Below are 136597 nucleotides of genomic sequence, written 5' to 3' on the forward strand. Positions count from 1 at the left end.
CGTCCTTGGAAACGTTTCCGCTGTCTGCCTCAGTCCGTCCTGTTTAGGCTGGACTCCGTATAGCGTCTCCAGCAGTGGGGGCCTACATTTGTACCTGCTTAGATTGCCAGCTGCTTGATTCTCAGGCTCTCTCAGAGATACCTGACCACAACCGTAACAGTGTGACCGCCTGGGCCTAGTGCAACACCTCGCTCTTGTCCAGTATTTCTCTTACCTGCATAGAATAGCTCTGGGGGAAGGTGTCTCCCCCATCCTCCTCTACAGGGAAGACTGATGGAAAGAAGTCCTTCGGCAGCAGCGTGGCCTAGGGGGATGGAGCACTGGACTGGGACCTTTGTTCTATTTCTGGCTATGCTGGGTGAATTTAGGCAAGTCACATCCCTGCTCCGTGCCTCGGTTTCCCCATGAATAAGTCATCAAGATTGGCATCTTTGCACCAGAGTTTGGGGGACTAAGATGAAATGAAAGCTGTCCTGCAAGCTAGGGTGGAGATGGATAGTGTTTCAGTGGGACAGGTGGTGCAGTGAGAGAAGTGGCAAAGGAAGCAAAAGTGGAGGGAGTGAATCCGAGGATGGGAGGGGGAGGCTGCTGTGGATGGGGTCCTTAAAGGCCGGGGACAGGGTGAGCAGTGTAAAAGAGAATGGAATGGCTACCAAAAGGGAGTTGAGTTTCGGAGAGGTCTGTTGGCCTAAATTTTCATTTCTGTGGTTTTTGTGGCTTCAAGTCAGGGTTGGTACTACATAACATGCCAAGTTGCTTCGCAATGTATGGGGTGTGCATGTGTTTGCATGCCTACACCTCCCCCCCCCCCAAACACACTGCTTTAAAAGGGCCAATTTCCCAAAGCGGAAAACAACTTATGAGCAAAATCAATTGAGAGGAAAATGTTTGAACAACAAAGTTGAACAAGAACTGGGAGTTAAAAAATACTTAGCTAGTTGCTCAGACGACCACAATTGTGTAATCCCAAAAGACGGTTTGTTTTGTTAAAAAGGCATCCTGGGTAAGCAGAGAAGTGAAAGCACCAATAATAAACTACATCTAGCTAAACAAGTGGGGAAAAGGGGAAATGGATTGCCGTGAACATAAATTAGCAGTTATTCAATGTATAACCCAATTCGTATGAGACGCTGAAGCCACCTGTGGCTGGCAGGGGTGGCACAAGAACATGGGACAGTCAAACGAAAAGGTGGGAAGTTGAAAACTAGTAAGAGGAAATACTTTTTCAAGCGGCATGATTAGGCTGTGGAACTCACTGCCACAGGATGTTCTGGGGGCCAAGAATGTAGCTGTATTTGGTAAGAGATTGGACATTTATATGGCTGATGAGAACAGGTGGAGTTAATGCTAGCTCGAGGAGTTCTTTGAGTTGTGTTCCCGTGGGTGCTACAGGGGCACGTGTGCCTCAAGACCTCGACTGGAGACTTTCTGCTAGCAGTGTCCATTGGGCCTTCACATGCGCTCTGTACAGCCTCATGCGATGCACTGAAGGCAGAGGACTGCGGGTGAACCACCATCCTCCGTTCCTTCTCTCCTGCTTCGCCCTGGGACGGAGCCCTAGGGTGTCCCCCTTGTGCATGCCTCAGCTTGTTCTGCAGTCGTTTTCACTAGGTTCATGTTAGTTTTCACTATAGAATTTGGTAGTCGTGAGAGGATGGCGGAGCATCCCCTTGCGCCTGCTTTGGAACTGTGTCAAGAGATCCCCTCGTACCTCGATCTCTGGACAGATCCAGCACCCCTTTGACTTCAGCCCAGGTCTCCTGTAAGAAGGGGGAGGCTGCGGAGGAAAAGGAGTTTGGTCTCCCACCCACAAGGAGCTGGCTGTCAAAAAGCCCCAATCTCCTGCTACGGAGTCAGAGGCGTTGACCTCTTGGGTCGGGCCTGTGGAGGCACAAGGCCCTTCTTCCTTGGGTACCACACTGTGACAAGGATCCTCCTCCACAACAGGGATGGTGAGAGCAGCTCTGAGTGCCACCCCTTCTCCTATATGGCACCCCCCCCACCAAAGGCCAGACTGATCCTTGGGCTGCAAAGCGGCAGCCATTTGTCAGACCTCTGGCCCCATTGCAGAGACACAAGTTGGGCAGTCCCCTCTACCAACCCCCAGCGCGAGGAGACCTTTGAAGACTAGGGCAGCTAAAGACCCACTCGAAGAAGAAGAGGTTTCTCATGCTGGGGAGTCGCTGTACTTCAAGATGTCCCCTTCTGGGTGCTCCGCTCCCCACGCTCCTTCCCCCCTGCTTTGGACTGTTCTTCCCTGGACGTCCGGCTGCAGGAGGACCTGAGCAGATGACCGGTGCAGCCCTAGCTACCCGGGCTGAGGTCGCACGGAGCGCATGTGCTGGCTGAATGGACATGGCCAGGGGAAGATCTCCCAGCCAGGGCTCGAGAGGCACCTGCGCCCCGAACTGGAGACCCCCAGGGGGACCCATGGCGGAGATTTAGTTACTGCCCAGGGTGAGGAACCTCGTCATGGGGGGGAGGGGGAGTTCCATTTTCATACTTCAGGGCTTCAACTAATTTCTATTAAGGATCAGGATGAGGCCGAGGTGGGGGACAGATTGTCCCCCATCTGCTATTCTGGCATTTCCTGCACTTCCCTGGGAGGCATCTGATGGGCCGTGGTCAGGACACGGGGCGGGGTGGCCCCTGGGCCACTCCAGGCTGGTAACTCCTGGTGGCAGGGGGGAGGCAATGCAAATAATGTTTTTAGAAGATATTGGGAGCAAAATAAGGGCTGGCGGTAGGCTAGGGCCATTGGTAGAGGGAGAGGATGGAAATGCCAGTGAACTGCCAGGAGAGACTGGGCAGTGGGGCTGGGGGACAGAGAGAACGGTGAAGCCAACAAGCAGGGAGAGAAAATGTTGCCTGGAGACACGGGGAAGAGCAGCCTCTGGCCTATACCCAGCTCTGGGCTCTGCCAGGCTTCGATGCCCGGCTCTGGCCCGGCTCACCTGCTGACCCGAGGTGAGTCTCAACCCCACCTAGTGCCTCAGTTTCCCCTTCTTACTGGGGCTAACACTGGGTGGGCTCCTGCGTGGGGGAGAGCAGGGTCAGGCCCTGGCAGGGGATGTGTCCGCAGGAATGGGGCTGAAGGGGGCAGAGATGCTCGCTTGGCATCTCTGACTCAGACCCCCGTGGGGCTCACGCTCTTCATCACCTCCCCGCCCAGTCCCTTCCCCAGAGACCCACCAAGAAATGCCATTATCCTGGCATGACAAGACCCCCTGCTCTCAGCCCAGAGCCTTGTTATGGCCCCAGAGTGCCAGACTGCTGTGGGGGGGGAGCGGTTCAGATCCACCACCCGGGAATGGGGGGAAAGGGGGTTGAGCAATTGCTCATTTATTCATTTCTCCCCCTGCCCCCCCATTGCAGTCCTCCGCTGCCCCTTGCCCTGTGCTAGGCCCCAGCATAGCCTTGCTCCCCCCACGCTCCAGCCTGTGGCCGTGGGGTCGGAGGCAGGTTTGGGAGTCATTGGCCCCCCCAGGCCTTTTGGCTAGACTCAGCCAAGGATGCCCAGGCTGGAGCGGGTCAGTCCCTGCGAGCTGGTACGCGGGGGTGGCAGCAGCTGGCGTGGGATCGAGTTAATGGGGTCAGGCGGCGCAGCAGAGAGAGCAAGAGGGATAATCGGATTGCGGCCTGGCCCTCCATTTCATTTCCTCCGCCCCAGCCCGGGGAGCCCTTCCCCGGGGACCCCCAGCTGGCTGCAGAGAGGCCATTAGGCTAATAGCAGCCCGGGGGCTCGGCACAGCCCCTCCTTCCCCTTTCATTACAGGGAGTGCAGCGCTGCTAGATGAGCCCAGGCCTTAGCCCCGGAGGCCAATGCCCTCCGTTTATCCCCAGGGGACCGTGACAGAGCGGGAGCCCGGCTCCTGGCCGCCCTGAGAGCGGGGCAATCACCGCACTGGGGTTACACAGCTCCCCAAGGCTGGGGACTGGCACGGCCCCGCACAGCCCGAGGGCTGGCTCTCCCTGCTAGCTGGGAGGGTGGGGAGGTGGGGTCTCGGGGACTCAGGGGTAGGATCTGTGCAAAGATGAAGGCGTGGCAGTGTGCCCCCTCCCAGGCCGGGCCTGCAGGGCCCGGTACTGACTCCAGGGCTGGGTAGGATGGTCTGGCTCTGCCTCAATGGGCTCTGTGGGGCTTTACAGGGGCACAGAGTCTGCCCTGGCCATGCCCCCTCCCGGCCCTTCCTCCTGTCCCCCTCTGCTCCATGCCCGCTCCACCCCCGGTGCCCAGGGCTGCTGGAGCAGCAGCGGGGAGCTGGTGGACTGGGCTCTGCCCTCCCAGGGGAGGGTGTTTGCACCTCCTGCTGCCCCCTGGCACAAAGGGGCCCCAGTGCAGATGGCTCAGGCCCTCGGCCTGCAGAGGCCTCTGGGCCTGCACCCCCTCTTAGCGCTTCTCGGGCCGCCGGTGACCCTGCAGCCTGCACCCTGGGGCCCTGATATGGGATTCCCCTGCTGTCTGCAGGGTCCGTGTGGGGGGTGCCCGGGCTCCCTGGCTTGGCCTCCCCACAGGGAGGGGCCCCCCTCAGCCAGGCGGCACCTAATGCGTTTCCAGCCAATGTGGCTATCAGCTCGCGTTGCTGCAGGGCTGGCTGGCGCCCACGCAGTCCCAATCCTCTTAAAGGGATGAAGTGGCATAATCCGGCGGGGGCAGGGCATCCCCCTTCCCCCTGCAGGGGTTCAAACATCTGGAAAGCCACGGCCCTCCCATTGCAAAGCCTGGGGCGATTCTCCCGGGCGGGGAGGGAGCTGGCAGCCTGGCTCCATCTCTCTGCTTCCCCTCCTGACAAGCCGCATGGGGCGGGAACTGAGGCCGGACGCAGCTCGTTGCAGCCGTGGCCACTGCATCCTTGCAGGCACCCCCCTGGCCCAGTGTCTTTCTGACCAACAGCTGCTGGCTCTGCTGCTGGAGACCACGGCCCGACGCACAGCTCCCCGCAGCATCCCCCAACCAACTACCAGAGATTTCTGGCCCCAGATCTCCTGCCCTGGGATGAACTTGGGGCTTGGAGCAGCTTTCTTCAGTGGCATGATTCTGTGTCCCCCGCCCCCACGGTAACCCCAGCTGGGATTTTCAATCTGGCTTTCCAAGTCCCAAACTGTCATAACCTCGCCTAATCGCCGTTACTCTTCAGCTCCCTGTCTGCCCACGCTGCCGTCCAGCCTGGCCCCGGCCCTGCCGCCCCCCTCCCGTAGCCCAGTGCCCCCTCCTCTCCCTGCCGCCCCCTGCTTACCACCCCCTCGTACCCCCAGTGCCCCCTCCTCTCCCTGCCGCCCCCTCATGTTACCCTGCTGCCCCCTGCTTGCCCTGCCCCCCTCCTCTCCCTGCCAGCCCCTCACTTAGCCCAGTGCCCCCTCCTCTTCCTGCCCCCCCCACGTATCCCTACAGTCCCCTGCTCTCCCTGCCACCCCCTCCTCTTCCTGCCGCCCCTCAGGTATCCTTGCTGCCCCCATACATGTCTCTCCTTGACCCCCTTCTGCCTCCCCGCCCCCGTCTCTCTGCCGTACCTGCTGCCTTTGCTCTACCTCCCCTCCACCCCCGGCCATCCCACCTGCACCCCGGCCCCTTTCTCTCCCCTCTCCCAGGAGGCCACGGGGCCCGCTCCGTCCCTTAGGTGCCACCTGTGACCATGCTAGCTAAACCACGCGTGACTCTGTGTGTGGACGGTTTGAAGCTGGCTCGGCTCCGTCCGGTTCGCGCTGTAACCTCCGGCAGGAGCAAAGCAGGGAAAACCGTGAGGGGTTGCATTGCTCCAGCCCCTGTGGGGTGGGGGCACCATAGCAGGAGGGCGGGGATAGTAACTGGGGGGGGGGTTCTACCAAGGGGCAGTGGGACCCCAGGGGGATACGCCCTAGAGAAGGGGAAGAGGAGGAGAAGGAGACGCATAAAGCAGGGAAAGGAAGAAAAAAAAAGCAAGGAAAAGAAACGCCCGCTGGGAGATGCAGCCCAACAGCTGCCCTGTCCCGGGTCCAGGCTGCCGCCCCCGCAAGTTCCCCCCACCCCATCCCCTTCTTTGTTCCTGGTGGCCTGGACGTTTCGGATCAGTGCCGGCGCCAGGAGCAGCCTCGGAGCCAGGTCGCTGACCTGCTGCATGTGGGGATCTTCCATTGGGCCCCCATTAGCTTCCTCCTGAGCCCCCTGTCCCGGGGAAACTCCCCCCACTGCTCTCCCATGCGCACCCTGCCCATTGGCCCTGTTTGAGCCCCCTGACCTGGAGGGACAAAAGGCCCCCTAGCCCCCTGCTCCCTCCTGTCCTGGGGAAAGCCCCTCACTGTCCCCCATGAGTCCCTGGCCCTGGGGAAAACCCCTCACTGCTCCCCCATTTGCCCCCTGCCTGGAGGGACCCCCCCATTGCTCCCTGGTGGTGTCCTCCTCCCCGGAGGAACCCCCTATCCTGGATGAGTCAGGGAAGAGCCTTTCCCGGTTTCCATGACGCTCAGTTGAGGTTGATATTTTGTTGGGTTGTTTTGTACGGAAATCCCCAGCGAGACACAAGGCCCCCATAGTCCGCGTCACCAGGGGAACGACCTCGGGCCCAGCCGGGCAGAAGGCGCCTGGGAGCAGAGCAATGGCTGCATTGTTGGCTCCCTTTGTTCCTGCGCGGAAGTTGGTGGGACTCCACTCGACCCCCTGCGCCCAATATAGCAGCCCCCGGGCCTGGGCTTCCTGAGTCACGGGACCCCCGTGCAACCTCTCGCAGGGTCCCCAAACGTTACAATGCCTGGGGTCTGCTCAACAGGGCTGGGAGAGGTGCCCTCCCCCCCGGCATGTGGGAGAAGCTAGAGATGCTGTGCCTCATTTCATCGGGGAGCTGCCTAGGGAAGGGGAGGAGGAGGGCAGGGGACCCGGCAGCCTGATGGTGCCAGGAGGAGAGCCAAGGAATTGATCAGGCCTCTCCCAAGGGGGGAATCCCTTCCCATTAATGTAAGTAGCTGGGGGCTAGGGAATTGCCATCACTCACAGCGGGAATGTGCCCCCGACCACAGAGCAGGGCAGAGTCGTCCCCAGCCATCTCCCCTTCAGATCAGGTTCTCCTGGCTCAGATGGGTTCACGCTTGGATCTGATCGCTCTGCGTCCCGGCCAGCCCCAAGTCATGAGTCAGGTGGCAAAACAATCCGGGGATTGGCTCAAAACACATGCAATTTTTTAAAAATAATCACGAAGTGTCAGGGTCTTTCTATTGGCCGTTGGGTTACGTGCCTGTCGGGGTCAAACTTTCCTCTGCAATCTGGAGAGCTAGGAGCTTCTTTTAAAAAAGGAAAGCTGAGATTCCCACGTGACCACCTGACTCCAGGAGCTGGGGCTTTAAGAGAGTGAAACTGGCCATCACATCAGGCAGGCAGGAGCACTGCCTCCTAGAGGGACAAGGGGATATTGTAGAGTTTCCCCAGCCCTCACTGGGATTCTCTCACCACAACCTGCCCGGGCAGAGGTGGACGAATGCTTTCCAACCCTCACAGCCATGTTTCTCCCCATTTCACAGATTTCCAGGCCAGCAGGGACCGCTGAGATCACACAGTTTGAGCTCCTGCATAACTCAGGCCGGAGACCCTCCCCGGTGGCTGCTGCATCCGACTCACTAACTCTTGGATGAGGGAGAGCGGATCTTTTAGAAAGAGACCTCCAGCCTTGATACAAGCTCTGGGTCTGAATAACGAGGCCAGGCCTTCCTGGGGCCGTGCCTCTCCTCACGGCTCAGAATCCGAGCCAGAGAAACCGAGACTCCTGCGGATGGGAAGGCACCCCCAGGGGGACATGGGGCACCCCCAGGGGGACATGGGGCACCCCCCCACACACACACTAGCACAGCATTGACTTTGTCGTCTGGTAACCCACCCCTGATCGACAAGCTCCAGTCAGAGCCTTGTGTTTCCCCAGCAAGGCCGGTCCAGCCCCTTGCTCGGGAACTTGTCCCCTCGCCCAAGGGGGAGTCAGCACTGTTAAGCTTTCTTCGGGCTCCAGCTAGATTTCCTCCACTTTGGCAAAGGCTGGTGTCTTGGGTGAGACCCACTGCGTCTCGCCAGGACATGGCCCCCACTCCTCCCCAGCAGGGACCCCTCACTGGCTGCCCTACAGCCTTCTCCAGGCCGAACGGGGGCCCCAGGGATGCTGGAGCAATTTGTATCGTGGGGGTGCTGACAGCCACTGAACCGCACTGTAAACCCTGCATATGATGGAAACCACTTCAAGCCAGGGGGTGCTGCGGCCCGACCCCCCCACACCCCTAGTCCCAGCACCTAGGCCAGGACCCCACCCAGGCCTCCAACCCAACAGAGCTCCACTGATCACTGCCCCGGGTTTCTGGGGTTTTAGACAGCTGTGTCTTCAAGTCCTCACCCTCCTGGCTACTGTCCACACAGACCCACCCACCCACCCCTGCGCACTCCCCATCCTGCACATACATCCACCCCTGCGCCGGCTCCTCGCCCCGAGTCTGCGGAAGGCAGGTGACCCTCCCCGGCCGGGGTGAAGCGGGTTTGGGTTGGGGGGCAGCCCCAGGGCCGGGAGGGGTGGCACACGGAGAGAAGACAAGGGGGAGTGTCGCTTTAAGCCGCTCCCGGACACTCCCTTCCTCCCAGCCGGCCCTCGCCCTCCCCCGCAGCCCTGGCCCCGGCGAGCGGCTGGTGCGGGACGGAGGGTCCCGGGATCAGCCTCAGCCCCAGCCCCGGGGAAGGAGACGCGGCGCTGGGGCAGAGCAGAGAGAGCGGGCTGGGCTCGGCCCGGGGGAGCCGAGAAGGGGAAGCCGAGCCCCCGCCAGCAGGGCGCGGACCGGTTCCCAGCGCCGCCCGCGGGCGCAGGGCGCTTTGGCGAGCCGGGCGCTGGGGGCGCGCAGCCGGGGACGGCGCATGGGGGGCTCCGGCCGGCCCCAGGCTCGGGGAAGGGTAGCGAGCGGAGCGGGACCCTGCCCACGGGAGCGCCCCGGGGGAGCCCGGCTGCAGCCTCGGGACCAGGTGAGTGAGAGAGGGGAGGGCAGCGGGGCGAGGGGGGAGGCCGCATGCCCAGCCACCCTCCAACCCCCTCCCCGCCCCGCCAGAGCGATATCCCCTGCGCCCCGCCTACGACCCTCCCTCCATAGTATCTCTCGCTGCATGTCTGTACAGCGCCTGGCACAGCCCTTCGCTCACTCCCGCCTACAACAGGACAGTCTGTCAGGAGACGTAGTAAGTGAGAGTAAAGCCATCCCCACTGGCCACAAGCCCCCAGCCGGAGACTCGCTCTGTTAGGTAATGACCACACACCCACACGTCCTTTGTTCCTTAAATGCAGCTGTGTCTGGGTGGAGCCTCACCGCCCTTTCCAGGGGGGTTCAGGACTTCAGTTTTGGAAGCTGGGTCCGCCTGCAGCACCAGGAACCGGGGGTGCTGGAACTGGGGGTGCAGCCACGCCCCCGGCTTGAAGTGGTTTTCATCCCGTATACAGAGTTTACAGTTTGGTTCAATGGCTCTCAGCACCCCCACTCTACAAATTGTTCCAGCCCCCCTACCCCTACTACCAGGCTGAAGGGCCTTCCCCACCACCCACAGGGCAGCACCGCCCCATCACTGTGTGGGGGCCCCGGGGCCTGCACTGACTCAGAGGGGAGAGCCCCCCCGCTATGGATTGTTCCTAATGAGTCACCCGTGCCCCCTAGCCCGGCACTGTGGTCAGCGCCAACTCAGAGGGCAGAGTGCTCCCTGGGCGTGGGGGACCAGCTTCCATTCCTGGACCAACATAGCCCAGCCCCGCTGCGTCTGGGATGCCTGGCACATCCCTCGGCCCACGCTGCAGCGTGGAGTGGTGAGGCATGGCAGGAGCCGGGTACGCAGGCCTGGGGGGCGGGATGCAGGAATTGGGGCTGTCCCGGGATGACAAGCCAGCTTCCTGCCCAATTCCAAGCTTGGGGGTTCTTTCCTGTCAAAAGGGGGCAGAAAGCAAGGCCAGTCGTGGAGGTCTCCCAGCCTTGGAGCGGAGAGCAGCCTTGGACTGGGGTGTCCCCAGCTCGGGGAAAGTGTCCTGGAGTTTGCAGAGGCGGGTGGCAGCAGGGGGGGGCCCTCATGTAATGTGGCACCTCAGCTAGTTACACCCTGTTTCCCCCTCCCCCCCCGTGCACCAAGCTGGGGATGCTGGACGCGGCAGCTGCCCCGGTGGGCCGGTGTCACGTACCTGGCATCTCCCAGGCCTGGCTGTCGAGTGTCACGTCACTGGAGCTCAGGAGTGGCCCCTGGACGCTCCCCGGCTGAGCAGGGCTCCCAGCTGGGTCTCTCTGTGCCGTCTCCCACCCAGGAGGCCAGGCTGTAGCTGCAGAGATGTCGGTGTCCCGGATCCCGGTGCCCACGCGGAGGCTCCAGGCAGCAGGGATTCCAGCTCCCCGGCCCAGAGGCTGCGCTCGCTGCAGGCTTGGCAGATAAAGCTGCCGAGACTGGGAGCTTCGAGGGCCCCCCGTTGCGGATCAGGGCCGTCTGCCGTGCAAACCAGGCCCGGTGCGGGAGGCGCATGGAGGCTGGAGAAGCGCCTCTGCCCGGCAAACACCCCATGGAGCCACAGCGCCGCCCGGAGCTCAGGCGAGAGACGACGGCGCCCCCCGTCTTGGCACCGGGGGTGCTGCTGCTCCTGGGGCTAATGCTGCCTGCCAGTGCCCGTCCTGTGCCCACCCCGGTGGATGAGAGCGGGGAGGTTGTGGTGAGTCCCACACAGCCGTGCGTACGGGGCTGGGAGGGGGACCCCGATCTGTCCTCTTGACAAGGTTCACTGGGCCTCTGCTTCCTTCCCCAACCTCCAGCTACCCGAGCGGCTGGGGGGGAAAGGGGTGTGGGGGCCAGGATCTCTCGCAGCACTCCCACCCTGCCCCCACAGCTCTGCTGGTGCCCCTCAGTCCCGACCCGCAGCCCCCTGTTGTCCCAGCCCTGGGCACGCCACTTCGGTGTGGACGCGATGTGCGGACAAATGGGCATTGTTGTCTCGAGTCAAGGTTCGAACCCGGGCCGGGAAGGGGGTGGGGCCTTTGCTCTCCCCAGGGAGCTGGTCACTGAGGGGAGAAGTTTCTGGGGTGCCCAGCTGGGCCGGTCGGTGTCTCAGGCGGGGCACCAGGGCCAGTGGCGCCGAGAAGCCGAGCGGGCCGGGTGCTTGTGACGGTGTCACTCTCCCGTCTGTGCGTGTGCCCCTTGCCAGGCCTGGCTGACGCAGTACGGCTACCTCCCCCCCACCGATCCCGTCACCGGCCAGCTCCAGACTTGGGAAGCCGTGACCAGTGCCATCCGCGTGATGCAGCGTTTTGCCGGCGTCCCCGAGACTGGGATCCCAGGTATGCAGAGCCTGCACCCGCCTGCAGCCCCCCAGGGCCCCTCCGTTGTCCCCGCCTGCAGCCCCCCAGGGCCCCTCCGTTGTCCCCGCCTGCAGCCCCCCAGCGCCCCTCCGTTGTCCCCGCCTGCAGCCCCCAGCGCCCCTCCGATGTCCCCGCCTGCAGCCCTGCAGACGCCCATCACTTGTGACAACCTGCAGTGTTCCAGCCAGCCGGCAGCCCCAGCCCAACCATCACCCCGATTACACCCTGCCTTGGCCCCCACCTGCAGCACGTGGACCCCCATTTTCCCTCTACAGGCTCCCCTCCTGGTTCTCTCATATCCATCTTCTTGTCTCCACCAGCCTCGCCTGCATCTGCCAACCTGCTCCCGGCTGCCTGGCAACCCCTCTGCATCAGCCCATCCTTGCCCCCAGCGGCTACCCGCCCCACTCTGTTAAGGGAACCTCCAAATTCTGTCTGTCTGGTCCGGGATCCACCTCTCAGCTGGGAGACTCTGGCTCCTTTAACCCTCCCCTGCCACGCTGCCCTGTCGGCCCAGACGCTGCCCATGGGCCCCCTGGATGGGATTCATTGCTGGGCCCCCTGCCTGGAGGTTGAGGGAAAGCAGCAGGCTCACCAGGACCCCTGTGATCCAGCTCGTGAGCCAGCCAGTGCCCCCCTTCACGCCAGCCCAGGCCTCTGCCATAGCTACAGGGCGATCCTTCAGGGGCACCGGGGGCCCAGGCGGGTGCAGAGCGGGCTCTCCCCTAAGGCTGTTCTCCAAGAGGCAGTCTGCCTGCAGGGCTCGCTTCGCCCCCAGCTGAGAACTGACAGCTCTGTGCACTGCTGCACTCTGACCTGCCGGCCGGTGACGTGCCTGTGTTTCCCGCCGCCTTGCCCAGACGATGCCACGCTGGCCCTGATCCGGACGCCGCGCTGCTCGCTGCCCGACGTGCTCCCGGGAAAGTTGCTCGAGAGGAAGAACGGGAGGCAGTGGCGGAAGAGGAGGAAAAGTCAGGGCAGGCGGAGTGCAGGCCTGGCTTGGACCAAGAGGAACATCTCCTGGAAGTAGGTACCGACCCGCCCTGGCGGCCATCAGATCCCTGCTCCCCAGCTGGCCTGGGATGTGAGGCCAACACAGACCCGCCAGGGCACCTTGGAGCAAACCTCATGGCTAGTCACCCAGGGCATTCCAGGGCCACTGCGTCTCGTGGGGTGTAACTCGGCCAGGCTGCTCAGAGACACGCTCAGCGAAGTGTGTTAATCAGGGATTGGCTAAATAAACCCCTCTGGCTCTCCTAGCCCTAATCCAGCGCTGTCCAAACTCTCACACTCCGGTAATGAAATTAACAAGGGCTCCAAAAGGCTGAGCTACTGAACGGGGTTTTTAAACCTGCCCCTAACACAAGACCCACCCCCAGACACCCCACAGCCAGAGGAAAAGTGGACAGGTAGGAAGTAACAGATCTCCAAAAAGCAGTGGCTAGAGAATGGGGAAGGGGGCATGGATAAAATGTGTATAAATCAACCGGGCTGAGTGGTGTTCTTGGGAGTTAAAGGAAATTGGCTAATCAATCCATTGCATTCGCTAGCAATTAGTGTTGGGGAAGTTGGAAATGGAGAGGTGGGGGGTACAAGCCAGCTGGAACAAAGCAAACCTGGGGGCCGAGTCCTCTGAAAGGGGTAGGAACATCATCTGGCAGGTACAGAGACCGTCAGCTCTTTGGTGCAGGGGCTGCCTTGGCTTTTAGCTCTGTGTTTGAGCAGCGCCTGGCACAGGGGGGTCAGGTGATGCTGAAGTGGGAGCTGGGGGTTGGCGTCAGCTGGGGGAGCCGGGAGCCGACGCAAAGGGTCTCGGAGAGGTTAGACACGCAGGCAGGAGATGACAACCAGCACAGTATCGCACGGAGACGTGCAGAGAGGCCTGCCCAGCAGTGCCCGTGGACGCGCTGAGTGGAAAACCAAGGGCTTTGATCCGCAAGAATCCATGCTGGTTTGCCCACAAGGCCCTGGGCTTTCCCTGTTAAATGCCAGAGACCCGAATGGACCCAGGAAAATGGAGACAGTGACACCAGGGCCTTCGCCCATATTAGGGGGTGCAAAACTGCTGGGTCTCAGAGCTGCTAGCTCGCCCCCGGTGCACGGGCTGCTTCGGGTTCACCCTGGTGCAGCCCCCCACGCCGGTGACAGGTCCCCCCTCGCTCTCGCCACCTCGCTCGCGTGGATTGTTGCTGCAGGAAGCACAGGCACCTGCTGGGCTGCACTTTCGCCCCACGCCCGAGCAATGGGGCACCGGCGGAGCTGCGGGGGGGGGGGGGGCGGGAGCCGAGGATGGGGCTGGCAGGGGATGCGGGTCAGGAGTGAGGGGCACTGGCGGAGCCTGGGGGGGTGGGGAACCCAGGGCTGGGCTGGCAGGGGCTGTGGGTTGGGATTGAGGGGCGCTGGCAGAGCTGGGAGGTGGGGAGCCTGGGGTTGGGATATCAGGGGCTGTGGGACAGAGTGAGGGGCACGGATGGCTCACCCCCAGCTGGTTTGTGGCCGTGTCTGTTTCCTGACCGTGGGGCTGGCCCCGGTCCCGCTGGGCCCCTCTCTTGGCGCTCCGCCTGGCAGGGTGAAGACGTACCCGCGGGAGGCGCGGCTCAGCCGGGAGACCATCCGCGCGCTCACGCACTACGCGCTGAAGGTGTGGAGCGAGGCCGCCCCGCTCACCTTCCACGAGGTGGGTGGATCCGGCGCCGACGTCTCGGTGGAGTTCCTGCACCTGGACCACCGGGACGGCTACCCCTTCGACGGGCCGGGGGGCATGGTGGCCCACGCCTTCTTCCCCGGGGACCCCCAGCGCGCCGGCCACGTGCACTTCGACAGCGACGAGGACTGGACCTTCCGCTCGCCAGGTGGGCCCCGGGACAGGGAGGGGGCGCCCCGTCTGGGCAGGGCCTGCCCGCCTCTCCCCCCCCCATTAGTGCCAGGCTCCTCACTCCCCCCCGTCCCCCTTGCAGATGACTACGGGACGGATCTCTTTGCTGTGGCCGTGCACGAGTTTGGTCACAGCCTGGGCCTGGCGCACTCGCCCTCCACACGCTCCATCATGCGCCCGTATTACCAGGGCCCGGTGGGGGACCCGCTGCAGTACCAGCTGCAGGCCGATGACCGTGCGGACATCCAGAGGCTCTACGGTATGGCCCGGCGGGGCAGGACTGGGGTGGGAGCCCTCTCTGCGCGGCCCTAATGCCAGGCTGCGTCTCCAGGACGGTCTCCAAGCCAGAAGCCCAGGTTTTGTGCCCAGCTGTTGCAAACAGGCCTCTGACAGGGGACTAGCACTGGGGGGGTGGCCGATCCGGCAGGTCTGTGTCCCATGCACCGAGCGAGCCAGTGCTCAGCGTCAGCCAGCCAGCGCTGGATGAGCTGAACTCGGAGCTCGTTTTTGGGGTGCACTGCCGTCTCCCAGGAGAGCAAGCAGTGTGGATAAAGCAGCTGTCGGGGTGGGGCTCGGAGCGGCTGCTGCCCGGCGAGGCTGCACTGACCCGCAGCTCGTTGTGTGGGGCTGAGAACTAGCTCGGTGCAGGATGCGGTGGCTGGGCTGTGGGGAGGCTGATGGCCACGTGCTCTCACCCCGCATCCAGGAAGCCCTGTCCTGCATTCCACAGAGAAGCCGGAGGCATCGTCGCTGCTCCCGGACCCGCCGTCCCTGCCCCACGACTTCCCTGCCTTGAGGTGAGCCGAGACCATCCCTTTTCCCTCCCCACCCTGCACTCAGACCCACGGAGCATCACTGCCCCCTCACGCGGGTGTGGGCCTGTCCCGGCTGGGATCCCAGGGGTCAGCTAGCAGCTCCCGCTGTCCCCGGCGGGTTCCGTGGGGTACCCAGTTCATTCAGAACCGGGGAACCCCTGGTTCTAGGCCTGTGTGCTGAGCGGCCCCTGGGCGAATCTAGAGCCAGGTGAATGAGCAGCACACTGGCAAATGAAAGTCGGTGACAACACGTGCTGCAGACACCTAGCAGGGTCCTGTGTTAACAGCATCCACTCGGGAAAGAGACCTGGGCACCCATCTCAGAGGGGTTCAGAGAGGGGTGAGGAAAACTCTTTCACACAGCGTGACGAGCCCGTGGAACTCCTTGCCACAAGATGTCAGTGAGGCCAAGAACTCCGCCGGAATCCAGCAGGGACTGGGTATTTCTGTGGATAAACTGGACTCTCCAGAGTTATCACAGTTAAGGGTTATAATGTTTTTGGAAGGTCTCATAAACCTGCCCATCTCTAACGACTGGAGACCTAAAGTAGGGGACAGATTGTCCCCACCTGCGACTGCGGGATTCCTACACCTCGGGACACAGGGCGAGATGGACCTTGGATCTGACCCCGTCTGGCAAACCTAGGCCCCCGTGGGGTTTGCAGTTGGGCTGTCAGGTGGCAGTGGGGCTAGCGAGGTGCAGAGCACATGCGGGGCCCCATGGGGGGACCGGACACAGGTACAACCTCAGCCCCAGCCTCTCTGCCAGGCTGGGGGTATTTCCGCGGCTCTGCCGGCGGGCAGAGGTTCCCGGACCCCGTGGGAGGGCCGGAGGGGAGCCGACCGCCTGCCGCTGACGCGCTCCCCGCTGCCGTGGCAGGTCGGAGAAGGAGTTCCCGGATCGCTGCTCCTCCAGCATCGACGCCGTCGCCCAGATCCGCGGGGAAACCTTCTTTTTCAAAGGTCTGTCCCTGCGCGTGGGGGGTCGGCCCACTGAACTCCGGGGTGGGGGACCAGCCAGCTCCCTCTGCCCCACACGCGGGGGGACGGGGACGCTGGTATTATGGTGTAGGGGGGTGATCCCGGCGCCGGTGGGACCAGCTGCCTCTTCGCCCTGTGGCGGGGGGCAGCTCCCCAGGGGAAAGCCGTGGGTCAGGCCTGTAAGGGCACGACCTCCGGCAGGGAGCATGCTCCCATGCCAGGGGGGTGGCGCTGCCGGGGGTGGGATGTGGATGGGGTGCTGTGGGGAGGGCATCCCGGCGAGCGAGGGGAGAGACAGTGTGGGGGTTCCCTTGTGCCCCTGCCCTCCTCCCCTCACCCGCCTCCTCCCTGCCCCAGCTGCCCCTTCCCTCCCTGTTCTCTCGGCGGCCCCCAGCCCTCGCCCCGTGGGGCCCCCGGCCTGGCTGCTGTGCGAATAGCCCCATCCGCCTGGCAGCCCTGGGCCGCCTCCGTGCCCCGGGCCTTCCCCAGCTCCCAGCAGGCAGGAAAAGGCCCCTTGTCCCTCCGTTCCAGGGCGCAGCCCCTCCTCCTCGTGCCCCTGGCTTGGGAGAGGCTTTTCCCGAGGGGCAGGGGGGCTGAGTCTGCCCCTGGCCGAGGGGCTCTGCTCAGAGCCACCCCAGCAGCCCTACAGCTGCCCCCATGCAACACCCGGGCGCGAGGGGCTGCCCCAGCTTCACCTCTGGGTGCTGGCCATGCCTGGCCAAACCATGCCCGGCGCGGGGCCCATCTCCCCCCCGGGCCTCTCAGCGCTGCACTGCCAGGGGCTTTCCTCGAATGGGGGCCCCGGCTGTGGCATCCGCTCTCCCTGGCCTGATGCCGCTGGGCACAGGGGGCAGCCGCTAACCGCCTGTCTCCCCCCTGCCCCGAGCCAGGTCAGTACTTCTGGCGTCTGACCCACGAGCGACACCTCGCCTCCCTGCGCCCCGCCCTGACCGCGGCTTTCTGGCGAGGCCTGCCCCGCAGCCTGGGCAAAGTGGACGCCGTTTACGAGAGGCACACGGACCATCGGATCCTCTTCTTCAGCGGTGAGAGCCGGGGGCACGGGGCAGCAAAGTGATGGGCACCGCAGGGCCAGCCGGGGCATGGCGAGGAGCCGTCCTGCGCCCTGGGGGAGGAACGCACCCTTGTTCTGCCCAGCAACCCCCCAGCAGCGCACACCGGGCACCCTTGGGTGGGGCTGCAGGACAATCACAAACGATCCCCCTGCATCTCATCATCTCCTGGGGGTCGGAGCTGAGCGGAGAGGCCTCGGCAAGGGAATGGGGCCGGTCCCCCAGCTGTCTCCTGTGCCCCGTCTGCTTCCTTCAGCACCAGGCTGCCTGGCGTTCGCTCACCGCCCCCCCTCTCCCCCAGGGCCCCTCTACTGGGTGTTTCGGGACAACGGCGTGGAGGAGGGGTACCCGCGCCCCGTCACGGACTTCGGCCTGCCCCAGGGGGGAGTGGATGCCGCCTTCTCGCGGCCGCACGATCGGAAAACCTACTTCTTCAAGGGTGGGCTGCAGTGGTCCTACGACGAGGCCCTGGGGCGCATGGACGAGGGGTCCCCCACCCACACCGTGCTCGGGGGGCAGCTCCCCACCCCTGTGGACAACATGCTGAGTGGGAGTGATGGTGAGTCGCCCCCCTTGCTCCCACCCCCTGCCTCGTGGTGATTCAGCCCCTCAGTTCCTGCGTGTTAAAGGGGACCCCCCCTGTGTCCCATGGAGACTCCCCAACCTGTCACTCTGCCCCCCCCCCCGGGTAAAGGATACACCCCCGGGCCCTATAGAGACTCCCTGCTCTGTGTCTCCAGCCCCCAGTCCCTGCGTGTTACAGGGGACCCCTTGTGCCCTGCCCTGTCCCTCAGCCCCTCTCCCCCACCCTTTAGTGGTTCGCAGAGCCCTGACGCACTCGTGACGCCTGTCTCCCCGCAGGAGAGGTCTACGCCTTCAAGGGCAGGCAGTACTGGAAGCTGGAGTGGCACAGTCTCAAGCTGGAGAAGGGCTACCCTCGCTCCATTGCCAGGGACTGGCTGGGCTGCACCGGGGAGCTCTCCCCGCCGCTGAGCGCCCCCACCGGGCCCCCCACGGGAGCCAAGCTGCAGCCGGACTGGCGGGGCCCCCCGCTGGAGGTGGAGCGCTGCGTGTGCCCCAGCTCGGCCCCCCAGGCCGTGCTCGCCTGGCCGCTGGCCGCCCTGCTGCTGCTGCGGGGCCTCGGCTAGGCTGGCAGCCGGGGCCGTCCCCGGCCTGCGGACTAACCCTGGAGGCAGCAGGCCAGGCCAGGGCGCTGCTGGGGAACCCTGGGGGTGGGGGGCGCGCCCCCGAAGGTCGGCGCTGCAGGCCGGGTTCCGGTGCAGGGGATCTACAGGGGTCCGAGGCCTGGGCACCGCATCCCGGCGAGTCAGGGCGTGCCCAGGGGCGGCCCGCGGCGCTCTGTCTGCGGGCAGTGGCATGGGACGGGTCCCCGGGTGAGCGGCCCGCTAACCGCCCGCGGGGGTAGAGCCGGGGCGGGAGCACAGGCCACCTCCACTCGCTCGGGGAAAGTGCTTGTCCCTCTCCCCCGACGGCCTTCAGCCCCCCATGGCCGGGCGGGCGGGCGCCCAGATGGCCCAGCTGGGCCCGCGCCAGCCAGGGCCTGGCCTCAGCACCTCGGCCAGGGCCTGTCAGCTGCACCCAGTGCAGCGGGGCCGAGTGATGGGCCCTCCGTGATCCACTGACGATGATGCCAGCTCCTGCCACGGGGCACCAGCTCTCCATCGCCCTGACTTCACCCTCCATTACCCCAGCTCTCTGTCCCCTCAGCTTCCGTGTCCCCATCTCCCTGACCCCCCCGAGCTCTCATTGCCCCAGCTCCCCCCCCTCCAGGCCCCATCTTGCCTCAGGTGCCCCCGGCCCTGACACGGGGGGCAGGAATGGAGGGAGGCGGGGGGGGGATGCTCTACTCCAGCTTAGCTTGCAGAGCAGGAAGCTAAATTATACACCAGGTGCCCGGGGGCCTGGGCCTGCCCCACACCCTGCCAGCTCCCAGCCGGCCTCTGTGCTCTGGTGGTGGTGCTCGGCACCCGGGGGCTGTGTGTCCCCGGCAGCGAGAGAAAGTCCCTGCCCCATGAGCGCTGCTAGCCCCCTCCCGCTTCCTCCGGGGCCTTCTCCGAGTCCCGTGAAGCCGCTGGCCCCCCTGCGGCACTGTGCAAACAGCCCCAATGTGCCCAAATGACCCAGGAGCCCCGAGCAGCCGCTACTGCCTGCCCCAGGATGGGACCCAGTCCTTCACCCTCCTGCCCAGAGGGGACTTCCTCCCTCTGGCCCTCCCGTGGGGTGGCAGGGTCGAAGGGGCCCCGGGGACTGCACCCTACTAGGGCAGAGCCTGTATCTGCTCAGTGCTTCTCTTGCCCAGCCCGACCCCTGCTGGGCCAGTGCGTTCGCACCCCCGGCCATGTCCCCGGGGCTGCCCTCCGGCCTGGGGGCAGAGGTGAGGCCGGGCACAGGAGCGTGAGGCCCAGAGCGGGAGCAGCCGAGAGCCAGCACTCCTGTTAGAACCATGCCAATGGCTTGGGGGCCATCTCCGGCCGGGGTCCCTGGCCCCATAGCAAGCCCCCCGCCCCCTTTGAAGCATCAGAGAGAGTTCAGAGACAGGCCCCCAGGCTGCAAGGGGCAGGTCTAGAGCAGAGAGCCCTATGGCCTCCGGGTGCCGGCTGCAGCCTCCCACAGGCACCCACAGCAACCGAATGTCGCTGGACTCTGCTCAACCCTGCCCCGCCTTCCCCATGAGCTCCCCAGTGCCCATCCCCTCTCTCCGGCCCCTCTGCCTTAGCCCGCATCTGCTGAGCGGCCGTGGCCTCCCGCAGTCCTCCCCTCGCAGGATCTCTCCGGCATCCAGCGGCCAAACCCCGCTCAGCCTCTTCCCAGCCGGGAGATGCTACGTGAGCTCCTTCTGCATCAGTGCCTGGGAGACGCCCTCCCCATGGGCGGCTGTCGTCCCTCAGGCCTGGACTGGCGTGCATGCTCCCTGCGGCCAGGAGCTGCCAGGGCTGAGGGGGGAAATGGCACCATGCCCCATTCTGGTCCTTGCCCTTCCAAATCTCTCGCTCCCCCCCCCCCCCACGGCCGCCCCGCTCAAGGGAAGGAGGCGAGAGGAGGCAGAAGGGGCCCGTGCGGGTCCTTTAATGAGATGCCTGGTGGCTACAGAGCGGAGGGCAGGCCCGTAGATGAAGCAGCGCCGGGCGGCCTGGGGCAGGCTCTGGGTTCACTTCCAGCTTGCGAAGAACTGCTTGAAGAGGGGACTCTCACGGCCCTGGGGCAGGATCTCCACCTGCAGCAGAGAGAGGGATGGATGCCGGTGAGGCAGGGCGAGCCCTGTGCTCCTAGCATGAGGTGGGGGGCACGGTGGGGTCCCAGAGACTCCCCCCATGCATAGGAGGAGAGATCTGCCTTGGGGTGAAGGGCCCTGGGCACCACCTCTGTGCTGTCTGTGGGGGGAAGCCAGGCCGAGGTGGAGAGCCTGGCCCAAAGATGCCCTGATTTTATAGGGACAGTCCCAATATTCAGGGCTTTTTCTGATATAGGCACCTATTCCCCCCCCCCCCCCACACAGACACACTCTGTCCTGATTTTTCACACTTGCTGTCTGGTCACCCTACTGGCAGGGAGCCCCCCATCATCTCCCCATTTCCCTCCCGCCCCCCAGGAGCCCGCCGGGGCCCAGCGCTCACTCACCTGAGTCTTCGGGGAGTATTTCATACGGGAGATAAAATCCTCAGCCACTTTCAGGGCTGCCTCCCGTTCCTGCTGGTTAGCTTTGCGACCTGGGAGGGAGGCAGGGAAGGGTCAGGGCAGCTGATCCCCCGCACAGAGGGGACAAGTCTGGGGGGACAGGGCTGCGTGCTCCACTGAGCACCCCTGGCACTGGGGGAGGTGCCCAGGGTCCGGTGCTAACCCTGGGCAGAGTGACCGTGGGGCAGACGCAGACGGCAGGGAGCCGGAAGGGCCTGGGATGGAGAAGAACGGGCCAGCTGGGAAGGAGCTCCTGGGGGAGGGAGCAGGGCCGGCAGGGTCCCTGTGTGCAGATCATCCTGGCTCCCTTGCTGGGGACTCAGCCGGAGCAGGAAGCCCAAGTGGGCGGAGGGAAAAGCCCATGCAGGCAGAGGGCAGGGTGGCCGGGCAGTGAGAACGCAGCCACAGTGCCTCCATCCATGGCCCCCGCGCCGGGCTGTGAGCTCTGGCCAGCACGGGGATCAGCCCCGCCAGCCACGGGGGCAGAGCTCGGGGCGCAGAGAGAGCGGGAAATGCCCTTGTGTGGCCGTTCCCGCAGTGCACCGGGCTGCCGCATGGCCCTATGCCGGGAGCGCCCACCGAGAGCCGAAAGCTACGCAGTGATGCCCGAGACAGTGACCCGCCTGATGGGCCGGTGCCATGGCTGAAGTGCGAGAACGGCCGCCGTTTTCCAGAGCAGCTAGGCCCAGATCCTGAACGGCATCCCAGCGCCTACCTCCCATTGACGTCAGTGAGATAGGTGCTGAAATCCCTTGGGGGATCTAGGCTAGTGGGGGGCGGGGGGAGCTACACGTGGCTCCGTACCCGCTCCACATATTTAGGCTGACTGGAAACCCAGCCCCCTTGGAAGGCAGCTCCAGATGGGACCCCAAGGAGGCTTCGGAAAGCCTGGGCTGTTGGCGGTGGGCGCGGGCCACACCTCGGAGGGGAAGGTGGCAGAGGGGCTACGCTGGCTCTGGGCGAGGGCTCAGTGGGCAGCTAATGGGCAGGACAGGAAGGGCGAGTGGCAGGGAAATCCCAGCCCAAGCCTTCCTAGAGACAGGGGAACCCGCAAGAAACTGACTCGTGAGGGGTTCGGCCAGCTGGCTCCCTGCGGGTGGGCCGGGACGGCTGGGTAAGTTCACGCAGTGGCATCCGTGCTCTGCCCTGCAGGCAGCTGGGAGCCGCCCTGCCTGGTGCCAGCTGCCACAATACATGAAAGCCGGCTGGGTGTGCCCTGAAAGCTGCTTGGTGCAGGGGTGTCCTGCAACGGGGAAGGGGGGCGGGGTGAGCGGGAGGGGAGGTGGGCCTGCGGGCTAGGGGGTGGGGGTGGGGGTGGGGTGAACGGGAGGGGAGGTGGGGCTGGGGGCTAGGGGGTTGGGAGTGGAGGGTGGGCGAATCGGAGGAAAGGTGGGGCTGGGAGCATGGCAGGTGGGAAGGGGGGTGGGAGTGGGGCTGGGTGTGGGGTGAACGGGAGGGGAGGCTGGGGGCATGGCGGGTGGGAAGGGGGTGGGGTGAATCAGAGGGGAGGTGGGGCTGGGGGTATGGCGGGTGGGAAGGGGGCCGGGGGTGGGTTGAACGGGAGGGGAGGTGGGGCTGGGGCCTAGAGGGGTGGGAGTGGAGGGTGGGGCGAATCGGAGGAAAGGTGGGGCTGGGGGCATGGCAGGTGGGAAGGGGGGTGGGGTGAATCAGAGGGGAGGTGAGGCTGGGGGCACGGCGCATGGGAAGGGGCTGGGGCTGGGTGTGGGGTGAACGGGAGGGGAGGTGGGGCTGGGGGCACCCCCCACAGGAGGCTCGCTGGTACCGCCCGGGCCCTGGGCCGTGTGTCTCTGCCCCCCTGCAGAGCCAGCTGGCCCCTGGCGGGCCGGCCATGCCCGGTACCTTTCCACACGTAGATCTTGCCGCACTGGCCGTTGTCCAGGACGAAGCAGTCGTCGGTGCAGAGCAGGCCCTGGCTGAAGGGGCTGCTCCCAGACATCTTGGTTAGGTTCATCTTCCCCGTCGCGTCCGACACCTGCCGGGGCCAAGGAGAGGCGGATCCCTTCAGCGCCTTTCCCCCTACGCTGCCGAACCCACCCCGGGGAGCCCAGCCCCTCACTCAGCACTCAGCCCTGTTCCCCAGCTGCCCCACAACCCCCCCCAGCCTGCAGCCCCCTCAGCCTGCAGCCCCAGCCCTGCTCCCCAGCGCCCCGCTGCGCCCAGGCTGTGGTGGGGGGCTCTGCCCATGGTGGGGCAGGAGCTCCGGAGATGGGGTGGGGAGCCCTTGCCTTATAGAGAGCAGCCGCCCCTGCGTTCTTCTGATCCGCCGTGACGTCCTCCTCGGGGCTGCCCTGCCTCAGAGCGGGCTTGGGACCCAGCACCTAGGGAAAGGGGAAATCTGTCAGAGCCAGCGCTGCCCCGGTGTTTTCCCCAGGAGTTGAAATGGGGGGCAGGGCGTTCAAATGCACAGGGCGGGGGTCAGGGCCGATGAGACCGTGAGGGTGAAGGTGGGCTGTGTGACACCACAGTAAAAACTGAAAAATGTTTCCTGACCATTTAATTTGTGTGATGATTGAAAAATCAAATAAAAGCCGGCTCCTCAAGCCTCCGACGAAGCACGACGTCTACATCCTTCTTGGTTTCTTGTTATAATTTTGCACAATTCCGTTAATGAACTTCTTGAATGCACTGCATCCATCTCTGGTGGCTTCTCGTGTGTCGGGTACTTCCAGTCCTTCCACTGATACGCTCGTTAGTTCATTCCCAGGATCAGGCAGAAGGCGACGTCTTTCAGAGCACAAAATGCTAGTCGATGATGAAACAGGACGCTCGACTGTCACTGTTGTGACTGGCAGGAGCAAGAGATGAATTCCTGCTTCTCTCAGCCCAGGAAACAGAGCACAACGATCGGGTCGAGCCACTTGTGATGGTAGAAAAGAAGTTGAAGTCAAATCTTCATTCATTCGTCGTGTGATATTCCACTGTGTGTTCGAATTCTCTGTTCTGCCCTGAGCACACGGCAGCCCCATGGCTGGTAGAGCCTCACTCCACTCAACTGTCCGTGTTTTATAAGACAGGGATCTGTAAAAGCTACGGAGAGGGTGAGTAGAATCTCGAAGTCGCTGGTGTCGATTTTTAAGAATCAAGTCTGTGTACTTTTTCAGTTGTCTTAACAAACACTTCTTGTCCTCTTCACTTAAGGATTCAATATAAATGCCTTCATTACTCAACTTCCGGACTGAAGTCTTTGCTTCTTCCAGGACTTTTCCAATGGGTAGCTCTCTGGTTGATCCAAATGTAGCTTCTCTTGCTGGACAAAGATCTACGACTGTTGTAGCAGATGCCTGGATGGCATTGTTTAATGACCCAAGTGGTTTCAACAGTAGACTTACAAGAGAGAGAATGGCGATAGTCTTCTGTGAATTTAGTAGCAAAAGTAATCCACCAGCCTCACTACTTAGATCCATCCCATCTTGGAAGATACTTTCCAAAGCCAGTAATAATGGCTGGAGTAATTTTAAGACAACAGCCAAGGATCGCTCATGAGAAAGCCAGCGGGTTTTCCCAGGTTGGACTAATTTGAACTTCAGTCCCAGTGTATCTTCTATATTGTCCAAGATATTCAGTCTTTTTGGACTCTTGCTGAAAAAAGAATATAATGAAGACATTAAATTTATAGCTTTTTAAATGTCTTTTGAAGAGTCTGGAGCTCGTCCTAGCGCTAGTTGGCGTAGATGGCCTCTGCAGTGTGTATAGGAGAGACCAGGGTTACGCTTTTCTCTGAGCAAAGCTTGTGCTCCACCATGTCTTCCAGAGACGTTTGCAGCTCCATCAAATGCACAAGCAGCCATCTGTCTGGGGTCCAGTTGACAAGCATTTGACTCTTCTAAGATGTGGGTTGTCACAGATGCAGCCAATCTGTCTTCTATCACTTGAACATCTAGAAATCCATCTACTGGCCTACCACTGACCTCAAGATAACGTACACAATGACTTAATACTTGATGCCCATTTGCATCGGTGCATTCATCAGCCAGGTATGCAATTTTTTTGAATGTGGTGAGAGAGGTCTTCACTTTTTCAACTGTTGAGTCTTTCACTGTTGCACCGCATGCGTCTAGCCAGTCCGTTGAGTTTCTTGCAGAAAGACAGTGAGCATTTGCTGGTCTTGGTTGGACCTGGGGTTCAACTGCAGGATGAACAAGTGACCATGCACTTAACATTGTCACTCCAGTTTGCAGTGTGCGGTATCTCTTGCTTAATAGACAGTAGGATGCCGCAGCCATGTTTGTCTGCATGAACTGTGTTGTGTCTTAACACACTGTGTTGTCCAGCTTTCTTAACAGCCCCATTAACACTCACCGGTGTTGTCCTTGGTGGAGACCCAGTGGAGACTCAGAGTTCAGAGCTGCTTTCACGTGAGTTCACCTCCCAGGTGGGGGGCAAGAAGGCACCTCGCTCATTCCTTCAGCTACTCACTGCTCGCTCTGGCCACCGTTGTTCGTTGTGCCACCGTTCACTCCATCGCTCTGTTGCCCATGGCCCTGCGCCGTCACCTTCGGCTGCCACCTGCCGCTGTGACCTCTGCACGTTGGTCTCTTGAGGTTCCACCCAGCTCTCCGTGATTTCAGCCGAGCTCGCAGTGGGGGGACCTCGCTGCGAGTGCAGACTGGGCCGTCTCTGCCACAGAAACACTGTCCCACGGCCGGTCTGAGCGCTTCGACCTGATTCTCAGTGATTTCAGCTGCAGTGGTCACTTAACAGAACAAAAGACTCTCTATGGAGCCTACTCAGCTCTGTCTTTAAACAGTGGAGAGGGGCAGGTCAAATCATACTTGTGCCTCAGACAGACCATCAAGCAAAACACCTGCCCCCACCCTCTCTCTCGATGGCCTCAGTCAGCACAGGCCAAGTATGGTTCTACTTTACTCAGACAATAAGAACAACAACATTTCATCTCCCCCCCACATTCAAGTGATTTGTAAACCAACCCCGGCCAAAATCTATCACTTGGGCAACACAGCTCTGTTTGCTGGATACCTAGGTAGATGAGGTGTGACTGTAAATACAATCTGGTCCTGAAGCCTTTCCCCCCACCCCATCACGAGCTGTCAGGGAGAGCTCATTTCGACTTTGCTCACAAATCATCCTTTGAAATTATTAGGTGGGCCCTGCAATTATGTACAGTGCAATTATGAAGGCACTGACATGGTCATAAAAACAACAGCTGTACAAGGAAGCTCGTCCATGTTCCTACTTTTCTAATCTGTGATCCTTTTTCAGATACACGTCTTTTATCATACACTGGATATGCTTTTAAAGTGTGTACTATTAATGTTTCAATTTCAATTCACATTTCCAGACAATCACTAAACTGGCAACACTGCATGTAACTAGTTCACAAAACTAGGGGGGAGTGGTGTTAGGGAAATTCAGGGGGGGTAAACACCCCCATAGTGGGGGTGAAGGGAAATCCCTGGCTGCCACCACATGTCTCCAGCCCACTCCCTCTGCCCCCAAGCTGGGCTTCACCCGGTGACCTGCCCCCCAAACCCCGGCTTCATCCCCTGCCCCCTCCCCAATCCGAGCCCTCCCTGGATCTGCCCTGGCAGGACCAGAGCAACAACAGTCCCGCTTCCAGCCCTTCACGGCCAGACCTGGATCATCTCGGGCGGCTCCTCCCCGTCGGACACGATCTCCACCCGGGCCTTGCCCTGCCGCTCGCTGTCCCGGATGGCCAGCGCCAGGTCCCGGGCCTTGTTGCGCTCCAGGATGTTGGATGTCTCACCGCACCACGTGTAGATGGTCTGACAGGAGAGAGGGGCATGCCTGGAAATCCACCTGCCCGCCAGCACCCCGGCCTACCTACCTCACCCCCCGCCTGCCAACCTCCCTGCCTACCCACCTCGCAATGCCAATGCCGTCACCTGCCAGCGCCTCTGCCCGCCTGCCCCATGCGCACCCAGCCCCCCCACACCGGCCAGTCCTGGGGCTAATGCACCCACCACCCACCCTGGCCGATTCCCCTCCACCTCCAGGTGCCAATGCACCCTCCACTCACCCTGGCCGATTCCCCTCCACCCCTGGGTGCTAATGCACCCACCACCCACCCTGGCCGATTTCCCCTCCACCCCCAGGTGCCAATGCACCCTCCACTAACCCTGGCCAATTCCCCTCCACCCCTGGGTGCTAATGCACCCACCACCCGCCCTGGCCAATACACCCGGCTGTGAATACAGAAATATGCCTCCATTCACAGCCAGGCCTGTGTCTGCCCAGGCCCCTGCCCCCGGCGTGGTCTTACGTCGTCCAGGTCCAGGATGAAGCAGTCCCCGGTGTTGTAGCTGGCCCAGCTCAGCTCCCGCTCGGTGGCCCGGATGTTTTTCTTGCCCTTCACTTGGTAGAGTTTGCGGATGGGCCCGGAGCTCCGGCTGGACTGGGTTTTGTGAAAGGCGGACTCCACCCCACCCTCCTGAGGGGCAGAGACAGAGAGGGGCCCTGAGCAGCAGCCGGGCGGGGAGCACAGGGACTAGCTGGGGAGGTGGGGGGCAGATGGAGCAGGCCAGATTGTGGGGGTGAGGAGGGGAGGCAGGGGCTGACCCCTGGCAGAGCAGGTTGAGGGGTCGAGGTGGGGAAGTAGGGCAGGCCTGGGGTGATGATGAGGGGGTCAGATGGGGCAGGCTGGGGTTGGGGGGGCAGTTGGGGATGTGGGGCGGGCCTCTCCCCGGTACCTGGTACTTGATGCCGTGGGGGAAGTACTCCATGAAGACATCGGACTCGTTGCCCTGCACCTCGCGGTGCTGGACGGGCCGCTCGCCCAGCAGGGTGTTGAGGTGGGTGGAGAGCACGGCGCAGGCCCCCTGCTCATCCCGCGTGGAGCTCTGGCCTGGGTGCGGTGGGGGAGGAAGAGCAACAGCTGAGCTGCTACCCAGCTGGCAGGGGCCCCGGGCACGGCGCCGAGGTTTGCCAGGGGTCCAGTTTTCGACCAGAACACCCCGTCAAAAAGGGACCCTGGCGGCTCTGGTCAGCACTGCCGACTGGGCTGTTAAAAGTCCAGTTGGCGAGGGGCTGGCAGGCTCCCTGCCTGACTCCACGCAGCTCCTGGGAAGCAGTGACATGTCCCTTGGCTCCTAGGCGGAGGGGCGGCCAGGGGGGCTCCGTGCACTGTCCCTGCCCCGAGCACCAGCTCCGCAGCTCCCACTGGCCGGGAACCGCGGCCAATGGAAGCTGCAGGGCTGGGGGCAGCACGCAGAGCCCCCTGGCCGCCCCTCCACCTAGGAGCCAGAGCGACATGTCGCTGCTTCCCGGGAGCCACCTGAGGTCAGCACTGCCCGAAGCCTGCATCCCGAACCTCCTCCCGCACCCCAACCCCCTGCCCAGCCTGGAGTCCCCTCCAGCACCCAAACTCCCTCCCAGAGTTTTCACCCTGCACCCCCTCGTGCACCCCAACCCCCTGCCCCAGCCTGGTGAAAATGAGGGAGCGAGTGAGGCTGGGTGAGAGTGAGCGATGGAGGGAGGGGGGACGGAGGGGGGGAGGCGGAGCCTCAGAAGGGGCGGGGCCTCGGGGTGGGGCCGGGGTGTTCGGTTTTCTGCGATTAGAACATTGGCAGCCCTGCCGGTGCCCCTTGGCACCAGGGCTGGCTGCGCCGTGGGCTGGGAGCCCTCCAGGGTGGCCAGGGGGCCTGGGCTGATGTGCTCAGCAGGGAGCCTGAGGAGCCTGAAGTCCCCTCCCCCCATAACGGGAGCCCCCGGGGGGGCAGGCACTGCCATGCCAGGGAGTGCGGCGAGGGCAGGGACCAGAGCCCGAGCACAGGGCCCCTCGCTTGGCCCAGGCTGGGCACTCACTCCCTTGCCAGCCCAGAAGGGCAGCTCCGGGCCCTGGCACCCTCGGCTGGGCCATGGCCCCAGCACCCCGCTTCTCCCCTCCAGGCTGCCTCACCCACAGGGCTGGCCAGGGGCCCGCGCCGCCATGCCGAGAGCCGGCCCTTACCGATCCAGATGTGCAGGTTGGCTTGCTCCTCCGGCCCGTTGTGCAGGACCAGGTAGGAGTCCCCCGAGTAGAAGACGCCCTTGGACTCTGCCGGGACCGGCACCGGCTTCATCTTCTCCACCCGCCAGATGTGCAGGCCAGGCTGGTTCACCGAGGCATCGAAGGGGGAGCCGCTGCTGGAGCGAAAAGGGGCTGGGGTGAATCCGGAAGGGGGGGCTTACGGGGGTAGGGGCAGGATGGGGGGTAAATCCAGATTAGGATGGATACGGGGGAAGGGGATCGGGGTAACTCCAGGGTGTGGGGCAGGAGTTGGGGGTAAATCCAGGGGGTGGGGATGGGGGGACTCGGGGCGACTGGCTCGGTACCTTTTGGGGATCGCCGTGTACATGGTGTCAGGGCCCTGGGGAGAGAGAGGAGCTGGTTAGCATTAGGGCTGGGTGGACAGAGGGCCGGGCACAGCCTGGCTCCCTGGCCAGGAGGTGCCTGTCATGCCGGCGGGTGAGGGCTCCTGCCCCGTGGCGGGGCTGGGGGCTGCGGGCCCCTCCCGGCCTGCACACCGAGATGGTATCAGAACTGGTTTGGCTGCTGCTGAGTCATCCCCAGCCTGGCAGAGGAAGGAGGAGGTGGGGCTGGGCGTGTGGGTGCAGGGACCCCCACGTCGGGGTGGGCGCTGGCCCAGAGAAAGCAGCCCCGCCCCCCCGCCAGTGCTGGCTCTGGCGAGGCAGGGCCGGGCGTGCTGGGTGTCATTCCCTGGGGGCTCTGACATCCTTCCACACGCCCACTCCCTGTTACTTCACAGCCCACTGCGGTCAATCATGTGTCGCGTTTCTCATCTGCCTGCCCCAGCCGCTGCCCAGCTCCGCTCCGAAGGCTTCTTCATCTCCCAGCCATTTGCCATCCTGCCGAGGGGGGCCGGCTGCCAGCCCCAGAGTCGGCTCCCCACACCCGCTCCCACCAGCACCCCTGCCTCCTGGTGCCCTCTGCCGGGCCCAGCCCATCCCCGCCCGCCCATTGCACAGAAGCTTTGGCTCCCTGCTGAGCTGGACTCGAACCCGGGGCCCTTGGCTTTATGCCCGTCCCCGAGCTGCACAGCCCTGGAGCCAGTGGCTGTCTGCAGCCACCCAAGGGCACGGATGCCAGGCTCACCACGAAATCCCCGCTCATCTGCTGCGGTGGTGCAGCCTGGCCCGCGATGCCAAGCGTTGCATTGCTGACCACGGGGCTGACCACGGGGCTGCCGAGCCCCAGAGCCCTGGCCGAGCCGCCCGCCTGGCGGTGCTCCCCTGGCAGTGGTGGAGCCTGCCCTCATTGCAAGCCAGGCCAACTGCCCCCAAACCCGGGCGTGCCCCCCATTGTCGGTAGACTCAGCACATGGTAGAGCTGTCCAGGGACCGTCCCGTCCCCGCTATCACCGCCATCCCTCCAGGATTATGTCATGGGATTAAACCTCCAGGAATATGGCCAACCCACACTGGCAACTGGAGTCCCTCCTGACTGGGACAAGGCCCAGCGGGGGACGCTCGCCCTGATCCTGCGTGGCCTGGGGGAGTTGGGCTCCAGTGCTGAGCTCCCTGTAAGTGACAGGACGGGACACACCCCGGAGAGGCATCTGCCTGGCGATTCAGCGAACAAGCCAGGCTGCCAGGAAACACTTTCTCGTGCCTCTGCCCGGATAAGCCAGCCCTGATCCCCTGCCCCGCTCACAGCACTGGGTGAGAGGAGTCCACCCCCTCACGCTCCGTTACTGCCTAACGAGGCCTGCGATAAACAGGAACAGGCAGCGGAGGAGCAAAGTTACTCACCGGACGACTCGTCAGCCTCTATGGCAAAACCTTTCGCTGCAGAGTTTAAAATCAGATTTCCTGGGAGGGGCCATCCCTCGCCCACACCCTGTTCCTCTCCGGCGCCTCGCTTCTCGGTGGCTGCAGGGGAGAAGGAGAATCCGGCACGGCTGGGCCAGGGACTCGTCCAACTCCTGACCTGCCCCCCAGCCCGCCAGGGCCCGCGCTGGGCGTAAGGAGACCAAGGGATTGGCAGCTCAAGGGGGCCTCCGTTCGCTTTTCATGATTGTTGTTTTCATAAGCACTTGCCTGGTTTGGTATTTTACTCGTTACATGCTTCAGCCCCGGCGGCGGGGCCCTGGGCAATTGCAGGCCCCCCACTTGCGACCCCCGCCCCAAACTGGTCCCGCGACCCCCAAGTCAAGAAACGCATCTTTAGAAAGGGAGCTGTTGTACAATGTCGTGATTGGCGACTTTGCCGCGAGAAAGGGCTGGCGACATGGCTTGTAATGAAGGTTTAATTGTTATTTCTTTCCAGTGCTGTCCATTTCACTGACTGTGGACTGGTTAACAAGTTTATTCCTGTGTGTTGGGGAGGGGGGATATTCCTGCTCCAGCCCCAGAGCCTGGGGCTCAATATTACCTCAGTGGGGTAATACCGCCCCTCTGCATCCTGCTATTCTGGTCCTGAGCCCCACCCCCAGCGTTGCCTCACTCCTGACCCGCAGCCCCCTGCTAGCCCAGCCCTGGGCCCCCCACAGCTCCACCGGTGCCCCTCACTCCTGACCTGCAGCCCCCTGCTACCCCAGCCCTGCAGTTAGGATATAGACATTCAGGCCTGTCAGTAAAGGCCAAACTCTAAGAATGTAGGTGTATTCTTATCAGGATGGTGGAGGGGGGGGGAATGGGAACAGGGAATGGGAATCATGTTTGGCTAAGGGCAGGAGTGGGAAACAGGCCACAGGTAAGGCTCTGTGTGTCAGAGCTGGGAAGGGGGACACTGAGGAAAGAAACTGGAATCATGCTTGCTGGAAGTTCACCCCAATAAACATCGAATTGTTTGCACCTTTGGACTTTGCTCGTCCACCTTTGGACTTGGGGTATTGTTGCTCTCTGTTCATGCGAGAAGGACCAGGGAAATAGGCGGGTGAAGGAATAAGCCCCCTAACACCTGCCCCCCTCCAGCGCTGCCAGTGCCCCTCACTCCCAACCTGCAGCCCCCTGCGACCCCAGCCCTGTCACCACCCCCATCTCTGCTGCAGCACCTGGTAGGGCAGAAGATGGAGTTCTGCCGAAGCAGATGGAGCTGGAGAGGGGTGTCCACGCACGTGCAAAGAGCAGGGAACCAAGCCACAAGAGGAAGGAGGTTTAATAAATGAAGGAGACTGTGGCCTTGGGCACAGGACCACGATCCGTGGGGATGGTCAGCAGAGACAATAGAGGAGTTCAAAGGGGGCGGGGAGGGGAGGAGTGGGACTGGGTCTAAACGTCTGTGGTGGTGACCGTGCCAGGGAACTGGAACTGAATCCCAAAGAGCGAGAGGCTCCCTTCTCTGAGGGCAGGAAGATCCAAGGCGTGAACAGCAAAGCAGAGCGGGCCATGGGTGCTGGCCACCCAGCCCCCACTGGGGAGACGGGATGGAAATGACGCAGTTCTGAAACCAGAGGCTGTTGTGGTGGGGGAGGTTAACTCCCCAGACAAGCTATCTGCCTGGTAATCAGACATGCATCAGGTTACAGCTCCCAGAGTGCTGAGCAAAGTAGCTTTGTGATCCCAGCGATAAAGGCCCTGCGCAGAGCCCCGGCCCTGCTGGGTCTAAACAGAGAGGCTGTGACTATTAGGGCTTCACTTCAGAAAAGGTGTTTTTTACACCGAGATAATGGATGCAAAATCCTAGTGGAGACAAGGCGCCGGCGTGGAGTCCACCTTGATGGAGCTCGTCGAAGTGAACCCCAGCGAGGGATTCAGGTCCATTATTTATCTCCCCACCAGTCTGTGCCATCTGCAAACGTCACCAGCAGTGACTGCATATTTCCTTGCAGATCACTGATAAAGATATGGAACTGCACTGGCCCAAGAACAGATCTCTGCAGAGCCCCGCTAGAAACACCTTCTGGGGTGACGATTCCCCATTAACCGTTCTAGCAGTTAGCCAGTTTTCACCTCACTGATTAGGTCCCATGACGATTCGGCATTGTGCTACTTTTTGATCAGAACATTGTGCAGCATTAGGGGGACCAGATGTCCCAATTCTATAGGGACAGCCCCAATTTTGGAGGCTTTTTCTTATGTAGGCAACTGTTACCCCCCACCCCATCCCGATTTTTTACACTTGCTGTCTGGTCACCCTATGCAGCACTGATGCCTTACAGAAATCCAAGTACATTATTATTTACTGTTTACAGTATAGTAGCACCTTGGATCCCCCACTCATGGACCAGGACCCCATTGTGCCAGGCGCTGTACAAACACAGACCAACAAGACCATCCTCGCCCGCAAAGAAACTAAGTAAGTCTAAGTAAAACTAACATATCTAAGTATTTATGTCAACACAGTTACCGTTATCAGCCCATCTTGTGATCTCATCAAAGAACGACCACATGTTGATTTAACATCCCCATTCGCCATAAAGCCATGCTCATTTGCCTTAGTGCCCCTGCCTCCCTGCTGGGGGGCGAGGGGTGAATGGTGCATTGCAGAGAAAACTGGTCCATTAATGAGGGACGAGGGGACACCGATCCAAGCGTAACCCTGTCCAGCTGGGCAAGACTATTCTGGCCACAACCAGTTCTTTCATAGTCAAGGGCCTCGGGGTTTGAACTGTCTCCCTCCCAGAGTGCATAGGCCTTTGGCTGCCCCCCACCCCTTCCTCACAGCTGCCTTTCAAAAATACCTCCTCCATCTGGTCATCTCACTCAGCCGCTGCTGCAAGGAACGGGACAGTCTCACAGGGTTTAAGCCCCCAGGGGCCCATTAGAGCATCTCAGCTGAGCCTCTGCTCAGCCCAGGTCCTTCGGCTACACCCGTACTGAGCCCAGAGTCTCTCGTTAGACGAAAGCTTTTTAGTGCTCTGGAGTTGCATACTGCAGGCAGAGACCAGCTGCCCTAGAGTTGGAGGAACTGCTCAGGGGAGACATGTCCGGACGATCCCGGCAGGCAAACCACGCCCATGCCACAGAGGAAGGCAAGCCCCCGCCCCAGCTCTTGTCTCAGGCTCTTTGCAGACTCCGGCAGGTGCCTCGTCATCAGCCTCACGCAGCCAAACCAGCTCCAGATGGAGGGTTTTGAAATGTAAGCTGAGATTCTGGAGAGCAATGGACGGGAATGTCTGTACCCACCCTGAGCTAGCCCTGAGCTCTTGCCCCGGGGCCGTGCCCCGGCTTTGGCAAACACTGGCTGGAGCGAGAGCTGAGTACATCGTTGGGGGGATACGGAAACTGTCTGTAAATACACTGTCATGGAGGCCCCGGGCGATGCTCTGGAACTGCTCCCCATGAACTCTGGGGGAGTCTCCTCTCTGGGAGCAGCCTGTCTGCAGGACACACAGCTCACCCGGCTTCCACCTTCCTGGGTCTGACCTTGGAGCATTCAGCCTCCTCTGCCCCTCCGTGTGCTTCCCACAGCGAGTCCGCCCAGGCGGGGTCCTGGGGGGGCCAGAGGGTCCTGCCCCCCAACTCCGTAGTCAGACGTGACTCTCAGCCAGCCAGTAAAACAGAGGTTTATTAGATGACAGGAACATGGTCTAACACAGAGCTTGTAGGTGCAGAGAACAGGACCCCTCAGCTGGGTCCATTTTGGGGGGCAGTGAGCCAGACAACCCCGTCTGCCCTTCACTCCATGTCCCAGCCAGCCCCAAACTGAAACTCCCTCCAGCCCCCCCTCCTCTGGGCTTTGTCCCTTTCCCGGGCCAGGAGGTCACCGGATTCCTTTGTTCTCCAACCCTTCAGCTCTCACCTTGCAGGGGGAGGGCCCAGGCCATCAGTTGCCAGGAGACAGAGTGTCGGCCATTTATGTACACTGGCCCTTTGATCTGCAACAATTACACCCCCTTATCCCACCACCTAGAGACTTAAGAACTGCACAGGGGAAACTGAGGCACCCCTACAGTATTCAGAGGAAACGTTAAGAACAGTCCCGCTTTGTCACATCCATGAAGGGCTGAATCAGCTTGGAGGGAGGGGGACTCTATAGGGCAGCAAAAGGGAGAGGGAAGCAGTGCTAAAGCAAGTGAGCAGAACACCACGTCCGACTCGTCACACAGCGATCGCCCTACAGCTGGCCTCTTGGCCCCCAGCCTCAAGGGAAACCCGCACAAGGCGTTCGCAAGGCAAACCTGGGAGCTGCCATTCATAACTTTGCACCATGCTCAAACTCAGGGCCTGAGCAGAGACACCGGAGTACAACGATCTGCAACCCACTAACGACCCACCCCAGCTGTCTCCCCCCCACCAGTCTCAAGCCTCGCACGCCAGCATCCTCTGCGCCCACGGCCCCAGACTGGAACATCCCTCCTGCCCCTAGCAGGCCTCCCAGCTGGACGGAGGCACCGGCCCATGAGCGCCCCTGCAAAAGGGAGCCCAGAGCAATGAGGCCGACGCTTCCCTGCCAGGACCACAGGGTGTCGCCCTCCCCCCACGGACAGCTGTGGGGCAGAGCCAGGGAGCTGGGATCAGGGGACAGACTGCAAGTGGGCTGGGGGTGGGCGGGGGCGGGATGGGGGAGGGTTAGGGGGTTCAGGGAGTCTCGGGGGTGGGATAGGAGGGGGATGGGGAGGCTCTGGGGGGGACAGAGTGGGGATTAGGGAGTCTCTGGGGTGGGATAGGAGGGGGAGGCTCTGGGGGGACGGTGGGGGATCAGGGAGTCTCTGGGGGGTATGGAGAGGCTCTGGGGATGATGGTTGGGGGGATCAGGGTGTCTCTGGTGTGGGATAGGAGGGGGATGGGGAGGCTCTGGGGGAAGTTCTGGGGAAAGGTGGGGGGATCAGGGAGTCTCTGGGAGGATGGGGGGAGGGATGGGGGAATGGGGAGTCTCTGGGAGGTTGGGGGAGGCTTTGGGGGGGAGGGTTGCGGGGACCAGGGAGTCTGTGCGGTGGGATAGGAGGGGGATGGGGAGGCTCTGGGGGGGAAAGGTTGGAGGGGCTCCGGGGATGCGTTGTTGGTTTCTCCTTTGTGGCTCAGTGTTCATGGTCGGTTGGTTTCCTCGTGACTCCGTCTGCATTTGCAGAGGGAGTTTCCCTGTCTGTAACACTGCAGCTGGCAGGTCCCCCACGCTTGTTCCGTTCCTTGTCCCAGAGCCCAGGGCGGGGCACTGGGTGGCTGCTCACACCCAGCCCCCTCTGTGTACACCGCCGGGTCCCATGGGGCACTGAGAAATCACGGCCGGGGAAAGATTCCTCAGTAAGAGCGGGGCGTGCAGCAAGGCCCGTGGTCCCTGGCCCACGTTCGGGCTCAGCGCGGGAACGTTCTCTGGCCCTTCCTCACTTCCATTGCAAGTTCAGAGCCAGCTGGACGGCAGGACGGCCCGACCCTGGGGTGTTGTTTGTGCAGCAGGATGCAGGGGACACAGGATGCAGGAGAACCCTCCTGAAAAAAGGACAGAGACAGAAAGAGCTCTCCATTGAGTTCAATGGACGTGAGGAGGGTCTGGGCCTACATTCACGTTGCCAAGGCTTGTGTCCAGAGGATGGAGCTGTCACAGTTCCACGGCTTCCAAGCCCAGAAAGGACCATTGTGATCATCTAGTCTGACCTCCTGCAGAGCACAGGCCGGAGAACCTTTCTCAGTGATTCCTGCAGCCTGAGCCTGAGCCTTCAAGCTGACGCCTCGCAATGGAGAAATCTGCCATGTCCCTCGGCGAGTTGTTCTAATGGTTAATTAGACTGTGAAAATTCTCCACACAAAAGCGTGCTGGGTCCGGTGGCCTGGCTGCGGAACAGAACCCTGATCTTTGACCCAAACATCGTATTATGGAAAAAGACGAGCGAGCTCCTTCGTTGGATTAAATTCTGTAATTCTGCCAAATAAATACGAGTAACGACAACGGAAAAGAAACTTGACGTGCTGGAGCCAGGAGGATGCGAACAGGAGAGAGAAACAGGTTTTGTGAGACTGATGCAAAGTACAGCTGCTGAAATTAAACAAATACAATTCAGAGCTCTCTCCTCATACACATCTAATCTAATCTATCTATCTATCCCCATATACCCCATCTAATCTATCTAAGGCACCTATGGGTGTCCTGCCTAGCCACACTTAGTGCGTAGGTGCTTGTTGGAGTGTCTGGGGTCTCTTAGCTTTAATGCCCTAGTCATGAGTGACCCAACCCCTTACCCACAGAATATCCGCGACAGCGATCACCCCAGGATCAGATCACCCCAGGATCAGACTTAGAATCTTCAGTTTCTAGCTCCGACCTCTCCATGGGAAGGAGGAGCGATGGGCTTGGCCTGAGAACGTCCCACCTGCATCCAGCAGAGCCCCCACACCCAGTGTGGACTGATGTTTGCCTAGCTCTGTGTCAGCAACAGACCAGTCGCCCTTCGGGAGCTGTTTTTCCAGAGGATGGTGCCTGTGGCAGAATAAACCTGCCATGTAAATTTCCTGGGCACAGTGGTAGACGGCTAAGGGTGACTTGATCTACGTCTGTCAGTACCTACATAGGGAACACATATTTAATAATGGCCTCTTCAATCTACCAGAGGAAGGTCGAACACGATCCAATGGCTGGAAATTGAAGCTAGCCAAATTCAGAACAGAAATAAGGCATACATTTTTAACAGTGAGTGTAATTAACCATTTGAAACAATTTAGGAAGGGTCGTGGTGGATTCTCCATCACTGAACTTTTAAATCAAAATTGGATGCTCTGGGAATTTTGTTCAAGAAGTTCTCTGGCCTGTGTTGTACCGGAGGTCAGACTAGGTGATCACAATCGGCGGTTGGACTAGATATCTCCTGAGGTCCCTTCCAACCCTGATATTCTATGATTCTATGATTCTTCTGGCCTTAGAACATATGAATCCGTGATACAAGCCATGGACGCAGATCGAGAAGACAATGTTGTTTAGCACATCCCCATGACACCCCAGAGAATGACACAATTATGCAGCTGCATAATGTTTCACTATGCATAGGCTTGTAATATTGCGTAATATGACCGTTAACCAAAAGGATACAGTAAAATGACAGATCATGTGCAGGATAAATCAACAAAAAATGATTAGGGGGCCGGGGCACATGACTTACGCGGCGAGGCTGAGGGAACTGGGGTTATTTAGTCTGCAGAAGAGAAGAGTGAGGGGGCATTTGATAGCAGCCTTCAACTACCTGAAGGGAGGTTCCAAAGAGGATGGAGCTCGACTGTTCTCAGTGGTGGCAGATGACAGAACGAGGAGTAATGGTCTCAAGTTGCAGTGGGGAAGGTTTAGGTTGGATATTAGGAAAAACTTTTTCACTAGGAGGGTGGTGAAACACTGGAATGGGTTACCTAGGGAGGGGGTAGAATCTCCATCCTCAGAGGTTTTTAAGGTCAGGCTTGAAAATGCCCTGGCTGGGATGATTTAGTTGGGGATTGGTCCTGCTTTGAGCAGGGGGTTGGACTAGATGACCTCCTGAAGTCCCTTTCAACTCTGATATTCTATGATTCTATGATAGAAGTAGCATTAAACAGTTTTGACAAAAAATGCCACAAGAAAGTTCTCATTTTGCAAATATATCAGCAAAGGACAGAGCAAAAAATTTTCCTGGAGAAGTATTTGAAGACGGAGGAAAACACTTTTGCAAAATGTGTAACATTGTTCTTGACCATGAGTGGAGATTGGCTGTTGCAAACCATCTGAACAAATCACAGAAGCCTTTAACAAGAACGTAAGTTTTGCAAGGAGAACCTCATAAAACACAGCACACAATTTCACCCTGTTTCAACACAACTATTGTGCAACAAGAGTGGTTGGATGTTATCTGTAATTGGATCGGAACTTGGGTCAGTGAAAATAGACCACCATCTAAAATAGACTGTCCTTTGTTATGACAGTTTCTTAACACGCGAGTCAAGAATGGTGGTGCAATTCCAGGATGTTACCAGCCACAGATGTCTGCAGCAGTGTGCAAAATAAACTTAAGGACAAAATGGAGGAGGTCTTCATTTTGATGAAGGCTGTTACACACTTCACAATCGCATTGCATGGCTTGCACCATTGGTGAAAGACAGCCCCGGAAAGGTGTGCTTTTATCTTGCTCACATGCACGTTATCCAGCAAACAAATCACAGGGCTGCGTCTCAAGCTGTCGTTCAAACGGTGCACAATTGCTTACGACAATGCAGTAACATACAACATGCGTGAAAAAAGCTTTCAATTCTGGACTGTCTGGACTGTTTCCCTGTAGCCTCCATGTTACATGCCTTGCCCACATAATCAACATGGTGGGAGAAAGATTTGAGGATGTCAATGCATTGTCACACATGTTCTGTGCTTCAGAGGGCAAGAAAACGAGGTACTTAAATTATCTCAGGAAAAAAGTTCCCAGGACAATGGCCCCAGAGCCAGTAGCAGTTAAACGGCACGCCTCTCTTTTTTGCTGCTCATTACCTACCATGCAAAATGACTCTGAATATTATCACAGCGTTGTTGAAGAAGAAATATGTGTTTATGGCCACTCAGGGCCCCACAGGTTGCAGGAGCTTAAAAGAACGTTGTCATAGAATCATAGAATCATAGAAGATCAGGGTTGGAAGGGACCTCAGGAGATCATCTAGTCCAACCCCCTGCTCAAAGCAGGACCAATCCCCAACTAAATCGTCCCAGCCAGGGCTTTATCAAGCCTGACCTTAAAAACTTCTAAGGAAGGAGATTCCACCACCTCCCTAGGTAACGCATTCCAGTGCTTCCCCACCCTCCTAGTGAAAAAGTTTTTCCTAATATCCAACCTAGACCTTCCCCACTGCAACGTTTGAGACCATTACTCCTCGTTCTATCATCTGCCACCACTGAGAACAGTCTAGATCCATCCTCTTTGGAACCCCCTTTCAGGTAGTTGAAAGCAGCTATCAAATCCCCCCTCATTCTTCTCTTCCGCAGACTAATCTTCTCTTCCACAGACTAATAACGTCAGATGAGGCCCGGTGTTTAATGCTGAAGTTTGTGGTGCTGATGTTTCCATCTCTGGTATGAAAGAAAGACTCGCTATAACTGCAATTACCTTGCATATCTTTGTACCGCACAAGAACTTACAATGGTCCTTTGTTTCATTTTCTTTTTTTTATTTCAATCTTGGACTTTGAAGAGACCAGCTTCATGGTCGAAGAAGTATGTTTTAGGGCCCTAATTCATTATAAAAAGCATCCTGAATTTCAGTCGTCATTATTTAAAGCCTATTCTTTAGGTTTACAAACCCCACATGCTGGGTCAGTTTGGTGTCCAGTTTTTCGTTAACTGATGATAAAGCGCGTTGATAAAATGGGCAATACAAATGCAAGATTCATGGAAGCTGGCCTCCATGTCTCTCTAGCGAGGATACATTCTGTATTTAAACCGTAAATGAATACGCATGTGATGTTGCATAATTTTCATTAATTCCCTGGGGTGTAACTGACCCTGTGCACCAGTGTGGGAAGGGCGTTTCTGGCTGGAGAAACCTCCAGGGCAGGGGACAACTTTTGTAGAACTCACGCACCGGTTCCCTCGGCTGTGTCACGGAGAATCACAAGGCAGCGGGTTAGACGCGGTGAGTTCTAAGATGAGTTCTCTTCTCTCCAACGCCTGCAAAGCGTGATGCATGACGGATGGCTCTCCAGGTGCAGAGGCCCACTGCCAGAGATGGGAGGGTTTAGAGAGCACAGAGCTTGTTGCGTTAGGTGCAAGCCCCCCTGGCAATTCACAGAGGGATTTATCTGTTGTCTCTAGATGTTCCTGAGACAAGGTGGGGGAGGTTATAGCTTTTATTGGACCGACTTCTGCTGGTGAGAGAGACGAGCTTTTGAGCCACAAAGAGCTCTTCTTCAGAGCTGGCGTTCCCAGATGCTGAGGTTGATTCGTCTCCTCCTCTGCCCTCATTCCTGTGCCAAGCGGGCCCGGCTCTGCTAGCTCCCTGAGCACGTGGCTGCAGGGAGCCCGGCGAGTGACCTCGGGAGCGTGGCGTTCAGGCCCCCCCACTCACCCCTGATCCGTGCCTCGTGGCACCCTACGCTCAGCCATGGCACCGCAAAGCTGGTGCCATAATGTGATGAGGGAAGGACAGACGGGGAGGGCGGGTCAGCCTTTGCCACGTTGGATGTGACGTCGGCGGTTGGTGTGGCACATCCAAGCCGGACACCTGGCACAGGACATTGGCACAGACACCCAGGGTCAGTGCATCCCTGATCCCTGGGGTGAGGGCAGCAGCTTTCGCTCCCTCCCCCTTTTCATGGGTGTCGGGCAGAATCCCCCGGACTCGGGGGTCATCCTTGGGGCTCACGCTGCCCTCCCCCCATTTTATTGCCTGAGAGTGACCGTCACAGGGTGTCTGGCCCCTTTCTGGGGAGATGGCCCCAGCCCCACCTGCGGCACGATTAGCTCACCCCCCCAGGTGGGGAGAATTAAGGTCATGTGACTGGTGGGTCATGTGACCCAGCCCACTCCCTTATCTAGCCCAGAGGCCAGGGGAGAAAGCAGATGGGTGGTGGCAGATGGCTGCAGAAGGGAGCAAGCAGGGATCCTGTGCTAGACGGGGAGGAGAGGACTCCAGAGTGGTGGGGCTGAGACAGGAGGCCAGACCCCAGGAAAAGCCCTGGGGGTTGCTGCTGGAGAGGAGCAGGAAGAGGGAAGGTGCTCAGGGAGGAGGTTTCTGGACCCAGCTGCAGACTGGGGTGAGGACTCCTTGGTTTCTGTTGGACTTGGGCTCCCCGCTGGTGGGGAGAGCTGCGGGTAGAGGGCAGCTGGAAGGGGGCTGAACTCTGAGAATGACCGGGACCAAGGGTTGACCCATGTAAATCTCCGGGAGCAATGGGGAAAACCCAGGTGAGGGGAAACAGAGGCAGGGCTGCTGCAGGGCCTCCCCCTGCCGCTCTGGAGGAGACGACCCCGCTACAGCGACTGTGATGATTGGGGAACACGTCTGTGCAGCTCATGACTCCTGGTGGAGACTGTGAAGTGGTGGCTGTGAAAATTACTGTATCACGAGGTCCCAAAGTCACCGTGTATTCGTCATGGCTGGCAGGAGCTCAGGGTGCAGCACCTTGAGGCAAGGGGAGAAGCTGTGTCCTCCTGCTGTGGAAAGGACTGGGGAGGTGGAGTGAGTGGAAAGGCCCCGAGCAGCAGCCCGGAGGGTACATCTGCACCACGCGGCTGCCCTGGCTGTGCCAACGTAACCCTCGAGCGTGGACCAGGACCACGCCCAGGACCAAGGTAGCTCCGGCCACGGAAGCATTCTTGTGCTGATGCAGCTGTTGCTATGCCGAGGGTGTAGCTCCGGGGCTGTTGACGCCGACTTGCAGAGCTGTGTTGAACCAACTTTAAGGAGACACCATGGTGTGGACAGTGGGCTTGAAAACCCCGTTGCCTGGGGGGGTCTGGGGAAATGCAGTCACCGGAGTGGGTGGGAAGTGGTGGGCCAAGGTCGTGGAAGGAAAGCCGGGGGAGAAGGCTCCGTGGACCAGGACCCGAGCCACAGGCTGGGTCCTGGATGGCCCCAGAGGACCCTGACCCCCAGCCCAAAGTGCGCCCTGGAGTGGGAGGGAAACTGAGGCAGGGAAATGCAAGTAGGGGTGGTTGTTCTTGTACAGATCTGTGTATTCAAGTAAATAAAGTGAGTGACCGAAGCCTGTGTAAGGTGTTTGCTGTGATGCACCATGCGGCCCCTTGAAGAGAGAACCCCAAACGTTTTCCCCCTTCGGGTGGCGTGTGGGAGAGGCCGTGCTTATGCTCTGGGGTAGCTTGCGGGGGGGTCAGTGCTGGCCCAGGGGATTGAAGGCAGGGGGGCTGCAGGCTCCCATAGCCGGGCAGGGGTAACAGGCTGGGAGTCGGTGTCCCAGGAGACGTGCCAGGCAGGCCACACCCAGGGCAGGCAGTGTCCTGCTCCCATCACAGCCATCCGGCTCGGTGACAGCGGGGTCCGTGCCCTGTGCCCAGGGCAGGGCGCGTGAACAGAACTGGTTGTATCCAAGCCATGCCTCACCTCACTGCACTGGCCTGATCTGGGTGTCAGAGAGACCCCCGGGAGAGGCCTGTGACCAGGGCTGGAGGGACTGGGTGGCTGGCCAAGCGGCAGGGGTGCACAGGGAGGGCAGAGCAGCCGTGGGGAGACTAGTCAGGGGCACAGCCTGTGGGGGAATCCGGGTTATGGAGTGGCCTGTGGGGAGGATGTGGGGCACAGAGCAACCCATGGTCAATCCAGAAAGTGGAGCAGCCTGGGGCGGGGGGGTCTGAAGTGCAGAGTGATCCAGGGTGCAGTGACGCTTGTGGGGATTTGGCGTGTGGATCAGCCCACGGAGATTTGGGGTGCAGAGCAGCCCCTGTGGGATCTGGGGTCTGGAAGGGCCCGGTGGGGGGGATCCAGGGTGCAGAGTCAGCCATGCAGGGATCCGGGGTGCAGAAGACCTTGGCATGGCTTATGGCACAGGGGCGGCCTCTCCTGCGAAAGCCGAGACCTGGTCCTGTTAGCCACACCGTCACTGGGCTCTGACCTGCCTCTGACCAGTGGGCCGGAGCGAGCTGCAGGTGGGCTGGGGCCACCCCTCTGAGTGAGACCCAGAGAAATGCCCCTCTCTGCACCCCCACCCCCACGAGGCTCTGGCATGAGCCCCCGGAACGGTGTCATCCTTGAGCAGATGGCGGGCAAGGAGGGCCTCTGTTCTCAGTGCCCAAGCCCAGCCTCAGGCAGGTCATGCGAGACGAGGGCCGCAGGAGCTGGGGTGCAGAGCAGGCCGGGAGGGGAGCCAGCTCGTTAATTGCTGTTTGTGCAGGCAGGGCCAGCGTCCCCATGGAGCAGCCGGAGAAACTGGCACCTGGTTATTAACACTTTCCTTCCCTCCAAAAACCATTCCTCTTTCTCACATCTCCCAGGCTGGCCCCTCTCTTGGGGCACCTGGCTCCTCCCCCAGCACACCTGGCTCCTCCCTGGTGCTCATAGCTCCTCCCCCAGGGCACCTGGCTCCTCCCCTTGGTTCGACATGCAGTTCAGATCAGGTGCCCACCTGCCACCCCTTGAACCCGGCTTGTTTCCCACTTCTCCCCTGCCTCTTGGGACCGTCACGCGGAGTCGTTCTCAGGCCAGGAACCTGCCAATCCTCAAACCCAGCAGCAGGAGGTGCTCAGGTTTAGGTTAAAGCTAGCTCAGGTGTGTCTACGTAAGCTGCCATCACCCCTTCTGATTGCAGCATGGACACATCCGCGGTGTGCCTCGGAACGCACACGAGTCTGAAGCCAAGTTCAGGGCCAAGTCCCCCTGACAGCTGACCCCTAGGTGAAGGCTGTCACTTGAACTCTCCCCTTTCCTCCCTGCCCTGCCCCCCGGCTCAAACCGGTGATGACCAAGGAAACGCAGAAGCTGGTATTTCAAGTGATTGTGAGGCCAAAAGTTACATCACTGTCTGCAGAAATGTGGTTTTAATCAGAGTCCCTTGTTTACTCAGATCTCCGTTAGGAGCAGCTGTGAGCAAAGCACAGGATGGATGGGTTTGCTGGCTCTGCCACGGGCCTGCTGGATGACTCTGGCCAGGTCAAGTCCCCGCTCTGTGCCTCAGTTTCCCCATCTGTCCATAGCTATAACACCACCTTGCTCCTCTCATCAGGAGATCTCAAAGCCCTTTACAAAGGAGGACACTATTGTTATCCCCATTGTACAGATGGGGAAATTGAGGCACAGGGAGGCGAAATGGCTTGCCCAAGTTCACCCAGCAGCAGAGTCAGGAACAGAACCCAGGCCGGTGCTCTATCCACTAGGCCATGCTGCCTCCCACATAACTCCTAACAGCCCCCACGGGAGCCAGGAGGCTAAGTTCAGAGAAGAAGGAACTGGATGCTGGTCTCCTGAGCCTTAGACCAGTTCCATGGCCACAGACCCGCTCAGAGGCAGAGGTTGAGGGTTTCCGATCTCCACCTGCGGCTAGCTTTTAAACCTGAATACACCCATGTCAGGAGGTGAGCGGTTGGCCTGTCATTCCCAGTATCATTCATGGGCTTTGCCCCCAGTTCAGCTTTGGGTGAAGCCACGGAACGTTTCAGAGTGGAAGCCGTGTTAGTCTGTGTAGCGGGGTGGTTACCCGCTCCTGCCCTGTGGGGCTTAAAAGCCAGCCCAGGGAGAGAGCCAGGGCTGAAGGCAAGAGAAGCTGGGCTGATTGGGGAAATGGCCGCAGCTGCGCCTGTAAAGGGGCTGCTCGGCTGAAGCTTACCCAGTCTCTCTCTGCGTTCGGCCCCGTAATAGTCTGTATCAGCAAAAACAATGAGCAGTCCTTGTGGCATCTTAGAGACTAACAGATGTATTTGGGCGTAAGCTTTCATGGGCTAGAACCCACTTCATCAGATGCATGGAGTGGAATGCACAGTAGCGAAGTATAAATACACAGCACATGAAAAGATGGGAGTTGCCTTACCAAGTGGGGGGTCAGTGCTAACGAGCCAATTCAATTAAGGTGGAAGTGGCCTGTTCTCAACAGTTGACAAGAAGGGGTGAATATCAAGGGAGAGTGAATACCCCATTGCCAACTCTGTCCGCATATCTATTCAAGGACACCATCATAGGACCTAACCACATCAGCCACACCATCAGGGGCTCGTTCACCTGCACATCTACCAATGTGATATATGCCACCATGTGCCAGCAATGCCCCTCTGCCAGGTACATTGGCCAAACTGGACAGTCTCTATGCAAAAGAATAAATGGACACAAATCAGACATCAAGAATTATAACATTCAAAAACCAGACAGAGAACACTTCAATCTCCCTGGTCACTCAGTAACAGACTTAAAAGTGGCAATTCTTCAACAAAAAAACTTCAAAAACAGACTCCAACAAGAAACTGCAGAACTGGAATTAATTTGCAAACTGGTCACCATCAGATTAGGCCTGAATAAAGACTGGGAGTGGCTGGGTCACTACAAAAACTAATTTCCCTCTGCTGATACTTACACCTTCTTGTCAACTGTTTGAAATTGGCCACCTTGATTGCATTGGCCTCATTAGCACTACAAACGTGATCTTCCCTCCCTTGGTATTCTCCCCTTCTTGTCAACTGTTGAGAATAGGCCACTTCCACCTTAATTGAATTCGCTCATTAGCACTGACCTCCTACTTGGTAAGGCAACTCCCATCTTTTCATGTGCTGTGTATTTATACCTCCCTACTGTGTATTCCACTCCATGCATCTGATGAAGTGCGTTCTAGACTTCGACAGCTTATGCCCCAAAAAATTGGTTAGTCTCTAAGGTGCCACAAAGGACTCCGCGTTGTTTTTTCATGGAACGTTTGTGAATGAAAATCCATGTGACAGTTACGATGAGATGATGTATTTATTTGCTGGCTGGTTTTGCAAAGTTTTTCACTCCCCAGGATTTGGACTTTCCCTGAAATTCCAGGATGACGGAAAGGTCGACACAGCAAGGGCTATCAACAAAAATTGGAAAAGCATCTTTCTGGGACAGCGCTGACTGGGAGGACGCTTCCGGACCTGCTGCTTGACAGATGAAGCTCAGAGATGGGATTCAAGAGCTGCTGAATTCTCTCCCCACCTCTTCCACTGATGGGCCTGACCAGCAACTTACAATCACACCGGCTCGGAGCCTGAAGCCAGGAAAAATCACTATCTTTGATTCACAGCAGAGGTAGCAGACAGGTCTGGCTCTTGCTTCTGAGGTCACGGGTTCAAATCCCTGGGGGGTTGGGAAAGAATGCTGTATCTATTGTCTTCAAGAGCTGGCTGGCAGCTCAATTCCTGTGGCAATCTGTACAGTGCTGGTTTGATTCTGGCTCGACGGTTACCCAGCCAAGCAAGGCTGAACCCAGAGTAGACCCCACCGCTCCTTAGCCAGGGGGAAAGCAGCATTCACAAATGTGCGTGGCTGACATCTCCAAACGCTGACCGATATTTGGGGTGAAATGTCATCCACCTTTGGACATTCAGAAAAGAATAATAATAACACTAGCACCATGATCTCAGCCGGGGCCAAATGTCCTGCGAACGCCCCCAGTGGGGAGTCATTGTGACAGATTAGGGATTTGCTGTAATATCTTGTAATATCTGTGCCTCAGTTTCCCCTACGTGGCAATGCCATTCAAAACATTACGGAAAATTCCCACTCCGTTACAATTGCGTTTCCCTTTCTTCTTACATTGCAAACCAACTCAACAAAGCGGTGCGTGTGTCAGCCAGGGAGGCTCGGGGCTGGCGGCTGTGAGCACGCTCTTCCAAAGGAACCGTGCCAAATCCTCCTTATGCAGCGAGTTCACCGGCGGGTCTCGGCCATAGGAACAAGACTCGCTCCTCTGGAACTGTGCAAATCCTTCCACGCGGCTGTCCAAATGCTCATGTGCGGCGAGGGCTGAGTGCCACCAACACCCTCGGCAGTCACACGGCCGAGGTCGTGGCACCTTGCTGGATCAGGCCCAGTGCCCACAGCAGGTGGCCGTAACCCCAGACTCACCTGCTTCTTTCTGTTCCAGCTGGGCAGGCAATGAAGCTGAGGGCCACCTGTTGAAAGCACGTGGCCTCCTTTCCCCCTGCAGCATCTGGATGGTCCAGCCCCCCACTGGGCCTCTTCCAGCTCAGAGCATCCTTTGTGCCCGGAGGAGATAAACCCGGGGCTCTGGCTGCTCCCCAGAGAGCACGGAGTGACTCCAGACAGACCCTGCGCTGAGCCTCCACCAGGCCCTGGTCCTCCGTGGGCTTCTTCTTAAGGATTCAAACAGTCAGAGCCAGGACGTCCTCTCCCCTCCCTCCCCTTCCCCATGACTCCCTGACAGAAGAATGCCTGAGGCTGGAGCCAAAGCCTTCTCCAGCATGGGGCTCCGGGCAGGCCGGGGAACGGGGCTGCCAGCCGCACCCAGAGAGCCTTCTGGACTCTGCCTCGAGCTGCTCGTTCTGCACGGAGGAGGCCCTGACTCCTGGCGACGCTGCTGATTGCTTTAGCCGCCGCTTGCACTTGGCGCTGGGGTCCCCCCTGGGGTGGGAAGGGACCAGTTTTTTCGATATCCTGCCGACATCAGCCGGGCCCAGCCTGCTCCCTGGCAGGGGCCCAGGGAGGGATTCTCCGGCCGGCGCGTGGAGCCCTAGGAAACGGGTCATTTCTCTTCCCCGCGGAGCTGGCGGCCTGCTCTGTGCAGCCAGGTGCTCGGAGAGGGGTGAGACAGCACCGCTGCTCCCCCGAGCCAGCCGCAGCTGGTGTACGCTGCTCGGCGCTCTCCCGCTCTCCAGGGCACTGGCCAGCTCCCGTGCAGCTGTGCCCCGCTTGGGGGGGGTCTCAGCAGCACCATTGTTGCGCCCGGCTAGTCCCAGCAGGGGGCAGCGCCCCCACAAGCACCTCTGCTCTTCGCAGGCGGCCCCCCCACGTCAGCCCCTGAGACGTGCAGCAGGAGGAGGGAGCTGGGGGTCTGCCCCTTGCAACGGTGCTAACCCCCCAGTGCTGCTCTCGCTGACCGGCCCCAGCAGCATCCGGCCCCATCCTCGCCCCAGTGCGGTCACTGGGAGAGGGAGTCCAGACCCCTCTCTATGGAGGAGAGGGGGTTCCCCCTTGTCACAGGACGGGAGGGGGAGCAGAAAGAGCCCAGCAATTCGGCTGGTTGCGCCCCTCCTTCCTTCACCCCTCCACACAGGTGCTTGAACCGGGGGTGCTGGGGGCTGCCCCACCCCCTGGCCTGATGTAGTTGCCATTATAGCCAGGGTTTACAGTTTGGTTCAATGGCTCTCAGCACCCCCACTATAAACTTTGTTCTAGCACCCCTGGCCCGCCATGAACAATGGGTCAATCCGCCCCCCCTTTCTCCCTCCCCTCTGTGTGCAGTGGGCGAGTCCGTTCCCTGAACCACTCCCTGCTCCCCCTCTGCAATGGGTCAGTCTGCTCCTTGTCCCCCCTCCCCTCCTGTGAGCCATGGGTCAGTCTGCTCCCTGCTCCCCCCTCAATGGATCAGTCCACTCCCTGCTCCCCGTCTGCAATGCGTTGGTCTGCTCCCTGTTTCCCCCTCCCCTTGTGTGAGCCATAGGTCAGTCTACTCCCTCTCCGCAATGGATCAGTCCACTCCCTGCTAGTGCTCCCCCTCCCCCAGTGAGCCATGGGTCAGTCCACTCCCTGCTCCCCCTTTGCAATGGGTCAGTCTGCTCCGCCTCCCCTCCCGTCTTGTGAGCCATGGGTCAGTCCACTCCTTGCTCCCCTTTTGCAATGGGTCAGTCTGCTCCGCCTCCCCTCACCTCCTGTGAGCCATGGGTCAGTCCACTCCCAGCTCCCCTTTTGCAATGGGTCAGTCTGCTCCGCCTCCCCTCCTGTGAGCCATGGGTCAGTTCACTCCCTGCTCCCCCTTTGCAATGGGTCAGTCTGCTCTGCCTCCCCTCCTGTGAGCCATGGGTCAGTCCACTCCCTGCTCCCCTTTTGCAATGGGTCAGTCTGCTCCGCCTCCCCTCCCGTCTTGTGAGCCATGGGTCAGTCCACTCCTTGCTCCCTTTTTGCAATGGGTCAGTCTGCTCCGCCTCCCCTCACCTCCTGTGAGTCATGGGTCAGTCCACTCCCTGCTCCCCTTTTGCAATGGGTCAGTCTGCTCTGCCTCCCCTCCTGTGAGCCATGGGTCAGTTCACTTCCTGCTCCCCCTTTGCAATGGGTCAGTCTGCTCTGCCTCCCCTCCTGTGAGCCATGGGTCAGTCCACTCCCTGCTCCCCTTTTGCAATGGGTCAGTCTGCTCCGCCTCCCCTCCCCTCCTGTGAGCCATGGGTCAGTCCACTCCCTGCTCCCCTTTTGCAATGGGTCAGTCTGGTCCGCCTCCCCTCACCTCCTGTGAGCCATGGGTCAGTCCATTCCCTGCTCCCCCTTTGCAATGGGTCAGTCTGCTCTGCCTCCCCTCCGGTCAGTCTGCTCCGCCTCCCCTCCCCTCCTGTGAGCCATGGGTCAGTCCACTCCCTGCTCCCCCTTTGCAATGGGTCAGTCTGCTCCGCCTCCCGTCCTGTGAGCCATGGGTCAGTCCACTCCCTGCTCCCCCTTTGCAATGGGTCAGTCTGCTCCCTGCTCTCCCTCCCGTCCTGTGAGCCATGGGTCAGTTTGCTGTGGGTGGCCTCCCTCTGGTCAGCTCCCACCTGTGCCATGGGGCTGACAGCCCTGCCCAGGGCTGGCCCTAGAGCAAACGGTGCCCCTGGCGAGGAGCCTCTTTGGTGCCCCTGCACTTGTGAAACCTTCGGCTGCCTTCTCTTGTCCGGCGTTCGTAGCCCATTTCACGACTTCGTTGCACGGCTGGCACGTGTGCTTTAGAACACGACAGCCTTGCACGCTGGGCTGTGTCAATCTGGGCGGCGGGAGGAAAACGCCGCTCTCAGGAAGTCGGGGAGGTGCCGCGAGATTCTCCAAAGGCCCAGGACGTTCTCGGGGATGAGTGACCAACGAAGCCACGCCGGGAATGCCCGACACATGGGACCTCAAACATTGCATTGCCCCTTCTGCCGCTAACCACAAGAACAGCGCCCCCCCGGGCCCGGCACGCCGGAGAGCAGGCTGCCCGGATACTGCGGCCACGTAAGTACCTTTGTGCTTGCAAACCCAGAGAGCACAGCAGGGCCCTGCGGCCGTGGGCGGGTTCTGCGGCTCGCTCCGCACGCGGATGGGCCTGGCACATGCCCGAAAGCAAGGGCGGCTCTCCTGCGTGCCGGAGGCGAACGTGGCCTGGCTGTAACCGCCTGCCGCCAGCCTCCAAATCAGAGCCTGTCCCCGCAGGACAGGCAGGGTGGAAAGGGGGGAGCCGTCGGTCTGCTGCGGGGTAACAAGCTGTGCCTGCTTGGCAGATCGCCCTTTTGCAGAAGCGAGGCATCTCCCATATGGCGCTGTGGAGTAGGGACCGCGGAGCGGCGTTCGCTCCCTGCTGCTGGCTGGCTGCCAGTGGTGGGCGCAGGACCCGCGTTGCACCAGCAGGCCCAGGCTCACCGGGACGTGGATCTGCGGCCAACGCGCTGGAAAGTTCCAGCTGCCGCGGATCGCAGCGGGGCACGTGGGCTGCAGCCTTTCCGGAGGAGGCCGCGCCCGGCTCCCTCCAGCTCTCTGCAGAGCCTGGCATCCTGCCGCAGGGTTGTTCTAAAGCCAGTGGAGAAATACAAGGGAATTTCTGCTGCCACCGTGTGTCCCCACGAACCTCCCCCAGCTCGGCTGGCTGGGGAGGCTCCCTTTTCGACCGGGGGGTTCTGGCTGAAAACCAGACACCTGGCAGCCTGAGCCCGGTCTCTGCTTCCCGTGCGTTGCTCTGCCCGGTGCCTTGCTCGGCAGTTATCCCCATCCCGCTGCAGCCTTTCCGCTCCTTTATCGCCAGGCTCTGTCCGCCCGGGCACGGCCCGAAGCAGGCTGGCCCCCTGCGAATGTTTGTCTCCACCCAGTCCCTGGGACTGTGCAAGGAGGAGCCGTGAGCCTGGGCAGTGCCAGCATCTCCCCTTCTCCTGCGGCGTGGCTGGAGCAGCGGAACCACCCGTCTGTTCCGCACGGAGCGTCTGCCTCGGGCCTGGTGCTTTGCAGGGTGTTTAGTCCTCTGGCTGTTGGGGTTTGTTGAGCCCTCCAGTTGCCTGGTGTTTCTCAAGCCCCTGGTGCCTGCGCCCTCCAGCCCCCCGGCTCTCCGAGACGTCCAGCATCGTGCGCCAGGGCCCGGGCGAGACGGGAACGGTGGCGCTGGGCCCTGCCAAAGGCTGCCACCGGCAGCAGCCCCTGGTTTTGGAGCCCCTCACGCGCTTGGTGCTCTGGTTCCTGGGGGGTGCACAGGGGACGACCCGGCAGCCAAAGCTTCTGCGTGGACGGGGGTCGGGGGTTGTGCTGCTCCACCTCTCAGGAAGCCTGTACGGGCAGCGGTTTCCTGAGATGCCCGGAGACGCCGCAGGGCTCTCGGCGGCTCCCGGTAGGTGCTGCTGGAGTCCGTTGCACTTTAGCTCCCAAATCGAGACCAGCGGGAGCCAGTGAAGCCCTGGCGCTCCCCAGCTCACAGGGAGGGTACCCCTGCTGCCCTGCCCAGTGCAAGGGGCACCCAGCCCCCTTTGAGGGAGCCAGCTCTGTCCCTGCTGGCAGGATGTGGATGCTGCCACACCTTTCCCGCCGGGCTTTGTGTGCAGCCCCCAGATTCTGGCTCAGCCCCGGCATTCGCGACAGCTGGACAGGCCCCCCGCTCCCTCCAGCCAGAGCACAGAGCCTGCCGCAGACCCAGGGCACTCGCCGGCTGAAGGCGAGAGCTCCAGTTTCAGGCTGTGGGTAGCATTCCCAGCCCTGGTTCCCAGCAGCCCCCCTCTGGTTCTGGCCAACCTAAACTTCCCAAATGCTTATGCAAGGTTTAGTCTGGCAGGAGTTCAGGATACGGCCCAGGCTGCGCGGCAGCCAAGAACGCAGAGAGAGCTGCGGAGGGGGAATGCAGCCGGGCTAGGCAGTACCCCGAGCCCTCTCGTCAAAGAGCTGCAGTCTGTGCTCCCCCCGGACCCCCTCTGACAAACCCCGGTGCTGCAGCCCAAACCGTGCTGCCCGGGGCGGGACACGGCAATACCTTTGAGCCCCTGAGCATGGCCCCTTATTGGGCTGCTTCCAGAATCCTGAGCAGATTTGTTCTGATCCGATGCCGCCCCCTCCCCACGTGGCACGATCCGGTCCAACCGCTGCACGGCTGAGTCTCCCTGGCCTGCAGCTTTTGGCAAGTCAGAGCCTTCCCTCGCAGAATGCCCTCTGGCCTAGGGAAGGTGAACGGGCTGGGAGCCAGGAGACCAGGAATTTTCAGCTTGCCTCTTGTATACTTAGAGTTCATAGAATCATAGAATATCAGGGTTGGAAGGGACCCCAGAAGGTCATCTAGTCCAACCCCCTGCTCAAAGCAGGACCAATCCCCAATTAAATCATCCCAGCCAGGGCTTTGTCAAGCCTGACCTTAAAAACCTCTAAGGAAGGAGATTCTACCACCTCCCTAGGTAACCCATTCCAGTGCTTCACCACCCTCCTAGTGAAAAAGTTTTTCCTAATATCCAATCTAAACCTCCCCCACTGCAACTTGAGACCATTGCTCCTCGTTCTGTCATCTGCTACCATTGAGAACAGTCTAGAGCCATCCTCTTTGGAACCCCCTTTCAGGTAGTTGAAAGCAGCTATCAAATCCCCCCTCATTCTTCTCTTCTGCAGGCTAAACAATCCCAGCTCCCTCAGCCTCTCCTCATAAGTCATGTGTTCCAGACCCCTAATCATTTTTGTTGCCCTTCGCTGGACTCTCTCCAGTTTATCCACATCCTTCTTGTAGTGTGGGGCCCAAAACTGGACACAGTACTCCAGATGAGGCCTCACCAATGTCGAATAGAGGGGAACGATCACGTCCCTCGATCTGCTCGCTATGCCCCTACTTATACATCCCAAAATGCCATTGGCCTTCTTGGCAACAAGGGCACACTGCTGACTCATATCCAGCTTCTCGTCCACTGTCACCCCTAGGTCCTTTTCCGCAGAACGGCTGCCTAGCCATTCGGTCCCTAGTCTGTAGCGGTGCATTGGATTCTTCCATCCTAAGTGCAGGACCCTGCACTTATCCTTATTGAACCTCATCAGATTTCTTTTGGCCCAATCCTCCAATTTGTCTAGGTCCCTCTGTATCCTATCCCTGCCCTCCAGCGTATCTACCACTCCTCCCAGTTTAGTATCATCCGCAAATTTGCTGAGAGTGCAATCCACACCATCCTCCAGATCATTTATGAAGATATTGAACAAAACCGGCCCCAGGACCGACCCTTGGGGCACTCCACTTGACACCGGCTGCCAACTAGACACGGAGCCATTGATCACTACCCGTTGAGCCCGACAATCTAGCCAGCTTTCTACCCACCTTATAGTTCCCGGCCCTTCACAGCCTGGAGTGCTGGGCAAGGCCTTGTGCCCTCCTCCTGGGAGGGAGGCGACTAGCACTCATCCTCCCAGCATGACCCAGCGCCGCTGTGGGGAGGGAGGAGGTGGGCCTGGACCCAGACCCAGAAGGAAAGCCCAAGGCCCACTTTGAAATCCCCCTAGGAACCAATCTATCCCTTCTCCAGCACTGCAGCAGTGATGGCGTGATCCCCCCAAAGCCCTGGGGGGGCGGAGAGGGTAGGTCCCTTCCCACAAACTAGGCCCATTGAAATACCAGCCCGGGCTGCTGGCGGGTGCCGGGCAGGGAGCGAAAGGGGCAGGGGCCACCTGTGAGTAATGATCCACCACATTCCATGCTCCTGGCGAGCGGCTGGCGGCTGGACGCGTTACCCTCGCTGAAGGGCCTGACAGCTGCACCCGGGGCAGAGCCGAGATCGGCTTTGTCCCCCCGAAGTGCGGGGCGGGGTTCCGGTCACAGACACGCCCTGGCAGCTGGCAGAGGATACGCCGGGGAAATGGAGATACCGTTGTCCAGACGTAGCCAAACGTGCTGGGGCGTGATTGGGGGACTAACCCGCCGGCCTGCCAAGTGAAGGGGAAGCCCAGAACAGCCTGTGGATCCCCTGAGAGCATCCACATAGTGATCCAGGACCAGGCCTGTACTCCGTGCAGACAGATCTCGATTCACCTCTCCCGTGGGGACACGCTGATCTAAAACCAGCATAAGCAGAGACCCAGGCCTCTGATTTCAAAGCGGGGGGCGGGACGGAGTCTGACCTCTCGCCCTCCCGTTTCATGCCATGGCAATTATTTCCTCCCAGCGAAGTTACTCCTGATTTGCACCGGGGTAAGAGCCCAGCGAGGCAGGCAAGTCACCATGCAATGTTGCATCTCGTAGGAGCACCAAGTCCCTCCCCGGGCTCCTGGGCCTGGTCCGCACCAGAGATCAATCAGCTGGGAGAGTGCCCAATTATATACAAACGGCTACCGCTGAGTCTCCACCAGGCAACAGGTGATGGCTGCTAGCCCAGGCTACGGCCCCGACTGGAAGAAGCGCCGTCGCTCAAAGGGAACCCGGTGACTGTGTGTGTGCGTTCCAGGGGCTCAGCTGGTGAGTTTTCAACTGCCAGCCCCCTCCCTCCCCTTATCCCTGCCCAGCTCTCCCCCGAAATGGCCTCCTGCCATAGCCCAACATCGCTAGCTCCTGGCTGATTGCCAGAGCCAGACCACAGCACGTGGTGTTGCGGGGGTTTGGAGCTCTCCTCCCTGTTCCCCACAACGCTACAGTGGGAAAAGAGGCCCAGGTCAGACTGGGGTTAGTAACATGGCTGCTTCCCTCCCCCCCCCCGTCCATTGTTGGACCTTAACCTGTGAGATGGAGGTGAAAGGCGATAGATAATCTGCGTCCACACTATGGAAGAGAGAGTGGTTAGGTCTGGGTTAGCTAACACACGTTAGTTGGGTGTCTATACAGCACCGAACACAAGGGGTCCAGGTCCATGGCGGGGCTCCTGGGCGTTACCGCAATACACGTGACAAATAACAAAGAGAAAACCCTCTTTCCCGACTCTAGACACCATCAGAGAGCTCCGGGTTGGCTCGGGCATGGCTGCGGTGCACTGGGTCAGCCGGTACAGTCCATGGACGGTGCGTTGGGTCGGCTGCCCCGTGGCATTCACCGAGGCACGGCGTTTTCTTGCGGGGCTTTCGTTTTGCACAAAGGCGGAGGGGAAAGAAGGGGAAACAAACCCACAAATGCCTCAAGTCTCCGCGGATGGGCATGTGCCGCTCCCCGCCGCCCCCTCACAACTGATGCCACTTTCGCCACTGGCCACCATCCCCATGGGAACGGAGGGGAGCGGCTTTTTGCATTTTCAAGGCCTAAGATCAACAACATCTGCTTTGCATCTGGTGCTGACTAATGTCCGCTGGCTAGCTTACGTAGGTATTAAGTACACACATTAAGTATTAATATAGCAATTATATAGTTATATAAAGCCTGTACCTCTGTTGTAAAACCTGTTCACTTATGCTAAGTATCCCATAACACTTTGCATCAGCTGACATAAGCTTTGGCTTAAGTAGATAGGAAAACCAGAACATATAATTGGTTCCTTATAACCACAGAACGCTAGTTACCCTCCCAAGCCTGTTTATCCAGGTGTCTCCAAGCCCCTTAGTACTTGCGAGGCATCTACCCAGATCAAAGATAAGGGTGTTGGATGCATTATGGGCCGGAATGAATGGTGGGTACAGAACAAAGGGAACAGTACCTCATGGGATCAGAAAACGCTACAGAAGCTAATTGGTTGAATCTCGTTTCAAATGCCGTATCTGGTACCTTTTCCTGGTAAACAAGCAGGGTGTAAAAGGGCGGCTGTAGACGTGTAACCTTAGGAGCACACCTTCTGCGTGAGGTGAACGAGGCATCGCTTCCTCGGAGACTGGTATCCCATAGAACCTTTCTCCTGTGCCGTATTTGTAAACCTGACGGACGCTGGTTATTTGGGCTCTTGCACATATTTCCTAATGAACCAAAGCGTGGCCAAGCACTTGACGGTACCACTCACCAACGCTGGTGAGCCTCTGACTCACTGGTGACCCCGTACCGCTTTCTCACCGGTTCCCGTGATGCCAGAGCATTATTGATCGCGCGGAGACCCCAGTAACAAGCCTCTTTCTGGGCATTCCCAAGGGAGCTCGGCTCTACAGTTAACACGATCGCCGTTGGCCAAACGTCTGTCTTCCTTTGTGGCTAGATATTTCCTTACGCCCTTCGTCTCGGGCCCAGTTCTGCCACCCTTAGCAGCACGGCGGGAAGGGGATTTTTGTGTAGAAGCACTTTTGGGCCAGAGACCCCCTTTACCTTGTGTATTCTGAGCCTGGCACTGTGTGGCTGAGATCCCGCCCAGGGCTGCCTAAGCAATAATGGCCTTACTACCTTGGGTCCCAGGGCACTGCTCGGAGAAGAAGGGCAGCAGAGCCCGTGGTTATTCCAGTGGGTGTCATGGCCAGAGGAGATGGAAAGGGAACAGGGTGAGAGGTCCGCTTTCCTTTATCCTCTTCCACTGGGTTCTGGGGCTTAAACCTCCCTGTCGAAGGTATTTATCTGTCCCCTGTTACTGTAGTAACTGAGCACCTCCTTTTTCCCTACAACACCACTGTGAGGCAGGGCAGGGCTGTTAGATGGGGAAACTGAGGCACGGAGAGGCTAAGTGACTTGCCCAAGGTGTCACAGGCAGCTGTGGTGGAGCAGGGACTGGACCCCAGGTCTCCTCAGTCCTAGATTTGTCCTCTACCCACTGTGCCACCCTTCCTCTGCGAGAAGAGGCTGTCCTGCGCTCGGCCGCTCCTCTGGCTTGTTCGTATTAACCCACGAGAAACGCCTTTTCCAAATAGAGCAGCCTGCCCATCCACCACCCCTCGGGGGTCTGGACCCTGCTACAGGATGGGCAGAGCCTGGAAGAGTGGGGGTGGCAGGCCCCTGCAGAACAGACCAGTCCCCGGGGGGCTCAGCCAGTGAAGAGATCTGAGAGGGAGACTTGCAAAAGGTGGGAGAGAGCAGCATGAGGCCGGAACGGGAGTAGCAGAGGTTCTGTGCTTCCCCAGCTGAGAGGCTGCTACCCCTCTCCCAAGGAGCGGCAGGTCACTGGTTTGCTGTCTGGGTGAGAATTAGACAATCGGAGGCCAGAAGGGACCATGATGCTCATCTAGTATGGCCTCCAGGGTCGCCCAGACCAAAGAACTGTCCCAAAAGATTCCTGCATACAGCCCATAGCTTGTGGTTGAGCGAGTGCGGCCCTAGAAAGAGCCCCCCCAAATTGAAAATGCCCAGGCACTGGAAATCCCCCCCGCCTCGGTCTGGGAGCGAGTGGTTCTGACGGTTCTTCGCCCCTCCCCATTAAACATTTGTGCCTCACTTTTGTTCTTTCTGGCTAACTCACTCTCCTGACAACAAGGCTAAATAATGAACCCCAGAAGGAGCTCGGGGCCCTTGCAGGGGGGCGAGGGGAGGAGCTGTATCGTTGAAATGGCCCATCTGCTTCCAACTTCTACCCATTAATCATGAGACTCTGCAGACCACCCTGGCTAGCAGAGGATTGCTATCTTCAGCCCTTGGCCTCTCGCTTGGTTTGCTTCCCCAGATAGGGTCAGTAAGTGGTAAACAGGAAACGAACGTGCGCTCGCGAGCCTGTGACGGATGGGGGGTTGCCCTGGGAGACATGGGTTCACTGGCACCCCGGCCAGCTGCAGCCATCAATGGCCTCTCGTTCACGCCGTGTAAGGAACGGCTGCTCCTTTGGCATGGCCCTTGAGTCCAGATCGGCCCAGCTGAGGGATGTGTCCTCGGATCCAAAGCTGTGTCAGACCCAACAACCCTCCAGAGACTCAGACTCGCCGGCAGCCGCGACACAGAGAGGGCTTGGCCAAGTGGGCCTTCAGAGCCAAAGTATTCGGGACTTGCAGCTTCCTTGGAGCCAGACGCCTCCTCCAATCCCGCAGTCACTGAGAACTCTGCCTGGCCCCTAGGACTCCGGCACTTTGCCAGGTGCCTGCCCCAGGACCCCTATTCCATTTTCTCTAGCCCAGCAGCTGCTACTAATTTCCTCCTTCTGTCATGGCTCCCGTGGGACAGCCTCCGGGGCTGGCCTCAGAGATGGGTCATCTGCCGGTTTTCTGGATCCCTCGATCTGCCCTTACGTCCCGGGCAGCCTCCTCACCTGGGGCCTCTGATACAGGCCTGGGAGGACTCATTCTTTCCATGGGACTTTCCCCCATTTTCTGTGGGGGGAGAGAAAAGGCAGTGGGTTCTGGGGCTGGGTTCCCCGTGTGACCCCGCCAACGCCTCGCTCCCTCCCAGGGCCAGGCCTGCGAGCACATGACAGAGCAGCTCAGATCACGCTCTCCTCTGGAGAACACGTGGCCTCCTCTGCCCTAGCATCTGGTGCTGTGGTAGGTTGGTGTTGACCAGGCTGATCAAGGGGTCTGAGATCCTGCTGCTGGCCATGGAATCTCTCTGGCCTCCAGTGTCTCCCGCTGATGATGAGCCGACAGCCCAGTACTTCACCCCAGATCCCATCTCTGCTGTGAGCCAAGCATCTCCCTCTAGTGCCCCTTGGCCCTGGATGGCCAATTACCTGGTAGCAATAGCCAGGGTCCCTTCTCTTGCCTGTCGAATGATCTGCTGAAAGAGGCCAGGCCTGTCCCGGAGGGGCCGTGAGCAGAGTGCTGGAGGCGAGAGCTCGCTCCGGCTGGCTGGTTTCCTTCTATTCTCCCTGGTCGCTAGCCAGCCGGGCCGCGAGTGATGTTTGTGGGTGTAGCCCGGCACCCCGCGGTGCTGCACGGTGACCACGCTGCCCAGCGACGGGTTGACTTTGCAGACGGGGGTGGGTTTGGGATCACAGCCGGGCTGCTGATTCTGCCTCGGAGGAGATGGGCTGGAAAACGCAGACCTCTGAATAATGGCGTCCAACCAACTCCCATTAGGGTCCGTGGAAAGAGGCCCAGATGCCTGTCGTGGGGAGCCGGGCCAGGCCAAGTCCAACCACCTTGGAAGAGAGACATCCCCATATCCCAGCAGACGTGGGTGCCGGGGCTCATTCCCGAGCACTGCCGTAGTTCACAAGGCGGAGGGAGAGGTGGGCCTGGGAAATGCTACCCAGCGCCAGGGAACAATCTCACCCTAGGGAAACTCCAGGGGGGCAGGGGGTTGGTGCCAGCTGCTGGCAGCCGGGACAAGAGGGAGGTTTGTCACTTGGCAGGGTGGGCCTGGGTACAGATCCATGTCTCCCAAAGGCTGGGATGTTTGGAACTGGGGGTGGGCATCTGGTCCGTGGGGTCAGTGGGCGCCAGCAGCTCTGTAACTATGGGAGGAGTCTGGGGGCAGCTCCCCCAGCTCTGCTGGGGCCATTGGCAGCAGACTTTGCTGGCTCTGGTCTCCTACCAGCGATTAGGACATCCCTGGGGAAGGGATCTGGTGGTGTGTTGAGAGGTGCAGCAGGACGGACTCCTCCCAGTGCCCAGGGAGCCCTGCGTGAGTGATCCCAGAGCGCCTGGCTGGGGCAGATACCTGATTGGCCAAGGAGCTCTGGGGAACACCCCTTGAAGGCCCCCCATCAATGGGTGGCTGCTGGGGCAGCCTGGCAGCCAGCTCTAGTTTGACCAGGGCACACCCCACTGAAACTCTTCTCTGTTTCCCAGGGGCCACGAGGAGCACAGCGGGGCCGGTGTAGCTGACATAGGAGACTGGGCAGAACCTGAACGCAAAAGGAGCTTAAAGCTGGCTGTGCCACGTCCTTCGGTCCTGCACTCCGCATAGGGACGGCCTGGCTGAGAACAGGCCCGTCAGAGTCCACAGTCAGGGAATGTGCAGCAGAATTCTCCTCTGGGTGCAGATTTGGTTCCCAGGATCTCCCCGTTGGTGTGTGACTGCTCTGACAAAAACCTGCCCTGTGTGACCTGGCAGAGATGCCAGAGCATGTTAACTCTGAACCTTACTGATGACACATGTGCAGATTTACTTGTGCCCTAAGGTGGGTCACCAAGTCTTTGTGGAGGGAGTAGTAAGGAGCTTTACTACATTTGGGGATCAAACGGTGCCATGAGGGGACAACAAACTATTGATTGCTTTAGCAGAAGGAGCCAGCTACTGTCTTCTCCCACAATCTCCCGATGCCTTCGTAGGTGCCAGACCCCTGCTGTCCGTCCCCAGCTGCCACGCCCTGCAGGCTGTCCCTGACAGCTCCCGTGGTGCAATGACGCAGCATCCAGCAGCTTACGGCGAGCGTGGAAAGAGTGCATGGCAAACAGAGCTGGCTATCCAACCGGGGGCCCGCTGCACAGAGGGGACTCCGTCCGTCGTCATTAAGGCACAGAATTTCCCATTTGCTGCACCAGAGGCCGCTGAGTTCAGCGGGGGACCTGGCCACCGAGTCCAGTAGACCTGGCATGGAAACCAGTGGGCCACAAAATCCAGGGGTCCAGCTGCAGAACCGACAAGAGTCCTGGGAGAAGAAGGTGACTCTGCTGTTGGCTGTACAGTCATGCCCCCGTGGGTGCCTGCCTGGGCTTTGGGCCCCCAATCCCACCTCTGCTCGGTATATTTGGGGAGAGCCTGCTCCTTCCTCTGAAGGGATCTGGAGCCGTCTGGCCCCTGGGTGGTTTGGATCGGATCCTCCCAGGGCCTCCTGCATTCGGCAGTGGGCTGGCATCCCGGGCACCTCGGCTTGAAACTCTGCTGTCCCATCCCAGCGCTGGCTGGAAATGGATCTCCTACACCGCTGGAAGTCTCTGCTGAACCCGTGGTGCCTGAACATCTCCCTTTCCCCAGGCAGGGTGGGGTTACAGCGGAGGGCGCTGCCTTCTCTGATCCACCCTCCCCTGGAAAAGGGAAGGGGAGGCTGGCCTTGGTTTCCTCCGCAGAGCTAGACGGCTCCTCTGGCTGCCTGGCGTTCACTCCGACTGCTGTAGGGGAGAGGGGAAGGCGCCCACTGCTGCGCTCCGGGACTGGATCAACCCTCCCACCCACACCCTGCAGATTGGAGTCCCGGCGACCAGCCGCAGCAAGGGGAACTGCGTTGCTGAAGCCCCCTCTGCGTGGGGGGAGCTGGCGACCCTAGTGGGGGCAGCCGGGCGACAGCGAGGCGTCTCGGAGCTCTCGGGCGCCGTTTGCTGGCTGCCGCGATCGCTGGGCGTATTGGACCGGTCCGTACGGCCCAGCCTGGACCCCCCACTTTTGGATGTGGGCAGGGGGGCAACCACTCCAGGGCGTCACAGAGGGGGGGCCTGCTGGCTCCCAGCCCTTGGCCTGCTGCCTCTGACTTCAAAGCTGACTCAGCCACAACCTTCTGGTCTGAATTAAGCCCAGCTGTGCGGAGCTGCATTCTTCGGGGCTGGCTCCGGCTCCCCCTCCGCCCCCCGTCGGCAGCGCATTCCACCGCCCGCTCCGGAAGCCCCGGAGCTGCCCCGTCCTGACAGCTGCGCCGCATCTGCCTGCTGCAGAGCCCGGTGACCCGGCTGCCCCGAAGGAAGCTTGAGCGACAAACAGCCCCCGCCCCCCCCCACCGGGCCCTGTCCCCACACGCCCAGCCCCTGCGCAGCCAGCCAGCCAGCCCGTAGGCCAGGTGAGGCCAGGGTCCGTGCCCTCTGGGGCTGGGGGGTTTCTAATTCTGCCCTAGCCCCCTCCCCCCCGGGGGGTGCGAGGCTGCCATGGGGCTCGGTGGAGCCTGCCGGCTGCTGCTGCTCTGCCTGCTTGTGGGGCTGCTGACCCCCAGCCCGGGGCAGCCCCCGACGGAGCTGACGGACGATGAGATCGAGGAGTTCCTGCAGGGCTTCCTGCGGGAGGTCAGCCCCGAGGGTGAGGAGGAAGCCGGGGGGCGGGGGCTGGAGGAGCCCCCCGAGCCGCAAGGGAGGCTGAAGCCTGCAGGGAAGGACAAGGCAGCCAAGGCCCCCACGGAGGTGGAAGAAGGTAAGTGTTCTGAGTGCAACCTGGGTACAGAGGGCCTGATCCTGCCCTACCCCGCCCCCTTGGGTCCAATTCTGCCTGGGCCCAATCCTGCCCAGCCCCCTCGAGACCTGATTTCCTGCGTCCACTCTGCATAGGTGTGACTGGCACCCAGGGGCTGGGCAGGGGCAACTGGGCCTAGAGGGACTTGCCGGCAGCAACCTAGGGCCAGCAGAGGGGCTGGGCTGGCTGCAATGTGCAGCTCAGGATGTGGGGGTCCAGCTGACTGGCTTTGTGTTGGGTGCCCCTGGGGAGAGGGGGAGCAGGAGAGCGGAGCAGCCAGCGCCCCTGGCCATGCTGGGCTTCCCAAAACGCCTTGGGAGCCACTGCCCCTTCCCCCGGCCCCAGGCCGGTCGGTGCTACTGGGGGTTCCCAGCCGTGGGTGACAGGCTGGAGACTGGAACACAGGGCTCGCCAGCCTGGGTCACAGCCGGGGTCCACCCAGCCCAGGCTCCGGTCTCTGACGGTGGCAGCCCTGGATGCTGCAGGAACCCTGCTGCAATGGGGCACCCCTGGCCGTCAGAGGTGGGTGTGAACTGTCCCTTCCCAAGGAGTGTCGGGCTGGTATTTGGCTCCTGCCCAACGGAGATGTCTGGAGATCAGCACCTGATCGGTTGTGTCCTCCTAGCAAACCGGGCTACGCCAGGGGGCAGCCATGGTGGAGTCTGTGCCCTCTGGGGCAGATCTCCCCCCCAACATAGATCCCAGGGCACACTCACCCCCCTCCCACATCTGTCATAGCTACAAGAGAGCAAACCCCTGTATGGACAGTCTCTATTATCACACACACACACACTCACCCTGCAATCCCAGCCCGCCCCTCCTGCACTGCACGAGCTCAGCTGCACCCTCCTCTCCCCTGTGCTGATGTCCCAGGGCTGCAGGGGGGCTAGTCCGTGCTGTCCCTGTTAGAGGAGTCGATTGAGAATCCAGCCCCACCTCCCCACAAGTGTTAGCGCAGGGGGTGATGTGGGGAGCTGATGTCCCAGTGTCCCCTCCGGACAGCCACAGGGGGGCACAGGTGGGGCGGTTACCCTCGCACCAGGGCTGTCTCTGGGACCAGCTCACAGGTGGGCCAGTCAGATGGTCACAAGAGCAATCCCAGGCCAGGCTCCAAAATGTCCCCACCGAGCTGCCTAGGCCAGGAGGGGAACCAGGCCCACACCCCCAAAAATCAGGAGCCCAGAAAGCATGGGCTTGGCAGAACAATAAACGTGCCCCGTATGTGTGTGTGTTCACATGGATCCGTGCACCTGCGTGTGTGTTTGTATGCCTGCCTGCTTCCACTCTCAGCCTTAACACAGATCCTGTCGTGCAGTTTTCCTGGTGGCTGGCAGGAGGCGCCGTTAGCCATCCCCAACCCCTGGGCGTCCTGCCCCTTGGCATCCCCCTCCATGCTGACCCACAGCGGTAGCTCACCGGGGGACAGCAGTGTGAACCCCGCCGCATGGGGCGTGTGACTGAGAACTAGAACATTTAGCGTTTTCAGTGAAAAAAAATCAACCCCCCCAAATATTTTGATTGGGAAATGGGAGCCCCACCCATTCCCCTGCACCCCCTCCTGCTCATGGGACTTGTAGTTTGGGTGCTGCGTCCTCCCATTGGCTGCTGTGGGCCCGGCTCCCTGGTCCGGCTGCATCTCCCGTGATGCACAATGGGCTCCCCTTTTGGGGAGGGGCATGGAAGGCCTATGGCTGCGGAGCATCATGGGAGATGAAGTCCCCTGGGGAGCTTGGCCCATGGAGTAGAAGAGGGGAGCGAGACAACTGAACTGCATCTCCCATGGGGCACCGCAGCGGCATTGCAGGGTCTAAATATTGCAGGTTCCCGGCACTAGGTTTTCCCACTGAAATCCCCCCACAGGAAAGAGAAGCTTTTTGCAACAACAAAAAACTGGTTTAGCGGAAAAGCCAAATTTCTATATGGTCATGATGGAAAACTTTCAGCTGGCCCCTAGCTCCATCCTCTCTCCCTCCTGCGTCCTGAGGAGGCTGCGTCCGTGGGGGCTGGTGCCTTTGCCAGGGCTTCTCCCAGGCTGTGAGCAGGCCCCAGAGCACGGAGGGCAGCTGGGTTCGCTTCCCCCTGCTCCCAGCCCCCATGGCGGGGTGGAAGCGCCGTATGGATCGGGTGTCGAGTGATGGGGCAGGAAGGGGAATCCGGCACGGGAGAGCTTTGTGCTGCTGTCCTTACCAGTGCCGGACGCTGGGTCTGAGCTGACGGGCAGGGCAGGGCTGGGAGAGCGGGGGGGTGGGTCAGGGTTGAAGAGCTGGGTGGGGGAAAGGGATAGCCTTGCACACGCTGTCTCTCCCCAGTGCTCCTGATCGCACAAGCCCCTGGCAGCATGGCCCCTCTGGGCTTTGGAAATGGGCCGCCCTCTCCATCCTGTCAGCTTTTCCAGGCTGAGGCCTGCAGAGTGGGGTTTGGCTGCCGGCCCAGCCCTCAGGGGTGAGGTTTCCCTTCTCGGCGGCTGCCGGTGAGCAGCCTGGACCCTGGCGGAGGCTCGCTCTGTTCTGCTCAGCCTGTGGGGCTGTGCTCCCTGCTCAGGGCCCCGAGCGGGACAGGAAGGCTTGTCTGAGACAGCCCTAATGGCCTGTCACCCAGGGGCAGGGCCCCGGGTTAGGGTAGGTGGCTGGAGAGGTGTGAGCTGAGGGCCTTTCGTCGCAGGGAGCGGCGATGAACGGTCCGTCTCCTCATGATGGCCGCGTCACGGCTCTCCTGGCGGATCGGTTTGTCAGAAACCTGCAGCTCGTTTGCTCCGCCGCGGCCGCCGGGCATATCCGCACCGACCGGGTGGGGTGTGGGAGCGTCCGGTTGCTGCCGAGGTTGGGCAAGGAGTGAGGAAATACAGCTCCGCCTGTACCCAGAATGGGGCTTCCCCCAGGCGACGAGGGAGCAAGGAGGAGGAGGGGGCCCTGGTTGTTGTATACGGTGCCCGGGGGACTCGTTCCTCCCTGCAGCCTGCTCTGGGCATGTCAGTTCAGCGGGGCCAGGTGAGGGTCACCCTCCTGGGGGGGTGCTGGGCAGACAGCGGGCACTCAGGGGGGTGGGGAAGTTCTGCTCTGTTCCCCCAGGCACAGGGGGGGGCTCCAAATCCCAGCCCAGGATTGGGCCCTCTCTGCTCACACACCAGAGGATGTGGGAACGCTGCCGCTCAGAGCTTTGGAATGAGCCTGCGGCTGCTCTGGAGCAACGGGGGCCGTTACTCAGCAGCCTCCTCGCCTTCCTGTCAGCCACTGAGTCATGGCGCGAGGCCTCCCTGTCTGGCTGGAGCTCGCTGGAGCCCTGGGCCGGGGCGATCTCAGAGCCCCCACCCTGACAATATGCCCAAAGAGCACCTGCCTCCTGGAGTGCCCTCTGCATCCCTCGCCAGTCCGCAAGGGGCATCTGGGCAAGGGCACTAACAGAGCCAGATACCCACGCTGCCCACCTGTGCCACTCCCCCTTCAGCTGTTCCCTGTTCCCCTGCCTCTGTGTCCAGCTGATGGTGCAGCAAGGTGCTCGCTTCTGTCCTGGGGCCGATCCTGGGGTCAGATCTGTGGGGCGGGAGCTGGACAATTATGCCAAGGTATTTCCTGCTCATCTTCCACCCCATCCCTTTGATGCTGGCTTCTTGACTGTCCTGGGGAGGGCGGATTGTTCCCAGAACGGGGGGTGGGGGTGGGGGGCAGAAGAGATGATCCGTGACTGCTGGAGAAGACTCCCAGAAAGCAAACCTCATATTCATAACCGTGGGTATTCGCTGGGGCAGCTGATTGCTCTCGCCCCATCAGGGACTAGAAACAATTCTCAGGATCATGGTGTCCAATCAGTAGAACAGGAGGTTTGAACCCCCCCAATACCGCTCCCGCCAAGTGGCTTGCTGAATAAGCGAGTGGCTGGGAGTGACGCATGCAAAGAACCTGGCTAATCGTTCCAATGGGCGCCCTCTTGGTTTGCAGACACGCCGCGGCCGGATTCGGTGGCTGAATGACCAGTGCAATAGGGCTGGTGCACTGCAAGGTTGGCATTACCAATGCTGACCGTTCACAGCTTATAAGCCAGGCTCCAAATAGCAGAAGACTTAAAATTTCTAAGTGCTGGGCTGCTTCTGCGTGGAAGTGGTGGAGAATGCGGGCAGCCTAGGTCATTGTGTGGGAAATAGAAGGAATCCCAAAGAGCTGCCCGGACACAGAGGCTGTGGCCTAAAGTGCTGGCAAGGCTGTGTGCCCAGTGGGCCGTGGGTATCAGAAATCCCCAGTGGTTATTGTTTAATGTCCTGCTGAAAGGCAGGGGAAGAGCCAGGCCCCAACAGAGCAGGGCTGGCTTCATGTGTGGAGTGACAATGACTCCCTGGGGCCCAGCTGGGTGGAGGAAGGTGGCCCCATAGGCCTGATGGGCAGAGACCTGGAGCCCAGCTGGTTGCGTGGGGCCCAGAGACCGGCCTGAGACGGACTCTTTCCTTTTATACAGGGACAACTGTGAAGGTTAAAGAGAAACCCAAGAAAGGGAAAAAGGAGCGGCCCCCCAAGCCCACCAAGAAGCCCAAGGAGAAGCACCCAAAGGCCACCAAGAAGCCCAAGGAGAAGAACCCAAAGGCCACCAAGAAGCCCAAGGAGAAGCGCCCAAAGGCCACCAAGAAGCCCAAGGAGAAGCCTCCCAAAGCCACCAAGAAGCCATCTGGCGGGAGGAGGCCCAAGATACCACCCCCCACCCAGCCCTACGAGGAAGAGGAGAGGTACCGGCAACCCGAGAGACCTCTGATCCCCCCACCAGCCGAAAAGGATTACAGCCTGCCCGAGACTCCCAGAATCGCCTCTCCCTATGATGAGGAAGAGGAGAGATCCCAGACGTATGGGGAACGGGACAAAGGTAAGTGCTACTGATTGACCCATCGGGTTGCCAGTCACTCAGCACATGGCACCCACCCACCCCGCACTCCTCCTCGCCTTGCCCCATCGCCCGCCACCTCCCCAGAGCCCCCTGACCGCAAGGGCAACCCCCCAGTTCCTACACACGACAGGCTCCTTCCCCTTTAGCATGAAAGGACATGACCAAGGAGTTACCAATCCGTGAGTGTCACTAAATACGCAACATTCTGCACGGCCCAATCTGAGCGGTGGCTTCTCCCTGGAGAACGCCTCATGGGCATCGGAACAGTGTCTGGGGCGCCGTCTGCTCTTTGTGGGGTTGCTGCGTCAGGGACATCTCTCTGCTTTGTAGCGTCAGGGTCCCTGGGAGTAGAAACAGGGCCAGGAGGCTCCTCTCGCTGTATCGCAGCTCGGGATTTCCAGGAGGCAGCAGCGTTGTGGAACTTGTCCTTCAAGGCTGGGTTATGAGTCTTTTCTGGGACGTGTTCGGTGCCGTTTCTCTCCACTGAGGCAGAGGCCCAGACGCAGTCACTCCAAGGCTCCCCCAGTCAGCTTGGTTGTCCCTCACTAAGATTTTCTCACCCAGCCTGACCGCCCTGCCACAAATAATCACATCCACCTGATTCTTACGAACATTCAGTTTAACCAATCCAGGTGAGACCCTAAATTACCTCCCATAAACAACATTCCTGGCATCTGATTTGCAATCGCATGGGCTGCATTGCTATAGGCCGAGAGAAAAATTGCAATATTTTGTGGTAACCCAGCTTTATCGGGGGTCAGAGTCTAGATCGCTTGCTTGAATGTCTGCAGGAACATTTCTGCCGGGCTGGTGAGGAGTTGAGGTGCTGTGTTTGATACCATTTCTCTCGACAAACAATGGGACATCTTTGGATGTGAATTGGGTTCCGTTGTCACCATCTGCTCGGAAACTCCCAGTCCTGAAAAGCCGAGTCTTAACCCTCTTAGCTGGACTAGTGGAATGCACGCAGAATACTGCAAGCCGGTAAGGTTGGGCACCTACAGCAGTATATGGCCCCAGAAACGGTCCACCATTGTCCATGCAACGGAGCACGTTTAGGCATGTGTTACGTTCACTGACAATCTTGACGCTTGTTCTGCCATTTCCTCCGTTGTGTATCAATCCCTGCCCACCCACCCAGGACTCTTGGCCAGACTTTGCCTTTTTGAAATTCCCAAATAGTCTTCATCTAATTTTTGGACTACGTGGGCCCTGAGCCCCATAGGAATAACCATTTTGCAACCGTGATATACACGTAACAGTTCTTTGTGAGTAAAGAAAGATGGACACAGCTGTCTGTGCTCATCCACTCCTCGAAATGTCCTGCTCTTTCACCGGCACTGGGTCATTGTTAGGGTTTCGTTGTCCATGGCAAGGGTTCAGTTTGTGCCACATGGATCATACCTACCTGGCTCTGGTGCCAATTCCGTAGGCCAGCTTACCTGCCACTTCCCAATGGGCAAGCATGTCAAGCAATCTGCATTGCATGTCGGCTGGCCCTTTTGAACTCACTATCAGGACAGTGCGTGTGCACGAACATCACCCCTCTCTGTAACCATGCTGGAGTCAGTGCCGGGACTCCTTTCATTAAAACCGAAAGCAGCGGTTGGTGAATCGTTGCCCACCAGGGATCGGTGACACTTTTGAACTCCACTCTGAGCTTCTCGCTCAATTCAGGTACAGCTCCCTTCCCTTCTGCCAAGAGATCTCAAGCAGTGTGATCTTCCACCCCTTGTGAAATGACTGCACCAACTCCATAACGTGAGGTGGCACAAGCTATCTTCATAAGCAGAGGTGTGCTGTAGTTGGTAAGGACCCTTCTTGATCCTGGAAGCTTCTTGACTTCATCAAGAACCGTGGCTGACTGTAGACCAGTGGTTTTCAAACTTTTTTTCTGGTGACCCAGTTGAAGAAAATTGTTGATACCCACGACCCAACAGAGCTGGGGATGAGGGGTTTGGGGTGTGGGAGGGGCTCAGGGCTGGGGCAGAGGGTTAGGGTGTGGGGGTTGAGTGCTGCAGGGTGATGCCAGGAATGAGGAGTTCAGGGTGTGGGAGGGGGCTCTGGGATGGGGCAAGGGGTTGGGGTGCAGGAGGGGGGGTCAGGGCTCTGGGCTAGGGATGCAGGCTCTGGGGTGGGGCCAGGGATGAGGGGTTTGGGGTGCAGGAGGGGGCTCCGGGTTTGGGGAGGCTCAGGACTGGGGCCGAGGATTGGGGCACAGGGTTGGGGCATGGGCTTACCTCCAGTGGCTCCCAGTCAGCTGCGCAGCTGGGGTGCAGAGACAGGCTTCCTGTGCTGTGCCCCGGAAGTGGCCAGCAGGTCCAGTGCCTAAGAGGAGGTGCGCAAGCAGCTCTGTGTGACTCTTGCCTGAAGGCATCACCCCCCCAGCTCCTACTGGCCAGTTCCCAGCCAATGGGAGTGGGGAGCCAGTGCTCAGAGTGGGGGCAGCGCGCAGAGTGTCGTGGCCCCCCTGCCTAGGAGCCGGACCCGCTGATGGTGTTAGAGCAGATAGGGACTACTCATTTTTACTGGCCAGCCGCCAGGGTCCTTGGGTGCTGAGCAAGGCGACCCAGTGCCTTGCATTCTGCGACTCGGTACTGGGTCGCGACCCGAAGTTTGAAAACCACTGCTGTAGATGGACAAAGTGTGTGAAGTCTTTTATTGGACCAACTTCAATTGGTGAGAGAGACGAGCTATAGACCAACCCCACTTCTGTCCATTGTGCAACAGTTTGCAATACGGCCGCTGTGTTAAGTAGAATCATAGAATATCAGGGTTGGAAGGGACCTCAGGAGGTCATCTAGTCCAACTCCCTGCTCAAAGCAGGACCAATCCCCAACTAAATCATCCCAGCCAGGGCTTTGTCAAGCCTGACCTTAAAAACCGCTAAGGAAGGAAATTCCACCACTTCCCTAGGTAATCCATCCCAGTGCTTCACCACCCTCCTAGTAAAAAAATTTTTCCTAATATCCAACCTAAACCTCCCCCATTGCAACTTTTGAGACCATTACTCCTTGTTCTGTCATCTGCCACCACGAGAACAGTCTACATCCATCCTCTTTGAAACCCCCTTTCAGGTAGTTGAAAGCAGCTATCAAATCCCCCCTCATTCTTCTCTTCCGCAGACTAAACAATCCCACTTCCCTCAGCCTCTCCTCATAAGTCATGTGTTCCAGTCCCCTAATAATTTTTGTTGCCCTCCGCTGGACGCTTTCCAATTTTTCCACATCCTTCTTGTAGTGTGGGGCCCAAAACTGGACACAGTACTCCAGATGAGGCCTCACCAATGCTGAATAGAGGGGAACGATCACGTCCCTCGATCTGCTGGCAATGCCCCTACATATACAGCCCAAAATGCCATTGGCCTCCTTGGCAACAAGGGCACACTGTTGACTCAATCCAGCTTCTCGTCCACTGTAAGCCCTAGGTCCTTTTCCGCAGAACTGCTGCCTAGCCATTCGGTCCCTAGTCTGTAGCTGTGCATTGGATTCTTCTGTCCGAAGTGCAGGACTCTTAGTAAGATTGGTCAGTAGTAACTGAGCGTGCTGTAACGATGCTGGTTTTGGTGGGACCCAATTGCGAGTGCCAATTCAGGACAAACTGCTTCAAGCAGGGCAGTCACAGCCCGAGGCTGGGGTTTCTGTGAACACCAAGGCAAACCAAACCAGCCAGCCAGAGAAGACTTTGGTTTTACCTGTGGATTTAGATTTTAGATTCTAAAGGATTGGCAACAGCTTGATTTGTGGGTAAGATCTGATTTGTATATTGACCTGGGTCTGGGGCTTGGTCCTTTGGGATCGAGAGAACCTTTTTTCTTTTACTGGGGTATTGGTTTTCATAACCATTTGTCCTCATAACGGTGGGGTGATACTGGGAAACTGGAGTGTCTCAGGGAATTGCTTGTGTGACTTGTGGACATCCTTGGTTCTGTCTTACTACAGCAAGTATTGGTGTATAACAGAAATGGTTTATCTAAGTCATGTTCACTAACATGATTGAATCTCCTTAAAAAGACCAGGAGGACTTGTGGCACCTTAGAGACTAACCAATTTATTTGAGCATGAGCTTTCGTGAGCTACAGCATCCGATGAAGTGAGCTGTAGCTCACAAAAGCTTATGCTCTAATAAATTGGTTAGTCTCTAAGGTGCCACAGTCCTCCTGTTCTCTTTGCGGATACAGACGAACACGGCTGCTACTTTGAATCTCCTTACAAACTCAAGGTAAAACTTGGTTAGAACAATAGTGGATTGGATCTGCTTTTGCAGCATGGGTCCTGTATGTCTCATGTGATCTTGCCAAGAGCTAAAGAACATAGCTACTTTATTCATACAAACTCTGGCAAATGTTTGGAACCCAATTAACATCAACTTAATGTAGATATTACTGTTGTTTATAGGACAGGAATCTTGGCATTTAGCCCTGAAAGCAATATAGTAGTGTGCCTCAGTTTCCCTTTTCATACAGCACATCCGGTCTGGAATGTCTTTTCCCCTGTGAAAAGTTCCAGTACTGTTTACAGGCATTAACTGAAACATCACTATAACAAGGCCTTTTAACACAAAGTGGGTTCTCATGTATTCCTTTTAACGTGTTCAAGGGATTTTCCAAAAGATTAGGCACATTGGACATTTTTACAGTTTTTGGTAGTAGCAACACATTAGTTACCAAAATTACCATGAGCAATAACAACAAATTCATTGCAAGTGTCCATCTACATTCATGTTTGTTATTCCACACCTTTGGCTCAATACCATTGGGGTTTGGGCCTTTTCGGGTCAGCCTGTGGCTTCCCTCTGCAGAATTAAGGTCTCTCTTTCCCACTTGTCCTGAAGGATCAAACCCTGATTTCTCTTGCTTAACAGAATTCACTGGCTGGTTGGGTGTGCTCTCTGTGCTAACAGCTATTAGCAAGTCCTTCTTCTCCCTGCCAGCCAAGTAATTTGCATTACCACAGACAGGAGCCAGTTCGCCAGTTTTCAGATCCTTAACTGCTACCAATTCCACGGCTGGACTGTCTTCGAGAGATACCATCCATTTTCATTAACCAGTTAGGCTCCAAGTTCTGTTGTCCTTTCCTTACCAACCTCTGCTTCCACATGGAATTAGATGTTAAGTTCACTGAGAGACTAGAGGTCATATCCAAAGTGTCTGGAGATGAGAGTAGACCTGCATTCTCGAGAGATTAACTGCCCAGCTGTTCTGCTCTGGAGACTCAGCTACCCAGTCTTCCCTCCGAACCTGAGACACCGGCTGTTCACTCACAGAATCAGCATGGAGACATTCCTCACTCAACAACCTTGTCTTCCCAACAAGCTGGCCCAACACAGCCACTTGGTTAGAGGACTGTTCAACTTTCTTAACAGCTTTCACTTCATCTGAGCCTTTCTCAAAGCTCTCCACAGTGGATGCTTCAACAGGAAAGTCAGTGGATCCATTCACAACCGAAAATTTCTGGCTGTTAGGACCTGAAACATTCTTGATTAAATCACTTTCACACCCTTCAGTTGTAGTAAACTGCTTGCAAAGACTCCATGAGGATTCCTTTCCCGAGGGTCTTTTCTAAGCAGCAATTCACCCCACACAGAAGTTCTTCAATCTCCATTTGTAGATAGGCTTGGGCTCGGTCGATCTCAGAGAAATGCCTCCCATCAGCTAATGAGGCAATTACAGCCTGACTTCTAGGCCAGGGATACTGATCTTCATGCAGCCTTGAAATCACCACAGATGTGGCCAACCCTGTTCTTTTTCACTCCATTCGCTCCAGTTGACCTTGGGTATAGTTCTGGAGCCCTGTAAGCACCCTATGGCAAAATGCACTGGACCAGCTTTGCAAAATGTAGGAATTGCTCCCCCTTCAGGCACAAGTTTTGCTTGCAGGTGTTTTAAGGTTTTGGTGCCCTCCCGAAGGACGTCCTCTGCCTTGTCTAAGAGGTTTGTTTTGGGCCAGAGTCCATACAGTTTTGTAAATCTGCTGGCATTTTGAAATCAATGGGAATTAGGTGCCTAAATAACGTGGGAGGATCTGAACCTTTTATGCTCTGCTGTCCACCTGAATCTCTCTCAGCCACTCTCCGTCAAATAATACCTGACCCTCTCGCCTCACATCCGAGAGGTTTAACAGTACACATTTGTATGTTGCGTTCAGTGTAATAACCGCCAGGGGGGTGAGGATTTCCCCTGTGTTTGTTTTTAGTAGCACCGAGTATTCTGCAACTTCCCCTCTTTAAAGAGTCTTGGATTATCCGACACAGACATGGCAGACCCGGTATCCAGATCCATTTTATGTCTTGCTCCGTCCGTGTGAAAAGACCCTTTATTATTACACAGACTGTTGGAGAGATAGAGATGGAATTGGAAAAGGTTCAGAAAAGGGCAACAAAAATGATTAGGGGTATGGAACGACTTCCGTATGAGGAGAGATTAATAAAACGGGGACTTTTCAGCTTGGAAAAGAGGCGACTAAGGGGGATATGATAGAAGTCTATAAAATCATGACTGGTGTGGAGAAAGTAAATAAGGAAGTGTTATTTACTCCTTCTCATAACACAAGAACTAGGGTCACCCAATGAAATTAATAGGCAGTAGGTTTAAAAGAAACAAAAGGAAGTATTTCTTCATATAACACACAGTCAACCTGTGGAACTCCTTGCCAGAGGATGTTGTGAAGGCCAAGATTATAACAGGGTTCAAAAAAGAACTAGATAAGTTCATGGAGGACAGGTCCATCAATGGCTATTAGCCAGGATGGGCAGGGATGGTGTCTCTAGCCTCTGTTTGCCGGAAGCTGGGAATGGGCAACGGCATGAATCACTTGATGATTCCCTGTCCTGTTCATTCCTTTGGGGCACCTGGCCCTGGCCACTGTTGGAAGACAGGACACTGGGCTAGTTGGACCTTTGGTCTGACCCAGTCTGGCCGCTCTTATGTTCTTATGCCCCAGCATTTTCCGCGGACTCCATGCTGTCACCGGCAAGCTGACGAAAGTCCCCGGGCTTCTCCTTGTGAGATGGTGGTTGTGCTTTTTGCACATCACCCTGTCTGCGCCCCAGTTTGTTGCAGCTCTTTGCACGGAGGAACTGCTTGCCACACAGCAAGAGCATGCAGCCAGAGTGCTGTCCATTTTGGGCTGACCTCCCATTTATTTGGTGCCTGGGTGCTGTTGCAGCTCCCTGGCATTTTTAGCAGCTCTCTCCATCGATCACGCAATTTCTAGTGCACAGCTGAGGGTTAAACCAACCTCAGTCAATTGCTCCATCTTGCAAACCGCACAGTAACTGAACACCCCATTGAAACGCTCTCCAAACTGACAATGCTCCGTTAATTTCCTCGACGCAGCCGCAAATTTGGGAATGGCTGTTTGGTTCTATTTATAAAAGCGGAAACACTCCGTGGTGCCCAGGGGCCTAGGGGGGAGGTGATTTGGGAGAATTTCCACAACCTCAGCAAACATCTGCTGAGTAAGAGAAGCCTGGAGGGTTGTGTTCCAGCTTGTAAGATTTAGCCCCCCCACACGCAGTAAAACCACCACTTTAGTCATCTCAGTAGTACCATTAACTATTTCGTGCTGTTCCACTCAGGCATAGAGCTGGTCCAGTCCCCTCCAGGGCTGCATTTTCCCCAAACAGCCAGATGTTTTAAAACCCTTTCCCTGCAGGACCAGTTTCCATCTCTCTCTGTTGCTGGATTAGGGTCCCCTCCACATTGCCAGTTGTTGGGTCTGTTGCCCATTACCCAGCACACAGCAAGAGTCCGAAGGAACAATGCGGGGCCTAGAGGGTTCTGGGTAAACCCGTCTGCTAATTGCCCAGCCCATCTACACATCACGCCCAGCCCAGCTACACGCGTGCCATGGGCCTGGTTCCTGGAGCAGAGAAGACAGGGAGTGTCCCTAGCTAATTCCGCGGCGCTCCAGGCCCCACTCGCCCCTACCGGGAGCGCGGGCGGCTCCGGAGAGAGTTCTGGGAGAATCTGGAGCTCTGGGCTCCGTCCATTGACCTGCATGGTGGGGGAAACATGGCGAGCATATGGTCCCTGGGTGCTGTGCAACCCCCTCTGGCACCAGCCACTGAGCCCCACTTTGGGTACCAAGCACTTAGCCCCCCAGGGACCGACCCGGCCGGGTATCAAGCGCCTACTCCCCTCCGGGACTGTCCCCACCGGATACTGAGTCTCTCCCTGCAGGGATGTGGCTTCCCCAGGCTTCCCCCAGGCCCTAAGAGGTCCTCCTCCTCCCGGCAGGGTGGCACTGAGCCCTTTGCCCAGCCTGGTCCATGTGCAGCCTGAACCCCTGCCATGCGACTCACCCCACAGGGATCAAGAGAGCAGTTCGGTCCCAGCCCCATGCCCTCCCACCCCTCCCCAGCCCCCGGTCCAGCACTCTGAACTCCTGCCCTGTGTTTTCCAGCTGGATTTCCCGAGGAGACGGCTGAGCCGCGCTGGGCTGAAGAACAGGAGCCGGGAAGCCGCCGGAGTAAGAGCGATTCCCGGAGGGGGGTGGAGGTTGGGGGGGACCCACCCCCCCATTGCAGCTAGTGCCCTGGCACTTCTCACACGCTTGGCCCCATCTCCCTAGGACACAGGAGCCTGGACCCTGGCCAGAGCTGGAGCAGCTTGGCGAGTTTTGGGGGGAACAGCATGTGAGGGCCTCCCCTGGGATAGCGCTTGGAGTGTGCTATAGACCGCTGGCATCTAATTTGGATATGGATAGAGCCCTTTTTAATGTTTTTAATAAAGTAAATACTAATGGAAACTGCGTGATCATGGGAGACTTTAACTTCCCAGATATAGACTGGAAGACGAGTGCTAGTTATAATAATAGGGCTCAGATTTTCCTAGATGCGATAGCTGATGGATTCCTTCATCAAGTAGTTGCTGAACCGACTAGAGGGGATGCCATTTTAGATTTGGTTTTGCTGAGTCGTGAGGACCTCATAGAAGAAATGGTTGTAGGGGATAATCTTGGCTCAAGTGATCATGAGCTAATTCAGTTCAAACTGAATGGAAGGATCAACAAAAATAAATCTGCGACTAGGGTTTTTGATTTCAAAAGGGCTGACTTTCAAAAATTAAGGACATTAGTTAAGGAAGTGGATTGGACTGAAGAATTTATGGATCTAAAGGCAGAGGAGGCCTGGAATTACTTTAAGTCAAAGCTGCAGAAGCTATCGGAAGCCTGCATCCCAAGAAAGGGGAAAAAATTCACAGGCAAGAGTTGTAGACCAAGCATCTCAGAGAGGTGATTAAGAAAAAGCAGAAAGCCTACAGGGAGTGGAAGATAGGAGGGATCAGCAAGGAAAGCTACCTTATTGAGGTCAGAACATGTAGGGATAAAGTGAGACAGGCTAAAAGTCAAATAGAGTTGGACCTTGCAAAGGGAATTAAAACCAACAGTAAAAGGTTCTATAGCCATATAAATAAGAAGAAAACCAAGAAAGAAGAAGTGGGACCGCTAAGCACTGAGGATGGAGTGGAGGTCAAGGATAATCTAGGCATGGCCCAATATCTAAAGAAATACTTTGCCTCAGTTGTTAATAAGGCTAATGAGGATCTTAGGGATAATGGTAGCATGACAAATGGGAATGAGGATATGGAGGTAGATATTACCATATCTGAGGTAGAAGTGAAACTCAAACAGCTTAATGGGACTAAATCGGGGGGGCCCAGATAATCTTCATCCAAGAATATTAAAGGAATTGGCACATGAAATTGCAAGTCCATTAGCAAGAATTTTTAATGAATCTGTAAACTCAGGGGTTGTACCGTATGATTGGAGAATTGCTAACATAGTTCCTATTTTTAAGAAAGGGAAAAAAAGTGATCCGGGTAACTACAGGCCTGTTAGTTTGACATCTGTAGTATGCAAGGTCTTGGAAAAAATTTTGAAGGAGAAGGTAGTTAAGGACATTGAAGTAAATGGGACAAAATACAATATGGTTTTACAAAAGGTAGATCGTGCCAAACCAACCTGATCTCCTTCTTTGAGAAAGTAACAGATTTTTTAGACAAAGGAAACGCAGTGGATCTAATTTACCTAGATTTCAGTAAGGCGTTTGATACTGTGCCACATGGGGAATTATTAGTTAAAGTGGATAAGATGGGGATCAATAGGAAAATTGAAAAGTGGATAAGGAGTTGGTTAAAGGGGAGACTACAATGGGTCCTACTGAAAGGTGAACTGTCAGGCTGGAGGCAGGTTACCAGTGGAGTTCCTCAGGGATCAGTTTTGGGATCAATCTTATTTAATCTTTTTATTACTGACCTCGGCACAAAAAGCGGGAGTGTGCTAATAAAGTTTGCAGATGATACAAAGCTGGGAGGTATTGCCAATTTAGAGAAGGACCGGGATATCATACAGGAGGAGCTGGATGACCTTGTAAACTGGAGTAATAGTGATAGGATAAAATTTAATAGTGAGAAGTGTAAGGTCATGCATTTAGGGATTAATAACAAGAATTTTAGTTATAAGCTGGGGACGCATCAATTAGAAGTAACGGAGGAGGAGAAGGACCTTGGAGTATTGGTTGATCATAGGATGACTTTGAGCCGCCAATGTGATATGGCCGTGAAAAAAGCTAATGTGGTCTTGGGATGCATCAGGAGAGGTATTTCCAGTAGAGATAAGGAGGTTTTAGTACCGTTATACAAGGCACTGGTGAGACCTCACCTGGAATACTGTGTGCAGTTCTGGTCTCCCATGTTTAAGAAGGATGAATTCAAACTGGAACAGGTACAGAGAAGGGCTACTAGGATGATCCGAGGCATGGAAAACTTGTCTTATGAAAGGAGACTCAAGGAGCTTGGCTTGTTTAGCCTAACCAAAAGAAGGTTGAGGGGAGATATGATTGCTCTCTATAAATATATCAGAGGGATAAATACCGGAGAGGGAGAGGAATTTATTTAAGCTCAGTACCAATGTGGACACAAGAACAAATGGATATAAACTGGCCACCAGGAAATTTAGACTTGAAATTAGACGAAGGTTTCTAACCATCAGAGGAGTGAAGTTTTGGAATAGCCTTCCGAGGGAAGCAGTGGGGGCAAAAGATCTATCTGGCTTTAAGATTAAACTCGAAAAGTTTATGCAGGAGATGGTATGATGGGATAACATGATTTTGGTAATTAATTGATCTTTAAATATTCATGGTAAATAGGCCCAATGGCCTGTGATGGGATATTAGATGGGGTGGGATCTGAGTTACTACAGAGAATTCTTTCCTGGGTATCTGGCTGGTGAATCTTGCCCATATGCTCAGGGTTTAGCTGATCGCCATATTTGGGGTCGGGAAGGAATTTTCCTCCAGGGCAGATTGGAAGAGGCCCTGGAGGTTTTTCGCCTTCCTCTGTAGCACGGGGCACGGGTCACTTGCTGGAGGATTCTCTGCTCCTTGAAGTCTTTAAACCACAATTTGAGGACTTCAATAGCTCAGACATAGGTGAGAGGTTTTTCGCAGGAGTGGGTGGGTGAGATTCTGTGGCCTGCGTTGTGCAGGAGGTCGGACTAGATGATCATAATGGTCCCTTCTGACCTAAATATCTATGAATCTATGTGGGCCATGCAGCGAGCGGGCAGCTGGGTGCGGGCAGGGGTGGCAGCAGAGGCTCTGGTGCAGCGGGAAGGTGCCCGGCCCAGAGGACCCCTCCCAGCCAACGGGTTTTGTTCCTAGATGAGTTCCATGAGCCCCCGACGGAGCCGTGGGAGCCTGGCAGGGAGGACCGGAGACCGGCGCCCGACTCCGGTGAGTGCTCATCAGCTGTGTGGGGCCTGCCCCCTGGCCGTGTGCCCCTCAGTTCCTTGTCCTGAAGCCAGAGCCCTTTCCAGGGTGCCCCGCTGCATCCCCTTGGCCTCGGGGAGCCAGGAGAGTCTCCAGGAGCCCCCAGCCCTGGCACATCCCGTGGGAGCCTGGGGGGGCTCCCCTAGGGCTCACAGTCCCGGTGCAGCCTCCCAGATGGGGCTGTAGCAACCTCCTGCCCGCTGTTTGGCTCCAGCCTGGCACAACAGAGAGCAGCCCCTGCCGTGTCCTGCCCCAGCCTGGCCCCTTACCCTCGCGGGCAGCAGCTGCTGACTGTGTCTGTCTCTCCCCGCAGTGATGACGGAAGAGCCCGAGCCGCCCACGCTGGACTATAATGAGCAGATCGAGCGGGAGGATTACGAGGACTGTACGGGGCTGCTGCTGCCTCCCCGCGGCCCCTCCGCCCAGACCCTCGCTCCCCGGCTGGGCCCCGGCCCCCTGGGGACAGCCCTGCCCTAGAGCAAGTGCAACCCAGGGACCCCCCCACACCAAGGAGAAGGGGCCTGCCTGCGACCCCCAATGCTCCCCTGGGACAGGGCAGCCTCACCCCCTAAGCCCCTGACCCCCAGTGCTGCACAGCCCCATCCTCTGCGCCCCAGGCCCCCCAGAACTCCCTTGGGGCTGCAGTGAGGGGCCTGGGCCACGGAATGGCCCCTGCCCAACAGCCGGGGACGGAGCAGAGCCCGGAGCCCCAGCGCTGGGATCCTGTAAGATGGCTCTTAAACACCTGACACCCCTCGGGCCAAAGTCCCACGGGGCCTGAGCTCCTGTGCCCGGCATCAGGGCTGAGCAGGGGCAAAAGGGTCCCTTTGGACTTGGGACAGGGGTCAGTGATGCCCACGGAGCCAGGCAGGGAGGATTGGGCCCACAGTCCCTGGGTGGGGAGGACGATGACCGGGGTGCTTCCTCTTGCCAGCCCTTTCTGCCCACTCTGGACACATCAGCCACTTGTCCCCTCACGCCACGTGAGAGCCCCCTGCTGCATCCCCAGGAGAAACCCCCTGGTTGGAGCCCCCCTCTCCCTCCTGCAGCAGGACAGTGACAAACCTACGTTCCTTCCCCCCAGTCGAATACGTCCGGCGGCAGAAGAAACCCAAGAAACCTCCGAGCAGGAAGACACCCGAGAAGCCGCCGTTGGAGGTGGAGGAGAAGCCAAGTCCAAGTATGTTTCTTACGGCCCCGAGTCTTCCCCAGCCAGAGAGGAAGGGGGCTGGGGAACAGGCAGGGAAGAAACCCCCCTGAGTGAGCCACCCCCGGAAGGGCCTGAGCCTGCATCGGTGCAGCGGCTGTTGTGTTCACCAGCACCAAACCGGAGGGACCAGGGAGCCATACCCCCTCCCTCCATTTTTTAACAAGACACATTAGTGCAGAATTCATGTCCTCTGCAGATTGTTTTTCCCCCGCAGAATAATAGTCTGCTGCGGAGGCACTGCAATTACACCTTTCGCCCACCAGGGGCTGCTGTGGCACCAGAAGAAAGGGCAGCTGGCTCAGCCAGCTGCAGGGAGGGAGGGGGCACATAGAATCATAGAATCATAGAATATCAGGGTTGGAAGGGACCCCAGAAGGTCATCTAGTCCAACCCCCAGCCTGCGGTGCCCGTGGGGCGACTTGCCCAGGCTCAACGAGAGCCTTGGACTCTGCTTCTGCCCCTTAGCCACCCATCTGTGACCCACGTAGCCTGGGAGAAGGACCTGCTCAGTGCGGGAGGGGCTGGGGTGCTCCCACACCGTGGTTATTCTGGCCCCCCTGCAAAGTCCCCCGGGGCCAGTGAAGCAGAGGGGCAATTTAGGGCAGCCCTCAGGGGGTTGGACCATGATCTGTCCTCTGAACAGCCCCCTGCCTGCCCTGTTGGAGGGTCTTTCCTGGGCTAAGTCCCCCCAGCCCTGGCAGCTCTCCTCCAGGGGAGCCTGGCTGTACCCGCCTCCCTGGGGCTCACGCAGCCTCTCTTCTCCCCCTGCAGAGCCGCCCCCCACCCTGCCCCCCGAGCGGGACTACGATGAGGGGCTGCCCCTGGCACCATTGCCGGACTATGACGACAGTGAGTGTCAGCTGCCTCAGGACGGGCCCCCGGCCCCCAAAACCCAGCCTCCTCCCCCGCCAGCACTCGGCCCCTGCCCTCCCCCCAGCACCCTGCCTCTCCCCACCCCGGCAGCTCTCTGTCCCCCTCCCCTCTGCTCTGGACCCCACAGCTCTCTGCGCCATTGGCCCCCCTCCACAGCCCTGGCCCCCATATGAACCCGCTCCCACCCCCACCATGGCCTGGCCTGCCACCCAGCCAGTGCATGCAGGCCCAGTCAGCATGGCGGGGCTTAGGCCAGCCGGAGGATCTGGCCTCCCCAGGAGCTAACAGAGGCTCCAGCCCCTGTTAGAACCAGCAGCCAGGGGGTCCCAGCTGGGGGGGGCCGTGACTCTGGGCAGGGCTGAGGTCCTGCGGGGAGGGATGCCCCGTGCCCACACGGCCCAGCCTGGGTGCACGCCGGCCCAGTGCCACGTCCTGTGGCATCCCCGGAAGGGCCGATCCCTGTGTTCTCCCTCACTTCCCGCTGCGTTCGGAGGCAGCGTCCCTGTGTGCGTCCCCCCAGGGTGCTGTCACCCGGCCGGCCCTTCAGTGCACCCCACTCTCGCCCCCAGTGGAATACGGCCTGCCCCAGCCCAAGAAGTTCCCCAGCAAGAAAGAGGATGAAGACGAGATGGAAACGGACGAGGAGCGACTCAAGCCAGGTAAGGAGAGGGCTGCCCACGATGGGGCGGGGCAGGGCACACAGGGGGAGGGTCCGGGCACATGGGGCAGGGCCAGATTCATTGTGGGAGAGTCTGGACACATGGGGCAGGGCCAGGTGAATTGTGGGAGGGGCCGGGGACATGGGGCGGGGCCAGGTGAATTGTGGGTGGGGCCAGGAACATGGGGCAGGCCCAGGTGAATTGTGGGCAGGGCCAGGGACATGGGGTGGGCCCAGGTGAATTGTGGGCGGGACCAGATATGCTGACCATGCATGCATTCCCCAGTAGAGCAAACCCCTGGCCATGTGGGCTCCCTTCTCCCAGCTGGCCAGTGCTGCTGGCTGCTCCAGGGATCCCCCGGGACACAGTGTTCAAGCGGCCGGGGCAGAAGGAACCCACCAGCCTGGTCTAACCCTCCCTCCCTCCTCGGCCACACTGACCTTGACCCTGCCCCTCTCCCCTCCTGGACCAGGGAAGCCCAAGAAAGGCGGCAGCAGCAAGGAGGAGGAGGAGGTGGACACGGAGGATGACAAGTGGGCAGAGGAGAAGACCAAGGAGCGGAAAGGTGAGTGCGGAGCTGCCTCCCCGAACCACGTCTCTCCTGGCTGGGGCCCAGCTCCGGGGCACCGCACCCAGAATCCCGCCCAGCTCCGGGGCACCGCACCCAGAATCCCGCCCAGCTCCGGGGCACCGCACCCAGAATCCCGCCCAGCTCCGGGGCACCATACTCAGGGCTCTTGGCGGGAGCCGACCCTGGAGCACTGTACTCAGGACCACAGTGGGGCCCGCTCTCCAGCCTGGCCCTGCCTAGGTAATTCCAGGTGCTCTTGCCAGGCTGGCTTGAGTTAGAGAAACGCGCACACGGTTCCCCCCACCCCCACCCCCTCTGCCCTTCCCAGTCCCTTCCCCCTCGGCTGCTCTGGCCCTGCTACGCTGCCAAGGGGTGCAGGGCAATGGGCCCCTGTCCCATCTCTTCTCCGTGCCCCTTCCTGGCACCCTCAGTGCCTGCCCAGAGCAGGGGGCCCAGCCCCAGCCACGGCATCCTCCCGCTGCCTCTCACTAACCCCCCACCCCAACCACCTGCAGGGAAGCCGAAGAAGCCGGGAGGGAAGAAGTGGGAAACAGATGAGGACGAATGGACGCTCCCGGAGGAGAAAACAAGTGAGTGACCCTGTGCCAGGGGCCCAGCCCGCCAGCCAGGCATGAGGGGGCGGGGGTCAGAGCCACGTGCCCCCTTTGGAGAGAAGGGGCAGGAGGGTGAGTGAGGCCGGTTTGCCCAGGGCTGGGAGATGCAGAAACTGGGCACGGCCCCTGACAGCCAAGCTGCCCGAGCCTCAGCACCTCTGCTGGGTTGGTGCCCACACTGGGCCCGAGGGCCTGACTGGCACCTGCTGCCCGGCAGGGGCCACGCCAGCTGCAAGGGGCAGAGAGCAGGGAGAGCTCCCCCACCAGCAGCGGGCACAGCAGGGTCGCTCCTGGGCCGGGGGCAGCTGGGTGTGCGGGCGTGACACTGAGCCGGGGAACCCAGGGGCCGGCAGGGAGCTGTGCTAGCGAGTCGTCCCCACCCCGGGTCACGCGGGCGCTGCCCTCCCTGCCTTGCAGCGTGCCCCCCCATCGGGATGGAGTCCCACCGCATCGAGGACGACCAGATCCTGGCCTCGTCCATGCTCCGGCACGGCCTGGGCGCTCAGCGCGGGCGGCTCAACATGCAGGTAGGAGCAGCCCCACCCCCAGCCCCGGGGTGCCCCCACCTGCCATTGGCCTCAGGGCAGACCCTGCCCTCTCCCCTCTCCCTCTGCCCCCTCCCAGGCCGGCTCCAACGAGGACGATTTCTTCGACGGCGCCTGGTGCGCCGAGGACGACACCCGGGCTCACTGGATTGAGGTGGACACCAGGAGAACCACGAAATTCACAGGGGTCATCACACAGGGCCGGGACTCCCAGATCCAGTACGTACGGGCCGGGGGGGTGTCCCAGATCCAGTACGTACGGGCCGGGCCCTGGGGGGGCTCCCAGATCCAGTACATACGGGCTGGGGGGGTGTCCCAGATCCAGTACGTACGGGCCGGGGGGGTGTCCCAGATCCAGTACGTACGGGCCGGGCCCTGGGGGGGCTCCCAGATCCAGTACATACGGGCTGGGGGGTGTCCCAGATCCAGTACGTACGGGCCGAGCCCATGGGGGGGCTCCCAGATCTAGTACGTATGGGCCGGGGGGGTGTCCCAGATCCAGTACGTACGGGCTGGGCCCTTGGGGGGGCTCCCAGATCTAGTACGTATGGGCCGGGGGGGTGTCCCAGATCCAGTACGTACGGGCCGGGCCCTTGGGGGGGCTCCCAGATCCAGTACGTATGGGCCGGGCTAGGGTTGCCAACTGTCTAATCACACAAACCCAAACACCCTTGCCCCGCCCCCTGCCCTGAGGCCCCGCCCCTTCTCCGAGGCCTCCCCCCCACTCACTCCATTTCCCCTCTCTCCATCGCTCGCTCTCCCCTACCCTCACTCACTTTCACCTGGCTGGGGCAGGGGGTTAGGGGGCAGGAGGGGGTCATGGGCTCTGGGCTGGGGCTGAGGGGTTCGGTGTGAGGGAGGGGGCTGAGCCTGGGGCAGGGAGTTTGGGTGCAGGAGGGGGCTCAGGGCTGGGGTAGGGGGTTGGGGTGCAGGAAGGCTGAGGGGTACGGGCTCTGGGAGGGAGTTTGGGCGCAGGAGGGGGCTCAGGGCTGGGGTTGGGGTGCGGGAGGGGTGAGAGTTGCAGGCTCTGGGAGGGAGTTTGGGTGCGGGAGGGGGCTCAGGACTGAGGTAGGGGGTTGGGGTGCGGGCTCTGGGAGGGAGTTTGGGTGCGGTAGGGGGCTCAGGGCTGGGGTAGGGGGTTGGGGTGCAGGAAGGCTGAGGGGTACAGGCTCTGGGAGGGAGTTTGGGTGCAGGAGGGGGCTCAGGGCTGGGGTTGGGGTGTGGGAGGGGTGAGAGTTGCAGGCTCTGGGAGGGAGTTTGGGTGTGGGAGGGGGCTCAGGGCTGAGGTAGGGGGTTGGGGTGCGGGCTCTGGGAGGGAGTTTGGGTGCAGGAGGGGGCTCAGGGCCGGGGTCGGGTGCAGAAGGGGTGAGGGGTGCAGGCTCTGGGAGGGAGTTTGGGCGCAGGAGGGGGCTCAGGGCTGGGAGAGGGGGCGTGGGAGGGGGTGCGGGCTCTGACGCTGCAATTCCGCCCTGCCTCCTGCTGCCTGGCTGTGTCCTGAGGCCAAGATCCCTGTCCTTGCCCCCGCCCTGCCCAGAGACTCCCTGCCCCGGCTGTGGCTGCCCGCAGCTGCCCCGGGGTGCTGAGTCCCCCCCCTGCGCTCTTGTCTCCCCAGCGATGATTTTGTCACCGCCTTCTACGTGGGCTTCAGCAACGACAGCCAGAACTGGGTGATGTACTCCAACGGCTACGAGGAGATGGTACGGACCCCCCCGCCCCCGCCGGGGGCTCCTGTCTGCCCCCCCAGCCCTGCCCTCACCCCGCCCAGGCAGCCTCCACCGTGTCTGGGGCACAGCGGCTGTAACTCCGGCATGTGTCTGGGGGTCGGGATTGGGGGGCACTGGCAGAGCATGGGGGGGGCGGGGTTGCCCGGCACCCGCCTCCTTTGCCTGACCCCAGGGGCCGTGTGTCCTGGTGCCACCCCTGACGCTGCCTATCGGGCCTCTCCCTGCAGCTCTTCCACGGCAACGTGGACAAGGACACGCCGGTGCTGACCGAGTTCCCGGAGCCCGTGGTCGCGCGCTTCATCCGGGTGTACCCGCAGATCTGGAACGGGAGCCTGTGCATGCGGCTGGAGGTGCTGGGCTGCCCCCTCTCCAGTAAGAGCCGGCCCCGGGCGGGAGGCGGCTCTGGGGAGCTGCGCGGGGCCTGGCCGCCGGGGCAGGAGGGACCCGATGGCGGGGGCAGAACAGACCTGAGAGCCCTGCATGGCCAGGCTGCTGCTGGGGGGCTCTAGGTCCTGCAGCCCCCAGCTCAACCCCCCACCCCCTGGTTGCAGGGACTCTGGGGACCCGGACCAGCACTGGGAGGGTCCTGCCCAGGAGGGGGCCCTGCCCTGGCTGAGCCCACCTGGACAGGTCCCACACCAGAGCCCTTGGCAATGCCAGCGTGCTGAGCTCACCAGCTGGCTGCAAGGGGCTCTCCACCTGCCCGAGAGCCTCCGTCACAGCGCGGCCCCTCCCGGGCGCCAGGGTCCCCGCCTCGTGGCCCGTGCAGCGCTGAGCCCCCTCTGCCCCCAGCCCACGCCGAGCCCCTCGCTCCCAGGCTCTGGGCGGGCGGGTCGCGGCTGCGGGTCTGACCAGCGGCTCTGCCCCTTCCCCAGCCGTCAGCAGCTATTACAGCCAGCAGAACGAGGTGACGTCCACCGACAACCTGGACTTCCGCCACCACAGCTACAAGGACATGAGGCAGGTGCGTGTGCGACCCCCCCTGGGGACGGGGGTGCGGGTTCACCCCCCGGCGTGGCATTCACAGCCTTTCCATGTGCATTGCACTGGCTCGGAGTCTCTGCCCGCTGCTGGTCCCGCAGGACAGCACCCAGTTCCTGGGGTGTTTCCAGGGAACCCCCTGACCCCTCTGGGGGGGTTCGTGCTGCCCTGGCCTCCTGCCGCATTAGGCCCCGGCCCCTTGGCCAGGGCAAGTGCCCCCTCTCTGCAGCATTTCCCAGTGCTACAGCTGGCCCCGTGTCCCCGGCATCTCGGCCCCTCCCGGCAGAGTCATTGCCAGGGACTGGCCCCCCCCGGCGTTCGGCTGACAGCGAGGATCGACCCTGGCTCCTCTCCCGCCCCAGCTCTGCTCACAGCCAGCAGCCGGGGGCCAGAGCTGCCTGGCGCCAGCCTGGGTGACGTCAGCTGATTCCACGAGCCTCTTGGGGCGCCCGCTGCCGGCCCCGCTGTGCGTCCCAACAGCAGCGGCTCCCCGGCCTTTATTCCCCCCATGGGAGGGCAATTCAGCCCCGCCCTGCGCCCCCTTGCCTTGTTGGCAGCATGGACTCCCCACCAAGGGCCTCTCCGTCCCCTCCCTGGAGCCACCCAGGGCGGGCAGGCCTGGCCCCTCTAATGCCTCCCTGCTCCCTGCAGCTCATGAAGGTGGTGAACGAAGAGTGCCCCAGCATCACGCGCATCTACAACATCGGCAAGAGTTCCCGCGGCCTGAAGATCTACGCCATGGAGATCTCGGACAAGCCGGGGGAGCATGAGCGGGGTGAGGCGGGGCCTGGGCTGGGGTTGGCCCGCCGGGGCATGGGCAACGGGGCAGGCGGACCCCCTCCTACGTTAGCCACCGCCAGCCTGGGGATTTCCATGCGGCAAAGCACCAGGCCAGCGAGGGGCCAGGAGTTGGTGGCACCGGGCTCCTGGGCGTCTTGCCCTGCCAGCCCCCAGCGTGCCCCCCCCCAGGGATCGGAGGGCGTCTCTCCCTGCGCAGGGCGGAGGGACGCGGCGTCTGTCCGGCCTGCGGCTCCCCTGGACCTGGTGCGCTGGGCCCGGCTCTGCCGGCACCCGGGGCTGGCGGGCATCGCCCTGACCCCGCGCCCTCTCCCCGCAGGGGAGCCCGAGTTCCGCTACACGGCCGGGCTGCACGGCAACGAGGTGCTAGGCCGCGAGCTGCTCTTGCTGCTGATGCAGTTCCTGTGCAAGGAGTACCAGGACGGGAACCCGCGTGTGCGCAGCCTGGTGACCGAGACCCGCATCCACCTCGTGCCCTCCCTCAACCCCGACGGCTACGAGATCGCCAGCCAGGCGGTGAGAGACCCCCCCGTGGCATGACCCAGTTAGCAGGGACCTCAGCCTGGCGGTGTGCCTTGGGGCGATGCAGTGGGGTGGCTGGGTGCTGGGCATGGGGGCGGACCCTGCTGGGGGCTGGGCATTGGGGGCAGAAAGCGGGGGGAGGGTCCTGCTGATGCTGTGAGGGAATGGGGCAGGGGAAGCCGCGCTCAGCCCTTGGGGCATGGCAGTGTGTGTGTGGGGGGTGGGGCTGGTGCCAGCTGCCGGGGGGGCGTGCTACTGAGTGGATCGTGCCCCTCCCCGCAGGGCTCGGAGCTGGGCAACTGGGCACTGGGCCACTGGAACGAGGAAGGCTACGACATCTTCGAGAACTTCCCGGACCTGGCCAGCGTGCTGTGGGCGGCCGAGGAGCGGAAGTGGGTCCCGCACCGGGTCCCCAACCACCACATCCCCATCCCCGAGCACTACCTGGCCGAGGATGCCCACGTGAGTGCCGTGGCGGCTGGGAACCCTGCCCGCAGGGCTAGGGGGGAAGGCGCTGGCAGGGAGCGCCGTGATGGCATTTACGGGGAAACTAGTGGGCAGGGTGCCAGCCAATGCCCGGCTGCCTCATGGGGTGGGGATTAGCCACGGGGAGCAGGCAGGCGTGGCTGTGCCTGGGGGCAGGAGGTGCCCACCTGCCCTGGCTCTGTGCCCCCCCCCACAGGTGGCCGTGGAGGTGCGTGCCATCCTCACCTGGATGGAGAAGACCCCCTTTGTCCTGGGAGCCAACTTCCACGGTGGGGAGAAGCTGGTGTCGTACCCCTACGACATGGCGCGGCCGCCCCCCGAGGGAGAGGGGGCGGTGGCACGCACGCCGGACGACTACGAGGACGAGAACCTGGAGGCACAGGAGACCCCCGACCACGCCATCTTCCGCTGGCTGGCCATCTCCTACGCCTCGGCTCACCTCAGCATGACCGAGACCTTCCGCGGGGGCTGCCACACCCAGGACATGACCAACGGCATGGGCATCGTCAGCGGCGCCAAGTGGCACCCCCGAGTCGGGAGTGAGTGGGGGGGTGTGGGTGAGGGGGTAATGCCGCAGCAGACACCTGCCTGGCAGAGGTGCCGGGGCGGGGGGGAACTAGGACAGACAGGGCTCCCTTTGGGAAGGGGCACACCCCCCCAGCCTCCATTGTGCTGGCCCCTCAGCTGGGTGCCCCACAGGCCACTCTAGCCTCACCCCCTCCAGAGCTTTGTCCGCAATGCCCCCACCCCCGGAACTCCCTGGGGGTCCAGCCCCCACCCCGGGCAGTGCTGGCAGGCGGGGATCGCTGAGCTGGTCTTTCTCAGCGCCGTTCCCACCCAGGCCAGGCGCTCCCTCGGCTCAAGGGGGCACGCCCCAGAGGCTGGCATCACTGCGGCCATGCTGCCCGCCCCAGGGCCCCTGCCGGCCCCTCAGGAGGGGAACGATCCCCCCCACACGCGGCACAGGAGGGCTCCAGCGCTTCCCCGGCCAGTGCTGACAGCCCGTCCCCCTTTCTCTGCCGGGCCAGGCATGAACGACTTCAGCTACCTGCACACCAACTGCCTGGAGCTCTCCGTGTTCCTGGGCTGCGACAAGTTCCCCCACGCCGGCGAGCTGCAGCAGGAGTGGGAGAACAACAAGGAGTCGCTGCTCACCTTCATGGAGCAGGTGGGCCGGGGGGGACCGAAGCGGGGGGGCCGGGTGGGGGGGGCCCTGCAGCAGCCCTGGGCTAACAGCCTTTCCCCCGGCAGGTGCATCGGGGCATTAAGGGGGTAGTGACGGACCAGCAGGGGGACCCCATTGCCAACGCCACCATCATCGTGGGAGGAATCAACCACAACATGAAAACAGGTACGGCCACGTCTCCCGCTCCCCGGGGCGGGTCCCTGGTGCCCCAACCTCTCCCCCACCCGCAACAGGTGCTGTTCCCTCCCCCCCAGCCACCCAGCCTCCCCACCCCCACGCTGGGTGCTGTTCCCTCTCCCCCATCGCCCAGCCGGCAATGGTGCTGTTCTCCCGCTCCGCCGAAGGGCACCCAGCCTGTGCCCTGACCCCATAGCACACACCCGGCAGGGATCCTGCAGCAGCCGTAAGTGTCCCCGAGCTGGCCAGCCCCCCTCCAGCAGCCAAGGCTGGAGGTGCCCAGCTCTCAGTGGCAGGGGGGCCCTGACCCATGGGCACACCTCTGAAAGGGCCCGGGGCAAGCAGAGGGGGCGTCCAGGCTAAGCCTCTTCCCAGAAGGGCGCTGACAACCCTGCGAGGTGCTGGGCAAACCCCTGCCCCACGCGCTCCGCTCACCCCCTCCCCTCATGCCCTCGCAGCCAGCGGCGGGGATTACTGGCGCATCCTGAACCCGGGCGAGTACCGCGTGGTGGCCAGGGCCGAGGGCTACAACCCCAGCGTCAAAACCTGCAACGTCCTGTACGACATCGGCGCCACGCAGTGCAACTTCGTCCTCTCGCGCTCCAACTGGAAGCGCATCCGGGAGATCATGGCCATGAACGGGAACCGGCCCATCCGGCGCATCCCGCCCGGGCGGCCCATGACGCCCCGCGAGCGCCTGCGGCTCCGCCAGCGGATGCGTCAGCGGATGCGGCTCCGCCAACAGATGCGCCGGCGGATGCTGAACGCCACCACCGCCCCCCCCGGCGGGCCCCCCCCCACGGCCCCCCCCACCTCCCTCCCCTTCGCCTTCAGCAGCACCACCTTCGCCCCCTGGAGCCAGCCGCCGCCCACCGCTGCCACCTGGGAGACCGAGACCTATACCGAGCTGGAGACGGTGACGGAGATGGAGACGGAGACGGGGGCCTGGGAGGTGGGCACAGGGACCCTGCAGCCCCTGACCACGGCGGAGACCTACACCGTGAACTTTGGCGATTAGGAGGTGCTCCGCTCGCTGCTGCCTAAGGCCCAACCCAGATGCTAGCGCCCAGCGGCCAGCTCTCTGCCCGCGGCCAGCTGTCCTTTCCGCGGCCGCAGGCACCGTCATCGGCTTCTAGAGACCCGCGGCTCCGGGCAGCCTGCTGTCGCCCCAGCACTCACCCCCACCGGCCTCCTGCTTCCATGCCAGGCTCACCATGCTGCTTTCTAGGAGTCCAGGGATATGTAGCTGCCCGCAAGGGGCTGGGCATGGGGATGCTTGACCCTCCTGGGCAGGAAACGACGGGATCCCCTTGAGACCAGGTAGCCCCAGCAGCTGGCCAAGCTCAGGGAGGGTTGGTGTGGGACCCACCCTGTACCTCTGCACCGCCCAGCAGGGGGAGCTGGGGCCCTCTCCAGGGCAGGGCCCAGGAGGCAGGGGCAATACAGCCCCACGGGCAGCTGGGTTCCTCCACGCGGTTCCTGTTACACGAATAAATCCAGCTACGTTGGTAAAGGTGCCAGCTTTGTCTTCTCTTGCCTTGCAGGGGGCGGCTTGGGGCGAAGGGGGAGGATGGCTTGGCTGAGCCCCGGGGAGAGAGCCGCGTGTGCCCGCAGCAAGAGCCCCGTCGGTGAGGCTGCAGCCACCTCACCTGCCCCAGGCCTGCTGGTGGTGGGGCGCAGCAGACCCCCCCTGCCAGGGACCCGGACTCGTGCCTGTGTCCCAGGGTGGTGAAGCTGGAACAGCCAGGCCCCGGCAGCCCCAGTGCACGGGCAGCAGCCCCAGCTCCCCCCACCGTGGCAGGCTCATGCCCTCGCCCTTAGCCAAAGGGCTAGTGCCCATGCTCTGGGGTGTAGACCAGCCAGGGCCCCACTGAGAGGGGCGGCTGGTCACTCAGCCAGGCCAGGCCCAGCCACGGCTTCCCCGGGAGGGACTCCACCACCCCTTGCCAGCCCAGAGCTGGCGGGCAGCAGCGGAGCACCCTTGGGTGGATGTAGCAGGGCCCGCGCCGGTACCTCCATCCCTGCAGATTCAAGGGCGAGCTGGAGCGGGGGGTGCATACAGGCCCCCAGAACTGGGCAGTCTGCAGAGGCAGGGCGCTCAGAGATGCCCCCTTGGCCACCCCAGCACCAGAACACCGCAGGCAGAGGGAGGTATTTTTATTGGGGTCCATTTGCGCCTCCCCCGGCCCCCCAGCGGGCAGCTCTGCCCCGCCCCGGCTCAGTGGCTGATCTCCATCTCGCCCTCGTCCTCGTCGGCGCTGAAGCCGGAGAAGCTGACTGGCTGGCAGGTCAGGTTGCGCAGGTTGATGAGGCAGGCCGTCTGGGTGGCGCTGAAGTCGGGAATGGTCACCAGCAGCACCTGCTGCCCATCCACCCCTGAGAGGCAAATAGAGGGGGGGCTGAGCCGCTCCCGCACCTAGATACCAGCGCCGGGGGGTCGCCTGGGCTGGGCTCCCGGCTCAACCCCTGGCACGGAGCCGCCAAGTTTCCCCCTCGCTGCGTCGCTCATGCACCCGGACCCTACTGCTAGGCCAGGAGCTTGCCCTCGCCCACCCTGCGGGGGCTGGTGCAAGCTCAGCAGCCGTCCTGGAAACTGCGTAGCCACGGGGTCACCTCCACCTGTGGTTCATGCTGTTCGTGACCAGCGCAGCGGCCCGGCTCCTGGCGCGTGCCCAGCCCAGCCTCCTCCTGCATGCACTGCCTGGGTGCGGACCCTGCTGAGGCATGCTGGGACAGCTGGCTGGGTCTTGCCAGCATGCCCTGGTGCACATCCGTCCAGCAGTGACACGCATGGTAACCATCTCAATACCAGGGCGGCAGGACCCCACAATCTCCGAGGACACTGAGGAACCGGCTGCTGGGGCCTCCTTTCCCGCCCAGCACTGTCGTGGCGAGGCACACGGAGCAGCCCACTCCAGGGGCAAGCCCAGGGCCCAGTCAGCAGGCCTGTGGGCCCCTCACCTTTGAGCTCCTTGGATCGGAAGCGTGGTGCGTTCCCGCAGAAGTAGACGTGAGGGCAGTCGGTGAAGATGAAGGGGTCGGTCTTGTAGAAAGGGTAGCAGCCTGGAAGGCGATGGAGGGTGTAGCTAGAAATCAGGAACTCCTCCATCCGCAGGAGCACCCTACCGAACGGCAGGACGGCCACCTGCCCACCAATGCCAACTAGTGCCTCTTGCCAACTCACAGCCCCATCCCTGCTGGGCACTCCCAGCTCTAGGGGCGATGCAGAGAAACAGGATGTCATGCTGCCCCGGGGAGCCCCTGGGCCAGACCCCTCCACACCCTCCAGAGTCGGGGGTTTGTTCTGCTGCTGTTCTCAGAGCCAGCAGGGCTGGGACCTGATGCTCAGAGTCCAGGCCCACAAGCGCCCTACCGGGACACCTGGCCCTGCTGCATGGCAGCTCTTGGCCACCTCTTCCCAGCCTGGGCGTGAGCGCCGTCTCCAAACCCACTCCCCTCAGCGCCATCACGGCTCACATGCCTCCTGCCCACCCAGGCCCACTGCGGGGGTCCCTGCCCAGCCCCTTACCAAGGGTGTCTGGGGCCGTGGGGCTGAGGTGCCCGACATGCAGTGTCCACTCCAGGATCTCCAGATGGTCCTCCATGCTGCTGTACTTGAAGATGTCGTTAATGTTCTGGCCAGACGTGCCCAGGAACCTGGAGAGCAACGGGAGTTGGACTGCTTGTTGTTCCCAGCGCCAGCCCCACCGCCCAGCCCTAAGCGTGCCAGCTCAGAGCCCCACACCGCTACCCACCACACCCAGACCTTTTGCTAAGCCATTGCCAGCTCCTGCCCCGTGCTGCCCAGCAGGTGGAGGGGCGGGGTTTTCCCTGCCCAGCAGCGGGGGCACAAAGCACTGCCTGTGTTTGCCATGCCGCCGCCTGGTGCTGAGGAAAGGGCTTTACCGGACCCCGTCGATGTCGGCCTGGTAGGGGTTGGTGACCAGCTGCAGTGTGGAGTAGGCGCCCGCCAGGGGGAACATACAGTGATGCAGTGGCTGCTGGGGCAGCGTGTAGTTTGTGGGGTCAAACTCGCCGGGCATCACGTCCACTGGCACTGAGGTCTGCAAGCAAAGAGGGGGCAATCAGAGCTGGGCTCCAACGCAAACCTGCTGACTGCCCCCACCCTCCAGGAGCAGCGTTCCCCGGCTCTGGCCCCCTCACACTGAGCTGCAGCAGGATCTCGTCCAGCATCTTCACCGCCTCCACGCTGGCAGCTTGGGTCTTCTTGGTCAGGTACTTTGCCTGCAAGAACAAGGGGGAGAAGCGTCAGAGGAGCAGCCTCCGCAGCCAGCATGGTACCTGCTGAGCCACCCGTGGGAAGCAGGAGTCCTCCCAGTCATGCCCCAGGTGGGCATGTGCCAGGACAGGCTGGGCAGCTGCAATTGAGGGAGCCCCAGCCCATGCGGCAGCTACATGGGTGAGGAAGTGGAGCCAGGCATTGTGTCAGCTCCCCCTCGCCCTGGTAGGATTCCCACTGCAGGCCCAGAGGGTGGCTGCGGTCTGGCAATGCTCCGTCCCCCAGGAGCCCCTGGCTGCCCAAGGGGGGTGGGCAGCACTCTCCCACTGTACGGCTGTTCAGACCCCTCCCCGCTGCAGGCCATCTGTCAGCACTGGCTCCTCCACCCAGCAGTGCCCTCTGCCGGCTGGGGCCGGGCTCTCGGGCGCTGACCCCCCTGGAAGTTCCCCCTTCCCCCCACATCCTTACCGGTCAGAGGAGATCACGCAGATCCCAGCACAGCTCCCCATGGGTGGCCCCTCCCTTCGCTAGCCTGTTTCTAACCCACCCTCGGGGGCTGTTTGCTCGCTGGTACCACAGGGGGGAGAGGCAGCTGGCAATGACTAGCGGTGCCTGGCACGCACAGCTTCCTGGGGCCGGCCACGTGGCACCACCTCTCGGAGTCCCTTGTCAGCCCAGGCAGCTCCCTAGCTAATTCCTCTGCCCCAAGTCAAGGGCATGGCCCTGCCAGCCTCTCCCAGCACCCAGATCCCACAGGGGCATCTCCAGCGAGTCCCTCTGCTAGTTCGCCCAGAACCTTGGCACATTCCAGAGATCCAGCATGGCGGCCTGTGCCCAGCCTGGCGCCCGCTTCCCCTGCCCATGCAAGTATCACTCTGAGCAGACAGACCCCAAGCAAATGCATTCAGTACTGGGGAAAAGCTCCGGACTGAGACCCCTCCATTTACCCACACAACCAATGCACTGGGGGGCGAGTCTCCGTGGCCTGTGCCGGGGCTGCCAGTTGGTGCCAGCAGGCCGACGGGGCGCCCCGGGGGCCCTCACCTTGTTGATGGTGTCTTTGTTCTGCGTGTTCTGGCTGAGCAGGTTGCCCGCCAGAATGACCCGGGAGATCTGCGCCGCACAGCCCTGCTCGCCTTCAGCCCCCAGCTGCCCCGTCACCACGTCCACCAGCAGCTGCATGGCCAGGAAACTCTCGCCGCTCCCGCCACCGAGGCCCAGGCCAGACACCAGCAAGACAAACCTGTGGCCCAAAGCAACAGGTGGGTGCCCTGCCGTCCGACACACATGGGCAGTGGGCGGGTTACCAAGGCACGTGCGGTGCCTCGCCATGGTAGTCAGGCCATCGTTACCAAGCGGGAGAGCACACAAGGGAGACAAAGCTGCAGAGCTGAAGGCCAATTTCAGGCCAAGCGGACCCAGCAAAGGGCTAACAGCTGGAAGGCTGCAGGGTTTGAATGCTGGCGGTGCCGACCCTTGCAGGGTGTCTGGGACCGTCCCGTCATGTGGCAGCAGGTGATGGCAGGGCTGGCATCAGCAGCGGGCACCTGGGGAGGGGACTGGAGCCCCAGCTCCATCAGCCGTTCACTGGCCTTGAGACCAGGGAGGGGGAAGCGCCACTGCGCACTGGGAGACGGGGCAGCAATGGACTTCAGGCCACGTTGCCCACCCCTGCCTGGGCCTTCCCCTCCCGACACAGGGAACAGGCGCAGCAGGCCGGGCGCAGAGGGGTGGGATGGAAAAGCCTCTGCAAAGCCCTGGGCAATGGGCACCCTCAGCTGCTTCACCAGCCCCTGGCCTAGAGGCCTGGTACCTACTGCCATCCCTGCAGTACAGGGAAGGGGAGTCAGGCCAGACACGCCTCCCATGGCTGGTACTGCCCCATGTCCACCCTCCTGGCAGGGTGCCTCGAGGGAGGCTGCCTCACCTGTCGGTGCTGGGCCCTCTCCGGGGCAGCTGCCGGGGCAGGTCGGCAAAGCAGTGATCTTCCACCACGAACTTGCCGTCCTCCCTCTCCGAGCCGTAGATGGCGAGGATGGTCCCTGAGCAGCAGCACGAGGGAGAAACAACGTTAGGCAGGTCCATCCCAGACTGCGCACCGGCCCGCAGGAAGCCAGGGCCACGCACAGCGCCCGCTGCGCCCGCTGCGCCGCACCCAGGGCTCTGCTCTCATCACTCAGGGTGCCAGGAAGGGAGAAGAGCCCGTCCTGGATCCAAGTGAGCCACCCCCGCTCCACTCCTCCCACCCCCCTGAATGGGAGGCTGCCAGCCACGGACTGGGAGCTCTGCTGATGTTGCCAGGGCGTTTAGTACTCGGCACACACCCGTCTAGTCTATGCCCATTGTGGAGGAGGGAAGGGCCGACAGCCTAGCCCAGGAGCAGCTTGGTCCCAGTGCATTGGCACCCCAGCCCGGCTGGCTGCATGGGACCGCGGCAGCTCCGTCGCTCCATACCTGTCACCAGCTTCTGAATGTCGACAGCTCCCTCCAGCTTGATCCGCTGCAGCTCATCCTCCAGGATCAACTCGTCCGACTGGTGGATGTATTTGGTGCGGGAAGGCTGCGGCAGCAGGTTGTGCTGTGGAGACAGGCCAGGCCACTGGCATGTTCTAGTACCATAGCATGAACGGCCCCAAAGGCTCCCCCGCCATCAAGCGGAGCAGACGCTTGACCGGGGGTCCAGGAGCGAATGGAGCCTCCCGCACACGGAGCCTGGGCCCCAGCAACTCAAGCGCAGTGGCCTGTTTTTTTAAAGCCATGCTCTTCTCGGAAGGCAGAGCTTTGGTACCGACCCCCTGTCCCTGCTTTGCTGGAGCTGCAGGAACTTTCCAGGGTCTTGGCAAAAGAGACTTTGCTACCCAGGTGCAAATGATCATTGACACATTTTCTCCTCCCAGTTCCTTCTGGTGCAGAGGACATGCAAACAATAACTTGGAGACCTAGCTAAGGAGAACGTTACTCATCCCGGTGGTACCTTCTGCCAGAAAGCCTTCCGCTGGACAGCCTCGGGATACGTGTTTGCAATCATTACACGGGGGAGAGCACAGCTCTGTTTGCCTGGAGTTGGCAGAAAGGCTGCAAGCTTTATTCCTTAGCAAAGATCTTCCTCTTCGCAGTGGCTGAGCCTCAAGCCAAGTAATTTGGACAGGAGTGTAAGGGATTTGGGGCTGCTTGGGGCTGTCTATGAATAAGGCTACGATTCGGGCACAGTGGTCATGGTGTCCACAGCCATGGTGAATGTGAACCAAGTCTGTGACGAGCCCACCCCACACCTGCCTTGCAGCAACAGATCCCGTCCTTTGGGGCCGTGCCTGGTTCCCTGCTCTGGGCATGGAGTTCAGTGCCACCCAGGTCCAGTGCGTCCACCCGCCGCCCCACAGAACGCCAGTCGAATTTGGCACGTCTGCCTCTCTATCTCCGTCTACGGAGGGACGGACATGCCAAGCCTGAGCAGCGCTGGAAGCCCAGGGGCCAGGTTGCAAAGCCCAGAGCTGGGCGAGTGCAGGATGGGCTTGCTTTCCACCCACCCTCCTCCTTTCCGGGACTTACTGTTTTTTCTGGCACCAGTGCTGTGAAATTTACTAAAAATTTCTGTGTCAAAATCTCGGCCTTATTTACGAAAACTATCTGCTCTTTATTTCGGTCTGATGGTTGCCAAGGGGACTGACTGTATAAATACACGGGGTTAATTTGCCAAAGAGGCTGTTTGTAGGCAGGCGGCTGAGGGACAGCCTAGGGGACAGCCAGGATTAGTCATTTTGGGTGTTTCTACCTCCGGCCCACTGCTGAGCAAGTCAGAGTAATTTGTCAAGGGAGGAATGGGTTAGGAGTGGAGTCCAAGCTTGTCAACACAGGAGAACAAAGATCGTTCCCAACCAGAGTTAGAAGGGCATGCTCCCAGAAGCTGACAGAGAGTTAAGGGGTACAGGCTGACAGCCAGGGGCAGCAGTCTGGAGTCAGACAGGCTTGCCTAGGACTTCATGCCAGATAAATGGATAAACAGATCTTTTGTCGTTTTAAAACCCTTTTCTCTGCACTGCTTTGTGCCTATGGTCAAAACAAAACACTCTTCATTTAGGGAGGCTTGCTTGAACTGCCCACAAGCCTCCCAAAGGGACAAACTGCAGGTGCCAAACTCAGTCGGACTCGCTGGGTCACAGGTTGGTTTCCAGGCGCTGGAGCCCAGGGCCAAGGCCAAGCATGGGAGAAAGGCAAGATTCCACTGCAGGAGAAGTAAAGGCCCAAGGAGCAGCGCACAGAGAGACACTACTAAGGGGGCAGAGATGCAGCAACCCCTGTAGTCACAGCAATGCTAGGAAGCTTTTGCAAAGGGATGGCGTCATTTAAAAAAACAGAGGTGTAAGCAGTTCCAGGAGCTTTCCCTGCCCACATCCCTCCAGCAGGGTTTGTGCTTGGACAGCCGCACGTGCCTGTTTGAATGGGTCTCTCTCCTCCTCAAGCCAAATGTACAGCTGGGGAAACTGACTCTCCGGGACAGGACGCACCACAAAGTGCCTTCACACCCCCCAGACTCGGAGCACAGAGAGGAATTCAGCCAGTGTGATGGAGGCTGCTGGGGTGACAAAGCAGGGACTAAGCATTCAGAGAGAAAAAGGGGATTTTTAAGAGTGAAAATAGGACACATTCCTGTCAAGGACAGCTCAGAGTTCATTGTGGTCTGCCCCAGGGTGGGCCCCTGCATTGAGAGCAGGCAGAAGATGAAAGGGGTCACCCAGCCTGACTGCTCATGCTTCGAGACATGATTCGCTTGACTATGTCGAGCATCAGCGAGGCTCTGAGCCCCTCCCACCGTCATTACCTCCTCGCTGATCTCCCGGAGGATAGAGGGCTGCAGCTGCATGGACTTGAAGAGGGTTCCCACTATGCAGCACTTCTCTGCGGTCTGCAGCTCACACAGCTTCTTCACGGCTATGCTGCTGCCTGCAGAGAAAAGCACAACTCAGCCTCTCTGGACATTCGACTACCTGAGGGACAGGCTGGACTCACAGCCACCCTGGAGGGGAGTCACACAACACGGCTATGGGACACCTAAAGGGACGGTCGAGAAACATCTGAAGGGCATAAACTCCAAGGGAGAAAAATGGGGGTGGGCATGTGAAAGGGCATGGGACCGGGAGAAAGAGGGTAGGATTGGTAACTGGCGAGTGCCAGGATTCTAAGGGCAAGCTCTGTTCTATGGGGCAAGACCCCCCAGGGAAGCTGCCACAGAGGCCTAGACCAGCCAAGCACCTAAATGCACTGTAGACAGCAAACCTGCATGGGATAGTGGATTTGAGGGAGCAAGAACGGTCTCTTCTGTGTCTGGGAAAGGAACCCCTCCGCCAGTGCCCAGAGTCGCTGTCTTGGCTTCGGCTCGTGCCTCTGCGCCATCACCAAGAGGATCAACACATCATCTGGTGAGACAGAGCCCAAGCTCATGGGTCCCTGCGGCTCACTCCAGGATGTCAGTCCAACAGGCAGGACGCCCAGCCCCCGTGACACAGAACCCACATCTCTAGTTCTGAGAAACCAGCAAGGTTAAGGTTGTGTCTCAGCTAAGGCTTCCACGGGGCCCTCGGGAGCTGGGATGTCCCAGGAGGTCCTTTCTATCTGCGGCAGTTACCCTGAGGTCACCTCCAATCTGTGCCCCTTGGGGCAAGGGGCAGAAGGAGCCTGTTCTCCTAATGCACAACAGGAAACAGAGCTCCCAAGGCCGAGCCATGTGCTCCCAGCTGTGGGTGCAATCAAACCCTACACTGCTGCGTGTTTTCAGGGGACGGCGATTACCCACTGGAATGCCGTCCCTTGGGCTGTGGGAATACTCAGCCCTTGGAGTCATTAAATCCCTCCAATAATACGCTCTAGCTGGACCTCCAGTTCCTGGGCTGGGTGCTGGAATCACCAGGGGATATACTCCTGCCTTGGGGGGAGGCCAGACTAGATGATCACAGTGGGTCCTGGCCTTTAACATACGAATTCTCTGGCTCTGCGCTGAAACGTCCGATGAAGTGAGCTGTAGCTCACGAAAGCTCACGCTCAAATAAACTGGTTAGTCTCTAAGGTGCCACAAGTCCTCCTTTTCTTTTTGCGAATACAGACGAACATGGCTGCTACTCCGAAACCTGAAACAAAAAGGGGGATGACGCCCTCTTGTGCGACCAAGGAAACTGCACTGATGCCAGAGCAGCGGGCGCTGAATTCTCCAGCCCACACTCATGGGAAGACAGAGCCTGGTGCTGGCAGCTGGATTCGGCCAGCAGTGGCACATGCCCGTTATTAAAGGTGAGCGGTCGGGATTGGTGACCATCCCGCGAGACGGGCCGCTGGCCAGAGAGAAGGAAGTACTGCTTCACACAACACACAGGCAACCTGTGGAGCTCATGGCTGGGGGATGTTGTGAAGGCCAAAAGTATAACTGGGTTTAGAAGAGAATTAGACACGTTCCTGGAGGACAGATCCACCAATGGGTATTAGCCAAGATGGTCAGGGAGGCAACCCCAGGCTCCCAGTGTCCCTAAACCTCTGACTGCCAGAAGCTGGGACTGGAAGACAGGGGTCAGATCACTCGATAAATTGCCCTGTTCTGTTCATTCCCTCTGAAGCACCTGGCACTAGCCGCTGTCGGAAGACAGGATACTGGGCTAGATGGACCTTTGGTCTGACCCAGTACAGCCGTTCTTATGACTTCAGTCTGGGGATTCAACACAAGACCCTGGGAATTCTGGTCCCCTTCCACTTGACAGCCAAGTGTTAAGGAAAAGTTAGCATAGGTATAATTCGTAACACAAGACCTGAGTTCAGGACTCTCCACTTCCCTCACAACGCTCAACGAGATCACTAACCACAGCCATCCAGGGAGACGCGGCTGTCGGTACCGCCGATGCCACTGACATCTGGATTGTGCTCTCAGCAGGTAAGTAAAGGAGGAACTGATTCCCCGCCTAACATTTCCCTTCCAAGTGTTATTTACATTGAGAGCCGAGCCCATCCCAGGGGCTCACAAATCAGACTGCCTGCTCTCTTTCCACTTGGCTCACCGACATACTGGGCTGTTTGACCAGCAGAGGTGACACTGGGAAGGTCAGGAATCATAGCTAGAGGGCCACTGGCCTCACTAGCCCCCCAAATGACCTTTGTTTTCTTATTTCAGTGCAAGTAACCAGAACTCTGCTTCACCTGGTAGATCGACACCACAGTCGGCCTGGAAACCCAGCACCCCCTGGCCCACCGGGGAAAGGGAGAACTCTCATCAATCAGGACACATTCATAGGTTTCAAGGCCAGAAGAGACCATTCCGATCATCTAGACTGGCCTCCTGCATTGCCCAGACCAGAGAACCTCACCTAGCGATTCCTCCATCTAGCCCAGAACTCCTGGCTGGGCTACAACACATCTTCCGACGGCCACCTTAATGCTCCCATTCAAAGTTCCCCGGTCTGGGTTTTGCACCGCTGCTGAGCTCTGGCTCTCCTCCTCCCACACCGCTCAGGGCTCAGCATGGCAGCTCTAGAGATCCTCAGTGATATTACCTGAGTTCACACCATCGCGCACACAAACACACACACACACACACACAATCTCGTGCAAAGCGTTCAAGCCAGAGATTTACAAGACCATTTCAGGAAGCAGGACAAGGATGGTCAGTCCTTCCCGTGGGGCCTTGCCCTCCCTGGGCTGCAGAGCTCTGATCAGCCACAACAGTTCTGGCTGTTCCCCGAGAGCAGGGCTCAGCTCTATTGACTGCACTTAAATTCCATTCGTTCCTGCGCAGCCTAAACAGGATAGTTAAAAAAAAAAAAAGAAGAAGAAGCAATTCCTCAGGCTCCAAGACAAATGTTGAAATAAATTCCACTAGAGGCTCAGCTAATCTAGACTCTGAGGCTGATTCTGGGTCATTTCCCTTGGCATTGGGCTTCTGTTCTTCCCCAAGGAAGTCAGGGAAGGGTTCAAGGACATCTGTAGGGGAGCATGTTTGCAACACACTGCGAGAGTCTCAGACCCAAGGCACTAGAGAAACATTAGTCTAGCTAAACATTAGTCTAGCTGCACCCAGACTCTCAGGCTGGGAGCTGTCAGGGCTTCATGAGCTGATTGAGGCTGAGGTTGGCTAATATGGAGATGAAGGATGGGCTTGTTTACACAAAAGAGTTATTCCAGAATAACTCCCCATGTGGGGGGTGGGGGCACAAAATCCAGAACACAAGAGCCTTTTCCCCCATTTAACTTCACCCCCTTCCAAAACAGAATCCATTCTGGAAGCTAAACTGAAGGAAGACACTCGCATTCTGGAATAAGTGGGCCCACATGGGGAGTCATTCCAGAATAATTATTCCTGATTAGCTACTTCAGTACATTCCCAAGTGTAGAGGAACCCTGGGAGAGAAACCCCTAAATCTACTTCTATACTGGATTGTCTCCATGTTTTCTTGTACTCCCCAGTCTGACTGTATCACCTGCTGTATCTGGTCTTAGACTGTGTTTATTCAGTGCCATGCACGTGGTCTAAGACTGGCCTAGGTGCTACTGGATATTAATCCTGGCTGGCTGCTGCTGCCTCCCTTGCCTCCCACAGGAATTCCCCCACTCTTGGCATTAACCCTTTTGTTTTCAAAAGGAACCCACCAAAGGGTGCGTGTGTGTAGGGAGAAGGAGGTTGTGCCTGATGAGTGAAGAAAGCCTGGGGAGGAGGCTGCCTTTGTCCTTTTCCTTCTAGGAAGGTTCTCTCAGCCCATTTCACATTAGAATGAAGGCTGGGCCTGTCACAGGAAGGTTCAGACAACTGCAAAATGAGAACACTTATGAGCCTGGACACATCAACCCAGTGGAAACTGATTAGTTGAGAGGGGAAGTGGTTTTGAGAGACTGCCTGCAGCTTTGCTTTGCTTTTGTTAGTCTCTCTCGAATCCTGCCTACACACCAACATGGCAGCACTTTCACTCTCCCGGGGTTAGCTACACTGGTACATGGATGCAGTTACACTGGCGTACAGGTGCTTATGCCAGGACAGCTGTTCTTGTATGGGAGGGACTTGGGGCAGCCTAGCCACAGCCTTAGGGCCAGCAGGAATTGTAACTAACAGGGGTGGAAGGACACTGCTCCCCAGTGTTAGTTTGCACTTTGCTGGGACATCAGGCTAGACCATGGGGATGCCACTTCTGCTGTTTATGTGAGAGTTTGAATGCAATGCTAGTGCCAGGGGCTGGACAGGCAGCCCAGGAGAGGCTTCCCGCCCCAAACTGGCCCTGACCAGCACACCTAGAGGGACCCACCACTTCACCGAGGTCCATAGATTCATAGACTTTAATGTCAGAAAGGACCATCATGATCATCTAGTCTGACATCGCAGGCCACAGAACCTCACTCACCTACTCTTGAAAAAGCCCCCCTAACCTCTGGCTGAGTTACTGACATCCTCAAATCATGATTTCAAGTTACAGAGAATCCACCATTTCCACTAGTTTAAACCTGCAAGTGACCTGTACCGCATGCTGCAGAGGAAGTCAACTCCCCACCAGTCTCTGACAATCTGACCTGGGGGAAAATTCCTTCCCAACCCCAAATCTGGCGACCAGTTCGACCCTGAGCATGTGGGCAAGACCCACCAGCCAGACACCTGGGGAAGAATTTTCTGTAGTAACTCAGAGCCCTCCCCATCTAGTGTCCCATCACAGGCCACTGGGGATAACAGGAGACTTCATCCTCAACCCTCGACCTCTCTGCCAAGTCTGCCAACCAGGGGCCTCCATGAGTGATCACTGTGGGGGGCTCTGGTAGAGACACTTGCCCACAAGTGAGCATCCTGAGATAATCAATTCACTTAACTCAGGTCAATGAAAAGCTACCAGATAGAAACAGCTCCTGCCTGGGCTGGACTCAGACCATCAGCAACCTAGCAATAAAACACTCCACTCCATCATCATACCCCAGAGCCAGCAATTTCAACACCGGTACAAGACACTGAAGCACTTTGTATGAATTCCCCAGCTATTCCTTTGTCTTCTGAATGTGACCTTTAAAATCTAGCAAACATCGTCTCCCCCGTCTACCAGTATCACAAGCCAGATGCCTTGGGTTAGTTAAGGATTTAAACGACCAAGAAGCAAATAATACAGCTTTGCCATTCCCAAGACAGCAAAAATCAAAATGAACCAGCAAACAAAAAAAACAGCCCTCCCACCTCAAAATCATGCGTAGACTGTCAGTCCTTCATCAGCTGAGACTGAGCCGATCACAACACGTCTTCCAATCGCCTCTCGCTTCTGGCCATCCTTCGCCATGCTTGTCCATATCTCCTTGTTAGGAGATCATCCCACCTCTTTGGAGGCCGACCGCGTGACCGTTTCTGTTCTCGCGGATACCACTCGGATATAGCTGCGGTCCACCTGTTATCACTGAGTTGGGCCACATGTCCTGCCCACCGCATTTTGCTGAGCTTGCTTTCAACAGCAACATCTCGCACTCCAGACTGCTGCCTAATTATTTCGTTGGGGATGTGATCGCGGAGCGAAATGCCCAAAAATGTTCGTTCCATTGCCCTCTGTGTAACAGTTGATGTCTTCAATCTTTGTCAGCGACCATGTTTCGCTGCCATATAACATCACTGGAAGCACGGTCAAGTTAAAAAGATTCGCACAAGTTGTTTTGCTGATCTTTCCTTGGAGGATGTGTTTGATGTCATTGAACGTGCACCATCCAGCTTTTTTTCTGTGCAACAGTTTGCCTTTCTGATTGGGTCGCATGTTGACTTCCTGGCCCAAATAAGTGTATTTATCAACTTCTTGGATCTGCTCTCCTCCAAGAGTTATTTGCGTTCTTGGCAGTACCTCTGATCTCACGTATTTCGTTTTCGACTGGTTCATTTTTAATCCGACTTGACTACTTTTCGCGTTCAGTTCTTTAAGGATTCAGGAATGCACAGAGAACGGAGACTTGGTTTTCCATGTTGTTTTGGCCATTGTTTTCAGCCACCTGCTGGCTGGGCTGTCAGTGGCATGTTTACCTCCTCAATTTAGCTAGCTTACAGCCTCAGAAAGAGGGATTATACTCCCCTCCACAGCGGAAGCAACCCCCTCGTTGGGCTGACAGTCCAACGCCTTGATAGCAGGGTTAGACCTACTGGAGAATGCACTCCGCTACCATCGCTGTCGAACAGCCAGGGTCACTGCTGCGCCATGTTGAGACTTTTTAAAAAACAATTAACCTGGGCAGTTTTCTTGACCCTTTGTCTGCAGCTTTTAGCAGTCATGTTTCAAGCTTTTCTCTGCAACCACTTTTTTTTTTTTTTTAAATGAAAGCTGAGATCCTCACATAATCACCTGCCTCCAGGAGCTGGGGCTTTAAGGAAAACACTAAATACCGCAAGGCGCACAATAACAACATTGGGAGAGCGGGCAACAGTGCAACACTCTCAAAGGTAGGCACAGCTCTGGGAGGGGGCTTGTACGGCAGCACAGCACAGGACTCATAAAAAAGATTTAAAACCCCCTACAGAAGGAATTCAAAAGCAATCCAAGAAGCTGACCTCTCCAGACGGCATGAAATTCTATAACAACCATTTATCATGTTTTCCGAGTTATGTGGGAGTCACACATTGGCCAGCATCTTCCAAAAAGGGGCCAGTTATTTATCTATAGCCAGTGAGTTCTGGCATCTGCAGGCACTTGCATCATTCAGTGCAGTAAGGAGGGTATCTGCCAGTTATGCTATTGCATATCACTTTGAGGCTGAACTATAACACTCTAGAGCAGTTACATGTTCGAAAAGAAACTAATTCAGGTACAATAATTCCATCAGTAAACAGCAATGCAGCCCATAGGAGAAAGGAAATTAACCACTTAAACCTGCAGGACCTCTCTTGCTCACACGCCCCGCACTCTGCTGGAGACATACTCCATAACAATCTTTCCTGGCTGCCCATCTCAGCAATTTCCAAGTGCCCATCTCAGACTCTTAACGCTACCTGAATGTAACTTTTGTTTCAGGAACACGCGCCTCCTTTTCAGTGAGCCCAGAAAAAGCTTTTCCAGTCCAGAGTCACTGCTTGGCAATGGTAGATGTTTTCCCACCGAGCTGATGTGCTAGACACTCTAAGCCTTTGGAGTCAGTCCCTAACCTAACAGGAGCAGGGCTGGAATTCAGGGCAGACAAAGCGTTCTCTAGGACATGCCAAAACTTCCATGGTTCAGTTGCTTGGAATTTTGTTTTGCTTAGAAACGGCTCTCTGTATCTTTCAAAAAACAGAAAGACAGCACACGGGCTTCGCACCAAACAACAATTTCCCCCACCGCCTGGCAAGCGAGGTATGACACTGGGATTCACCCTCAGTCGGTTTCAGCTGTTGTCCAAAGGCAGGTTTCAGGGCAGGCAGTGAGGGGCATGGATCAACATTCACATCACACTCCCCATCAGTACTCAGCCCAAGCCGGGAAAGCTAATAATCCAACCAGCAGACCAAATTCAGTGATGAATCCTGGCCACGTGCCACCTGAGGCATGTTGCACATATGCTAAGGACAGGCAGCTAGACACCATCCTGGGAATTTTCTCCTCTCCTAGGATGTTACCGTCACCTCGTTAACCACACAAAAGTGGTTTGTGGAAATGAACTCACCCCATTTCTGCCGGGCTCTCTCCAGCAACAGGGGTCTCATCTGAATGAGGCGAGTGGCGTAGATGTGGGCATACTGGCGATTAAAGCTGCGCTCCCCCAGCCTGAAGTGCTGGGAGCAGTTCGTGTACGTGGAGACGGGCACTCTGGCAAACGTGGAGGCCTCCGCTGATGGTGGCGCCAGCAGGCCCTGGGCCGTGTGAGCTGCCTGCTCAGAGAACATGGCTGGCAATCGAGGGGCTCCCGGTGGAGCCAACGACTCTCCACCTAGGAAGATGACAAGCTCCTGTTATGAACAGTTCACTCACTCACTCCCTGCCCCTGATCCCTAAAACCCACTCCACAGCTCCTAGGATGACACATACAACCCCCCACCACCGCCCGACTCCACCATCCCCTGCCTCCCAACCGCTGGAGTGACGTGCATCCTCCTGACACCCCCCATTCTTCAAACCTGGAGTGACATGTGCACCCCCCCAACTCCACCATCCCCCACTTTCTGGGGTGATGCATACTCACCGCAACTCCACCATCCACTGCTCCCCAACCCTTGGGGTGACACATGCCCCTCCACAAACTCCATCCCCCTCACAACCCAGCCCCTGGGGTGACACATGCCCCCGCACCATCCCCCCTGCTCCCTGGCCCCTGGGGTGACGTGCCCCCCCAACTCCATCCCCCCCGCTCTCCAGCCCCTGGGGTGACATATGGCCCCCCCCCAGCTCCATCCCCCCTGCTCCCCAGCCCCTGCAGTGACACATGCCCCCCAAACTCCATCTCCCCCACTCTCCAGCCCCTGGGGTGACACATGCCCCCCCCAGCTCCATCCCCCCTGCTCCCCGGCCCCTGGGGTGACACATGGCCCCCCCCAGCTCCATCCCCCCTGCTCCCCGGCCCCTGGGGTGACACATGCCCCCCCCCCCAGCTCCATCCCCCCTGCTCCCCGGCCCCTGGGGTGACATGTGCCCCCCCAACTCTACCCCCCCGCTCTCCAGCCCCTGGGGTGACACATGGCCCCCCCCACCTCCATCCCCCCTGCTCCCCGGCCCCTGCGGTGACACGTGCCCCCCCAACTCCATCCCCCCCGCTCCCTGGGGTGACACGTGCCCCCCAAACTCCATCCCCCCTGCTCCCTGGCCCCTGGGGTGACACATGGCCCCCCCCAGCTCCATCCCCCCTGCTCCCCGGCCCCTGGGGTGACACGTGCCCCCCCAACTCCATCTCCCCCGATCTCCAGCCCTTGGGGTGGCACATGCCCCCCCAACTCCATCCCCCCTGCTCCTCAGCCCCTGGCGTGACACATGCCCCCCCAGCTCCATCCCCCCTGCTCCCCGGCCCCTGGGGTGACATGTGCCCCCCCAACTCCACCCCCCCACTCTCCAGCCCCTGGGGTGACACATGGCCCCCCCCCAGCTCCATCCCCCCTGCTCCCCGGCCCCTGCGGTTACACGTGCCCCCCCAACTCCATCCCCCCCTGCTCCCCGGCCCCTGGGGTGACACATGGCCCCCCCCAGCTCCATCCCCCCTGCTCCCCGGCCCCTGGGGTGACACATGGCCCCCCCCAGCTCCATCCCCCCTGCTCCCCGGCCCCTGGGGTGACACGTGCCCCCCCACTCCATCTCCCCCAATCTCCAGCCCTTGGGGTGACACATGCCCCCCCAACTCCATCCCCCCCCGCACCCCGGCCCCTGGGGTGACACATGCCCCCCAACTCCATCCCCCCTGCTCCCCGGCCCCTGGGGTGACACATGCCCCCCAACTCCATCCCCCCCGCTCCCCGGCCCCTGGGGTGACACGTGCCCCCCCAAACTCCATCCCCCCGCTCTCCAGCCCCTGGGGTGACACATGCCCCCCAACTCCATCCCCCCCGCTCCCCGGCCCCTGGGGTGACACATGCCCCCCCCAGCTCCATCCCCCCTGCTCCCCGGCCCCTGCGGTTACACGTGCCCCCCCAACTCCATCCCCCCCTGCTCCCCGGCCCCTGGGGTGACACATGGCCCCCCCCAGCTCCATCCCCCCCGCTCCCCGGCCCCTGCGGTGCCACGTGCCCCCCCCACTCCCCAACCCCCGCTCCCGGCGTGGCCCCCCCATACGTGGGGCGCAGACGCAGGTTTCTAGGGAGCTGACGAACCTGCCAACACCAGGGCCACCCCCCCGCTCTGCCGGGCCCCTCGGCCCCGGGCTGCCAGCGCTAGGGGAGCACGGGGTCAGGGGTCAGGGCTACGGAGGTCGGAGGTCACGGCCGGCGCCTGGCAGCGCCTGCCGGGACGGAAAAGGCGCCAACGCCACAACCCGGAAGCAGAAGGGCCGGGCGGAACTGACGTAGCGAAGGAGCTTGGCGTCTCCCAGGAAACCGGCCGCGCCGCCAGGGGCGGGGCTCCTGTGGGGGCGGGGCTCCGAGCGGGGCTTGGCCCCAGCTCCCTGGGCAGGCGGGGCCCGGGGGAGGGGGCCGCTGGGGACCCCGGGCCCTGCCGTAGCCAGGCCCTCGCCGGACACGCCCAATGGCCCCGCCCCCTGCCCAGGACACGCCCCATGGCCCCGCCCCCTGCCCAGGCCCCATGGCCCCGCCCCCTGCCCAGGACACGCCCCGTGGCCACGCCCACTGCCCAGGCCCCATGGCCCCGCCCCCTGCCCAGGACACGCCCCATGTCCCCGCCCCCTGCCCAGGACACGCCCCGTGGCCACGCCCCCTGCCCAGGACACGCCCCGTGGCCACGCCCACTGCCCAGGACACGCCCCATGGCCCCGCCCCCTGCCCAGGACGCATCCCATGGCCCCGTCCACTGCCCTGGACACACCCCATGGCCCCACCCCCTGCCCAGGACACGCCCCATGGCCCCGCCCCGCCCAGGACGCGCCCCATGGCCCCGCCTCTGCCCAGGATAGCTCCGTGGCCCCGCCCCCTGCCCGGGACAGGCCCCCCTGGCCCCGCCCCCTGCCCAGCACACACCCCATGGCCCCGCCCACTGCCCAGGACACATCCCATGGCCCCGCCCCTGTCCAGGACACGCCCCGTGGCCCCGTCCACTGCCCAGGACACGCCCCATGCCCCCCCCACTGCCCAGGACACGCCCCTCCCCCCTTCCCCTGCCCAGGACACACCCATGCCCCCCCCTGCCCTGGACACACCCCATGGCCCCGCCCACTGCCCAGGACACGCCCCCGTGCCCCACCCCTGCCCTGGACACACCTCATGGCTCCGCCCACTGCCCTGGACATGCCCCTATGGCCCCGCCCCCTGTCCAGGATCACACACCCCCGGCCGCTCCCAGGTGTTGTGTCCCCAGCTTGGACGTCCCCAGGCTCCATGGGGGGGTTACTGCCCCCCCATGCTGGCTCTGCAGGGTCTCCAGTGTAGACAAAGCCTGATCCTTTAATCGTTCTCGTGGCTCTTCTCTGACCCCTCCCCAGTTTCCCAGCCTCCTGCCTGAATTCACTCTGCACCAGCCTGTGGCGTCTGCTGCCCTGGGCAGCTCAGGGTCTCCCTGGGAGAAATGCGCTGTCCCTAGCAGTGCTGCCTGGAGGCCTCTGACCCTCTGTTAGAGCTGGGGGTGGGGAGGCTACTCGCCCTGTGGCCTTCGAATCAGTGGGGTGTGTCCCTGCTAAGCCCTGAGTCCCTCCTGTCCCTTGCGCTAACACTTGTCTTCCGTCCCATGTGCTGGGGCCTGAGCTCCCTGCTGCGGTGAGACCCCTGAGCTGTGTGATGGGCCAGCAGCCACAGCGCCTTGGGATGTCTCGGCACAGGGGGAAGGCGTCCCCGAGACAGCACAGGTGGGAGGCAGCAAGGCAGAGCAGGGTGGGAGGCAGCAAGCGAGGTTCTTCTCACCTCCCCTTCTGCTGCTCCTCACTGTGGGCAGGAAATTCATGTTTCTCGTCAGACCCCCCAAGAGATAGGAAGTGGCTGAGAGCAGCTGTAAACTAGAGCTCGGCGCCCCTGGCCTGCTCTGGAGATTCGCTCCCCCCCCACCCAGCTCAGCAATGCTAAGAAGCCCAAGGGAGGCATATCCTTGCCCCACTGTGCTGCCTAGTTAACCTCTGCGGGCCTCCCGCGGACTGGCCAGGATTCCTCCCTGCTCTGTCCACGCTGCAGCACGACCGGGATTGTGCCACCGGTTCACACCGCAACCAACAAGCTGAGTTGCCCCGCCGAGCAAGTAGGCTCACGGTAGGTGGTGGGTGTTTGCGTGCACTAGTGCATCCTGGGAGGGATCCAGTCCCATAGCGTCTCAGTGAAGGCGTGTATGGAGGGGACATACAAAGCAGTATCAGCAGCAGGGGCCACCCCGGGCAGGAGGGCTGACTGGCCAAATTGGGTACTTGGGCACAGCAAGAGGTCTCCTCTACGCTGTCAAGCAAAAGCATGCAGAGCCGGGTCCCTGTGGGACATGTGCACATGAAACCAAAGGAACTTAGGCCCCGAATTGTCTTTGAGGATCTGGGTCTTAATCCCCCTGTGCCTCAGTTCCATCACTGTAAAATTCAAATCACAGTTGTGCCCCTCCCCACCCCCCTTGGTCTGCTTTAGCCTATTCAGACCGTCCCTGCCCTGGAGAATTGACAACCTCTGGCATGAAGCACTCAGCACAACGAGCTAATACACTAAATGGACAACTGGAGTCCGAGGTGTGGTACGCACAGGGACGGGGTGAGGTGCCGGCATGAGGGTCTCATGACAGAACATTCCTGGGCCGGGTCCACCCTAGAGACTCGACATGCCAAACGCTCGTGGGCCAGAGGATTTGGGATCTGTCGATATTTTCTCGTGCACAAGCAGAGAGATGGGTAAGAAGGGTCGGTGGGCAGGTCCCAGCAGATACGGCCCCGACGGAACTAAACCAGCTGCTACATTGACTTAGTTCTGCACCCACCCAAAGGGGCTTTCAGTGACTGAGCCGAATCAAGCTGGAGACGGATGTGGTGCAATTTCTGCCTCAGCCTGTGAAACCAATAAATCCGCCTTCTTCAAGGGGCCCCTATACACAGCGGTGCCGGCCCACGTGTGTCGGTTACCAGACGCCCCTAGGCATGGGCCTGCCAACAGGCATGCAGCCTCCGGCTCGGTGGAGGGCTGGGCAGTGATGAGCTGCCAAAATCTTAACAACCGGTTCCCTCCTCACCCCACAAGGGGGTTGTTGCCCACTCCCACCCCCCGGGACTCCTGCCCCATCCAACCCCCAGCGTTCCTTGACGCCCCCCGCCAGGACCTCTGCCCCCTCCACCCCCCCCCGTCCCCTGACTGCCTCCAGAACTGGGCAGGAGGGTCTCGTGGGCCACCGTAGTGGGTGCCCACCCCACCCCTAAGAGCCAGAGGCACCTGCCGGGGGGCGAGGTGCGGAGTCCTGGCGGTACTTACCTGGGGCAGCTCCCAGGAAGCATCCGGCAGGTCCCTCTGGCTCCTAGGGGCGGGGGAGCGTAGCTGGGGGGGAGCAGGGGGAGGGGCCGCTCCCCCCACTGATCACATCAAAAGTGGCACCTTGGACACCGACTCCATGGGTGCTCCGGGGCTGGAGCCCCCACAGAGTCGGTGCCTAAGGTGCCACTTTTGGCCGGTCAAATTTAGAGGCCCTCGCGGGACAACCGGTTCTAAAAGGGCTTCTAAATTTCACAAGCGATTTCTAGCGAACCGGCTCCAGCTCACCATGGGGGCTGGGGAGGACCAGCATCCTTGGCAGGGCTGGGTCAGCAGCTGGGGACCTTGCAAAACCACCGACCCTTCTTACCCATCTCTCTGCTTGTGAGGGTATTAGCCAGGCCTGTGCTCTGATAACACTAGCAGGCCTGGGAGGAGTTCTCAGTCTAGTTGGGTGGTTAGCTCTTGATCCAGGTCTCTGTGGCCCCGATGGCATATTCATGGCCACTCCTGCTGTAGTAAGTAACCCTGGCAAAGGGGTTCTTTTTAAAGGACGCTTCCTCTGCAGCATTTGCAGCTAGCTTGGAAACAGACCTTCTACCTGAGCCTGGCTGGTCTCTGGATTCCCCCAGTACCTTCCGTCAGCTCGGTGGCCAACGAGCCATGTACCAGCTGGTCAAAGTGGGGCAAGAGAAAGAGACACAACTTTGTTGACACCTTACATGGCTGCTTCTTGAAACAGCTGATTTTAGAGCCCAGGAGAGGAGATGCTCTGCTCGTTCTTGGCTCATTCCTAAGTAACCTACAGGAGTCAATTGATGTGGTAGCTCGCTGAACCACTAAGCAATATTGGTCACAACATGCTAAGTGCAACATCTTCGGGGGAGGAACTGTCTCAAAACCAGCAGCTGATGTTACATTTAAAAAGGAAGATTAAAAAACCAAACCAAACTGAGGACGCTCGCCCCAAAGACCCTGAAGCCCGAAGCAAGGAAGTGAAATGCTTTGATTCAGCACGGAGGCTACTAAAGCATCCAGGACAGCATATTTCTAAAGAGGCGAACAGGAAAGCAAGAAATCTGGGTACATTTCAAGGTTCAAAAAGTGAGCTGAGGCAAACAGGTATCTTCCTGAAAACCAGACATCGACCCTTTGAAGCCAACAGAAAACAGTCAAAGGCATCCACGCACATAACAAGAGATTCTCAAAGCAGGAAGCTTGCGGGAGGATGGATGGGGCTGCTGGCTCGCCAGGGCTAAGGGGAGCAATTAAGAAGGACGATGGCATTGCGTCAGTCTTTGCCACTGAGGCTACAGGGGAGAAAACCTACTCCAGAGCTTCTCTTTTGGGTAATAAACATGAGGCACGAGCAGCGAGGGAGGTGTGGGAACAAATTCATAATTTAAAGGCCTGCCCATTAAGGCTGGACAGAAGGAATAACTGAACTCTTCACACACTTATCAGTTACTGGTCCCCAGGGCCAGCTGGGGCTCATTAAGGCCCCGATTCTGCAGTGTGCCAGGAGACCCCCCCCCCCCGGATATTGGGGTTGAAGCGCTCTGAAGAGGTTGACAAATGCAGAGGTTGAGTGGTCAGCAGCAGGGGCGCGAACGTGCCTATCTTTGAAAAGGTTCCACGGGAGAACCAGACTCTTATTGATTATTTGCATTGTGCCAGGTGCTGTACAAACACACAACACAGCCGTACTTCAGGACTAGGCAAGTCCGGACTAGGACTAGGCAGAGAGCCGTGCTTCAGGATGATACTTCAGAATTGGGGTCATAGCAGACCACAAGCTAAACGTGAGTCAAGAGCGTAACACTGTTGCCAAAAAAGTGAACATCCTTCTGGGCTGTGTTAGCAGGCGTGTTGTAAGCAAGACACGAGAAGTAATTCTTCCGCTCTACTCCACGCTGCTTAGGCCTCAACTGGAGTATTGGTTTCAGAGGGGTAGCTGTGTTAGTCTGTATCAGTAAAAACAACGAGGAGTCCTTGTGGCACCTTAGAGACTAAGAAATTTATTTGGGCATAATCCCACGAAAGCTTATGCCCAAATAAATTTCTTAGTCTCTAAGGTGCCACAAGGACTCCTCGTTGTTTTAACTGGAGCATTGTGTCCAGTTCTGGGTGCCACATTTCAGGAAGGATATGGACAAATTGGAGAAAGTCCAGAGAAGAGCAACAAAAAAGATGAAAGGTCTAGAAAACATGACCTATGAGGGAAGATTGAAAAAATTGGGTTTGTTTAGTTTGGAAAAGAGAAGACTGAGAGGGGACATGATAACAGTTTTCAAGTATGTAAAAGCTTGTTACAAAAGGAGGGAGAAGAATTATTCTTCTTAATCTCTGAGGACAGGACAAGCAGCAATGGGCATAAATTGCAGCGAGGGCGGTATAGGTTGGACATTAGGAAAAACTTCCGAACTGTCAGGGTGGTTAAGCCCTGGAATAAATTGCCCAGGGAGGTTGTGGAATCTCCATCATTGGGGATTTTTAAGAGCAGGTTAGACAAACCCCTGTCAGGGATGGTCTAAATCATAGGCGCCAACTTCTAATGGTGCCAGTGGGTGCTCGACCCTCCTCTGCCCCCGCCCCAACTCCACCCCTGCCCCGCCTCCCTCCTGCCCCCATTCCAACCCCTTCCCCAAAGTCCCCACCTCAACTCCGCCCCCTCCCTGCCCCTATTCGACTCCTTCCCCAAATCCCTGCCCTGGCCCCGCCTCTTCCCCACCTCCTCCCCTGAGCGCACCACGTTCCCGGTCCTCCCCCTCCTTCCCGGAGCTTGCGCTGGGAGGTAGGCGGATGAGCAGGGACGCGGCGCGCTCGGGGGGGGGGAGGAGGAGGAGAAGGGGCGGGGGGTGAGGGGAGCTTGGCTGCCAGTGGGTGCAGAGCACCCACTGATTTTTCCCCATGGGTGCTCCAGCACCAGAGCACCCATGTAGTCAGTGCCTATGGTCTAAATAACACTTAGTCCTGCCTTGAGTGCAGGGGCCTGGGGTAGATGACCTCTGGAGGGCCCTTCCAGTCCTGTGAGTCTATGTAATTGGTCACCAGGGACCAATGAAGGAAGTTAAGTGCATTGCTGGGAAGCGAAATGATTTAGCTCATCAATTTTTCCCGCTAAGGGTGTTGCAAGAATACCCACTCTGCACCTGCTGTTTCCTGGTAATAAGGATGAGGTGTTGTTAGAGACCCACGTATCGGAAGAAGAGATACGGGAATAAATTGATTGTTTAAAAAGCAACAAGTCACCAGGCCCAGATGGTCCAGCCAAGAGTTTTCAAGAGCTAGAGGCTGAACTGCCGGGAAAAGGTGTTATACCAATAAAATAAAAACCAGCAGGATCTTATTAAAGGGAAAAAGGCAAAATACCACATTTATTGTGAATACAGAAAGAATCATAGTAAGCAGTTAGTTATAGCTATAACATGCCATTCAATCTCATATTTAGTCACACATTCATTCATACAAACACACACACACAGGTTCTGCAAGGTTGTTATCATAGTTACCAGCCTTAGAGTTGCTCATGCCAAGCCACTGGCCAGGTGGCCTGGACATGCGGAGGGAGCAGGGCCTTGTCAGATGCTCATCTGATGCTCCTGGAAGTTGGTTTGCAGAATCAGACCCCAAAGTTCTCATTTTTTAGAGTCTATTTTTATAGGAATTTCTTCCTAGGCCAGTCTATGGGAATTGCTTCATCATACTGTTGCTGAATCAATCAGCAGATAGCACATTCCTGACGGCTCCAAGATGTTATCTTGTTCTTTGGTTCTCCCATTCTTGAGGCTGTTGGGTGGATTCCAGTCTGCCCACCGGGGGGTCCTCTGGTTATTTCCACTTGATGCCTTCTTCAGCCGATGGACACTGGATTCTTAGGCTGGCACCTCCCTGATCATTCAGTTATTATCCACACCAAGCATCCATCCACATACATCCTCTATCTCTATTTTAATGACAATTGTTAATACAAGGAAAGGGCGGGGAGTCTCTGGGTGCTGTTTCTGTTGTTAGAATATTGTTTTGAGTCTCTCTCTCTGTGAACTGCTTTGAGAACAGACTCGGTCTTAGAATGTACTCACACAGTTAGCAGCTTGCAAGTTTCACACACAGAGGGAGAGAAACAGTACCAAAAACCAAGAGACCTCTTAATTAGTAATACCCTGGAATTTGAACTATGGGGAATCAAACTCATTTGTGATTTTAATACAGAACTTCTTTAATATGATCCAACATAATCCCCCTTTTGACACTAAGATTTATAATCGTCAGTGTCACTTTCTATGTAGCCTATTCAAGAGAAAGTACTGTGAGGCAATTTGAGTTTGTGATTCCAATTCATGCCACATACATGATCCTAGTGATGTATCTTTACTACAAGGTTCTGGGGCAACAGGCAAGGTGAGACACACCCACTTTTGAGGAGTCCATTCGGTACAACCTCTAGTGTCCAATAGCTCCCTTCCCTCCCCAGCCCACTGGCTCAAGGTCCAGGGTAGCCAGAAGGATCCCATGTGTAATATGGGGAGTGGGTTAACCTTCAGTACCTTTGCCTCCAGGGACTGTTGGTGTGCAATTTTGACAACAATTTCTCCCATTAACAAGGCTGGTTTACAATACTGGAAACATATTGCATCCATTCATATTGATAAGTGTCAAACAATGATCTCTTTCTTTTTTAACAAATGCATCAAACCCTTAATATTTCCCAATATGACCCAGAACATTTTGTGTTCCAAAGTAGCTAGGGCAAGTATCTGCATTTCAGTGCATCCCATAGCTATGGCTGTGTAGATTCCTATTTCTAATTTTTTTTTCCTTATGGATAAGCCATGTGGTAGTATTAAGCCATTACTAAAGATTCCATCGGCCTTTTAGGTTACCCAGACCAATTTGGACCAAGTCTACATTGGCATGTACTTGTTTTTGTATCAGGCTGTCCTGTAGCTGGGACAGAAAGCTTAATTTATTTTTAAGTTCCTGCAGGTCTTCAGTATTTTTTTTTTAAACACACAACAGTGCTAGCAACAAGACAAAACACAAGACAAAACATAGAACACAAAACACAATTTCTATTGCGACAGTAGATTCATGGTATTGGGTTGCTTTTCAGCTGGCAGCTTTTCCTGATTTTCTGAAAGACAAAAAGAACATGTTTCTACCCCTTTTGGGGTGGCAGATTATTGCTTAAAATATTTCTTTTACAAATACCCTTGCTGATTGCAGGCAAAACAGAGAAATTGCCCCCATATTTTCCTGTTTTTGTTCTATAGGCAGGCCAGGTTTCAATGGCTTTTATCTTTTAAGGGTTATGGGCAAATTATCCCACTGTTTAGTCATTAAATCCCTGAGTTTTCCTTCTTATACAGCAGACCAAGTTTATAATGTTTTTCCTGCTGTGTTAAGCTTTAAGTTTTATTTACAGGTAATAACTGAGAAGCATCATTACCATACGACCTTAAAGGATTTTTCCAAAAATCATACACACTATACGTTGTTAAAGGGATACTTATTATCATTAAATTTATTAAAATTATCTTGTTATCCCATGCCTTTTATTTAGACAATTTGTTTGCTGACCAGGTATGTCCTTTATCTGCAGCTCCTTTGTGCTGCTAGTTCTTTCCTTCATCATTTAGGTAATTTGCATTTTCACAGAAACTTCCTGCTTTTGGATTTAAAGCCATCAGCAGCTCAGAGAGTCTATCTTAAAAGGGACACAATCAACTTTCACCAGAGTTTTGATTACTTTTAACTTCTGCTTCCAAAACACACAGCAATCTGAAAAAGAAAACCCAACCTATTGTGGCTCCCTTTGGAGCCCTAATAGCATTTTAATTAAGTAGCATGGTATGTTTGCATTTCTTTTGCCCCTTCTACAATATACCCTGCACATGTTCTGGGGCAAATGCACATTCCTTCCATAGCTTAACTTCTATAACATTATCCAGATCCATTTTTACATAAGGTGTCACTATTTCTTTTTTTGCTTACAGAGTTTTCATGTACCTTTATCAAAGTGACAGTCTGATTACTCAGAGCCATTTTAAGACTCAGTGTTTCTAACATTGCTTCTTTTTGTTTTGTGCACCTCACCCCTGCTGTTGCTTCAGAGAGGCACTGTCTTTTTTTAATTTTTTTTTTTACTACAACTCTCATCTGCTATTTTGTTACAAAAACAAACAAACAAAAAACAAACAAAAAGAATCCAAATTTTTTTTTTTATATTCTCCTGATTTTGACTGCCCTGCTGCAGCCACAACTTAAAAACATTTTAAATTTTGTAAAGCATTGAGTTACCTTTTAAGGGTTAAATGCCAAATCCCAAAGCCAAACAACACTAATTACCTGTGTCTAGCAAAAAGGTCTGTCAGTTTTGCAACTTTGAATTAAAGAGTCAAATGGATTTTTAGTGGCATTATTTAAAACAAAAACAAAACTAACTGGTCCTTAGAACTTTACGTATTTACACACACTCAGACAGACACATACACATTTTCTTTTCCTTAACATCCCTTCCACACTGCTCTGTTTTGTACATCTTACATTCCCTTTATACATTTGAGGCAGTTAAGTTCCAATAGAACCCTCTTATGTTCTTTTAGCAAATTTGACTAAATTGTCCAGTCAAATGATTTTAATCAGATAGTTTATTTTTGCCTGGCTAATTTACAGACATTCCTTTGGAAAAGGGCCCATTTTTCTTTCAGAATGGCTGCAAAGAAACCAAGAATGCTCTTTCTCTAACACTTTTCCTTTTTAACATTTTCGGTTAAAAGTTGTTTGGGTGAAATACAAAGTTTAACTGCTTAATTCCCTCCAGCCTCTGCAGAGTTAACTTTTTTTTTTTTTACTCTCTTTTCTCTTTGTAATTATGCCTGGGGGTGCCGTACATAGGACCTTCTCCCCCTTTACCTGCCTCCCTCCAGCCTCTGCAGAGTTAACTTTTTCACTCTTTTTGTATTCCTGGAGTGCCTCTTTCACTATTTTCAGCTGGCTTTGGGTATTTGTAGCCAGCACCTTCCAATTGTCTGCTCCCTTTTCCATTTGTGCCTTTTCCTCTTTACATGAAGACAAGCGGAGGGAAGAATCCTTACATGCCTCCCACAACAACCAAATTGCTGCTGCATCTCTTTTGGCAGCACTAGAAGGTTTGTATATGAGGATATACTGAGCCAATCTATCCTCTAGGTCTGAAATAGTGCAGACATCAGCTAGGGCTTGTTTAGTCCAAGGACTGTGCCCAAATTTTTGAAGGATTTGTTTAAAAGGTGTAATTTCTTTAACAAAAGGTGAGGTTGGAGTTCCTTCAGACTCCATTGCTCCCTCTGGTACTGGCTTACCCTGTTTTCTTTTAAACATCTTAACATGAATATTTCAATCTCTTTGTCACTGCTGGTATTACTTAGCAAGTGACACAGCCTAGATTCTGAAATCATAGCTTAATCTATGCGTTTTTCCCCTGCTACCTTCCCGGAGGCCAGCAGGTCCCCTGCTACCCTCCCAGAGGCCAGCAGGTCCAGTTAACCTATTTCTCCCTGCTACCTTCTCGGAGGCCAGCAGGTCCGGTTAACCTGTTCTTCCCTGCTACCTTCTCGGAGGCCAGCAGGTCCCCTGCTACCTTCTCGGAGGCCAGCAGGTCTGGTTTAATCTGTTTTCCCTACTACCTTCTCGGAGGCGAGCAGGTCCCCTACTATCTTCTCGGAGGCCAGCAGGTCTGGTTTAATCTGTTTTTCCTGCTACCTTCTCAGAGGCCAGCAGGTCCCCTGCTACCTTCTCGGAGGCCAGCAGGTCTGGTTAACCTAATAGAAATGCCTAGCGGTGTGCACACCAATATTTACAATAACTGAGGTTTTTTACCAATATTCCCCCTTTCGCATTTCTCCACCAAAATGTTATACCAATAAAATAAAAACCAGCAGGATCTTATTAAAGGGAAAAAGGCAAAATACCACATTTATTGTGAATACAGAAAGAATCCTAGTAAGCAGTTAGTTATAGCTATAACATGCCATTCAATCTCATATTTATTCACACATTCATTCATACAAACACACGCACACAGGTTCTGCAAGGTTGTTATCATAGTTACCAGCCTTAGAGTTGCTCATGCCAAGCCACTGGCCAGGTGGCCTGGACATGAGGAGGGAGCAGGGCCTTGTCAGATGCTCATCTGATGCTCCTGGAAGTTGGTTTGCAGAATCAGACCCCAAAGTTCTCACTTTTTAGAGTCTATTTTTATAGGAATTTCTTCCTATGCCAGTCTATGGGAATGGCTTCATCATGCTGTTGCTGAATCAATCAGCAGATAGCACATTCCTGATGGCTCCGTGCTGCTAGATGTTATCTTGTTCTTTGGTTCTCCCATTCTTGAGGCTGTTGGGTGGATTCCAGTCTGCCCACCGGAGGGTCCTCTGGTTATTTCCACTTGACGCCTTCTTCAGCCGATGGACACTGGATTCTTAGGCTGGCACCTCCCTGATCATTCAGTTATTATCCACACCAAGCATCCATCCACATACATCCTCTATCTCTATTTTAATGACAATTGTTAATACAACGAAAGGGCGGGGAGTCTCTGGGTGCTGTTTCTGTTGTTACAGAGTATTGTTTTGAGTCTCTCTCTCTGTGAACTGCTTTGAGAACAGACTCTGTCTTAGAATGTACTCACACAGTTAGCAGCTTGCAAGTTTCACACACAGAGGGAGAGAAACAGCACCAAAAACCAAGAGACCTCTTAATTAGTAATACCCTGGAATTTGAACTATGGGGAATCAAACTCATTTGTGATTTTAATACAGAACTTCTTTAATATGATCCAACAAAGGAGGCAATCTCTCCTGAAAAGCCGCGCCGGTCGCCGAGGATTGAGGGGGGTAAGCACTGAACCTGCATTTAAGGAAGGCCATAGGCGTGAGGTGGGGAATTACAGAGCAGTGAGTAATCCGTCCCGGGCAGAGAAACAGAGACAGCAGAATCAAACCTCGGGAAGGTGGTGATGTGATGGGGGCTAGCCAGCCTGGTTTCTGCAAAGGGAACATACTAATTCTTTAAACAGGTCAGTACGGTAGTGGGCAAAGGACAGCCGATTGACGTGGGACTTTCACAACATCCCTCCCAAGAGGCTGCTGAAGAGGGGGAGTAGACTCAGGGCGAGAGGCGAAGTATTGTCAGAGATCATATTTGGTCTGGTTGCCTGCACAGCCGTAATTCAGCCCCGCCATAGCTGCACCGTCCTGGAGCACCTCCTTGTGGCATGCCCAGTATTTCATCCACTCCGCCACTCTCTCTGGACTTCACTGGTCTATGACAGCAGCGACGAGGCCCTCCGGCCAGGTAAAGCTACCTTTCTGGGGTAGCGACGTCCCCCACGAGCGATGTCCGGTAACACAGCGTCTTCCACCCCTACCGGGTACCTTTTCAGCCTCACATGTCTTCCAGAGCAGCCGCTCACAGGGCTTCCCTCAGCAAGAGTCAGACCCAGCCAAAAATACAAACTAAGCAACTTCCACCCATCGACTCCCTTGTAGGTTCTCCCTTTACCGGCCTCCTGCCAGGCCCTTCCCAGAGAACAGGGACTCCTCCCAGCTGGCCTTGTAACTCCTTCCTGAGCCTGACCAACCCTCCAGGGTGGGGCTCTCTGGGTCTAATTAACACTTCTCATTCCGTGTGGGTCATCAGCAGGGTTGGTATCTTAAGCTGCACCCCACAGACCTCTTGAGCCACTTGAGCTAATGAGTAACTCTCGGTAGTAGTAGGTTGTTATCCTCTGTGTCCAGCTACTGGGTGCATATTCTGCTTTATCAGCAGGTTTCACAGACCTGTGCTTCTAACAGAGGAACGCTGAAATTCAGGAGCCTTGGGAGGGGAATGTTCTTTAGAGGGAATAGCCCCTTCTGCCCTGTTACCCCCTAAGACTGACCCTGTCTGCCCCTGTCCCCTCTAGCTTGTCCCTGACAGTCTCTTTGCTGGTGTCCAGCACCACAGTGCAAAGCACCAATTGCAGGGAGAGTCCTTCTTAGCTCATGCAGCCTCGGGATGGAACATGCTCCCTCGCTCTGTGGAGATGGTACATCCTCAGTGCACATGAAATCTAGCCACCCTACCAAACCCTAATAAATCCCACGTGAGCGTGTGCAAACTGCAATTTTTCAAAGCCTTGCAACTTGGCCAAAGTTGGGTGAATTTTCACATGGGCAGCACAAGGCACAACTCTGACCCGAAGGTGATCTCTCCACCAGATTTCAAGCCCCCGCTCCAAAGCATGCAGAATCTAGGGCTTCTCAATGAAACCGCTGAAAGAATTTTTTTACTTGGGGGAAAAAAACTGTATATTTTTTTCCACTTCATTTGGAGAAACTGCTGATCCATTTTTGTTGAAACTTTCCCCCCAAAATTCAATCTGTGGCAGACACCCAGCATGGAAAATTTCAGCCGGAAATATTCAAATTTGGCAAAGTTATAAGCATCTGAAAACAGGCTCTTATCATGGGACGTGTCAGCCGACCTTAACTACATGTGTTGCTACCTGTAATAATAATTGGTCTAGAGATAAGAGAGTGGGAACCCAGCTTCTGTTCTCTCTGTCGCATAACACAAGAACAAGAGGGCATTCGATGAAGTGAAGATGCGGGAAACCGATAAAAGGAAAGAGTGTTTTGCACAATGCACGATTAGACTGTGGAACTCTCTGCCACAGGATGCCAGGCCTTTTTCAAGTTTGAAACAGGGATTGGACATTTATATGGCTAGCCAGAATATCCGGAGTTCATGTTAAAGCTAACATGCATTAGGGGCAGACCTAAACGGGGGCCAGGTTATCCCACATCTGCTACCATAGGGTACTTACTCCTTCCTCTGCAGCATCTGATGCTACCACTGTCATGGATGGGCTACTGTGCTGGCTGGATCTCAGGATGATCCAGTTTGACCGTTCCTGTGACTTGCAAAAAGCCTTTGGCAAAGTCCATAACAAGAGGAAATCAATCACTCATAGATCGGAGGGGCAAAGATCTGGTACAGCTTGGAAACTGGCCGACTCACTACTGATTAATTTTCGTGATGACCATCAGTGACCGGCAGGTGCCACGGGTTGCGGGGGGTCTATACTAGGTCCAGCTTAGCTCAATATATTAGAAGGCGTCTCGGACGATTTGATCATGCCAGATATAACTCGCGGTGGACCCATGCCACAGCGCCTCGACGGGACACCGGTGCAGTGACGCCAGCTTGGACCAAAGCAGCTGGGAACAAACGGAGATGAACCGCGGGGTTCTGCTCTCTGAGTGCAGAGGCCACCACTCGCCTGTGAGCGAACAGGCGGAGGCCCGGGCTGGAAACCACCAGCTGTTTCTGCAGTTGTTCCCACCTGCCTGGCGCTGAGCTGTGGTCTCCGCCGGGGGCCGACCCCCCCCAGCCCGGGTGAGTCAGAGAAGCCAGCGGCTGCAGTGAGGAGGCTGGGAACTGGGAAATCACCCCAAACCCACCCAGCTGCAATGGAACATGGTTGGGCTCCCGACCCGGTGCAGCCTTGCTGACACGAACAGGAGCGGGCCCGAAGGGGAAGATACCAGGGCCCCAGGGATGGGGAGCAGGGAGCCCACGAAGGAGGCAGGGGGAGAGGAAGCCAGCCCCCAACAGAGCAGAGCCGGTGGTGGTGGCTGCCTTCTGTGTCTGGTTAGTTTCTGTGGTGAGCATCTCTGCAGAAAGCCAGGGGCGTAGGAGGAAAGAAAGAGCAGCAGGGGTCGGAGGGAAGGGGGGCGGCAAGACCTCAACACTCCTTTTTAAGGTCTCTCTGGCTTTCAGATGCTCCTACTGGCCCAGCCAGACCCCTCCGCCTCCTTCACTTGGGCTATAAAAGCGACTGCGAGAGCTCTGGCCGGCCATTCCAGCTTCAATGGCTCCAATGGCTTCGATGCTCGGCCTCCCATTGCTCTTCGCTGTGGCCACAGGTAAGAAGCAAGGGAGGGGTAGGCTTGCTTCCCACCCCACCCCCCATGTCCATTGCCAGGCCCCAGCCGGGAGCAAGCCAAGAGCACCGAAGGGTTTTAGGAGCCAAGCGCTGCTAACAGGCAGGTGCATCTGCTTCTGGGCCAGCGAGATGGGAGGGGGCAAACGTCGTTATCATGCGAAGGGCTCTGGGGTTTGCCGGCCGGCCAGCTGCAGGTCAGGCCCAGCCACGCTGGTTAGAACGACGATTCAATCCATTTGCTCGTTTCGCTTGCGCCCCGGCTGCAGGGATCAGGTGATTAGATCAATGTCTCCGCTTTCCTTTCAGAAAAAAAGGGAGTTTCTCGCTTTTGAGGCTGAAGAGAAACACGTGGACCCCAAAACTTGCCAGCCCCAGAAGGCCAATAAAAATACCCCCCCTTATTAATTTGAAATCTCATGATTTTGGAGGTCAGATTCCTGGTTTTTAGACCCTCGGGGCTGACCGCTATGGTCCCTGAGCTAGAAGACCCCACAGAGCATGTCACCAGAGTCGGGCAGGAAGGGAAGCCAGTGAGCTGCTTTCAGATTTCCCTGCCTCTTCCTTTGATGCCTCTGATCTTGGGTATTATCAAAGGCAGGATCCTGGGTGGGCTGGGCCCTGGTTCTGCTCTGGTCTGGCAGGTCCCACCACGTTCCTATGGACAAGGCCCCACATATTGCAGTGCAGCTAGACCACGTTTGCATAGGTCGTCAGCTCCTAGGGCAGGGGCTGTCTTTTTGCTGTGTGTTTGTACATTGCCTGGCATAACAGGGTCCTGGTCATTCAAATACATTATCATAATAATATAATGTTCCTCTCGAGGATTTTGGGATGCTCCAGAGAGCAGCAGATCCTGCTTAGCCCTTCCTTTTGGTATCTATTACTAGAAAGGCTCCGTTTGATTTCTTGCGCGTTAATGGACAGGCTAGTGAATGACTCACTGGGGCAGACCCGCCCCCCCCCGACATAACCCCATGAGAATGAACACAGTCACGCCCAGGAAGACACTGGTTCTGTACATCCCGAGAACCTCTGATCCCATAGCCTGCCCTTGTAGGGTCTCTTTGTATCTTGAGACAACCCATCGGCAAGGTGGGGCCAGCATTGCCCTAGTGAGACTGACACACGCTGCTTGCAGAACCTGTTGTTATCTAGAGCTGAAGATTTACCCAGCTGAATGGCAGAAAGGCTGACTGACCAGCTGTGGGGCTGGCCGTGGGGACAGAGCGTGACATACCAGATATGGGTTGGGAGGTGACGTTCTCCTGGGGGAAGCGCTCCTGGGCCAGCCAGAGGGCGTTACAGGTCCACAGGGCTTTGCCCCCCTCCCACTTGTCTCTTTGTTGGGCAGCGTTGGCCGGGCAAGATTTGGTTCCCACGCGATGTTTGCAAGGACCCAAGTTCTGGTGCCAGGATGTGGCCACGGCTGTCACATGCCAGAGGGAGCAGTACTGCACGAGCCTCTGGGCCGCCGTTCCTCTGGTGAGTACTGGAGCCGCGTCCGTCTCTCCTCCCCCTTTCCTCGGGGGGTGCTGGAGCCGCGTCCGTCTCTCCCCCTCCCCATTTCCATGCCTTGTCCCTTCCCCACTGGCTGCCCATGCAGGGAGCGAGGGGAGGGGAACTGACTGCAGTTGGGTGACAAAAGGTGGGGCAAGGGGCAGTGCGGAGGGACGCTGGGTGCCCAGCCTGGGTGCTGCAGGTGCTTGGGGGCTAAGGGAGGGATTCTCTGGGAGCGGAGCTCAGCAGGGCCCAGAGAGGGGCCTCAGGAGACACAGGGAGGAAATTTCCTGAGCTCTGGGCTGCGGTGGCAATGCACCGGGTGCAGAAGGAGTTGGCTGGTTTGGCAATGGAAGGCGGGGGCCTGGATGAGTCAGAGAAGCTGGGGAGGAGCGGAAACCCCCTTCCCTGGTCTCCTGCTCTGCATGGCTCCCAGCCCAGCTACCTGCACCCGCCTCCCAGTCCTGCAGTGCCCAGGTGGAGCAGGGAGAGGGGGTCAGGGCAGCTGATGGAGCGGAGCCAGGAACGATCCCTGCTGCGGGAGCTGCTTATGGCTGCAGCGGAGGTGGCAGGAGCCGCTTACGACCCACGGGGGGGGGGGGGGTCAGTCCAGCCAGCTGCCCCCCTCCTCTCCTTGCCCCCCAGCACCAGGGAGGAGCTGAGGTAGCTAGTGAGGCAATGGCAGGAGCCAGCCACTGCAGCAGCCCTTCCACTCCATGGCCCAACGATTACGCCCTCTGCTTCTGACCCCACTGCCCTCCCTTATCCCATCCCCCTTGATCCCCACCCGCCCACCCCAGGCCAAGATAGGCAAAACTTCGCTCGTGTCGGTGAGGAAGGGTGGCCCAGTGGTGGGCGCCTAGCCTGCCCTGCCACAGGCTCCCTGAGTAACCTTCAGCAGGTCACTGTGTCTCTCTGTGCCTCAGTATCCCTCCCTGTAAAATGGGGCACATAGCACAGCCCCGCCTCCCGGGGGAGTGGGAGTGGGGGTTGAAAGGATAAATGTAGAGCTGGGTTTTTTTTCCCCCATGCGAAATTTCAAGTTTTCAGCAAAAATATTGAAAACCCTCATATGTCACTTTTGCAAATGCCGCTGCAGTGCCTCATGGGAGTTGTAGTTCGGGTGCCTCAGGCCCTCAGTCTCCTTTAGGCACTGACTGGACGACATCTCCCATGATGCACTGCAGCCTCACCTCTTCCTGCAGCTGCCACCTCTCCCCGGTGCCTCATGGGAGTTGTAGTTCGGGTGCCTCAGGCCCCCATTCTCCTCTAGGGGCTAACTGGACTACATCTCCCATGATGCACTGCAGCCTCGCCTCTTCCTGCGGCTGCCTCTCCCCAGTGCATCATGGGAGTTGTAGTTCGGGTGCCCCAGGCCCCCAGTCTCCTCTAGGGGCTGACTGGACTACATCTCCCATGATGCACTGCAGCCTCGCTTCTTGTTGCGGCTGCCTCTCCCCAGTGCATCATGGGAGACGACGTTCCGCGGGGGAGCCCGGTCCGTAGAGGAGGCTGGAAGCAGGAAGCACCTGACCTGCTGCTCCCAGGAGACACTTCGGCATCGACATATTGTGGGCGCTCCGTTTCTTTGGATGAACAAGCGGGAAGCAGATGCTTTCCGGGGAGCATTTCGCTGAGTCAAAACCCCAGTTTCCCCCTGACCCGCAGCTTCAAGGGGAGCCGTTCAACCAGCCCTAATAAACACACTGACGATTGCGCGGCGCTCGGAGATGGCCTTTGGGGGCAGGGAGTGCGTCATTTTGTTCTGCGTCTGTGCAGCGCCTGGCACTGGGGCCCTGCCCCATCGCCACCTTCCTCAGTGCTCCTGCGCTGCGAATAGCGACTAGGAATAATAATTAGGGCTGGACGAGCGATTGAGATAGATACTGGCGGGGATACTGTTGTCCTGTGGTCAGAGGAGGTAACAGTCGAACACCCGGCCCAGCCCCGCTGAGAACCCCTCTCGGGCTGGGCGTCGTACCCGGTTAGTGCCGCCCTGGGCCTGGCCGCACTGGGTCCTGGTCCCATAGCTGCACGGTTCTCTCTGGGACAGTGGGATCAGCTGGAGGAGGAAGACGAGGCTCGGCCCCCCGCCAAGAAGTGCACGTTCTGCACCCAGATTGTGGATAAGCTCAAGTCGTTAGCTGGCGATGATCCCGACGACGTAAGTCACCCAGTGCTGCTTGCACTGCGGGTTGGCCTGCCCAGTGGTTAGAGCAGGGGGAGGCCTGAGGAAGTGTGTGTGTGGGGGGTGAGGAACGGTGGGATGAGGAGGGAGAAGATGTGGGGGAGAACGGAGAGGGCGTGACGGTGATGGGAGAGTGGGGAAAGAGAGGGAGAGATGGGGAGCGGACCGGGGGATGAGTCCCTGGCTGATGGCGAAGTTATGGGAGAGCAAAGGGTGGGCGGAGCGCGGTGCCATAGCTCACGGGCCAGGGGTCTCGCCGCAGGACGCGATCAGCAAGGCCCTGAACTCCGTGTGCAGGGCCGTGGGCAGACGCCAGGCCCGGATGTGCAAATTGCTGCTGAAAAAGTACAAAGATCAGCTCACGGATGGACTGCAGAATGGCGATGAGGCCGGAGATATCTGCACCAGCATCAAATGGTGCAAGGAACCCCCAGGTGAGAGCACGAAGGCCACAGTTCATCCCCCATGGGAAACTTCGGGCCAGGCTCCTCGGGGCTTCTCCCAGAAACATGGACTGGGCTGTCCCTCTCCGGCCCAGCAATCGCCCCCACCCCAGGAACTGTCCCCTGCAGAGTTCACCCCCTCCCGCATCTCCAGGGATCCTCCCCCGTCTTGTTCTTCCCCCATCCCCGTGATTATCCCGCTAGGGCTCAGCTGTCCCCTGGCCCGGCTCTGAGGTGCCGCACAGAGGATGCCTAGGCCTGCCTGCCCGGGGGGCTGGAGCTGCTCTGACCCAGAAACGCTGGCTTTCCCTCCAGAGTTCTCGAACTGATGCCCGCCGCTTTCCCCGAGGCCATGCCAATTCCCCAAAGCTTCTCGCTGCTGCTGCTGATGATTGTGCCCACCTGCACTGCACAGAACTGGCTGCATGGAGCATGGCATGGGGCCAGCTGGGTACGTGACGCCCCCAAGGCAGATCCCTGGGCTGGGGGAGCGGGACCCACCGGTGCTCGGGTCTGACCTATGGCACCGTGTCGCTGGAGCAGCAGCCGGGGCTCCTTCAGCCCGGCCCAGCCCGGTGGGTGCTGCGGTGTCTCCGGGGCCCACGTGCTCCTTGGTCTGTGATGCCCTGGGCGGGGTGGCTACACATCGGGGACCGGCAGAGCTTAAAGCAAGAGCTCACGGCTCCACCGCTGGGGCTGCCCCACGCTCATCTCTAGAGATCGGGCACGGAGCGGGGCCTGGAGCACACACTGATGGCTCCATGTGCCCACAGGGATGGGTGCTCTGGGGACCCGCTCACCAGTGGGTGCTCCGAACACCACCCAGGGTTATGAGCCCCAGGCAGTGCGGGCAGTGGGGGGCATATGGGGGGCTAGCCCAGTCGGGGCTGTGGAGGAGATGGGGGGGTATAGCCTGGAGCTGAAGGCAGAAAGCAGGACCCTTCCTGGCTAAGCTCACAGGCTGACTGCCCCACGCTGCTGTCTCCCTCATCCAGGACTGCTGCAGGCTGGAGCAGATAACCCGAGGACAGCGGCTCTGCCAGCCCTTGGTCATCAGCTTGGCTCTGGCAGTCTGGCATCTCTTCTGCTGGATATCGTGGGCCGGATGCTAAGCTGGTGCATGTGGGCACAGCTCCAGGCCATGCCGATTTGCACCAGCTGGGCATCTGACCCTTCCTCCACCCCACTGCTTTTGGCTTCCTTGTGAATAAAGTGCTTTGGACAACTTGTCGCTGGTTTCATGCCCCTGCTGGGCAGGGAGGGCGGGCAGGTGGAAACGAGCCTTTCAGCCCCAGAGCTGCTGATGCTGCTTGAGAAGCATTTGTCCCAGCCACAATCCTGCCTCTCTCTGGTCCAACGTCTGCATTTCCCTCCTGCGCTCCTTATCCCAGGGGCCCTGATGGTGTCACGGGCTGGCCGCGGCTGGGGGTGGGGGGGGCCTGGCCCCTGGCCCCTGCAACTCCTTCCCCCCTCGCCCGCCAGACCAGAGCTGGGAGCGGGGAGCAGGAAAGGGAGCGGAAGCTGTTGGCTCAGAAGAAGACGCGCCTGAGGAATGGTGAGCGCAGGAGGGGAAAGTGGCCACCAGCAAAGCAGAAACCGCCCCGGGTTCCGAGCTCACCGTGGTGGGAGATAAGGGACGGGGTGGGACATGGTGACTGTTGCATGTTGGTCACCCGGCTGCCCTGCGCAGAGGAGCCTCTCAGGCCAGGAGACGATCCTGTGACAACCCTTCCTCTGCTGTGCCGGGCAGAGCCACCCCCAAGGTGTGGACAAGGGGCCTCCCCGGGGGCCTGAGCTTCGGATTCTCCCCCAGGCTGGTTCCCGCAAGGGCAGATTCCCAATGCCCCCTGCCTCCATCACGGGAGAGCACCCCTGCAGGGCTTGCGTCCTCCTCCGTCCCGGGGCCTGCCCGCCACTCCCCACCGTGGAGGAGGGCACCATGGGCTGCATGCCCAGCAGAGGCCCTTTGCATCGCAGTCCCCCACCAGCCCTTGTGCCAGGATCCGCCTGGCCTCACACCCAGTGCTTAGGGAATGGCCTTGAGCTGTGCCCGGCCCTTTGAAACAAGCCCTTAGCTTCCCTCTCCCCACTGGCCACAGACGGGGCCTCCCTCCATCCTGCCCCACCGGTCACACACGGGGAGCTGTCTTGTTTGATGGGCTCGGGCTTTTATTTCAATGGGGCTAGGCGTGGGGGCTAGGCGTGGGGCACATGCCGACTGGCCGCATCACCCGTCAGTCCTCCTTCTCGTCGCCGTGGGTGATGATGTAGCAGAGGGATTTGTAATCGATGTTTCCCGCCACGTCGATGGGCGTCACCGCGAACATCTGCTCCACCTGGGCAGGAGAGAGCCGGGGTGGGGACGTGAGCAGGGATCTGCTCCACCTGGGCAGGGATCCCAGCCATTTCCCGGGGCGGGGCCCACCGGGGCGGCCTCAGCCGGGGCACCAAAGATCTGAGCGGCTGGCGGGCACCTAGATCTGCCACGGGGGGCCGTGTGGTGTAAAGCCAGCGCAGCACGGAGGGGGTTCCTGCCAACTGGTGGGGTTAAAGGCAGGGGGAGCTCCTGGGACCCACACATTTGGCAGGGGGGAGAGCAGGGGCCGTCTCACCTCCTCCGGGGTGAACTTGTCTGCCTGGGTCAGCAGGAGCTGCTTAAACCTGCGAACGAAACAGGACGTGAGTCAGAACCAGAGCCCTAGATTTGTGCCCACTGCCCCCGGGGCCAGGCAGGGACTGGGGGGCTGGGGCCTAAGAGGCGGTAGGGGCCAGGTCGGGGTCTGACAGACAGGGCCTGGCAAGGGGCAGGGTGGGGGCTGGAGGGGAGCAGGGGCTGGGTAAGGTCTGGAAGGGGGGCAGGGTCGGTGGGATGGGGGGGGCGATTCCAGGGGCCAGGTCCCACAGGGCTAGACAGACCTGCCCACTGCACACAGAGACTCTTTTTCACCCCACAGTTCCCAAACTGGCCTCTCAGTTGCTGGGACCCGTGCAGCCCGGCTGCTCCCCCCGGCCCCGCGCCCCTTCCAGGGCTGCAGCTGTGGCAGCCCGCGCCGCCCCCCAAGGCTGTTTCCCCATTGGGGCAGTGACCGGGGGGCCCAGCCAGGCCTCCTCCTGGCTCCAGCCCACTCCCAGTTTGGCCCAGGACGCCCCCGGCACTAGGGTGGCACAGAGCCGGCTCTGCTCCTGGCGTTACCATTCACCGGAGAGGCCTTGCCCTGCCCCGCGAGCCATCGGGCACCTGGGAATCTGGCCCTGAGAGCCCAGCCTGAGGCACCCCGGGCTCTGATTTGCAGCCTCCACCCCCCCACATTGAGTTCAGTCCGATCTGGGGGCGCGCAGCCCCCTCCCACCCCGAGACACCAGGCCAAGGGCCTCTCCACCTGGGCACCCAAAAGCCGCGGCCCCAGAAGCAGAGGCCGCTCATGTCCCTTTGGGCCGAGGGGTGCTGGGTCCCCCAGGCCTGCGACTCCCCCCCACCCTGGCTTGGGGCGCGTTGACTCACTCGTCCTTGTTCACGTGGCCGGTTCCGCTGGGGTCGAAGAGTTTGAAAGCGTTGAGGATGGATTCCTCCGGGTCGGTGCCTGGGGAGGGCAGGGGGGCTGGTTGGCTCAGGATGAAAGGCTGAGGCTCCCCAGCCACGTTCCCCTGGCTCTAGACCCCCCCCCCGTTCCTGCCTCGGGGCGGGGGCGCGGCGTTGCTTGTCTTTGCACGCCGGGCCTGCGGGGCAGGACGAGCCGACGACCCCCCCTCTCCTCAGCGGTGCCGGGAACCCACATTCCCTGCCTGCGTCCCGACTGCTCTGAGGTGCCAAAGCCACATCTCAGAGGGCAGCTGCAGCCCCCCCCGTACCCCCCCCAGGCCCATTGCTGGGTGGGGGGGGTTGGGTTCCAAAGACCCCCGCAGGTTCAGCAGCAGCAGGAGACCACACGGCTTTTCCTGCATGGATCCCATGGGGCCCGGCACCGCTCAGCCATGGCTCACGCCCGGAGCCTGGGACAGGGGACCCGGCCACGCCGGGGAGGGGATGCCGGCGAAGCTATTGAGGGAATCGGTGAGGATGCTGCAGCTGTTTGGGGGCTAGTCTGGGATGCGGGAAACCTGTGCCACCCCAGCGTGACCTTGGGCAAGGCACCCAGTCGCTCCATGCCTCAGTTTCCCCATCTGTCCCGTTGGAATCATAACCCCGTGTGTGTGAGGATCAATACATCACGGAGGGTGAGGCGCTCGGATGCTCTGGCGATGGGGCCCGGGACGTCCCAGAGGAAAATAGAGCCCCGGTTCGAAAGGGCCCCCTCCAGCTCTCGGCCCCATATGGCTCCCAGAGGAGGTGCCGTGGCCTACTCACCATTCAGCTTCTCCCCAAAGAGTGCGAGGAAGACAGTGAAGTTGATGGGGCCCTTCCCTTCCTTCAGCATCTCGTCCAGCTCCTCGTCCTTCATGTTCAATTTCCCTGGTGAGGAGGGGAGACCCGGTGAAAGCCCATCTTCCCCAGGATGCCTCTGGCCCCCCGCCCGGAGCACTGTTCGCTTTCCAGCGGCAGGAGTGGGCCCCGCCCCATGGAGCCCTACTGCTGTACGGCGGGAGGTCCGGACCCAGCACAATCCAAGCAGGGAGGCTGCTCCAGCCATCGGATGACACGACCCACGCTGAGCTCTGTTCCCCCTCTCCGCTACCTCTGGGGCAGCGGCTGGCTCTTGCTGTGTGTCTGGGCAGCACCTGGCACGATGGGGGGGACCCTGATCTCTGTCAGGGTCGGAGCAGAGCCTGGCATGACAGTGGTGCCCCCGATCTCAGCCGGGGTGGGTGCAGGGCCCAGCACGACGGGGCCCCTTGATCTCAGTCGGGATCTATAGGCCGATCTCCATGGCAGCGTCGGTGGAGAGAGCCATCTCCGCAGAGCCCCCTTGCACCCACCCACCCCCTTCGATTGCCTTTGATAAAAGCACCAGAAGGGCCGGGCCGGGATCCGGGCTGAGCCGGGCCCGCTGCTTGGGCTGCTCTAGGAGGCGGTGCGCTTCGCCCCTGAGCCGGGCCCCAGCCCCTCAACGGGCGGTGGGCTGAGCCCAGAAGCCGATGGCCTCACTCCCCCACAGTGCAGGCAAGCAGAGCCAGCCTTATCCGCGGTGACGCATGGGGAGGAAATCACGAGATGACAAGCTCAAGTGCCCGGTGGAAAGAGCATGCTGGCTACTTAATCAGCGGCCCTGCCGATAAGCAGCCAGCTCCCGCTGTCAGCCAGGGGGGTGAGGGGCTGGGTATTTTTGGAGCTTCAGCTAGCTTCCTCCATCGGTTTGTAACATAAAGGGCTCGTCTTGTTAGAGCTGTGCCCCCCGGCCCCTCCTGCTCCCCGGCGGTGCAGGATCCCCCAGCAGCCCACGCCCCCATTCACAGGTGCATTACCCACTGGACGGACCCTCCTTTACTGGGCACCAGCCCATGGGCCCGTGGTGGTTGAGAATTCCCTGCCTTTCTCCTGCTCCGAGGGCTCCCCTCTTCCCGAGGCCCAAGGGGTAGGCCCACGCTCGGGGGTGTGTGTGTGGGGGGGTGGCATCGGCACCACAGGGCTGAGGAAGCAAGAAGAAGCTTTGTTCCTGGGGTCCCAGCGTAAGTGCAGGAGTCTCCCAGTTTTGCTTTGAATGAACTGAAAATTCAGCCCTTTTTTCACGTCCTGTCTCTGTGCAGCACCTGGCTCCACGGGGCCACGGCAGGGGAACTAGACGCCAGGCTGATACATGGGAATGCCAAAGCAAATCTCGCACAAAGCTGCCATGCCTGAGATTAAGGAATTTCTGACCCTTTCGATTCCAAGCGATGCACCGGGCCCAGGTTTGGACTGGTATGGAACTGGGGAACTCACTTCTGCAAGAGATCCGGACAGCAGGGAACCTCCACTGCCTTCCCACCAGAGGGCAAGCCACTCAAGCCAGAGCGGGTGGATGGGGATAGATAGATAGATAGATAGATAGATAGATAGATAGATAGATAGATAGATAGATGGGGTGTATGGGGATAGAGAGATAGAGGGGGTGGATAGAGGGGTGTATGGGGATAGATAGATAGATGGAGTGGATGGGGATAGATAGATAGATAGATAGATAGATAGATAGATAGATAGATAGATAGATAGATAGATAGAGAGATGGTGGATAGAGGGAGTGGATAGAGGGGGTGTATGGGGATAGATAGAGTGGCTGGGTATAGACAGATAGATGGGGTGTATGGGGATAGATAGATGGAGGTGGATAGAGGGGTGAATAGAGGGGTATATGGGGATAGATAGATAGAGGGGTGGATAGAGGGGTGTATGGGGATAGATAGATAGATAAAGTGGATGGGGATAGATAGATAGCTAGATAGATAGATAGAGTGGATGGGGATAGATAGATAGATAGATAGATAGATAGAGTGGATGGGGATGGATAGACAGACAGATAGATGGAGTGGATGGGGATGGATAGATAGATAGATAGATGGAGTGGATGGGGATGGATAGATAGATAGATGGAGTGGATGGGAATAGATAGATAGATAGATTAGATAGGGATGGATAGATAGATAGATAGATAGATTAGATAGATGGAGTGGATGGGGATGGATAGACAGATAGCTAGATGGAGTGGATGGGGATGGATAGACAGATAGCTAGATGGAGTGGATGGCGATAGATAGATAGATGGAGTGGATGGGGATAGATAGATAGATAGATAGGTGGAGTGGATGGGGATAGATAGATAGATAGATGAAGTGGATGGGGATAGATAGATAGATAGGTGGAGTGGATGGGGATAGATAGATAGATAGGTGGAGTGGATGGGGATAGATAGGTTGATGGGGATAGATAGATAGGTGGAGTGGATGGGGATAGATAGATAGATGGAGTGGATGGGGATAGATAGAAAGATAGATAGATAGATAGATAGATATGTCCTGACAGGTTTGTCATTCTTTGGGCACCTCTGTAGTCTGTGTTTGAAGCTTGCAGCGAGATCCAGGGCTGGGGGTTTGCTGAGGCCTGGCATTTCACGACCATGATTACTGGGGATAGCTTGGTGCCTGCCCCTGGCCAAGGAGCACTGGGAGAGTGGGAGGCGAGGTGCTCACTCACCAAGCTGGGAGTAGGTCTCCTTCAGGTCTGATTTCGTGATAATGCCATCACGGTTCTGGTCAATGCAGCTGAATGCCTGGGAACAGAACCAGACGCTGAGCCCTGGGGTCTGGGCCTGATCGCAGCCCTCGGCACTAGCCCCCTCACTCTCTCAGTAGGGCAGAACCTCCCTCCAGCTGGCATCTTCCCCTCTCCCTAGCCTTGCCCCAGCAGGAGTGGGGAGCTCCAGCCCAGCTTGCCATGGCTGAGTCCCTAGGTCACATTATTCCCTGCCACTGCAGCACGGCTGACTTGTGAGTGTCACAATATTTGGCATTTCCCCCTTCAAGCTTCAGCTCCCGGAGTCAGGTGATTCGGGGAGAATATCGGCTTTGGTTCCAAACAAGTACCTTGTGGTTGGGAAGAAGAGCTAAAAACGTGACAGCCAGAGGTTCAGAAACCATCCGGTCAATGCAAAGTGCAGTGTATTGCAAACTGTGTGAAAAGTCTGAGCTGTCACATTAAATTATAAGGGGATTCCTGGTTCTGCTTGCAGGCTTCGGGGGCTCTGCAGGGTAGCCTGTGATCTGGGTCCTCTGCAGTCAATCTGCCTACAGCAAGGTGGGGTGAATTGGGCCTCTCTGCCACAGGGAGCAGCCTGTTTTGTCTCTCTCTGGTTTTGGTTCTTGTGTGTTAAGCTTCTGGATTCTAAGACATAAAGTCGTGCTATGCTACAGCCTTCCTGCAAGATGGCTGACGCTCGGGTTCTAGCTCGCTGTGTGTGTGCTGTGACTACCTGGGGTAGCTAGCGCTGAATACTCCCCCCTCTCTCTTTGCGAAGGCCATGGCCGTGACCCTGCTCTCACCACGGGCCATATCCCTGCGTGGGCACCATGTGCATTACCCAGGCTCCCCGGCATGCTGGCGTTCATGCGCCATGGGCCGTGGCACCCTCACCTCCTTGAACTCCTGGATCTGAGACTGTTCGAACATGGAGAAGACATTGGAGGAGCCCCTCTGGGCGCGCTTGGCGGCAGCTTTGCTTCGGGTCCCGGCTTTCCGGCTGGCCTGCAGGGGAAAGAGCCAATTAGAGTGCAGGGAGTCCTGCTGTCTCTGGCAGAGCCAATCAAAGCACAGGGAATCCTGCTGTCTCTGGCAGAGCCAATCAGAGCACAGGGAATCCTGCTGTCTCTGGCAGTGCCAATGAGAGCACAAGGAATCCTGCTGAGCCCAGCAGAGCCAATGAGAGGGCAGGGAATCCTGCTATCCCCAGCAGAGCCAATCAGCGAGGAGCCCTGTGCCACACGCCAGCCCAGCGAGGAGCCCTGTGGTGCGTGCCAGTGGGCACAAGCGGCAGAAGGGGAGCCCCAAGTTGGCACGAAAGGTACCTCCCTCTCCGGTGTCTGGGACCAGCGTGATTCAAACAGACAAACAGTTGTAAACCCCCAGCACCTTCAAACTCCCGTCAAACCTCTCAGGGGGCAATGGGGCAGGGGGTGGGAAGGGGCTCTCTAGGGCAGGTATCTGCATGGGGGGGGGCGGTCAGCTGCTAGTGGGTGAAGGGCTCTGGGTCTGGGGGGGGCGGCAAGGGCTGGAGGGAGGCAGGGAAAGGTCCCCAGTAATCTCAGGGCTGCTGAGTTCTTCCCTTCCCTGCTTTCTTTGGCTGCATGTTCCCCACAGGGGCTGTAAGCTCTGGGGCTGGGGCTGGCAGTGGGGTTGGGGGGGGCTGGTGCTGACGATGGGGTTCTAGGGGGACAGCAGTGGGACTTTGGGGTCTGCGGGCAGTACTGGGGCTGGGGGGGCTCTGACAATGGGTATCTAGGGGCTGGCAATGGGGCTCAGGGGGGCAGCAATGGGGCTCTGGCATGGCCCGGGCCGGTCCCCCCGAGTTAGTGTCCTGCTGCATGCCGAGGGGCTGCTGTTAGCGTGTGCCCTTGCCCCAGGACGTGGGGGGCTGAAGCTGTTCGGGGGGGGGCGCGCTCAGCACAGTGCCCCGGGTCCTACGGCTCCCACTCAGAACAGCCCCGTCCAGGAGCTGGACGCTGGTTCCAGTGAGGGGCTGGGGGGCGGGGGGGACTCACCATCCTGCTGTCTCAGATCCTCCGCAGCGAGGGGGTGGCTGGGCTTCACTATATACTGCTGCTTATCACCTCTGTGGCTAAATTAGGAGCAGAACAGGGGGAGAGCGCCAAACTTGGCAGTCCCGACGCAGAGCTGGCCGGGGTGATAAGGGCACCGGCATTCCAGCGACA

General features: G+C 58.8%; 6 protein-coding genes and 1 long non-coding RNA gene across 13 annotated transcripts in view; 4 read left to right on the forward strand and 3 right to left on the reverse strand.

Annotated features, from left to right (window-relative positions):
* The first annotated feature begins 8204 nt into the window (after positions 1 to 8204).
* Positions 8205 to 21993, forward strand: LOC140903618 (matrix metalloproteinase-17). Of its 3 annotated transcripts, XM_073325162.2 has the most exons (11): positions 8205 to 8956; positions 10269 to 10664; positions 11154 to 11286; positions 11628 to 12333; positions 13876 to 14159; positions 14265 to 14441; positions 14889 to 14979; positions 15878 to 15960; positions 16869 to 17021; positions 17350 to 17607; positions 17910 to 21993. In XM_073325162.2, exons 2-11 carry the CDS (start codon positions 10479 to 10481, stop codon positions 18194 to 18196), a joined length of 2358 nt encoding a protein of 785 aa, XP_073181263.2. In that variant the 5' UTR covers positions 8205 to 8956; positions 10269 to 10478; the 3' UTR covers positions 18197 to 21993. The 3 variants fall into 3 exon arrangements, with proteins under 3 accessions (XP_073181263.2, XP_073181262.2, XP_073181265.2); XM_073325161.2 differs by lacking the exon at positions 8205 to 8956 and having other exon boundaries at positions 9485 to 10664; XM_073325164.2 differs by lacking the exon at positions 8205 to 8956 and having other exon boundaries at positions 9485 to 10664; positions 12168 to 12333.
* Positions 20114 to 30609, reverse strand: CAPG (capping actin protein, gelsolin like). Of its 3 annotated transcripts, none has more exons than XM_073325065.2 (10): positions 30495 to 30609; positions 29058 to 29092; positions 28693 to 28868; positions 27434 to 27588; positions 27007 to 27174; positions 26360 to 26509; positions 22991 to 23083; positions 22605 to 22737; positions 20688 to 20776; positions 20114 to 20283 (listed from the first exon to the last, which is right to left on the reverse strand). In XM_073325065.2, exons 2-10 carry the CDS (start codon positions 29078 to 29080, stop codon positions 20218 to 20220), a joined length of 1053 nt encoding a protein of 350 aa, XP_073181166.1. In that variant the 5' UTR covers positions 29081 to 29092; positions 30495 to 30609; the 3' UTR covers positions 20114 to 20217. The 3 variants fall into 3 exon arrangements, with proteins under 3 accessions (XP_073181166.1, XP_073181167.1, XP_073181168.1); XM_073325066.2 differs by having other exon boundaries at positions 28693 to 28865; positions 30495 to 30608; XM_073325067.2 differs by lacking the exon at positions 29058 to 29092 and having other exon boundaries at positions 30495 to 30606.
* Positions 30610 to 49544: 18935 nt separating this feature from the next.
* AEBP1 (AE binding protein 1) lies at positions 49545 to 90479 on the forward strand. 3 transcript variants are annotated; one of them, XM_073325475.2, is made up of 23 exons: positions 49546 to 50152; positions 59678 to 61943; positions 66429 to 66827; positions 75254 to 75319; positions 78513 to 78584; positions 78934 to 79005; positions 79705 to 79800; positions 80602 to 80679; positions 81273 to 81362; positions 81835 to 81927; positions 82449 to 82523; positions 82965 to 83074; positions 83172 to 83311; positions 84705 to 84789; positions 85044 to 85188; positions 85692 to 85780; positions 86449 to 86572; positions 86915 to 87111; positions 87400 to 87579; positions 87800 to 88142; positions 88632 to 88771; positions 88855 to 88954; positions 89425 to 90479. In XM_073325475.2, exons 2-23 carry the CDS (start codon positions 61685 to 61687, stop codon positions 89982 to 89984), a joined length of 3513 nt encoding a protein of 1170 aa, XP_073181576.2. In that variant the 5' UTR covers positions 49546 to 50152; positions 59678 to 61684; the 3' UTR covers positions 89985 to 90479. The 3 variants fall into 3 exon arrangements, with proteins under 3 accessions (XP_078706805.1, XP_073181576.2, XP_078706804.1); XM_078850678.1 differs by lacking the exon at positions 49546 to 50152 and adding an exon at positions 55205 to 55417; XM_078850679.1 differs by lacking the exon at positions 75254 to 75319 and having other exon boundaries at positions 49545 to 50152.
* Positions 90480 to 91108: 629 nt separating this feature from the next.
* POLD2 (DNA polymerase delta 2, accessory subunit) lies at positions 91109 to 108130 on the reverse strand. Its single transcript, XM_073325476.2, has 11 exons — positions 107944 to 108130; positions 105816 to 106079; positions 98026 to 98147; positions 95661 to 95784; positions 95134 to 95248; positions 94251 to 94449; positions 93131 to 93211; positions 92873 to 93030; positions 92496 to 92623; positions 91928 to 92029; positions 91109 to 91342 (listed from the first exon to the last, which is right to left on the reverse strand). Exons 2-11 carry the CDS (start codon positions 106033 to 106035, stop codon positions 91185 to 91187), a joined length of 1407 nt encoding a protein of 468 aa, XP_073181577.1. The 5' UTR covers positions 106036 to 106079; positions 107944 to 108130; the 3' UTR covers positions 91109 to 91184.
* Positions 94034 to 101660, forward strand: LOC140903725 (uncharacterized). The gene is made up of 3 exons (XR_012156333.2): positions 94034 to 94468; positions 99304 to 99488; positions 100357 to 101660. It is a non-coding gene; the product is annotated as an uncharacterized LOC140903725 (long non-coding RNA).
* Positions 108131 to 123048: 14918 nt separating the features above from the next.
* Positions 123049 to 128488, forward strand: LOC140903526 (antimicrobial peptide NK-lysin). The gene is made up of 6 exons (XM_078850651.1): positions 123049 to 123113; positions 124485 to 124615; positions 126684 to 126794; positions 127081 to 127252; positions 127577 to 127712; positions 128257 to 128488. Exons 1-5 carry the CDS (start codon positions 123059 to 123061, stop codon positions 127588 to 127590), a joined length of 483 nt encoding a protein of 160 aa, XP_078706777.1. The 5' UTR covers positions 123049 to 123058; the 3' UTR covers positions 127591 to 127712; positions 128257 to 128488.
* A 933-nt stretch (positions 128489 to 129421) lies between these two features.
* Positions 129422 to 136597, reverse strand: part of MYL7 (myosin light chain 7) — a 7711-nt gene continuing 535 nt past the window's right edge. Inside the window, exons 1-7 of the mRNA XM_073324771.2 lie at positions 136427 to 136597; positions 135303 to 135413; positions 134367 to 134442; positions 131607 to 131711; positions 130764 to 130842; positions 129874 to 129922; positions 129422 to 129597 (exon numbers count right to left, since the gene is read on the reverse strand). The exon at positions 136427 to 136597 is cut by the window's right edge and continues 535 nt beyond it. Coding sequence (XP_073180872.1) covers positions 129496 to 129597; positions 129874 to 129922; positions 130764 to 130842; positions 131607 to 131711; positions 134367 to 134442; positions 135303 to 135413; positions 136427 to 136429 — 525 coding nt within the window. The 5' untranslated portion in view covers positions 136430 to 136597 and the 3' untranslated portion in view covers positions 129422 to 129495. The remainder of the gene's footprint in view (positions 129598 to 129873; positions 129923 to 130763; positions 130843 to 131606; positions 131712 to 134366; positions 134443 to 135302; positions 135414 to 136426) is intronic.

The sequence above is a fragment of the Lepidochelys kempii genome, chromosome 26, assembly GCF_965140285.1.
Source record: "Lepidochelys kempii isolate rLepKem1 chromosome 26, rLepKem1.hap1, whole genome shotgun sequence".
NCBI lineage: Eukaryota > Metazoa > Chordata > Testudines > Cheloniidae > Lepidochelys > Lepidochelys kempii.

Coding starts and splice junctions, on each gene's coding strand:
- LOC140903618 (XM_073325162.2), top strand. CDS start 10,479: ATGGAGGCTGGAGAAGCGCCTCTGCCCGGCAAACACCCCATGGAGCCA. Junction 11,287..11,627: donor CCCCGAGACTGGGATCCCAG/GTATGCAGAGCC, acceptor TGTCTCCACCAG/CCTCGCCTGCATCTGCCAAC. Junction 17,022..17,349: donor TCGGATCCTCTTCTTCAGCG/GTGAGAGCCGGG, acceptor CCTCTCCCCCAG/GGCCCCTCTACTGGGTGTTT.
- CAPG (XM_073325065.2), bottom strand. CDS start 29,080: ATGTACACGGCGATCCCCAAAAG. Junction 26,510..27,006: donor TCATCCTGGACCTGGACGAC/GTAAGACCACGC, acceptor CTCTCCTGTCAG/ACCATCTACACGTGGTGCGG. Junction 22,738..22,990: donor GGGCGGCTGCTCTCTATAAG/GCAAGGGCTCCC, acceptor TGGCCCCGGCAG/GTGTCGGACGCGACGGGGAA.
- AEBP1 (XM_073325475.2), top strand. CDS start 61,685: ATGGGGCTCGGTGGAGCCTGCCGGCTGCTGCTGCTCTGCCTGCTTGTG. Junction 82,524..82,964: donor GCTCCCGGAGGAGAAAACAA/GTGAGTGACCCT, acceptor CCTGCCTTGCAG/CGTGCCCCCCCATCGGGATG. Junction 88,955..89,424: donor CAACCACAACATGAAAACAG/GTACGGCCACGT, acceptor ATGCCCTCGCAG/CCAGCGGCGGGGATTACTGG.
- POLD2 (XM_073325476.2), bottom strand. CDS start 106,035: ATGTTCTCTGAGCAGGCAGCTCACACGGCCCAGGGCCTGCTGGCGCCA. Junction 93,212..94,250: donor ACAAAGACACCATCAACAAG/GTGAGGGCCCCC, acceptor TTGTTCTTGCAG/GCAAAGTACCTGACCAAGAA. Junction 91,343..91,927: donor CCGATCCAAGGAGCTCAAAG/GTGAGGGGCCCA, acceptor TTTGCCTCTCAG/GGGTGGATGGGCAGCAGGTG.
- LOC140903526 (XM_078850651.1), top strand. CDS start 123,059: ATGGCTCCAATGGCTTCGATGCTCGGCCTCCCATTGCTCTTCGCTGTG. Junction 123,114..124,484: donor GCTCTTCGCTGTGGCCACAG/GTAAGAAGCAAG, acceptor TTTGTTGGGCAG/CGTTGGCCGGGCAAGATTTG. Junction 124,616..126,683: donor TCTGGGCCGCCGTTCCTCTG/GTGAGTACTGGA, acceptor TCTCTGGGACAG/TGGGATCAGCTGGAGGAGGA.